At 45.0% G+C, this 144,179-nt stretch overlaps 3 protein-coding genes across 8 annotated transcripts; 2 read left to right on the forward strand and 1 right to left on the reverse strand.

Moving 5' to 3' along the window:
* On the forward strand, window positions 19,838–33,186 carry IL1A (interleukin 1 alpha). Of its 5 annotated transcripts, XM_013987857.2 has the most exons (8): window positions 19,934–19,976; window positions 20,625–20,679; window positions 22,494–22,542; window positions 22,720–22,892; window positions 23,896–24,118; window positions 27,150–27,323; window positions 29,149–29,270; window positions 31,487–33,186. In XM_013987857.2, exons 5-8 carry the CDS (start codon window positions 23,941–23,943, stop codon window positions 31,682–31,684), a joined length of 672 nt encoding a protein of 223 aa, XP_013843311.1. In that variant the 5' UTR covers window positions 19,934–19,976; window positions 20,625–20,679; window positions 22,494–22,542; window positions 22,720–22,892; window positions 23,896–23,940; the 3' UTR covers window positions 31,685–33,186.
* Window positions 38,044–74,513, forward strand: CKAP2L (cytoskeleton associated protein 2 like). 2 transcript variants are annotated; one of them, XM_021087021.1, is made up of 10 exons: window positions 38,044–38,484; window positions 38,641–38,707; window positions 53,955–54,021; window positions 56,166–56,217; window positions 57,357–58,600; window positions 62,344–62,551; window positions 66,860–67,015; window positions 69,974–70,037; window positions 71,399–71,588; window positions 73,219–74,183. In XM_021087021.1, exons 1-10 carry the CDS (start codon window positions 38,476–38,478, stop codon window positions 73,442–73,444), a joined length of 2,283 nt encoding a protein of 760 aa, XP_020942680.1. In that variant the 5' UTR covers window positions 38,044–38,475; the 3' UTR covers window positions 73,445–74,183. The 2 variants fall into 2 exon arrangements, with proteins under 2 accessions (XP_020942680.1, XP_020942679.1); XM_021087020.1 differs by adding an exon at window positions 50,037–52,313 and having other exon boundaries at window positions 38,047–38,707; window positions 73,219–74,513.
* NT5DC4 (5'-nucleotidase domain containing 4) lies at window positions 79,849–90,640 on the reverse strand. Its single transcript, XM_021088385.1, is given in 18 exon segments — window positions 79,849–80,247; window positions 83,454–83,630; window positions 84,851–84,911; window positions 85,295–85,346; window positions 86,211–86,381; window positions 86,485–86,551; window positions 86,787–86,894; window positions 87,828–87,860; window positions 88,163–88,244; window positions 88,457–88,548; window positions 88,658–88,751; window positions 89,108–89,162; window positions 89,265–89,306; window positions 89,309–89,355; window positions 89,561–89,660; window positions 89,743–89,856; window positions 89,943–90,016; window positions 90,564–90,640. Coding segments are annotated over 18 exon segments (1,500 nt in total). The 3' UTR covers window positions 79,849–80,193.

Below are 144,179 nucleotides of genomic sequence, written 5' to 3' on the forward strand. Positions count from 1 at the left end.
CTGCACTGTTGGTGGGAATGTAAACTGGTACAGCCACTATGGAGAACAGTTTGGAGATACCCTAGAAATCTATCCATAGAACTTCCATATGACCCCGCAATCCCACTCTTGGGCATCTATCTGGACAAAACTCTACTTAAAAGAGACACATGCACCCGCATGTTCATCGCAGCACTATTCACAATAGCCAGGACATGGAAACAACCCAAATGTCCATCGACAGATGATTGGATTTGGAAGAGGTGGTATATATACACAATGGAATACTACTCAGCCATAAAAAAGAATGACATAATGCCATTTGCAGCAACATGGATGGAACTAGAGACTCTCATACTGAGTGAAATGAGCCAGAAAGACAAAGACAAATACCATATGATATCACTTAGAACTGGAATCCAATATCCAGCACAAATGAACATCTCCTCAGAAAAGAAAATCATGGACTTGGAGAAGAGACTTGTGGCTGCCTGATGGGAGGGGGAGGGAGTGGGAGGGATCGGGAGCTTGGGCTTATCAGACACAACTTAGAATAGATTTACAAGGAGATCCTGCTGAGTAGCATTGAGAACTTTGTCTAGATACTCATGTTGCCACAGAACAAAGGGTGGGGCAAAAATTGTAATTGTAATGTATACATGTAAGGGTAACTTGATCCCCTTGCTGTAAGTGGGAAAATAAAAAAAATTTTAAAAAAACACATACACACAATATAATAAAGTTGTACTATTTTTATCTATTTGTTTGTTTGTTTTAGGGCTGCACCTGAGGCATATGGAAGTTCCCTGGCTGGGGTCAAACCAAACCAAAGCTACAGCTGTCAGCCAAGTCACAGCCACAGCAACACCAGATCAGAGCCACGTCTGCAACCTACACCACAGCTCATGGCAACTCCAGATCCTTAATCCATTGAGCGAGGCCAGGGATAGAACCCGAATCCTCGTGGGTACTAGTAAGGTTTGTAGCCTGCTGAAAGCCAAATCTGCCTATTTTTTAAAACCAGATGTAAAAGGGAGAATAAAAAGTCTAAACAGTCTCATTTCCATAGTTAAAACTCCTTTCCAGGAGTTCCCGTCGTGGCGCAGTCGTTAACGAATCCGACTAGGAACCATGAGGTTGTGGGTTTGATCCCTGCCCTTGCTCAGTGGGTTAAGGATTCGGCGTTGCCCTGAGCTGTGGTGTAGGTTGCAGACGCCACTCGGATCCCTTGTTGCTGTGGCTCTGGCGTAGGCCGGCGGCTACAGCTCCGATTAGACCCCTAGCTGGGAACCTCCACATGCCGCAGGAGCGGCCCTGGAAAAGGCAAAAAAAAAAAAAAAAAAAAAAAAACTCCTTTCCAGGTTAGTCCACCCTGTCAAAGTCAAAAGTTCAAACTTAAGATCAAATTCAATATCAAAATTTCAGTCTCACATGTGACCAGTACACTGCCTCCTTACTCTGAAGTGGAGCAAGTAATTGTGTGTGTTTGTGTGTGTGTGTGTGTGTGTGTAGCAAATGTGACAAAACACTGAGGACTCTAGGTTTTGGAAGATGCGTATGCAGGTATTCCTTATGCTATTCTTTCAACTTGTCCTGATGCTGGAAAATGTTCACAGGGAGAACTGGAGGGGGGTGGGGTAGGAACACCGATCCCGCAGCTAATTCAAAGTTTCTCCTCCGGGTCCTTGTTCAGCCTGGCCTGGGGCTCTGGGAAGGGGGCTGTGTCACTCTTTTCTCCTTCCCCTCCCTCTTCTGTCCTACGCCCCTCCCTGATTTGCAGCCCTGGCAGAAACTGCGGGGAAGAGGGCAAGTCTTCCATTTTCGGGGCTGGCCAGCCTGACGGAGCCTGCCCCCAGGGGTGGGAGTGCCCAAGGAGCTCAAGGTCCAGCCAGTACTTAGAACCGTGTCGCGCAAACAGCTCAGAGGCGTGGGAGGGGCAAACAGCAGGAAGTCACTTACTGGCCTGAGCTTATTTGAATGCGGGGGCCCAAGAATCTGCCAGGGAATCTGCTATGAAGAAACAGGGTGGCATCCTTCTTCATTACGTGCTTCTGCTCAGGCACAGGAGAGCAGAAGAAGGGGGCATGGGGAGTTACTTCACCGGAGACTGTGAGGCTTGTGTGTAAAAGTAGCCAGACACGGAGATGGGGGGTAGGGCGAGGTTCTTCCCTTTTCTGCGCAGACGCAGAACAGTCCTGGTGCCTGGACACACGTGTAGTCTCAGAGGACAGCACCTCCTGTGTGAAACAGGCCGCTAGAGTGGACGTGCGCCCTCTCTGCTGGTCCCTGACAGCAGGGCCAGTGCCCTCATGGAGCATCACAAAGGGCTCCCAGGGACAGCAGGGGCAGTGCCACGTGGCATCGGCACTGCCAGGCTGATTTACAGGTGACACAGGTAGCTCTGACTTGAAGATAAGCCTGGGTGAGGCTTGCAGGGCGAGGCTCTGAATTCTTGGCCAGAAGGAAACAGGAGCCAGGGAAACTGGAATTATGTTTGCGCAGTTTCTTTACACCCACACAATGGTGAGGCCCAGACTATGTTAGTCTTAACAGCTTTACTGAGATGCGGTTTACAGTCAAAAAAATGCACACATTGAGTTCCCATTGTGGCTTAGCGGTTACAAACCTGACTAGTAGCCGTGAGAATGCAGATTCAATCCCTGGTTTTAGTGGGTTAAGCATCTGGTTTTGCCATAAGCTCTGGTGTATGCCAGTAGCTGCAGCTCAGATTTTACCCCTAGTCTGGGAACATCTATATACTGCAGGTTCAAGCCTAAAAAAGCAAAAAAAAAAAAAAAAAAAAAAAGATGCACACATTTAAAACATAAGTTTTTTATTGTCATCGTTGTTTGTTTTTGGCCGAACCCAGGGCATACAGAAGTTCCCAGGCCAGGGATCAGATGGGAACCATAGCAATGGCAGATCCTTAACCCACTGTGCTGACCAGAGATGGAACCCATGCCTCCACAGTGACCAGAGCTGCTGCAGTCGGATCCTTAACCCACAGTGCCATATTGGGGACTCCCAAAGCATACAATTTTGACAAAGCCATACACCGGTGAAACTATCACCACAATCAAGATAACATTTCCAGAGTTCCCATGGTGGCTCAGCAGTAACGAACCCCGCTAGTATTCGATCCCTGGCCTCACTCAGTGGGTTAAGGATCTGGCGTTGCCATGAGCTATGGTTTAAGCCGCAGATGCGGCTCGGATCTGGAGTGGCTGTGGCTGTGGTTGTGGCTGGCAGCTACAGCTCCAATTCAACCCCTAGCCTGGGAACTTCCATATACCGAGGGTGCAGCCTTAAAAAGACAAAAAATAAAATAAAATAAAATAACATTTCCATTATCCACAAAAGTTCCCCCATGCCCGTGTAACTCTCTCTCCCTCAACTTGACCCCCACACCTGACAACTATAGATGCTTTCTCTCCCACAGATAAATTTACATATTCTAGAATTTTTTTTTTTTTTTTTTTTTTTGCTCTTTAGGGCCGCACCTGTGGCATTTGGAATAAACTAATGATACACACATCAGCATAGATGAATCTCAAAATAATTATACTGAAAAAAGCCAGATGTGAAAGAACATATACTGTATGATTCCATTTAAATAAAATTCTAGGGAAGTCGTGTTGTGGCTCAGCAGGTTACAAACCCAACTAGTATCCATGAGAATGCGGGTTTGATCACTAGCCTCACTCAGTGGGTTAAGGATTCCCCTGTTGCCAAGAGCTGTGGTGTAGGTTGCAGACATGGCTCAGATCCTGAGTTACTGTGGTGCGGCATAGCCTGGCAGCTGCAGCTCCGATTCAAACCGATTCAAACCTTAGCCTGGGAACCTCCATATGCCACAGGTGCAGCTATAAAAAGAAAAAGGAAAAGTTCTAGTTCTTCTACATCTTCATCAACACTTGGTATGATCTTTCCATGTTAGACATTCTTGTGGGTATGTAATGAAGCCTTAAGAGTCTGGCAAAGAATGGTGCCAGGCCTAGGGGAGGTACTTGTTGCTCAGTTGATTAGTCATTTTTAGTAAATGGAATTAGGTATAAACTGGTATGCCCATGGGTTAAACTGTGCCTGATCAATGGCACGTACACTGGCCCAGAGAGAGTGAGGCCCAGAAGACAGCCTTGGTAAGGTGATAACTTGGGCTCCAGGTCTGGCCCCTGTTCCAGTAAAATATTATTTAAGTAGCCATAGGAAGCTCACTCGACTTCCCAGGGGCTCAATTTTCCTATCTGCATAGTGGGAACTTTAGAATTACTGATTTGCAAATATTTATGGGTAATTGATCAAAATTATACATATCAGTGAAGAAGGCAACTTTCCAAATATTTTAAAGACTCCATCAGAGGCAAAAGAGGGAATTTAAATATTTTCGAGTCTTGATTTTTTTACCAGGAAAGTCACCCTTTGTTTGATTTCCACTATTGCCTTAAGGAAAGTATAGATACGCCATTTCAGATTCTAGAAAACCAATCTGTCAGACCCCAAAACCCAGGCCGTTCTTACCGCAGTAAGTGAAACAACTAGCTTCACTACAGATGCATTAATCACTCTGGACCCCTGCCTGTGTGACTGCAACAGAGTTGCAGTTTCATAATAATCTCCTCATTCATCCTCAACCCAATCCCTCACACACATGGTTTAGCCATGCTTTGCCTGGAGACAAAGTTGCTGGGAATTTAAAAGAAAAATATGTTACGAATGAATTTATATACAAAACATAGATATAACCATGGCATAGATATTTATAGGTACCAAAGGGGAAAGAGGGATAAATTAGGAGTTGGGGATTAACAGATACACACTACCATATATAAAATAGATAACCAGTAAGAACCTACTGTACAGCACAGGGAACTCTAGTCAATATTTTATAATAAACTATAAGGTAAAAAGACCAGAAAAAGATATAGATCTATATCTTTATAGATCTATATGTTTATAGATCTATAAAGATATAGATCTATATGTTTATAGATCTATAGATATATGGATATACTGAACTGCTTTTCTATACAGCTGAAACTAACAAAACATTGTAAATCAACTATACCTCAATAAAAATGTTAAGAATTAAAATTTTTTAAATTTTTTTTTTTTTTGTCTTTTTGTCTTTTGTTGTTGTTGTTGCTATTTCTTGGGCCGCTCCCGAGGCACATGGAGGTTCCCAGGCTAGGGGTTGAATCGGAGCTGTAGCCACCGGCCTACGCCAGAGCCACAGCAACGCGGGATCCGAGCCGCATCTGCAACCTACACCACAGCTCACGGCAACGCCAGATCATTAACCCACCGAGCAAGGGCAGGGACCGAACCCACAACCTCATGGTTCCTAGTCGGATTCATTAACCACTGCGCCATGACGGGAACTCCAAAATTTTTAAAATTTTTGAAAAAGGAGAATGTGGTGCACCTCTGCTCTGTTGGAGAGTGACTAAGACCCAATCCATGAGAAGCAGAAAAGCCAGCCCACACTGTCCTTCACATCCGGAGGACTCAGGGGTCAACCATGCTTCAGGAGGACTACAGGCAAGCTGAGTCTTCCCTGAGGAGACCAACTAGATCACTGAGGGGTCTGAGAGATGAGCTGTGGGAGGAGCAGTCAGAGAAAATTCAAGGGGCATATGACTGGTGTCATCACATCCCTCAAGAGCTCTGCTGTGGTGTCATAACTTCTGTGCATCTTTGAGGCTATACCTTGGATAAACAGATGGGACTTACAGAGGAGTTCAGAGGCTTTGGTTCACCAAAAGGAAGAGCATTCTAATAACAGAGCTGTCCAGTGGCAAGAGTGGGCTGCATCACAAAGTTACAGGTACCCCATCTCTGGAGTCACCCTCACCTTTGCAGGAAATGCTGCTGAAGGTACTTACTTGTACCCTGAGGAATGGTTGGACTAGGAAAACAGTTTCAAAATCCTAAAAATAGAAGGTATTGTTGCCAAAATTCAGCCTCTGTCCACCAGTGCCCAATAGAAATGCAGAGACAGAGTTTGGGGCAAAGGAAAAAGCAGTAGCTTTTATTGCTTTGCCAGGCAAAGGGGGCCATGGCAGGCTGATGCCCTAAAGACTGTGCCCTCCTTCAGGGAAGAACTGCAGGGACTTTTTAGACTAAAAAGAGAAAAGCAAGGTTTCAGATAAGAATCAGGGTTGGGGAAGACACCCATTCGTCTTCCTTTTGAGGAATCTTAGTCATCGAAGCTGATTTCAGGAGATCTCAGCATGATCCTGGTGGTAGCCTTCTGGGTTAGCACACCTTGACTTTTTCTAGAATAATAATACTTGCAAAAAGGGTACACTGATCAGCGATTAGAACAGACTAGGAAAGTTCTTGAAAAAGTCCTGTGCTTATCTTTAATTCACAGGCAATAGCACTCGTGGTGCATAATCTTTAGCTCACAGCCTATTGTCCAGGATGCAGTGCAGTTGAGGGAGCAGTACAAAGAAGGGCTCCAAGCTACTCAATTTTAAAGCATTCATTTCTAAGCTGTTCATTTCTAAAAGAAGCATAAGAAGCATAACTGTTCTCTTCAGTGTAGAAAATGTTTGCGTCAGTATGGTCCCATACAAGGAGTTTTCTAAGGTCTCTAATGAACCTGAAGGGTTGGGACAGGAAATGCCAAATTAGACATTAGCAGAGACTGCATGAAGACAATGAAGTGGATGGTAATGAAGTAATGAGGGCAAGGGCCTGGATCAATTACAGTGGTAAGGGCTGGGCAGGAAGATTTCCCAGAATATTCAGTAATACTGAGCATGGGACCAGCTCAGCTGGAGAGGAACAGACTGGAAGGACTTTTATACAGGGGTGTACTACCCAAAAAGCCATCAAGGTACCCAAGGAAAACAGGCACCTCTCTTCAGGAGCCCAGAAGAGAAAATTCCTAATAACTGAAGGCCAGAGAAAGATCTCTTTGAAAAATATCAGGGAGTTCCCATTGTGGGTGAGCAGGAATGAATCTGACTAGTATCCATGAGAATGCAGGGATGATCCCTGGCCTTGATCAGTGGGTTAAGGATCCAGCATTGCCGTGAGCTGTGGTGTAGGTTGCAGACTCAGTTCAGATCCTTCATTGCTGTGACTGTGGTGTAGGCTGGCAGCTGCAGCTGCCATTTGACCCCTAGTCTGGGAAGTTACATGTGCCACAGGTGCAGCCTAAAAAGACAAAAAAAAAGAGAGAGAGAGAAAGTATCATAGGCAATTTGGGAAGACTTTCCTTTAATGTTTTAAATGTTTCTAAACACCTTCTAAGTGTTTTTCTTACTATAAAAAAAGTAATATATATTTGTCATAGAAGTGTTTTAAAATAAAGAAAAGCACAAGAAGAAAATTAAAAACATATGTGATCCAAAATCCAAAATACGTCTTTCATTGACATACTAGTCTATATCCAGCCAGTCTTTTTTTGTTCTTCTAAAAAGGAATCCTAGAGTTCCCATTGCAGCTCAGTGGATTAAGAACCCAACCCATTGTCCCTGAGGACACTCAGCAAGATTCAATCCCTGGCCTCACTCAGTGGGTTAAGGCTCTGGCATTGCCACAAGCTGAGACATAGGTCGCTGAGGCAGCTCAGATCCAGAATTGCTGTGGTGTAGGCCGGCAGCTGGAGCTCCAATTTGACCACCTAACCCAGAAACTTCCATATTCCACAGATGCAGCTCTAATAAATAAATAAATACACAAATAAATAAAATGGAATCCTAATACCCATGCTGCTCAGTAACTGAAACGCAGACCAAGAAAAAAAAAATCATATTTACTTCATCCATGTCAATGAGTCTACATTATTATTATTTTATGAAGAGCTCTTAAAACATAATGATAACACATTGAAATGAAACACATTGAAAGTCCTTAACAGAAAATCAATGAATTTTCTTAGTAAAAATAGCACTTTTGGTGAAAGTATGAGAAAATAGACTCTTGAATGATGGTGGCGTAAAGGGACACAAACTTCCTAGAAGGCAACTTGGCAACAGAGTCCATAAACTTCTGGACTCTGAATTCCACTTTTAGAAATTTAGCGAAAGAAAATATTATCCTATGGAAATTTATCCCCAGAGTAATATAAATATTCACCTTTCTTCTCATAATTTTATTATTTCATTTTTTTTAAGTTTAAGCCTTTTATTTACTTGGAATTGAATTTTATATGAAGAAGAGAACACATTCCTTTCATTTTTTAGGTTTTCAATGGATTGTTAGTTCCTGACCACTCTTTATTTATTAATCTATGCTTTCCCACTCTGCTTTTAAACACTGGAAGTTTGGCTTTGACACGTAATCCACTGCCCTTCAGGCTACATTTGAGGAAATCTTAGACTGAAAGTCCAAAGATCCCGTCTCCTTCCTCAAACCTACGAAACAAAGAATACATCACTTCCTTTCTTTTTGCTTTGTTTCTATGAATTCCTTCTTTCCACACTCTGTGAGGCCACTGATTCCGTTTTATAGAAATTCCCGGGGCCACAGACAAAGCAGAACTAACTAAAATGGGGAAATTTGGGCAATGCTTATCTATGGGTTAAGCCTACCCTATATGGTGACTCAAACTGTCGAGAGTCTAAATCATCATTTTCCCCCCAAACCATTTCCTCCTCCTGACTTCTCCATTTCGATTGTCCAGACTCAAGATCTTGATGTCACCCTAGAGTCCTCTTTCTTCTCTTCTGCATACGCAGGACCCAGCACGCACTTCCTCCTTCCCCACGTGGGCTCTCAGATCCATTCCCTTCATCTGGTCCCCTCGCTGCTTCCCTCAGGCCACACCTTCCTCACCTTTCACCCGGAGGAACAGGCTGGTCTCCCAGTTTCACTGACTTCCTGTGCTAACCACCGTCAGACTTTTCTGCATCACAGTCTTGCTCTGCTCAAAATGCCCCAGGGGTTTCTCCCTGCTCATCAATGAAAGTCCAGCTATCACCCTTAACAATGCCGGCGCCATCTGGGAACCCTCCCCCCCACACACACCTCTTCAATCTTTTCTCCTTCCTCAGACACAAGCTCTCTGTCTTAAGTATTTCGTTATTTCTCTCCTTGTACATCCAGTCTCAACTGGGTTTAGGGATATTTATTCAAATACTGGATAAAGTATTACAGTGCCTGATATTAGTTTCTAAAATTTTACATGACACTGCAGCGCAATGCCTGTGCATTTACTTTTCTCAGTAGGTCAGTAGCCCTCACACAAGCACAGTTCCCAGGCCCAAGGTCAGACCTTGCTTTTTCCAAGCTCTTCTTTTAAGAGAAGTAAATGTCTGCAAGTTGCACCATATTCGGTTCCGGACATTTTTCATTGACGATTCTCTCGGACTACTTTCCTCTAAGCCAAGAAAGAGCTGGGGGCAGAGGACGGCTCTGGGTGACTGAAATGAAAGGCTGAAACAGGTCAGGGCCAGCTGGAAGGAGTGATGAATAACAGCAATGGTGAGCTAGGCACTGAAACTGCTGCACCGGAACGTGTGCAGCACACCGACGTATCTCCACGTGGATGCACCAGAGCCGGCAGCTCCCTGACTCCCAGGACACCCCACTCTCCATGCTTCCCCTACATCCCTGGCTTCTGCTTCCTGGTCGCCCTCACCCTTCCAGGGCACCTGTCCTCTGACGGGTGGGTGTGTCTCCCCTGGGCTTCTCACCCACTCCTGAGACTTCCATTGCTAAGGATCCCGTGTCACCCGCTCCAGCCTATTGTGGCTGTCAAGTTTTGGACGCATGTGCACTAAACCCTCTCCTTCCATAGGATTCTCCTCACAGGCTTCTCCCAGAATATGAGTAAGGCAAATACTTCAACCGTCCTAGTGGGTAGTTTCCTTGGAGCTCTCTCTCTTCCTCGTACCCCATGTCTAACCAGTCACCAAGTCGGGTAGATTCTACAATCGTATAACTTAAATATGCCCTTTGCTCTCCAGCTCCATTGCCACTACCCAAACCCTAGCTATCCTCATCTCGCGCTCTGCCATGATTCAATCGCCTTCTCCATTTGCTTCCCCCCTTTAGAAACCATCCAGATCTTTTCAAAACACAATCTGATTTTATTGCTCTTAGGCTTTAACCCTCTCAAAACTGCCTCCTGGATAAATCCCATGTCCTTACCATGTGCACAGGGTTGCCAGTGACCTGGCCCTGCCCACCCCTTCAGCCTCATTTCATGCCACTTTGCCCCTCACTTTTTTGGCTTCTACCAAACTGGACCTTTTCCAATTTCTCTAAAACACCATAGTCCTTCTAGCTTCCAGACCTACACATATGCTGTTCTCACTGCCCAAGAAGTGAATCTCTTTCCCTACAACTACCTACACCTTCATCTGGGGAAATCCTACTCTTCTCATCCCTTGTTGCTCTCTCATAGACACTTTTCATGACCTTTCCGAATGGATTTGGTTCTCCCCTCCCCCATCCTGCATATACCACAGTAGCATCCCATGTGACCCCTTTCTTAATAACTACACCCAACTGTGATCCACGTGCAAAATATGGCCTCCCTGCCAGCAGAGGCACTCCATGAGATTCAGAACCATGTTTCTCTTAGTTCCACCTCATTCCCCAGCTCCAAGCATGTTCCTGGATCAAAGATCCACATCTTCTATGAATAAATGAACAATCCTGATAACCTTTCATAATTATTCCAGCCTACTATACTCACTATAGACAAGCTTGTATTCTATCAAGAATTCCTTCAACTGTCACCTGACTTTTGGCTAGCTGCATTTGACATTCCCTGCAGAAAATCTATGCTTTCCATTCTGTGTGAAGGAGGGACCAGGACTGGTAAAGAAAGGTCCAGATTCCATGAATGGAGTAAGGGGGCAAAAATCCCAAAGAGGGAAAAGCCTGAGCAAATGTGGAGAGATGGGAGAAAATTGGACATTTGGGGAGAAGAGAAAGGAAACCAGTGGCTAACCTGCACTCTTACAAATACAATCTCACTTCATCCTTCCAAAACCCTATGAATTAAGAATTACCTTCCAAAACCCTAGCCCAGTTTTTCAGATGAGGCAATCAAAATTCTAAAATTAAGGACCACCCAGTAGTAGAGACAGACATGAAATGTTATGCCTTATGCTTTTACTCACCCTATTTCCTCAGCTTGGCCTCTGCATTTTCCACTATGGAAATCTAACTCTGTGAGACAAGGCTAAAACACAGCCTCCAGGAAGCTTCCCTAATTCTTTGTGTTTGCTTCAGTCACTCCCTTTCCAGCTATCTGCTTCTGTCTCTATCACAGCCCTTCTTTTATTCTGCACAGGTCTTGCCCACAGGTTCCAGGCTTGTTGAGGGCAAGTGGCATTCTCTGCTACCTCTTTCCCATGGTTTCCAACACAATGCCTTACACTTGATGGAACCATGAAGGAAGTTGTCAAGATGGTGCCAGGAAGGTTTTCCTGCTCTCTGGAAACACCTGCTTCCCTCTGCTCCAGGTCCTGCTCCTGAGTCCAGCCTCTCTCAGGCTTCACCTTCTCTCCCAGGGGAGCCCAGTGTTTTGAGAAACACTGCACAGGATACAATGGGCTACTGGGGACAGCACTGGATGAAAGACCCCCTGGATGGAAAAGCCCCCAAAAAATGATAATTAAGATCATATTTTCTCCAGTATTGAAGGTTCCTCAAAAAACTAAAAATATAATTACTGTATGATCCAGCAATCCCACTCCTGAGCATCTATCCTAGAGAAAACCATAATTCTAAAAGATACATGCTCCCTAATGTTCACTGCAACACTATTTACAACAGCCAAGACAGGTAAATAACCTAAAAGCCTATCCATAGATGAATGGATTAAGAATATGTGATACATATACACAATAGAATATTTCTCAGCCATAAAAAAAAAAAATAATGAGTTCCCATTGTGACTCAGCATGTTAGGAACCCAGCTAGTATCCATGAGGATTTGGGTTCAATCCCTGGCTTTGCTCAGTGGGTTAAGGATATGGCAGTGCCATGAGCTGCAGTGTAGGTTGCAGATGCATCTCGGATCTGGCATTGCCTTGGCTGTAGCATATGCCTGCAGCTTCAGCTCCAATTCAACTCCTAGCCCTCGAACTTCCATATGCCACGTGGACCGTGGGTTTGGGATTGGCACACTGAGGCCTACGGAATGATTGGCCAATAGGTAGAGGTCTAACAGAGAAAATTCTACCCTAAGTTCTGTGATAATCTATGTGAGAATAGAAAAAAAAAAATCATGTTTTTCCCTTGGAAGTTCCATTTTCTTAATCAAAATACTCCAAAACCTGTCCAGCCTTTCAGACTAAGAAACCTAAACTTCCTTTTCTTAAGAGTAGTCAAGGACCCAGATAGTCCTTCACCTATCTCAAGCTTTCTAGAAAACAAGACTGAGTCATCATCACTTAACAGGTGGGGTAGAATGGCCATTTCCTTCTAATTTATCAGCAACTGTTAGGTATTTCTACAGTAGAAAAGGCATTCATTTCTATTTATATTCAGAGTGACAAATCAAATTTGCCACTGAAGTAATGCAAAAGCATGAATCTATTTGAGACTCAACCATATGTGTGACTGAGAAAGATTCCACAAAAGGATAGTAAGGAGTGAGCCTTACAAACACATTTCATGAGCACAGAGGTGCCATGAGGCAGAACATGGTCATGTTCAGGGTAGTCATGGACTATGGAATGGACAGCCAGGGCTAGAACCCTAGTAGTCATTCAGCACAACTTCCTCCTTTTATAGATAAGGAAAGCCCGGAGATGTGTGGAATTACCAAAGGTCACGGGTTACGGGTCAGGGCCCAATCCAACTCTCTGGCTTCTCCAGCCACATCTGTATGCCCCACCTGCGACTCCCCACCATGGGCCACAGTTACTTTAATCATCCTTGCCAGCAGTCAGGAATTCCTACCAAAGAGACGAAGACAAGAATCATGTACTGGGCATAGGACCTTGCAATTGACCATTTGCATGCATAGTAAATCACTCTCACATCATATTAATGCTTCCATTTATGCTTATTAAAAATGCTTTGAAAAACTGTAAAGTCCCATATAAGCATTCACTTTTTCATATAATTACTCTGTGATTTATTTCTGGGATGTTAACAGTGTCAGCTTTATTATTGGCTATTTTGTGTGTCCGGTGAATTGATCTTTATATATAGAATTGGAACTTGGCCAAAATGAAGGCATCTGAGTAGGTTCTTGATTGGGCCTCAGTGGAAAATTCATTTCCCAGCGGGTGAAGAATGTGATAAGAAAAGTGCTAAGCTAGACACGTCTGTCCAAGAAGGAATTGATTATGTGAAAAAGGAATTTTGAGAAAAAAGTGCATGTCATCTTGGAGTTTGTAATAAAAGAAGAATGGTCATAGATAGGAACAGTCAGAATAGGTTAGGGTTTAACACAATAACAAATCAACTTGGAAATCTAGTAACTTAACTCGAATGCGGGTTGTTCTAGTCCCGTGCACTGGCAGCCACACCTTATGCATTTGTAACCACACCCTCAGAACCCATGACCTCCCAAGTTGCTGCTTCAGGGAAGTTGGTAATGATGGAGGCACACATTCGCCCTGGATTGCATCAGCCTCAAGGTGTAACACATCACAGCTCACTTCCTGCTCACCACACATTGGCCAGACAAGCCATGTGTCCCTAATCTAACTGCAAGGGAGACCAGGAAATGAAGACAGACATTTATCAAGTAATCCCACACATGAACAGAGGGATATTCCAGGAGCGTGGTCTACCAAATAGATGTTCCCTAGATTTCAGGAAAGCAAGTATCAAAAGGCTTGGACAATCTCATTTGTATCACAACAAATCTATACATGCCTTGAATAAAGAAAGACAGAGGAGTTCCCTTTGTGGCTCAGCAGTAATGAACCCAACTAGTACCCATAAGGACATGTGTTGGATCCCCTGCCTTGCTTAGTGGGTTAAGGATCCAGCATTGCCATGAGCTGTGGTGTAGGTCATGGGTATGGCTTGGATCTAATGTCAATGTGGCTAAGGCATAGACCAGCAGCTACAGCTCTGGTTTGACCCTTAGCCTGGGAACTTCCATATGCCACAGGTGCAGCCCTAAAAAGAAAGAAAGACTGAAAGGAAACACTCAGAAATAGTAATAGTGAATAAAACTTCCTGTTATTCAATTGTCTATTGAATAAACTAACATATTTGTTTATGTTATATGGGGGGAGGGTAGTTTCTTCTTTATTTTTTTTATATTTCCTTAGCAATTTTTAATCAGCATGTTTTAGATTCAAAAAAAAATTTAACTGATAAACAAGTCCAGACCAGAGATAACTATGACTCCCATGAGGAAAATGACTCAAAAGAAAAGGAAATTCCTTAAAAATGCACATCTAATTAACCAGCCACAATCAGCCAGCAAGAAGAAAAGTGAGAGGCAGGTACAGACATGACTGTTGCCCCACAGGATGCTTTCTGATGAACTCTGATTTTTCAAGTGAGTCTGTGAAAGATGGATAAAAAGGACACAGAGCAAAGAGAGGTTATGGCCCTAGTAGCTATCATCTCAAGAGAAGAGAGAAAGGGAATGAGAAACAAACAAATAAACAAAAAAGCACATACATTAGGGGACAAATAAGCTGAGGCCAAAAGAAGGAAGTCAAAGCTACATGAGGATTTGCTGGCTGACCATGAAATTGTCCCTTCCTGATTCTGCCAACTTGATTTCTCCATCTGCTCTAAGCCGCAGCCAACTCTCTGCTCTCCAAGTTCCCAGAGCACTTGCCCAAAGGTAACCCAAAGTTAAATGGCAAAAGACCTTAGCAAGGTCTACTCAAGGCTCTGGCCCATCTGGCTTTTGCCTCCATCCTCATCCTCATCCTGCCACCTTCTTAGCCTGTTCCCCACACCCCCCCACCCCCAAACTCTGGGCTCCAGCCTCAATGCCCTTTTTTCATCAATTCCATCCCCACAGCCTTTGCTCTGCCTGGAATATTCCCTCTTCCCTCCGCATCAAACTACCCACTCCCAATATAAGTCTAGGTCCTCTGCTCAGTCCCCTCCCACTTATCTCAGTTTGCACACATCTACTTCCTGAGGGGATTCATGGTGAATTTCATTGTCAGCTTCCAAAAGGGCAGAAACCATAGCTGAAATGGAGTTTCAGGGGTTTTTTTAAACTTCTTTTTTACTTATGGGTGAGAAACCACAGAGAGATCATTTCTTCACCTCACTTTCTTTTTTTTTTTTTTTTTTTTTTTTGTCTTTTTTCCATTTTTTGGGCCGCTCCTGAGGCATACGGAGGTTCCCAGGCTAGGGGTCGAGTCAGAGTTGTAGCCACCAGCCTACACCAGAGCCACAGCAACTCGGGATCCAAGCTGCATCTGCAACCTACGCCACAGCTCTCGGCAATGCCGGATCCTTAACCCACTGAGCAAGACCAGGGATTGAACCCACAACCTCATGGTTCCTCATGGGATTCGCTAACCACTGAGCCACGACGGGAACTCCCACCTCACTTTCTTTACTAAAGAGCCAGTGTCACTAGAGAGTAGGATATTTTGATCTAGAAATGAAGAAACAGTGAGTGTTCATTTTCGTTCCCATTCTCATAATGAATTCTCCATGTGACCTTGGGACCATGACACTTCACCTCTCTGAGCCTACTTCCTCTTTTATAAAAGTTTAATTTAGATGGTGTCTGAGGTGCCTCCTTCAACATATCATGCTAGGTCCTTTGAAATAACAAGACAAAGCTGAAAAATATAGACATTATTAAGAGCAAAGGAAAGGAAGAGGTCACACTAAGAAAAAGAGAAGCCCTCATGGTTGATTGAGGCTCGGCTCTGAGGGCTGAATCCCATTTCAGCAACTTGGTAACCTTGCACCCTTAGGCAGATTGCTTCATCTCCCTGGACCCTGGCTTCCTGTTCTGCAAATGTGATAAGAATACCTGCCTCAGAGTTCCCGTCGTGGCTCAGTGGTTAACAAATCCGACTAGAAACCATGAGGTTGCAGGTTCCATCCCTGGCCTTGCTCAGTGGGTTAAGGATCCGGCATTGCCGTGAGCTGTGGTGTGGGTTGCAGACACAGTTTGGATCCCGCGTTGCTGTGGCTCTGGTGTAGGCTGGCAGCTACAGCTCCGACTCAACCCCTAGCCTGGGAACCTCCAAATGCCGTGGGAGCGGCCCTAGAAAAGGCAAAAAGACCAAAAAAAGAAAAAAAAAGAACACCTACCTCATGGCTTTGATTAGAGGATTAGAGGAGATAATATATTATAACACCTGGAACATCAAAGACTAGGTTACCTGTTAGATCCTTTCCTCTTTCCCACTAACTGTCATGGAATTTAGATGCAGATTATAACTAGATAGGGTGTGAATTGAGACTCCAAAAAAAAAAATCTCTGCATGTAAGGGTTTATGGACACTTAAATTCCTCTGAAGAGGCTTTCTACCACCTAAAAATAAATTGTTGCATTCCCTGAAAATTCATGGAGAAGAATTGAGTTTTTTTCTTCAAGCACACTTTCACATCCAACTAAACACAACTATTTTTTTTTTTTTTTGATACTTGTAATGATTTTAAAGTTGGTTCCTGGAGTTCCCTGATGGCTCGATGGAAGGATCCAGCAGTTGTCACTGCTGGGGGCTTGGGTCACTGTTGCGGAATGGGTTCAATTCCTGGCCTGAGAACTTCCGCATGCTGTGGGGAGAGCCAAAAAATAAAGTTGATTCCCCAGATGTTTACAGACATTTCCTGTCCTCATGGTACAATAGCAAAAGCATCAGTAAAGTCCCCATCCCGACTCCACTGCCGCCATGAATTCCATAACACTGATCACCCTCATCCTTTTCCTGTATTTCAAAGAGAAAGAGTGAGATTTCATTGAAAGAGGAGAAGAGAGTGAAGGAAGCTATTTCAAACCATTTTTTTTTAACCATTTTTTTTTTAAACAAAGAATCTTAGAGTCACTGGATGATAGGCTCTTTGAGAAGGGGAAGACCTTTGAGGATCAGTTTCCGCCCTGTCACTTGGCATTGGTGGTGGTAAGAGACTTGGGCATATCCATATGCAGTGGGCAGAGAAGCTTGGACTTGGAACTAGAAACCTGAGTTCAAGGGATGGCTCTGCCAGTTTTGTGACAATAGGTTGGTCACTTTACCTCTTCAAAGGTCTTCAGCTGTGAAAGGGCACAGTCATCACTGTCTCTCACAGGTAAAGTGGAGAGCCAGGGAGACAGTGATGGTGAGAGTTTTTTGTGAACTGTGCAAAGCAGTTTTCAAATGAAAAGCATCCCCAGGGCTTTCTGGACCCACAACCTCCGAGCTTATAAAGCATATCACTCACCTACCAAAATACAACATCATCTCATCCAGCATAATCTAATTTTGTGAATCATGAAAGAAAAATACTGATGCTCAGCAAAACCCCTGGCAAAGATTAAGTGCGCAATAATTTTTTTCTGAATGATTTAGGTTAAAATAACTAGAGAAGAATTTTTGAGGCCTCATCTGAGTCAGGAGGTGGGTGCATGAAGCCCCCCGAAGTCCCAGTCTCAGGACACCCCCAAACACCCTTGGGCTCTGGTAGAGCTCCTCTGTTCCCTAGAAAAAGTGGTCCAGGGCTATGGTTTACCCACAAGTCAACCTTTGTTTACACTCACAGAAAAGCAGCTTCCCCCATATAAAGCAAGAATCTCTCACTCTCTAAACCTCACCCGCATTGTTCTTCCTTTAAAACTAGTTTCCAAGAAGGTCACATGCAGGAAAAAGTCAGATGAGACTCCAACCTGTGTTAGCCATCTAGAAAAAAGGTCAAACCCTCCTTGAGAAATTCAACCACCACATTTGAGGCATTTTCTGCAACAAGGATATGACATCGACCAGGATGGGTGTTACCACTGACGGTGGAACTGAGGGTATTTTCCTGGATTACCAAAGAGATGGTATGTATTCCTCCCAGAAATTGAATATCTTCAGGGTTTCAGGGGAGGCCTTCACTTGAAAATGTCCTCCCTGTTGAAGTTTCAAACCATTATTTTCATAAGAACTGTATTTTCTTCAGTGAACAAAGCAGGTTCCTAAGGGACAGAAGCCTTCATTAGTGCTGTTATTATTTTTGTTTAGTGCATCTCCATAGCAGCCCACATTCACGGTGTTCTTTGCAACTGTCTATTGGTAACAGTCCTCACGAGACCTGCAGGAGGCAGAGGGGTGAGCAGGGTAACCATCTCTGTGTTGCCTGGAGGAGAAGCACAGATGTAAATACCTGGCTGCCATCATCGTTCACAAAGAATCCATCCTGAGACACCCAAGCTCAGCTCCCATCTGGTCCTACCTTTACATCGCCTACTGCCAGGATGCCAGTTGTTTCCGTGGCTCCTTTTTACAACTAATGGAGCACCAGGTTGATGACCAGGAGGAATTGAATTGAGCAATAGAATAAGAACCCGAGATTTTGCACCTAGGATGGACCTTAATGATCACCTAACCAACCTCATTATTTACAGTTAAACAAGGCTAAACAGCATGTTTTACTCAACTCACACCAACCACTTTATTCCTAGCTCTAAGCTTTTTTACTTTATTTTATTTTATTTTTTGCTATACCTGCAGCATGTGTAAGTTCTCAGGGCCAGGGATCAAACCGGTGCCACAATAGTGACAATGCCAGATCCTTAAGCCCTTTTTTGCTTTTATCATGTTGTGGACTTGCCTTCCCCCCTTTACTTTTTTTATGCCTCCTCTACCCTCTTTGTCTATGCATGTCCTTCATTTAAAATTATGTGGCTTATGTTGGATGGTCTGGAGGTTTGAGATTGGCATATGCACACTGTGGTCGGTGGAATGACTGGCCAACGGGGACCTGCTGTATACCACAGGGAACTCTACCCAACAGTCTGTGATAATCTAGGTGGGAAAAGAATCTGAAAAAGAATGGATATGTGTACATTGATAACTGAATCGCTTTGTTGCACAGCAGAAATTATCACAACCTTGTAAATCAACTATAATAAAACTTTAAAAAATGAAAAAAAAAATTTTTTTTAAATGTGGCTTAAACTACAACCAGGAAACCTGAAACATTTATCTGCTAGGAGCCTGATGTTCTACCACCTGAACTGGACCAGCCTCAAGATCCTGAAAAAGTTGTTGATGATACCAGGCAGGTAACACCGATGCACTATCCTGTATCATGTTCCATCCTTTTCCCCATCCTAGAGGAGGGTTTATCCTTGGGTTTATCCCAGAGAAGACCCAACTTGTCTCTGGGCTCTGGTGGAGGGCAACTTCGCTATAACATGACCAGGGCCGAGTGTTTTCTCTTGAAGCTCTGCCACTTCTGTGTGAAATAGATGGACAGTATTCAGAGAAGTAAAAGGATTAAGATTTCTGTGGTTGAATATCACTTTTCTCTCCTCTTCCCTGCCCTAACCAGGAGGTTGTCACCCCATCCTGAGAGTCAGGTATGCCTACTCAAGCTAACCTCCCTCTTCAGCAAAGATGGATCAGCTTTCCTCAAGAGCCACCACTTAGCTGCGGGGCAGAGATTGGGTTGGGACGACTGAATATTCCATCCATTCATATTTTGTCCCCCTCCCCCTCCTCACCTAGTGCAAAAAAACAAATGGGCCCAAACACAAACCACAGCTCTGAAGAGCCTCCCCAGCTCTAGTCAGGTACCATTCTGATTTTAGGAGTTCTCCCTCCCTCCCCCCACCAAATATCTTTAGAAACTGAAGTTTCCTGTTCTTCTTCCCTTTTTCTCAGACTACATGTTTTAAATTGTTTAGAGTAAAGCAATAAATAAAACAAGTTAGAAATTCCTGGAATCTCTGCAAGCACTGTTATCAAGGATAAAATTTGTCGTTTTCTGGGCCAGTATAAGGTTAAGAAAGAAAAAATACAAAGCAGAATTCTTCCCTGTAAATTCCCCACGATGCAATCATGACCACGCCCACCCCAAAGCAGACAAAAGGCGAAGGAGCCTGACTGGGGCAAAGTTTCCACGCGGAGAGTGAGCGAGTCATCTCTTTGTCGCTCCAGCCAGCACAGGTATTGTTCTTATTACATCTCTGGCTTTTAAAATATTTTTTTGTTTTTCTTCTTGGCGGTTCTCTCTCAAACTCCCTCCTCTGTAACTAAAGCCTCTTCCTTCCTTTCCTGTCCTTCTCTGGTTGAGTGTGTTAGAATCACAGTCAGATTTCAGAAAATGATTCTTTCTACTGATGGGAAATGGAGGGACGGAGGAACTGGCTTTATATGAGGGCACAGGAGGGTATAGCCAAGGCTTCCATTGGAGGGAATATCTTCTACCAAAATCTATTAGGAGAAAACCAGGAAATATCTAACTCTGTCTTGTTCGTGCATCTATTTAAGGTAAATAGCTCATTCTTGTTGAGGTTTTCTTTTTTTTGTTGTTAGTTACTTGCTCAAATTTTCATTGAATGCCTACGATGTGTGGTGCATTGGGTCAGACACAGAAGGGATACCAAGATTCTAAAAGAACTTGACAGTCTAGTAGAGGAGGCAAATACATATGCAAATAATTCAAGGGAGTGAAAAGAAGAATTGGCAAAATGGTGGGTGTGAGCTAAGTCACTCAGGAAGATTCTCAAGAAGCCCAAAGGGAGGTGGTTCCCCTTGCAGGCATCTGGTTCTGAAGCTGGCTGGACTGACAGCTACTGGTGTTCTCTGTTACAGAAGTGAAGATGGCCAAAGTCCCTGACCTCTTTGAAGACCTGAAGAACTGCTACAGGTAGGAAAGAGATTCTGTCTCTTGGGATTTAACGAGGGGATCAACTCATATTAGAACCCAGCCAGGGAGTTCCCGTTGTGGCTCAGTGGGTTAAGAACCCAACTAGTAGCCATGAGGATGCGGGTTCCATCTCTGACCTGGCTCAGTGGGTTAAGGATCCAACTTCGCTGTGAGCTGCGGTGTAGGTCGCAGATGCGGCTCGGATCTGGCATTGCTGCGGCTGTGGCATAGGCTGGCAGCTGCAGCTCCAATTTGACCACTAGCCTGGGAACTTCTATATGCCGCAGGTGCGGCACTAAAGAGGGGGGAGAAAAAAGCAGAATCTTGCTGGGATTACAGTACCCAGCATGGGGCCATATCCGCAGAGGCTGTAGAGATGTGTCCTAGCTCTGAAGTCAGGTCAGGTTCAAAGAGGATGCGGAGAAATTAAGCATCCAGCATGTAAACTGAAGTGAAATTTACAGGGAAACAGCCGTTTTAGAAAGATGACTTTTAAGGTCTGCTGAGTCGTAGTGGTTTTCAACATCTTCTTAGTCACAGCCTCCGTCGGGTTCATATGCCCTGAAACAGTAATGGGTTTTAATGGACTGCCAGAAAAAGAAACTTTTCTCAGGAAAACTTCTTGATCACAATCTGGAACAGGAAATGTCTTCACAGTACTTCGAGCATGTGAAACATACACAGTCAATCTCATTCAGACATAGGAGAAAGATAAATGAATAAAAAGTTAAAATTGCAGACCCCTTTAAACAAATACGGTGTTCCCATTACCTTTTTAAAATTTATTAGAGTATAGTTCATTTACAAGTTTGTGTTAGGTTCAATAGAGCAAAATGAATCAGTTATACATATAGAAAATACATGTAATATAATATATATGTATATAATTTTTCAGACTCTTTTCCCATATGAGTTATTACAGAATATTGAGTAGAGTCCCCTGTGCTCTACAGTAGGTCCTTGTTAGTTATTTATTTTATATGTAGTCATGTGTATATGTTGATTCCAAACTTCTGGTTTATCCCTTCCCCTGACATTTCCCCTTTGGTAACCATAAGTTTGATTTCAAGATCTGTGAGGCTATTTCTGTTTTGAAAATAAGTTCATTTATATCACTTTTATTAGATCCAACATATAAGAGATATCACATGATATGTCTTTTTCTCTGACTGCCTTACTTCACTTAGTATGATAATCTCTAGGTCCATCCATATTGTTGTTTTCATGGCTGAGTAATATTCCATTGTATATATGTACCACATCTTTCTTTATCCATTCCTCTGTTGATGGACATTTAGGTTGCTTCCCTGTCTTGGCTACTGTAAATAGTGCTGTGATGAATATTGGGGTACACATATCTTTTCAAATCCATTACCTATTGAAATACTCTGACAGACTAGGCTATAGAAATGTTGCTTAGATATTTTGCAAGGGATAAATTATTAATTCTGCATTAGTGAATACATGAAAGCAAGTTGTAACATATGACCTATCTGGTTAAAATTAAAATGGGTGCTTCAAAAATATTTCTTCTCCCCTGAGTCAGAAGCTTAAATTTTTTCCTTGAAGTTCAATTATGACTCTTCAGTTTATAAATAGAGCATAAATAAAGTTCAAGGCCTGACCTGATGATTACTAATTCCAAATTATCAGGTACAAATTACTGCATGTTTGTGTATGTACAGAAGTCCTTAATTTTCAAAGATGACAGTAATGACTGCGAGTGTGTATTACCCAAAGCTAATATGGTTATTAAAATATGTTGACCATTGACTATAGTGATATAACAAAAGAACTGTATCCTTGTTTAACAGTGAAAATGAAGAATACAGTTCTGATATCGACCATCTCTCTCTGAATCAGGTAAGCAAATGACTGTACTTCTTATGGGATTGCTATGCTTATACTTTACTTTCTCTACCAAGAGAGAACCGTTTGTGGCTTGAGTCCCCAGATGTTTTTGTTTTACCTTCAGTAGAAGTCCAGACACATGCATGTTTTCATTATAAGTGAGACTGACTGCCTCTCTCCACCTGACAGTTGATGGCTCTCTTCCTGCTCACCAACTTTTACCAAGAGAGAGTAGAATTCTCCTGAAATTCCAAGAATGAAGTGCCATCCTGGGACAGCTTCTTCAGGCCACTGCACCTGGGGTCTGTCTCCTAAAGTGATGTCTGTGGCATCCTCTCTAACACCAGCTCCAGACATTAGAGGTGATCCTCTGAACATAATAGCCCATGAAGCAGTGATGGAGGATGCAGGCCAACAGAAAGCAGGAAATCTTACCACTCACATGCTGTGTTGTTTTGCTAAGAGACCACAAATAGGCAGCCTAGGTAGTGCCTTAGACTTCAATACTGGCTCTAAAAGCTGTTCCCAAAGGAGTATTTCTAAAATATTTGAACATACCCACAAATGGGTAACCCACTGTGGGGAAACTAACTGGAAGGCTGCAACTCACGAAGATCATTTGTAGACCTGTGTCATCACATCTCCTTTTTTTAATTGACATAGAGTTGACTTACAATATTGTGTTAGTTTCAGGTGTAGAACATAGTGACTCTGGGTTTTTTTCTGATTACATTCCATTATAGGTTATTTACAAGATATTGAAAATAAAAAATGTAATTGTAATGTATACATGTAAGGATAACTTGATCCCCTTGCTGTACAGTGGGAAAAAAAAAAAAACAAGATATTGAAAATAGTTTGCTATGCAGAAAATCCATGTTGTTTATGTATAGTAATTTGTCTCTGTTAATCCCATACCCCTAATTTGCTCCTCTCCCCTTTGGTAACTACAAGTTTGTTTTTCATGTCTGTGAGTCTGTTTGTGTTTTGTATACAGATTCATTTGTATTCTTTTTTAGAGTCCACATGTAAGTGATGTCATACAGTATTTGTCTGACTTACTTCACTAAGCATAGCATTTCATTTTTGAGTCTGCAGATGGATGACAATGACTTTCCAAGAGATCACATCCTTCCAGGGAAATCCTAAAAGGAGGGATGGGAGGGAGGGGAAGAATGAGGAGGGAAGGAGGCAGAGAAAGAGGAAAGAGGGAAGGAGAGATGGGGGAGGGGAAGACTGATGAAAAGTGGGTTACCCAAAACCAAAATGAACATCCTCTCTAAGTCTGTTGAACTAAACTCTTGTAAATGAGTCTCATTCTATGGCTATAGACAACCTCTCAGTTTCCATTTTCTTTCTTCACAGAAGTCCTTCTATGATGCCAGCTATGAGCCACTTCCTGGGGACGGCATGGATAAATTTATGCCTCTGAGTACCTCTAAAACCTCTAAGACATCCAGGCTAAACTTCAAGGACAGTGTGGTGATGGCAGCAGCCAACGGGAAGATTCTGAAGAAGAGACGGTTGAGTTTAAATCAGTTCATCACCGATGACGACCTGGAAGCCATTGCCAATGACACAGAAGAAGGTAAGGGGTCAAGTGCAATAATACCCTTGTTTTTTATTTTTTAAACAAGTGAGGGAGTTCCCATCGTGGCACAGCAGAAACGAATCCAACTAGGAACCATGAGGTTGTGGGTTCGATCCCTGGCCTCACTCAGTAGGTTAAGGATCCGGCGGTGCCATGAGCTGTGGTGTAGGTTGCAGACGCAGCTCAGATCCCTCATTGCTGTGGCTGTGACTTGGGCCAGCAGTTGTAGCTCCAAGTTGACCCCTAGCCTGGGAACCTCCATATGCCTCAGGTGTGGCCCTAAAAAGAAAAAAGACAACAAAAAAAAAAATGGGGACAGCAGAGTAAAATAAAGCCAGCAGGGAAAATAAAACCTAGAATCAGAGTGACCAAAGGGTAACCAGACATTAGTCTAGTAACTATAAAAAAAGAAAAATTAATGTTTATCCTTCTCCAGTGGGGAGAGAGCAGCCGTGACCTGAGTCTAGCATCCATGATCACAGGCTTGTTGGTGGCCGTGATGTTAAGGTTCTGTGACTTTCAGCCTATTGGCAAAAAGCAGTTAGTAGGTGACCACTTAGGAGTTACGCTCCTCTGCATACTAATTATGAGTCCTTGGGCAAGTTGCTTAACCTGTCTGTGCTCCAGTTTCCTCTACTGTAAAACAGAGATAAAGTGGAGATAATCAGAGTCCCTACTTGTTGTGAAGATGAAATGAGGCAACACTCTCACACTTCTAGGCTAGAATAATGCCTGTCACATAGAAAACACCTAATAGGAGTTCCCTTGTGGCTCAGCGGAAGCGAGTCTGACTAGGAACCATGAGATTGTGGATTCAAACCCTAGCTTCGCACTGTGGGTTAAGGATCTGGCATTGCCCCGAGCTGTGGTTTAGATCGCAGACTAGGCTCTGATCCTTCGTTGCTGTGGCTGTGGTGTAGGCCTGCAGCTGTAGCTCCGGTTTGACCCCTAGCCTGGGAACCTCCATGTGCCGAGAGTGCAGCCCTATAAAGCAAAAAAAAAAGAAAGAAAGAAAGAAAAGAAGAAAACACCTAATAAATGTTAGCTATTTTATAATGTAATATTATAGATATATTAAGTGTGTATATAATATATTTTATATTATATAAATATATTTATAATAATACAATATATATCAAACATATATTAAATGTATTTCTATAGTATGTAAACATAATATAATATATTTATAATATAATATTGTTATTATTTCTATTACTACTAGCTTTGTTACTACTACCTACTTTATTAATTCATTAATGACTTATCGCTAATCTTCATGACAACCCTACATTCTCTTTTTACATATGACAAAATTAAGCTCAGTAAGATAGTGACCTTCCCAAAATCTCATAGTGTGTAAGTGGTAGAGCTTCAAACCAAGGCAGTTCTGACTATAGAAATGATGGTTTTTCTCTCCCATGCCTTTACTGTATAAGCCACTACATGAAACTTAAACCCAACTTTTTTAAGGTAACAGCTAAACATTCACGTGTTCACCTAGAAAATTGGAAAATACGAGAAACTATAAGAAAGCAAATTAAAATCACTCATACTACCCCTCAAAGTTTACCACTTCCAGCACTATGGTACTTTCCTTAAAGTCTTTTTTGTATATATACACATGCAGAAACAACTATGTTAAAACATTATTAGGATCAAATATATAGTTTTATATCCAACTTTTTTCATCTAACAGTAACTAAAGGGCATTTTCGAGCACTGATTTTTCACCATTATAAGTAATGCAGAAATGAATATCTGTATCAGTAAATCTTTTTTTTTCTTGGCCTCATGTGTGGCCTGTGGAAGTTTCTGGGCCAGGGATCAGGCTCACAACCTGTTGCACAAGGCCGGACCTTTAACGTGCTAAGCCAAAAGGGAACTTCCAGTAAATTTCCATTTCTATCATTTATTTTCTTATAATTAAAAGATTGTTGGAAGTAGAATTACTCAGAGCCATGAATATTTGTAGAGCTGTTGATACATACCACTGTTCAGAAATGTGCTAGGTAGAAAAACAAAACAAAACAAAAAGGCGGTAGGAGTTCCCGTTGTGCCTCAGTGGTAACGAATCTGACTAGTATCCATGAGGGCTCAGGTTCAATCCCTGGACTCGCTTAGTGGGTTAAGGATCCAGTGTTGCCATGAGCTGTGGTGTAGGTCGCAGACGAAGCTCGGATCCCGTGTTGCTGTGGCTGTGGTGTAGGCCGGTGGTTACAGCTCTGATTCAACCTCTAGCCTGGAAACTTCCATATGCCGAGGGTGTGGCCCTAAAAAGACAAAAAATAATAATAATTAAATAAAAATAAAACCTTGGTAACTAAGGGGGAAAAAAGAGCAGTAAACATCTAGACCCGCATCTCTGTGACGTTACATAATTCTTAGGGGATTCATTTTTTTTTTCTCAAGATGCATTAACTTGCAAATACAGGTGGGGAATCGAAGGAGTCTTCCTGGTTGCTCCAAACAACCAAACATGTTGCACAAATAATCTCTTTTTTTAAAAATCTATTGCCTGTAGAATCGAACTGTCAAAAGAAATAAGTAACCAGAGTTCTCATCATGGTGCAGTGGAAATGAATCCAACTAGGAACTACGAGGTTGCGGGTGTGATCCCTGACCTCGCTCAGTGGGTTAAGGATCCAGCATTGCCGGGAGCTGTGGTGTAGGTCACAGACTCGGCTTGGATCCTGCGTTGCTGTGACTCTGGTGTAGGCCAGTGGCTACAGCTCCGATTAGACCCCTAGCCTGGGAACCTCCGTATGCCACAGGTACGGCCCTAAAAAGACAAAAGACAAAAGACCAAAAAAAAAAAAAAAAAAAGTGAAAGAAATAAGTAACCACAGTGAGAGACCTAGAACCTGTTCTGTCATTGGGGAGATTTCACTTCCCTCTCGGTTTCCTCACAGAGATTGGGATGTTCCTTATGACCCTTCCGTAGCTATTCTCTATGCTTATATTAGAGCAGGTAAAGCATCTATGTTTGTATCTAGACATTAACCTGAGCTTGTGATAATGGTTTCAGAAATCATCAAGCCCAGATCAGCAACATACAGCTTCCAGAGCAACATGAAATACAACTTCATGAGGGTCATCAACCACCAGTGCATCCTGAATGATGCCCGCAATCAAAGCATCATTCGAGACCCGTCAGGTCAATACCTCATGGCTGCTGTGCTAAATAACCTGGATGAGGCAGGTAAACGGACACAACTGTCTTCTCCCCCTTCCTCTTATTTCAGTATTTCTTTTAAGCTTGCTTGCTTTTTTTTTTTTTTTTTTTTTTTTTTTGCTTTTTCCATGGCCACACCTGCAGCATATGTTAGTTCCCAGGCTAAGGGTCAAATCATAGCTGCAGCTGAGGCCTAGGCCACAGCCACAACAACTCGGGATCCTTAACCCACTGAGCAAGGCCAAGGATGGAACCCACTTCCTCACGGACACTATGTCGGGTTCTTAACCCACCGCCAGTGGGAACTCCTCTTTTCAGCTTTCTGCTTTCAAAGAATGAACCTCTCTAGATTCTGGGCTTTGCACAATTCTTTTAGAATCAAATGAAGCACATAACCCCCTGTAAAAATTCCAAGCAAGCACAGCCAAATCTGGAAGCTCCATAAGGGGAAATTGTCCTAGCTCTGAAAGCACTAGTGCAGTATAAAGCTTTCCGAGCTACTGTCTCCTTCTATTCTCTGAGATAGTCTTACTTTCGATTTGAAAGATAAGAAAACTGTCTCCAAAATAATAAATAAATAAAACTACCCAGATTTACTCAGAAGCCAGTGATGGGCCATCATTCTCCATTAGAAAGCCTGCTGATCAAACTTACAAATAACAACAAACCAGCATCATTGTTTTGATAACATAATTGAGAGACAAAACAGCCACTAAGCAGCAGACATGTTCTGAAGAATGAAATTTAGAATCCAAGAAACGTTGCCACACCCATCCAGTTTCCATGGTGTACATGTTTTAACTTCAGGACCTGTCATCAGTAAACAACGTTATTTTCAGAAATTCCAAGAGTCTATTTTGCAATAAACAAGCAGGGCTCTTTCTGATGAGACCTACTTCAGCTAATGTGCTTTCCACTCTGTGCCCATTACAAATTATTTTGTGTTCTATTTTCCTACTTAAGGTTATTTCACACAGTTTTCCCACAATATATGTGTTTACCATTTTTTTTTCCTATTTTATTTTTATGGCTGCAGCTGCAGCATATGGAAGTTCCCAGCCTAGGGGTCGAATTGGAGTTGCAGCTGCCAACCTGCACCACAGCCACAACAACAAGTGATCCAAGGTGCATCTGTGATCTACACCACAGCTCACGGCAACACCTGATCACTGACCTGCTGAGCGAAGCTAAGGATCAAACCCGCATCATCATGGATACTAGTATGATTTGTTTCTGCTGCACCACAATGGGAACTCCTGTGTTTGCCATTTTTAATGACACTGGAATATTCCATCATGTTGCTATGCTGGTCCCTTGGGTTTGCTCTAAATAACACAGTTGCAAACATCTGTGTATAAATTATTTCTTTCCCTAAGAGGTTATTTCTTTGCAGAATATCCCACATGCTGGATTTCTAGGCACAAATAATTTTACAGCTCTTATTAAGCACTTTTCTCTAAGGAAAACTGAACTACTTTTCACTGTCATCGTTAGCAACATACGAGTGTGTCAGCTTCCTTAAACCCATCCATTTTACTCATGACCTCACAAATCTCAGGGTCTTATCTCATGCATAGAATTACAAAAAGATTCAATAAGTGCTCAACCCCAAGCATTCATTCAACACAGAAAATTCTAAAGCCATTACCCATGTGTTTACCTGCCTAGTAAATAATAATAATGCCTAGTAATCCAATAATGTATAAATTCCACTCCTGACCTTCAGGTACTTACACAACAGTTGGGGAAATAACACACACACACACACACACACACACAGCATCTTCATAAACACTTGATTTTACACCAGTACAATGGATTTAGTTTCTTCTTTGGCTTTTCTCATTGCCAGTGAAATTTGACATGGCTGCTTATACATCAAATGATGATTCGCAACTTCCTGTGACTCTAAGAATCTCAGAAACCCGACTGTTTGTGAGTGCTCAAAACGAAGACGAACCCGTGTTGCTGAAGGTCAGTTGTTCTCAGTCAACAGGCCAACCACCTGCTCCCCAGCAGGGTGCCCAGTCCTCTTCTTTTCCTACCACAATCCCACCTGCCCATTTGCCTCCCCATCCCACGTCTGTCTCCTGAAGCAATTAATTCTAGGCAAGATCCATAAGAGAGCAGGGTGGAAGTTGCAAAGGTACAGAAAGGGTAAATTGCCTTCTTCTTTCTCCTTCCCCTGCCTCACCCCATCCCCCTCCCATCCTTGGGCATCCATTTATTCCATCCATCTTGGAACTTTACTGACATTTACTATCTGCCCAACGTGATAGTAGGCATTAAGACAGTGGGCTCTCCCTCCAAGAAACTCAAATGAGCCACTGAGATCAAAGATTAATCACCTGCCAATGGTACAAAGCCAAAAGCTGAGGGCCAGGACCCAAACCCCAGCCTAGAGCTTCCAGAGCTTACAGGCCAGCCTTAAAGATAGAAGGGACACACATGGAGCTGGGGCACTCTGAAGAGAAAAGTTACGTAGAGGCTGAGATTTGCAAGAGCTTTGCATTTGATTTCATTTGAAGGATAGTAACAAGCCCTCAAAGGGCCTCAAAAAGGGAAATGTCCTGACTTTACTTATATTTTCCAATATGGAGACTAGATCAGAACAAAAGCAATAGAGAAACCAGAGATCCCAGTTAAGAGTTTATAGGAACAGTCGGGGGGGAGTTCCCATTGTGGCTCAGTGGGTTAAGAATCCAACAAGTATCCCCTGGCTCACTCAGTGGATTAAGGATCCAGCATTGCCATGAGCTGCAGGGTAGGTTGAAGATGCTGCTCAGATCTGGCATTGCTGTGGCTGTGGCATAGGCTTGGAGCTGCAGCTCCGATTCAGCCCCTAGCCCAGGGACTTCCATATGCCACAGGTGCGGCCATAGAAAGAGAAAAAAAAAAAAAAACAACAACAACATTCTGTGGGCGGGGAGTCATGAGATAGGTGGAAAGAAGGGGACAGAATCTGGTTATATTTTGGAAATAGAACCAACAGGAGAAGAGGAGAAATTCCATTTACTGATGGGGAAAACTAGGAGACGAATAGGTTTGGGAAATAGAATCCTTGTTGGAGTTCCCTGGTGGCTCAGTGGGTTAAGGATCTGGCATTGTCACTGCAGTGACTCTGGGTACTGCTGTGGTGCGGTTTAATCCCTGGCCCAGGAACTTCCATATGCCATGGGCACAGCCAAAGAAAATCCTTGTTGACATTGAAAACTCCAAGGAAACTTCAAAAGGATATTTAGTTCTTTTCAACTGAAAGAGCAGAAAAGAAGCATCTCAAGTTAGAATTTGAATTTTGTTTTTCCATGAAAGTACTGTTAGATTTTTTTATATTCCTCCTGTAAAAAGATCACAATAGTGGGGGAAAAAAACTGTATTGAAAGGGTTCAGCTGCTGATGTGACTGAGAAGTTGTGCGTATGTGTACTGGTTTTCTTAACCTTCAGCTATAGACCTAAATACAGAGATAAACATCTCTAAATTCTAAATTGTTTTCCCGAAGTATGATTTGCACATTTAGTGGTTGAATGTTTCAAAGTCTTAGAGTCAGGGAGTTCCAGTTGTGGCTCAGTAGTAATGAACCCAGCTAGTATCCAAGAGGATGCAGGTTTGATCCCTGGCCTTGCTCAGTGGGTTAAGGATCTGACATTGCCCTGAGCTGTGGTGCAGGTCGCAGACGCAGCTTGGATCCCGCATTGCTATGGCTGTGTCATAGGCTGGCAGCTGTAGTTCCAATTCAACCCCTAGACTGAGAACTTCCATATGCTACAGGTTTGGCCTTAACAAAAAAAAAAAAAAAAAAAAAAAAAAAAGTCTTAGAGTCACTAGTGATCAGATTTGATGCAAAATGCTTTCTGTCCATGTTGAAGGTGAGATAAGAACAACGTTTCAACCTCCCTGCCAGAACACCAGGAGACACTAGTGTCTTGGCCATCTTCATGATGAAATTGGATTTCTCTCCAGCTAACCAAGGAAATCAATTATTATGAATAGTCAAGGCTATACATCTAATAGGCATTTAATAGATGCTTTCTGAATAAACAAGTAAATGAAGAACCTATATCATCATTTTACAGAGTCATAGTCCTAAAGTGCTGTTTCTCACAAAGGCCAAATGCCAAGGGACTGAGCATCAGTTCTTTTTTTAGCATCCTCTTGTTCTCTAACAGATCTTTGTGCTTCTTATCCTAGGAGCTGCCTGAGACACCCAAAACCATCAAAGATGAGACCAGTCTCCTCTTCTTCTGGGAAAAGCATGGCAATATGGACTACTTCAAATCAGCCGCCCATCCAAAGTTGTTTATTGCCACAAGGCAGGAAAAACTGGTGCACATGGCACCGGGGCTGCCCTCTGTCACTGACTTTCAGATACTGGAAAACCAGTCTTGACTCTGGTGTCTACTTACCTGTGAAGTGTTGACAGGCCGTATGTACCATGTACATGAAGGAGTTAAATCTTTCACTCTTAGTCACTCGCTGAGCATGTGCTGAGCCTTTGTAATTCTAAATGAATGTTTACTCTCTTTGTAAGAGAGGGAGCGAAGTCTGGTAGAACCAACACTAACAAATAACATCGCTTAGTATTTAAAAAACACACTGTCATTTACAAACTACCAATCATTTTAATTATTATTCTGCATAACAATCTTGGGAGGACCAGGGTTACTGACTATGGCTACCAAAAAGGTTCTACCCATATTACAGATGGGTTAACTAAGGCCTGAGGATATTAAGAAGTATCCACAATAGCAGCTGGAATGAGAAGCTATGGACCCAGGATTTCATTCCACCTGCTTACCTTTTGCTTTTAAGTTGCTGATGGACCCTATATAACATTGTAAGTTTCTGGAACCTCAATTTAATCTTAAAAATATATATATATACATATATATACACACACACATACATAGCATATACATGTACATTATGTATATAATATTTATTATTATATCTATTATATCTATGTAATAGATTATATCTCCTTCCTGCCTCAACAGTATTCTATGACAGTGAGCTTGTTTTAGTAAAATGCTTCTTGAAGCTGAGCCTCCAGAAGAAGGCAAAGCCTGAAATGTTATTTTAAGTTATTATTTATATATACATATGTATTTATAATATTATTTCTAATATAAGTATAACATATTATTATATTTATGTCAACTCCTTGTGATCTCTGAGTATGACCAGTCATCTTCAATGATAGCAGACAGTGTTTTCCAGGTTGAATGAGTTGGAGGTACTAAGGCATTTTGGGCCAAGTTGTTGTACTTTTTCCATGGCCATGAAGGTCTGTATTCTAGTAACTGGGAGCCCTGTAATTATGATAATAAATTTATCATAATTACCTTGTTTGTTTGAGCTGATCATTGGCCAAAAGCTTTGACTTGTCTGCCTTTAAACTCGCCTTGGCATTCCTGTGTCATTCAGTTTCACCTGCTATCAAATCCTACCAGCTAAAATGGGATGAACTTAATTTTGGCAACCACGGGACAACTGTGATCTAAATTTTTTTTTTCTAGAGTTCCCTTTGTGGCTCAACTGGTTAAGAACCTGAAGTAGTCTCCATGAGGATGCAGGTTCTATGCCTAGCCTCACTTAGTGGTTTAAAGATCCGGCATGGCCACAAACTGTTGCATAGGCCGCGGAGGTGGCTCAGAGCTGGCATAGTGGTATAGGCCTCAACTACAGCTCCAATTTGACCCCCAGCCTAGGAACTTCCATACGCCACAAGCGTGGCCTTAAAAAGAAAAAACCAAGCTTTCTTTTCCAGAACATAAGCACTGTTCTTTCTAGTTCTCAATCTTATGAGCATATCCTACTATTACATTCCCATCAACAATAAGGATTGATACATTATTATCAATGACAATTGAATAAATGTTACAAAAAGGTAAACCTGACACATAATTATTTGTTGTCTTAAACATTATTTTACTGCATGGTAATTGGGAACAGATGATAAAAGTTCACAAAAATAACTATAATGAGTGTTATTTCACAAATCCAGACCAAGATTTTGTGGTTAGCTTGCTAATACATTAAGGATCTTCCCAGGTTCAATATCCTGTGTTACAATACATGTAACAATGCATGTGTTCATTTATCCAGACAAACAACACATGTGTTCATTTTTCCATACAAATGCACATTCAGAGACACACTAGGGACTAATGGATCCCTTTGGAAACACGAGATACAATGTATGCTGAGTTGGAAAAAGCCAAAATCAAGAGAACTTGGAATTAGATGTGGGACATAATAAGGAAGTAGTCCAAGATGACTCTCAGTTTTTTGAGAATAGGTGAGTGGTGGTGTCTTCATCAATATTTTTGGTAGAAATATAGCAATCTCCTAAATTCCAGGATGACGTAGAATGAGTACCATTTTAGACACATGATTTGAGTTACTGGCAGGACACCAAACACGCAGATGTGCAGTGGGAAATGATGACGTGTCTGGAACCCAAGAGAAGTTAGAATTAAATGGTGATTGGAAGACATCAGCAGGTTTACAGCTGGTAAAATGCTAAAAATTACATCAGAGAAGAAAAAGAAGAGAAGAATATGGTGAACACTGCTCACCTATACATGCAATCACTATCTCCCCATCTTCCTCACTGACAGAACCACGACTTCATTTAGAAGGAAATAACACCACAGGGAACTATATCCAATCTCTTGTGGTAGAACATGATGGAAGATAGTATGAGAAAAAGAATGTATATAATGTGCACGTGTGTGTGCTTGTGTGCGCGCACACATATGCGTGCACGCAGGTGCACACACACACACATACACACACACACACACACGAATGAAAAATGAAATAAAATAAAATTGCAGTTCCCATCGTGGCACAGCAGAAATGAATCCGACTAGGAACCATGAGGTTGCAGGTTCGATCCCTGGCCTCACTCAGTAGGTTGAAGATCCAGCATTGCTATGAGCTGTGGTGTAGGTCACAGATGTGACTCAGATCTGGAGCAGCTGTGGCTGTGCTGTAGGTTGGCAACTACAGTTCCTATTAGACCTCTAGCCTGGGAACCTCCATTTGCTGCAGGTGAGGCCCTAAAAAGACAAAAAGAAAAAAGAAAAAAAAATACATTTTGACCCAAAGAATAAAATCACTTAGTCTATCAATGGTCATTCTGTCCTCACAAGATTGAGTCATGTTGGGTTAGTCCTGTCTAATGAGATGGCAGTCTAGGCAGGGGGCAGTTCTGAGAAAGATTTTCTACCCCTGATAAAAGATAGGGCCATATAGGAGAAAATCTCTTTTTTCCCCTCCTTCCTTCTTGCATGAGACGTGGTCAGTGAGGATGTGGAGCTTGGAACTGTGGTAACCAGCTTCTCAAGCAGGAAGACACAGCCACCTGGTGAGAAAAGCAGATGGCAGGAGAAAAAGAATCAGCATCTTAGATTGCACTGTTGCCCTAAGAACCTACTGCCAGACCTCAAGACCACAAGAAACAGGATTGTGATTTTATTTTATATATTTATTTATTTATTGTCTTTTTGTCTTTTTAGGGCCACACCTGTGCCATATGGAGATTCCCAGCCTAGGGGTCAAATCGGAGCTGTAGCCGTTGGCCCACACCACAGCCACAGCAACACGGGATCCGAGCTGCATCTGCAACCTACACCACAGCTCATGGCAATGCCTGATCCTTTAACCCACTGAGCGAGGCCAGAGATCAAACCCACAACCTCATGGTTTCTAGTGGGATTTGTTTCCCCTGTGCCACGATGGGAACTCCAGGACTGTGATTTTAAATCACTTATATTTGGTTTGCTATTACTTCCAGCCAAATTCGTCCCAAATTAGCATCTCAGAATACAGACACAGACAGAGAGATACAGATACAGAGCACCAAAGAAAACCAGAGAAAAGGAAGAAACCTGTTTTCTTGTTTCTTCCACCCCTTTTTTTCTAGCTGCCATTACTTTCCTAGGGTTTCCATACACCAAGTCTGGCTAGAGTAAGACTAGTTATCTTAATATTTAAAGAAACAGAGAAATACACAACAGTGAACAAGCAATACCAAATCAAGAAATCTTAAAAAGCATAATAGCTTCTCTGTCTTTGATATTAATGAATATTCACTGATGTTAATATTAATATCAATCATTCATTTGATATAAAATGAATTTAATATTGAAATATGAATAGTGAAATATCGAAATGGCCTCAAATGTTATTCTAACAGAATCAGCTAGGCACGTTCTCTACTCTCCACTTCTCAGCTGCCTAAACAGTGAGAAGGTAACCAAGATAAGCTTCAGCAATCCTCGCATGGGAGTTCCCATCATGGCTCAGCAGTAAAGAACCCAACTAGTATCCATGAGGATGTGGGTCTGATCCCTGGCCTTGCTCAATGGGTTAAGGATCCATTGTTGCCTGGAGCTGTAGTGTAGGTCACAGACTCAGCTCAGATCCCATGTTGCTGTAGCTGTAGCTTAGGGCAGCAGCTACAGCTCAAATTTGACCCCTAGCATGGAACTTTGGGAACTTCATATGCCATGGGTATTATCCTAAAAGGACAAAAAAAAAAAAAAATCCCAGCACAAACTTGTTGGAATCTGTTTCTTTTAGTATGGTCTTATACATTAGTTTCCATGTTGATGACAGTAGAGTCAAATCACCTTTAAGTCCAAGGTACAGAAGAAAAAGGGAAAGGATATCTCCCTAACCTTCCTTCCCATTAAATCATTCCTCTGATGTTTATATATACTTACACTTGAGCTTTTGGTGGGGAGGGGAGGGAGCTGATGGAAATAGTTAAGACAGCAATAATTATTGTGGTGGGTATAAAATATGCTTGTATGTCTACATCTCCTCTTTGATGTGTAGTGTTTTTGTGATCACATACATTTGCCAAAATGGTCCTCTTGAGTCTTGGCCAATGTTGGCTTGTCAGTGTCTTTCATACAGCTTGTTACCCAGAATACAGTATCCTATTTAAAATAGGGTCAACCCAACACAGCCCAGAGTAGGTCCTTCCTATTTCAGACACCATTCTGTTTTTAGAAAGTGACATTAGCTTTTTGAAAGCAAGTGACATCGTCGATGGTTCACATAGTGTTTGTACACAACTAAGACCTATTGGTTCTCATGCTGAATTCAAAACTTTAAATATGTCTTGTAATTTGTAAAACTTTAAATGTATCTTGTAATTGTAATCTTCATTTGGCCCCAGATCTTTCTAGATTGTTTCAGATTCTGATGGTTTTTTTAATACACAAACCCTTCCTCTGAGTTTTGTGACATCTATAATCTGATAAGCATGCTTTCATTCTATTCAGGGTATGTCTAGTATAAAAAATAGGTGACAAACATTTTTGCAGTGTGCCTGAGCTATAGTGACCAAGGGGAGAGTCATACAAGCTGAAGCAGAGAAGTAGGCCAAAGGCTAGACTTGCAGGGGTTGCAAGACTTTAGCCCAAGAGCAATGGGAAGCCTCTCAAGCCACAAGGAGAGCTATGGGGAAAACTTGGCTTGATGAGTTGAGATGTGTTAAAAAAAAAAAAGCTTTAACCTAGCTTTTTTTCCCATGTTTTGTGTCCTACAAAATAGTCCTTCAAATAGCCAAACAAGGTAGAAAAGGAGGCAGAGCCAGTCTGTGTTGCTTCAGAGAACTAGGATCGTGAGTAACAGCCTTATTTGAGCTCATTATATTTTTAATTCTCAAAATAATCAGGGTTCTCCAAAACCAAGCCGAGTAAAGCAGCTCCTTGACACAAGCAGTATCCCTGTAAAGTTGCAATGCAAACATGGGACCTATAGTGTAGTCTAGCATGGATGGGAGGTCAGGTAAGATGACTTCTCAACCGGCAAACTATTAGATCACTAGGATTCTACAAAGACCAAGAGAACTCCCTTCACTCATCCAAAACTGTATACAAGCCCCTTTCTTACACCTTAACCAAAAATGCCCTTGCCCAGCTGCTAGATTTAACCATTAGGCAAGGACTCATGGTCCTAATGATTATCAGGTGTGGAATTCCTGCTTTGGTACAGTGGGTAAAGAATCTGACTACAGAAGTTCCCGTTGTGGCTCAGCAGATTAAGACCCTGACTAGTATCCAAAAGTATGTGGTTCCATCCCTGGTCTTGCTCAGTGGGTTAAGGATCCAGCATTGCTGCAAGCTGCAGCATAGGTCACAGATGCAGCTCAGATCTGGTATTGCTGTAGCTGTGGTATAGGCCAGCGATTTCATCCCTAGGCTGGGAACTTCCACATGCCGAGAATGTTGCCCTAAAAGGACAAAAAAAAAAGAATCTGACTACAGTGGCTGGGGTCACTGGGGAGGTGTGAGATTGTTCCCCAACCCAGTGCAGTGGGTTAAAGGATCTGGTGTTGCTGCAGCTGTGGCTCAGGTCACAGCCGCAGCTCGGATTCAATTCCTGACCCAGGAACTTCCATATGTCATCAGTTCAGCCATAAAAATAATAACAATATTTATTATTATTATTTTTGCTTGTTTTATTTTAAGTATATTTGTATGCCACTAATTGTTACAGCAGGAAAGCAGCTGTGGGGTTTTGGTGCAGAAATAGAAGCAGAGTCCAGAGCATGGAGACTTCAAGTAGGTTTATTGACCAGCAAATGGCCAGAAGCACCAAAAGAAGGCTCAGGCTCCCTGGCATTTGGGGGGTAGGTTTTATAGGGGCTTTGGCTGAAGTAGCCTGGGTCAAGATTAGCATCAGGCTGCATGGGAGGGGTAGGAGGAGGGGATGAAGAGGTTCCAAGATAGGGTCATGGGAAAGGTAGGAGGATAAGTAGATTCCAAGTTAGGGTGTGGGTTGAAAATTAACAAAATCAAAAGGTAGTCAAGGCAATCATTGTTCTGGAAACGTTGGTTCTTGGCAAGATAAGGGTGTTGGCAGTTTGGGAGGTTTAATCTGGCTCTAAGTTTCCTCCATTTTGTTGATAATAAAGAAAAGGGGTGAAAATCTCTTCTGCAGCTAGTTCCTCCTGAACAGGGTCTTTGTTTAGGACGTTTGGGTGGAGGGAATCTGGTGACACCAGACAGCCTGGAGTGCTAAAATGGACCAGACCCATTTGTCCATGACGGACTCGATTGATCTCTATAAAAAGGAAATGAAAAGGCGCAGTAGCAACGGCCTGGCCACTACAAGTTGTAGAAGAAGAACCAGAGAGATGAGGAAAGGGACCAGCCATGAGAAAAGTGAGGAGGCAGGGGACCAGGCCATGAGGTTCTCTGTTCCTGGAACCAGGTGGCCTGTTCTCATAGACATTGATACCCTCTCTGACTAGTCCTGACTTTTTTTGTAAAAACAGCAGCCTTCTTGAAGAGCTGCACAAATTCCTCCTTTTTCTGCAGCAAGGAGATCAAGACACCTCCTGTTTTGAAGGACAACTGCCACGAGGGAATCTATTTGATCTTGGAGGTAAGCCATTTGGTCTACTACTTCTTTCAGAGATTTAGAGATTTGTTGGGAGAGGAGTGAGTATCGGCGGGTTGCCACCCCACACCTGCAGCCCCTGTGCCCCCTGCTATACCTATTCCAGCCCCCGCCAGAAGGGGCAGGAACTGGATGGCCCTTTTCGGTCTGATCAGTGTGGAGACAGCGATGGGAATGCATCCCTATCCTAGAGAGTACTGAATAGAGGGAGCTGGAAAAGCCAAACTGCATGTTCCCATCCAATTTGTGGGGTTTTTGCCACACAAGAAAAAGATATCCCAGAGTTCCCTTCATGGCTCAGTGGTAATGAACCCAACTAGTATTCATGAGGATGAGGGTTTGATCCCTGGCCTCGCTCAGTGGGTTAAGGATCTGACATTGCCCTGAGCTGTGGTGTAGGTCGCAGACAGGGCTCAGATCTGGTGTGGCTGTGGCTGTGGTATAGGCCGGCAGCTTAGCTTGGATTTGACCCCTAGCCGGGGAACTTCCATATGCCATGGGTGTGGCCCTAAAAAGATAAAAAAAAAAAAAAAAAAAAGATACCCCCCAATATATATATATATAATTGTGGAGTGTAGTGGGGCAACTTGGGCCTGAAATGAGACCTTTAAAACTGCGATTGTCCAAGATCAGAGCTGTTGTTACCTTTCTGGACTTTTAGAAAGGTGCCAGTATGTTCCCAGGCTTGTGGAGGGGCAGAGCATGCTTGAAAAGCTGGACAGAAGCTGACAGAGGAACGCAGATCCATCAGGGGTGGGAGGAATTTGGGGTAACTCCTACAATTATGTCAGTGGAGGTTTGTAGCAGTGAGATTAGACAGTGGGGAAGCACAAGGGCCGGGGGATCAGAGCGGCTCCTAATCAGAGGGAGAGGAAAAAAAGATCAGCTAACGGGAGACAAGGGATAAGGGGTAGCATTCTGCGTGGATGAGGATCTCCTTGGAGCCAGAAATCAGTGATGGCAGGGAGTAACCCCTCATCAGTGATGGCAGGGAGTAACCCCTCGACCATTATTAGTGGTTGTTCAAATGGGTTCCAGGTCGGATTGGCACTGAGTATGAAGAGGAACTGCCAAAAAAGAGGCTAGCGAAATTAAGTAAGCCTGAGTTATAAGAAAAGAGAGGAAGGGGGCAGATTTAATAATAAGGTGAATATCACCAGAAGCAGGATTCCTGAGATTTTTGCTGGAGTGAACTGTGGCCTCTTCCAATTTTTTAGTTTCTCTTATTGGTTTCTCTAGGACACAGGAAAGCTTAATTCTGGTGGGAGTTAATTTTGAGTAGCCATATATCTGGATGAGGCAAGACACATGAGAGGGGATGAACATTTTTCAGGGTCAGGAGCTCCTTTGAGGTCGTGAGTGGTGGGTCCATCCCATTTCACCCTTTAGTTTGGCTGCCATAGGAGTTGTAAGAACTGCCTGGAATGGTGACACAATAGAAAAGTTAAAATTGATTAAAATATTTTCAGGATATTACATCCAAAAAAAATCAGAATATTCATTCTTTTCAAATGCACATGAAACATTCTCAAGAACTGACCACTTACCGGGGCACAAAACTAACATCAACAAATTTAGGAGTATAGACATTATATCAAGTATTTTCTCTGACCACAATGACAAACTAGAAATCAACCACAGGAAAAGAAATGAGAAAAAACTGACTACATGGAGACTAAACACATGCTACTAAAAAACCAATGGGTCAACGAGGAAATCCAAAGGGAAATTTTAAAAAAATCTCGAGACAAATGATAATGAAAACACAACCATTCAAAATCCATGGGATGCCACAAAAGCAGTTCTTAGAGGGAAGTTCATACCAATATAGGCTTTCCTCAAAAAAGAAGAAAAATCTCAAATTGACAACTTATACAGATCTAAAAAAAACTATTGTAAAAGCGACAATAAACACAAAAAACAGCAAAAGGATAAACATGAAGATGTTAAAAAAAGACATCAAAATGTGTGGCTTTCCCATCATGGCACAGTGGAAATGAATCCAACTGGGAACCATGAGGTTTCAGGTTCAACCCCTGGCCTCACTCAGTGGGTTGAGGATCCAGCGTTGACATGAGCTGTGGTGTAGGTTGCAGACGCATCTCCAATCTGGCGTTGCTGTGGCTGTAGCGTAGACTGGCGGCTGCAGCTCCAATTAGACCCCTAGCCTGGGAATATCCACATGCCGAGGGTGCAGCCCTAAAAAAAAAAAAGAAAAGAAAGAAAGAAAAGAGAGATAAAAAAAAAATTATAAAATGTGGGGAAGGAAAGTAAGAAAATCCAGACTCTTTTTTTCCTAGAATGTGTTTGAGCCTATGACTATCAGGCTAAAGCAAGCTAATACAGGAAGGGGTTAACATACTTGAAAAACAGGGCAACCACAAATCAAAACCAAACAGTACACTCAGGAAAACTAGAAAGAAGAGGACACAAGCACAAAATAAAAGGAAATCATCCAACCAAAAAAAGAAAGGAACCAAAGAGAAACATAGAATCAACTGGAAAACAAAGTTTAAAATGGCAATAAAGACATACTTATCAATGATTACCTTAAATGTCAATGGACTGAATGCTCCAATCAAAAGATATGGAGTGGCAGACTGGATTTAAAAAAAAAAAAAAAAAAAGCCTAAAGAATTACCTGGAATGGGCCCCATCCATTTTGGAGCTAAAGGGGACATGGGGTCAGCCTCTTTGGCCAACCCCAGTCTCCTGGATGTAGTGTTAAGGTGGCCAGGTCATAGTTTTTTAACAGGTTGCTTGGAGGTGCTGGTCTGCACACTGTCTGAGGAGATGCTGGGTAAGGTGAAGAGCTAGCCAGGAATCTGAGAAAGGTGGCAGGGACGGGGTCTCAGCAAGGGGCTGTCATCTAAAAGGGTTTCCATACGTTGGAGTTCCCGTTGTGGCTCAGTGGTTAGCAAATCCGACTAGGAACCATGAGGTTGCAGGTTCGATCCCTGCCCTTGCTCAGTGGGTTAACGATCCAGCGTTGCCGTGAGCTGTGGTGTAGGTTGCAGACGTGGCTCGAATCTTGCATTGCTGTGGCTCTGGTGTAGGCCGGTGGCTACAGCCCCGATTAGACCCCTAGCCTGGGAACCTCCATATGCTGCTGGAGAGGCCCAAGAAATGGCAAAAAGACAAAAATAAATAAATAAATAAATAAATTGATCTCATACACTAGAATTCAGGTCATGTATCGCTGATGAAATGTTTCTGTTGGATGGTCTTGATTTAAATAAGATTGGTTGGTGGCTAAATGAATATGTCAGCTTTTTGGATTTTAGTAATAATTTCGGTTCAACCAGTACTATCACCATTTTCCCTTTCCACAGAGATGATTAAACTTGAATGTAGCGTGTTAAACTGTTCAGGAAAATGGTAAATACCTTTTCAGAACTTATAGGAGATTGGTTTTATATTTAGATTTCTATAACTGGTTATACTAACGTATTTAAATACTGAGAAGATCCCTTTACTAGCTCATAGAAGAGAACAAGATTCACCTGTGTTTCAAGTTGTGTTCACTAACCTGTTAAAGCATGAGCTGAAGATAAACTGAAAATGTCCCATTTATCTTTTTGATCTTAACTATGCCAATTTCATTAAAATTATCTGTATCTAAAATATTGCCTTTTACTTATTGAAAGGCATTTTAGCGAGGTTTACGTACAGCATCAAATAAAGAATATTTAGCATTTCTCACATTTTATAGATGATCTTGTTTTGTTTTGTTTGTTTGTTTTGTCTTTTCTATGGCCTCACCCATGGCATATGGAGATTCCCAGGCTAGGGGTCTAATCGGAGCTACAGCTGCCGGCCTGTGCCAGAGCCACAACAACGTGGGATCTGAGCCACGTCTGCGACCTACACCACAGCTCACGGCAACGCCAGATCCTTAACCCACTGAGCAAGGCCAGGGATCAAACCCGCAACCTCATGGTTCCTAGTCAGATTCATTAACCACTGAGCCACAACAGGAACTCCCTATAGATGATCTTTAAGATCAGATGCTTTTAAAATTCAGTGTGACAAGATACGTTAGCAAACTTCACTTGTGAATTCTTACAAGGTCAGGCTGTTAGAATGCAGGACGGTCTTTTAAATAAGTATTCAAAACACAACTGCAGAACTACTGGATGTGTGTGATTGATAATGGTGCTTTTGCCAACACATGGAAGGTTTAAAGCAGGGGAGCTATACCATCAGCACAGATTTGTAAATTATCTGGTCATAAAGCTTAAGAAGTAAAAACAAAACCTCAGATCAAAAAAAAAAAAAAAAAAGTAGAGTTCCAGTCGTGGCGCAGTGGTTAACAAATCTGACTAGGAACTATGAGACCATGAGGTTGCAGGTTCCATCCCTGGCCTTGCTCAGTGGGTTAAGGATCCGGCATTGCCATGAGCTGTGGTGTAGTTCACAGCCGCGGCTCGGATTCTGCCTTGCTGTGGCTGTGGCTGTGGCCGGTGGCTACAGCTCCGATTAGACCCCTAACCTGGGAACCTCCATATGCCATGGGAGTGGCCCTAGAAAAGGCAAAAAGACAAAAAAAAAAAAATTCCATACTTCCATATTCAAAGGGGCTCACTTCAATGAACTTTCTAGGACTAGCCCTTCGACACATCAGGAGCACAGTCCCTGGTTTCTCTTACATCAACAGTTAGTTTGGTAGGTGTTGTTTTAGGAGGGCATTGGCCCTTTCTTTCTGAGGACTGGGGATGGCGGGGAATGTGAAAATACCACTTGAGTTCTGAGCTCAGGCCATCTCTTGGGTTACCATGGAGATGACGAAGGCCCCTTATGAGATTGGGTAGAACTCCGGTGACTGAAAAAAGGAATGGACACTGTGACAAAACCCGAGCCCCCTCGGCTGCCTTTTTGTTGGTTGAAGGGAAAACCTCAATGCATCCTGAGGAAGTATCTACCAGAATAAGCATGTATTTAAACCTTTTAACTTAGGCATGTGGGTGGAGTCAATCTGCCAGTCCTGTCCTGGAATTTGTCCCCTGGTTTGACAGGTGGGAAACGGTGGGGGTCAGACCCGATCCTGCGGGGACACTGAGGGGTAAATGTGGCAGCATTGTGTCACCTCCTGTAATTGAGAGTATAAATTTGGGCAGATTGTCTGGCCTTGGATGAGTTTGAAAAGGGGCCTGAACCCCACATGGAACTGGCTATGTAATCTTTGAAGTACTTCTTGGCTTTAGGGTTCAGGGATGACTGGCTTGTCTTGCCATAGGAGCCACAGGCCATTTAATTCAGCTCCTAATTCTAAGTAATGCTGTAGTTCATCTGGGGTGTAGTTGGGGTTAATGTCAGGGTGCAGTTGGACTGGAAGGTCTCAGTCTGGAGTTACTGATGTTTGTGCCTGTCTTTTTGCCTCAGCAGCAGCCAGTGCATTTCCCCGATTTAGTGGGGATATGGGAGGCTGCTGTCCCTTTATGTGGATGACCACAGCCTCCTTAGAGAGTTGTGCCATCTGTAGGAGTTGGTATAGGGGTTCCCTTTGTTGTTAGGAAACCATGCCCCTGCCAAATTATGGCATGGGAATATATTCTACAATAGGCTTTTTTTTTTTTTTTTTTTTGCTTTTTAGGACCTCACCCTTGGCATATGGAAGTTCCCAGGCTAGGAGTTGAATAGGAGCTGCAGCTACTGGCCCACACCACAGCCACAGCAACTCGGTTCTGAGCCACATCTGTGACATACACCACAGCTCACAGCAATGCTGAATCCTTAGCCCACCAAGTGAGGCCAGGGATCAAACCCGCATCTTCATGGATACTAGTTGGATTCGTTTTCACTGCACCACAATGGGAATCCCAATAGGCATATTTAGAATCAGTATATACGTTTATAATCTTGTCCAGGTCCAGGACTAGGACCCAGGTTATAACTACTAGTTTGGCCTGTTGAAAGGTCATTCCTAGTGGGAGAGCAGCTGTTTCCAGAGGTCATGTTTCAGTGACCACTTCATACCCTGCTCTTTGGGGAAAGGTGTCAATGGAACTGCCATCAATATACAAATTGGGGGCCCCCTTTGGGTTTGTCGGTGATATGGGAGAATGAGAAGAGTAGAAGGTCTACCATCTTGGGGCAGGAATGTACAGAAGAGTCAGATAATTGAGGCTGAGGAAGTAGGGTAGTGGGGTTTAGTGTGGCACATCTTTGAAAAGTCAGGGATCTTCTATAAAAAGGGCATGGGAGTTTCTATGATGACTCAGCAATAACGAACCCAACTAGTATCCATGAGGATGTGGGTTCAATCCCTGCCCTGGCTCAGTGGGTTAAGGTTCCGGCATTTCCATGAGCTGTGGTATAGGCTGGCTATAGCTGTAGCCTGGGAACTTCCACATGCCACAGGTACAGCCCTAAAAAGACAAAAGGTGTGTTGGGGAGGGGCATGGATTTGTTGAAGGTAAGAGGGTTGCAGGGCAAGTAGGGCTCAGTATGTCATAAGTTCTATAAATTATGGGAGGAGAGAACAGTGAGTGGCTGTCTGAAGGTGAGTCTTTTGGGCCTCAATTGTTAGAAGGGTAGATGCCCCCAACACTTTGAGACAAGCAGTCCAGCCCAGTATCACTGTTCCTAGCTGTTTTGATAGATACACAACTGGGCCCCACAGTTTGGGGCCAGGATTCCCACTGGAAATCCTTCCCTAGTGTGTACATGAGGTAGAATTTCTTCAATGGGTTTGAGAGGCCCGGTGCTGGGGCTGAGAGATGGCCTCACTGAGCTGTTTGAAAGGAGCCCCGATAGGCTCTGAAGGATTTGGGGTCTCTTCTAGGGGTCCTGAGTGGCTGAATAAAGGGGTTTTCCCAGGATGCTACAGCTGGGAATCCACACTGTAAAATATCCTATCAGGCCTAGGAAAGCTAGGACCTCTTGTTTAGTAGTGGGAATAGGCATTTGGTCAATTACAGTTTTTCTTTTTTCTTTTGCTTTTTAGGGCCAAACCCAAGGCATCTGGAAGTTCCCAGGCTAGGGGTTGAATCAGAGCTGTAGCTGCCGGCCAACACCACAACCGCAACAACTCAGGGTCTGAGCCTCATCTGTGACCTACACCACAGCTCATGGCGATGCCAGATCCTTAACCCACTGAGTGAAGCCAGGGATCAAACCTGTGTCTTCACGGCTACTAGTCAGGTTCATTACCACTGAGCCACAATGGGAACTCCAATTAGAGTTTTTCGATCAGTTGTGAGTGCCTGGTGAGTGGGAATGAGGAGAAGTTCTAGATAGATCTCAAGTATTTATTTAATTGGGCCTTGGATGAGGAAACCCAACACCCCATCTCTGCTAGACAACTTAGGAGGAAAGCTCTAACAAGTGACCACAAAGTAGCAGATCGTCAACATATTGTAGGGTAGGGCTAGGCTTGACGTCAAGTTGGCTGATAGCTGTCACCAAGGCTTGATTGAAAAAGTGTGGGCCATCCCTGTACCCTTGGGGGAGGACAGTCCCAGTGCGTTGAGTCCTTGAGCAGGAGTCAGGATCAGCCCATGTAAAGGCAAACAGATCCTGACAGGCTGGGGCTAGGGGAATCGTAAAAAAGCCATCTTTTAGGACAAGTACCGAGACGTGGGAGGTGTTAGGAGGAATGTATGAAAGAAGAGTGTATAAGGATTGGGGACCACAGGGTTGGTGAGGAACACTGCCTGGTTTCTAAGGTGGAGGTCCTGGACTAAGCAGAAAGATCCATCAGGTTTTTTATAGGTAGGATAGGGGTATTACAGGGAGAGTGGGTGGGTCTAAGAATATTAGCCCTGAGAAAAATTTCCATGATAGGTTTTAGTCCCTCTTTTGCTTCTCAGCTAATTGGGTATCATGTCTGGTTTGGGTGGTGTGTAGTGTTTTTAAGTTTTATGAGAACTGCAGGGTGATGGGTGGGCCATTGCGGGAGTAGATGTGTCCCAGATTTTGGGGTTTATGTTGGTGGAGGAAGGGCTAGGGGTAGAGGTGACCGAGTCTGGCTGACATAGGAGGGTAAATTTTGAGTCTGGTTGAATAGGGAATTGAATGTTGGATTTTTTTTTTTTTTTTTTTGGTCTTTTTAGGGCCTCACCCAAGGTGGAATGTGGAGGTTCCCAGGCTAGGGGTCTAATCCGACCTGTAGCCTCCCGCCTAAACCAGAGCCACAGTAATGTGGGATCCAAGCCATATCTGTGACCTACATACACCACAGCTCACAGCAACGCCAGATCCTTAACCCACTGAACAAGGCCAGGGATCGAACCTGTGTCCTCATGGATTCTAGTCAGGTTTATCAACCACTGAGCCACAGCAGGAACTCCTGAATGTTGGATGTTCTGAAGTGGGAATTGTCAGAGGCCGCTTGAAACCTCAGCACTCAAAGGACGGGAAAGGAAAGGGAAGAGAGAGAGAACAGGAGGGATTTTTGTGGAGGGATCCCCATGACCCCTCCTAGGTTTCAGCACCAAATGTTAGACTGGGCGAGGGCCTTCCCGACCTGTTTTTATAAAAACGCTAATGTAGGGAGTTCCCCTTGTGGCTCAGTGGTTAACGAATCCGACTAGGAACCATGAGGTTTCAGGTTTGATCCCTGTCCTTGCTCAGTGGGTTAAGGATCCGGCGTTGCTGTGAGCTGTGGTGTAGGCTGGCAGCTACAGCTCCAATTAGACCCCTAGCCTGGGAACCTCCATATGCCATGGGAGTGGGCCCAGAGAAGGCAAAAAAAAAAAAAAAAAAACACTAATGTAAGTGTCAAAATACATAAATCTGGAAAGCCCAGCATGGCTCCCTCCTAAACACCAGTTTAGGAACAAACAGAAGAGCTGTTCCAATGGCTTCATGTCCAACTGAGCACCCAACTGGTGAAGACAACCTGGCAAAAACTGGCCCAGACATGGAGTTCCCATTGTGGCACAGGAGAAATGAATCTGACTAGTATCCATGAGGACACAGGTTCTACCCCTGGCCTCACACATTGGGTTAAGGATCTGGCATTGCCATGAGCTGTGGTGTAGGTTACAAATGTGGCTTGGATCTGGCATTGTGGCTGTGGTGTAGGCCAGCAGCTGTAGCTCTGATTCGATCCCTAGCCTAGGAACTTCCACATGCCACAAGTGCAGCCCTAAAAAAGGAAAGGGGGGGCCAGATGCAGCTGCCCCTCTCTACCACCGCTCCACTGACATATGGAAAAGGGGAACCCTAACACATAGGGTGCCAAAAGCATTTCACAGACCTCTTCATGAAACTGGGGAAAAGCCAAAATGGGAAAAATTGGGGAAGAAAATGTTTCAGGACAGAAATAAAAGGAATGAAGTATGTCTAGGGACTCAGGAGGTCTGGTCTGCCTCCATTATCCCTTTCTTGGTTAGACATACACCCAGCTGATAAGGTCTAATCAAAATTATACATTAAAGAAATTCCTGGGGAGTTCCCGTCGTGGCGCAGTGGTTAACGAATCCGACTAGGAACCATGAGGTTGCGGGTTCGGTCCCTGCCCTTGCTCAGTGGGTTAACTATCCAGCTTTGCTGTGAGCTGTGGTGTAGGTCGCAGACACGGCTCGGATCCCGTGTTGCTGTGGCTCTGGCGTAGGCTGGCAGCTACAGCTCCAATTAGACCCCTAGCCTGGGAACCTCCATATGCCGTGGGAGCGGCCCAAGAAAAGGCAAAAAGCCAAAAAAAAAAAAAAAAAAAGGAATTCCCATTGTGGTACATCGGGACTAGTATCCATGAGGATGTGGGTTCGATCCCTGGCCTCTCTCAGTGGGTCAGGGATCTGGCATTGCCATGAGCTGTGGCTGTGGTGTGGTGTAGCTGCGGCTGTGGTGTAGGCTGGCAGCTATAGTTTTGATTCAACCCCTAGCCTGGGAATTTCCATATGCTGTGGATGCAGCCCTAAAAGGCAATGCACGCACGCGCGCGCGCACACACACACACACACACACACACACACATCAGGATCTGGCACTGTCACTGCTGTGGCACAAGTTCCATCCCTGGCCTGAGAACTTCAGAACGCCATGGATGCAGCCAAACAAAAACAAACAAACAAACAAACAAAAAAACAAATACATGAAAAAGACACCCTGTTAGTTCCTGTTGTGACTCTGCAGGTTAAGAACCCAACATAGGAGTTCCCATCGTGGCGCAGTGGTTAACGAACCCGACTAGAAACCATGAGGTTGCGGGTTCGATCCCTGGCCTTGCTCAGTGGGTTAAGGATCTGGCGTTGCCATGAGCTGTGGTGTAGGTTGCAGACGCGGCTTGGATCCAGCGTTGCTGTGGCTCTGGCGTAGGCTGGTGGCTACAGCTCCGATTCGACCCCTTGCCTGGGAACCTCCATGTGCCTCGGGAGCGGCCCAAGAAAATGGCAAAAAGACAAAAAAAAAAAAAAAAAAAAAAGAACCCAACATAGTGTTCGTGAGGGATGCAGGTTCAATCCCTGGCCTCACTCAGTGTATGAAGGATCCAGCATTGCTGCAAGCTGCAGCACAGATCACAGATTTGGCTCCAGCCGGGCATTGCTGTGGCTGTGGCATAGGCTGGCAGCTGCAGCTCCAATTCAACCCCTAGTCCAGGAACTTCCACATGCCATGGGTTAGGCCATAAAAAAGAAAAACAAATTTTAAAAATTTTGTAAATAAAAAAGGAGCCACCCTGAAAGCAGTATGGCAGTTCCACAAAAAATTAAAATTAGAATTACCATGTGATCCAACAGTACCACTTTTAGGTATATATCCAAAAGAAATGAAAGCAGAGACTTCAACAGAACAGAATTGTACACTCATGTTCATAGCAACATTATTCATGATAGCCAAAAAGAGGAAGTAACCCAAGTGTCCAAGACAGATAAATGCATGAAAAAAATGTGGTCTATACATATGATGGAATTTTATTCAGCCTTAGAAAGGAAGGAAATTGTGTCATATGCTGTAACATGGATGAATCTTGAGGACATTATGCTAAATGAAATAAGCCAGTCACAAAAAGACAAATACTGTATGATTCCACTTAAATAAGTTTCCTGGAATAGTCAAAATCATAGAAAGTAGAATGATGGTTGCCAGGGTCTGGGGGGAGAAAGCAATGGGGAGTTAGTGTTTAATGGATACAGAGTTTCTCTTTAGGAGGATGAAGTTCAGCAGACAGATGGTGTTGACCTGAAATAGACTGCCAGATTGTTCTCCCACAAGGACAAATTTATTCACATCAGCAGAGAATTGCAGTTTGGAGTCTGCAACTATGGCAAGCTGCATTCAGGTCAAGAGAAGAAAAAGCATTTATAGAGGGGGTTAAAGGAAGTTGGAAGGGCTATAATAAACAGAGGACCTGGCTTTTCATTTGCAGGTCCTTGCAGGGGAAGAGTCCTGAGGTCCAGCCCCAGCAGCCAGGGAGTGCCGAAGGAGAGGATGGGCTACACACAGCGCAGAAAGAACTGGAGCCAACTCCTCAGCTGCATGCTGCAGATGACCCAATTTATTAAATGAAAAGCATCAGTTTTTATACCATATCACAATCAGGTTTCGTGTAAGATTTGACATTAACATTTGATTTAAAGCCCTTTCTGTTCCCTCCACCTGAGATACAAAAAAAAGTTAGTTAAAACATGTTCCTTTCAACTTTAGATTTTCCTTCAAGATTACAAACTTAAAGTTTCACACTGTATTTTTCTTAAAAGGTCAACAACAGTAGCTATTCTATATTAAGAACAAAGCTCTAATAAGTAATAAACCATGATACCTAACATTCTTTAACTAAAGGCGTATGTAGTTAACAAAACACATGAAAGCCTTGGGCTCATGGCATTCTTAAAACTACGATTTATTTGGCGCCAGCAAGCTAAGCATTTAACCTATTGTGCTGATTTACGTAAGTTCCAAACCACCAATTTCAATAGAAAGGAGTATTATACCCAAAATTATCAAATGCCCCCACAAGGGATGAAAGTTACAGGTGACACTGTTATTTGATAAAAAATATATCTATTATAGAAAATAGCAATTTATAGGCCAAACAACATTTTTCCCAGCCCCAAACTTCTTTTTAAGTAAAGGGACTAAAATCATAAGTTTCCCCTGTATACTCTCACAAAATAGGTGCCATAAATTGTTACTCCAAAACAAAGGCTTTTTCCATTACATTGTTTAAATAACTTCACTCTGTTTTGGTTCAAGTGTTTTACGTACCCAGGGCAAATCTTTAGCTGTAAGAAAGCTGTGAATAGGAGATAGAAAAAGAAGGATAAACACAGAAAAATAGATTAACATATTTTTTAGGGGATATCATTTTTATTTTCCTGGAGCCGATGTCTTTCAAGGGATTGCTCTGCAATCCTTCTTCTTTCTTCAGCTTGTCTGTAGCTCTGCTAACCAGACAAGCCTCATGCAGGTGCCGACTGTGGCTTTGCTTTCTTTACTGGAGCAGCCTTATGGCTCCCGACAGAAAAGGAGTCTTTCTTATTTTTAGACTCTGCGGCAGTCTCAGAGTATGAGAACTCCACCTTCTGGTCTCCTTGATCTATTTGAGGCTCTTTCTTTCTTTTTTTTTTTTTTTTGTTTATTTTAATTTTTTATTATAGTTGATTTACAAGGTTCTGTTAATTTCTGCTGTACAGCAAAGGACTCAGTCATAGACATATATACATCCCTTTTCTCGTATTATCCTCCATCATGTCCCATCACAAGTGAATGAATATAGTTTCCTGTCCTACATAGCATGTATTCGAGGTTCTTATTTACTAATTTTTTACAGTGGTGACAGTTGTCCAGCATTTTAAATATGCTTAATGCCACTGAACTGTACGCTTAAAATTGGCTTAAATTGTAAATGTTATGTGTATCTTACCACGAGTAAAAACAAAAAAGGGGCCACTCTACAGTACTAAGCATTAAGAGAATTTAGCTTCAGGAAATGGGTAATATTAGAGGTGTATGCTGGTGAGGAACTGCCAAATTCATTAGATTTGGGCTTTATCTTATTCTTACGTGAACCCTACGATCCAAGAGAGCTAAGGATGCCTTGTTTTGTTTTGTTTGTTTATTTGTTTATTTATTTAGGGGGAGGGCTCACTGGGGGCACGTGGAAGTTCCCAGGCTAGGGGTTTCTATTCGGACCTATAGCTGCCGGCCACCACCACAGCGACAGCCACGCCAGGATCCTTAAACCACTGAGCAAGGCCAGGGATGGAACCCGCAACCATCATGGATACTAGTCGGGTTTGTTAGCGCTGAGCAACGACCAGAACTCCCTAATGGTGACTTGTGAATGCGGCCAATGGGCCACCCCAGCGGAAGACCCCAGCAGCTCTGTGTTAACTGACAGCAATCTCCCAGAAGCCTCATCTTTAAGGGGGGAGGGCTCCGCCTCCAGTCCAACCAGCCTCCTTCAATGTCAATGGCTGTACGTTCTTCCAATCAGAACGCTTTCCAAAGGCAGGGCCAACCGCAACGGGTCTATTTCCTTTTGGCCCGCCCTTCCTTGCTTCCGATTGGCGAGTTTCAAACCCACTGGCGCCAATGAGAGTGGGCGCACGCGCGGCGCGCCTGCCTTACCTCCAGGCGCGGCCTTTGAAGAAAAACTGTCACTGGAGAATCATGGTGCGGCCGGGACTTTCAGCCGCCGCTGGTAAGTATGACCTTGAGCTGCTGTGTCTTATGAGCGGGGACGAAGGGAAGCCCCCGAGTCTTTTCCGCGGAAGTGGGAAGGGTGGCTTGTCTGTCTGCCTCAGTCTCCCCGTGGGCGTTTCCGGTCCTGGGGGTGCTGCTCCGGGTCCAGGTCCCGCCCGGTGAGACGTCAGGGCCAAGGGCAGGGGAGGCTGTGCACGAGCCACATGCCTGCCAGGCGTCTTCCTAGTGACTCCCACAGCTGCTCTGCAAAAAGCTGTCATTGTCATTTCGTTTGGGTAAAGAACCTTACGCAAGGTCCACACCCTGTAGGAAGCCAGGCGCTCCCGCAGCCCAGATTTGGATCCTGGCGGAGCCGGGGTGTGGCCCGCGGGGCTGTGCCGCCCCGCCCAAGCTGTGACAGCTGTCAAGGCGGGTCCCAGCCCGACGTGGAGCCTTCTCGCGAGCCGGCGCGCCCTGGAAGCTGATGAGCTAAATCTGCACTGAGGCCGAGGGGTCCTGGGCCCCCGACCTCCTCGTTGTGCCTGAAGCCCTTTGCTGCCTTTCAAAATACTCCTGTTCAAATGCCTGCCACCGGCTCCAAAATGCATTGTTTTGTTAGTTTCGGAAGTAATGCCTGTTGGTTGTCTCCTAGGGCCTGGGCACTGTCCTAGGAACTTAAGCCAACAACCCTTAAAGATGAGCATTTCTGCCCGATTTTATAGGTTCAGCAGCAATTAGAAATCACAGAACTGGAATTCCAGCCTGACCGCCCAGCCTCCATCAGTCCTACTCTTCACAGCTGTCTCCTAAGGATGCATCACAACCACATTTCAGCACACAAGCCAACTCAGTTTAGACGAAGTTGTGTGATTTTGCACCCATATAGCCTTTAAAAAAAAAAAATCATTATTAACTTTAGCCTTTTTCAACCACCTACTCCCCTCACTCAGTCCCTGCCTCTGGACTCCCATAGTTCTGTCTTTAATCCCCTCTTATGACACCTAGATTTGGTTTTATATTGTAATTAGTGTTGTTTTATTTTATCTTCACTACTAGAGTGAAACTTTTTGAAGATGCAAATATTGACTTTTCATCCCCCTCACAGACGCCTTGCTTAAAAGGTCACTGTATGGATAGATATTTGCCATGAACTCCCTAATCTGGCCTATTTTGTCCCTAGTCCCAAAGGGAACCATGTAAGGGTTTGTGGGCAAAAGTCCCTATCAGAAGAAATTAATAAGACAAAGCCTGAACTTGCCAGCTCAGGTGGACCAGTAACCAAATTTCTTCATGCAAAACAAAGGCTGATGTGTTGTAGCTGAAAAGAGTGGCTAGGAAGAAGGGCTCTGGGGTTGGATAAAAACCTGCTTTCATATCTTGTCTTGGTGTATCATTTATTCTCTTTAAATTTCGGATTGTACTTCAAAGAGTTGTTGTGCAGATTAAAGGAAGTCCTGTAAGTGTGAAGAGTTTAGTATAGGACATGACACATAAATGATTGTGTGTTGACTTGGGGGCAAATTTTTAGTGCTGGTGACTTTGTAACATTATGGTCCAGAGCCAAAATCATTACAGAAAAGTGTCATCTTTTAGAATATAAATGAACTGGTTATAATCCCCAGCTCAAGTGCTGTTGTTTGTTTGCTTGCCTCTTTTGCAGAAGAGCGGCGGAAAAAGCTTCAGGAGTACCTAGCAGCCAAGGGGAAACTAAAGTGCCAAAACACCAAGTGAGTTTGTCTCCCAGTTACGTAAGTTCTATCACCCTGGTTGCTAATAGCAATTTAAAGCCTTTTCAAATCTTAACCCTTTTGTTTGCTGTCACCTCAGACCAGCATCAGGAGCCTATGATTGTTCAAAAAGGGCATTTTGGTGCAGGCATGACCAGAATGTTGGCAAAGATTTAAGCATTATTCTGTGACAGTCTCCAAAGGCAGAAAGAGAAGATCTACGATGTTACCTACAATGCCAGAAGCTGTTCCTGTCCCCGCATCCTTTCCTGGGGAAGTGATTCTTGTGAAGGCAGTGTTTGGCCAAGGAGTTGAATGACCCTGGTTCTGGTGCTTCTTTCTAAGGCAGGGCCGCCAGTTACAATGCCTCCTCAGTAGCTGCACACCCACTGCCTCCAGCTTCAGAGCTCTCTTTGTGCTTTCTCTTATCACTTACTCTTGAGGTGAACAGAATAGGACTGTTTCACTTATCTCTTCTGACAACATCCTGTCATCTTAATGGTGTTATTTATCTCACTTGCCTTAGCATGGATATGTTTCCTCCCCGTGTTGCTAAATTTTTATTTTGAAAATGAATTTTTACAAAGTTAGCTTTCACTTTTTGTTTTAGTTTCTTTTTACTTGGGGTTTTTACTCGACTCTTATTTCCTTAATTAAATAAACCTAATTCACTTATTCAACAAATATTTATTTAATACCTGCAGTGTATTGGTCACTCTTGGGTCTCTGCTCTCTCAGGGCTTACATTCAAGATGGGAGGAACCAACAACCAACAGCAAGTTCTGATCAAAGTTCCTTTCCTGTTAGTCTGGCAGTTATATTTGACCCATGGAGACTGAATCTTTTTTTTTTTTTTTTGGTCTTGAATCTTTTTAAATTCTCCTCTATTTTTCTGTCCTTCTTTTCCTGTTTTCAATCTAACTGGCTAAATTTCATATGTGCCCCAGTTTTTTTTTAATTGTATTGATTTTTTCCCCTGAAAATTCACTATTTGAAGGTACTTTAAAAACAAGCAATTTTTGGAGTTCCCGTCGTGGCGCAGTGGTTAACGAATCCAACTAGGAACCATGAGGTTGCGGGTTTGGTCCCTGCCCTTGCTCAGTGGGTTAACTATCCAGCTTTGCTGTGAGCTGTGGTGTAGGTTGCAGACGCGGCTCGGCATTGCTGTGGCTCTGGCGTAGGCTGGCAGCTACAGCTCCGATTTGACCCCTAGCCTGGGAACCTCCATATGCCACGGGAGCGGCCCAAGAAATAGCAACAACAACAAAAGACAAAAAAAAAAAAAAAACAAGCAATTTTTTTAAAAAAGAAAAAAAGAAGAAGAAGAAAAAGAGCTGTTTTGTGGTATAGTGGGTTAAGGATCTGGCATTGTCACTGCAGCAGCTCAGGTCCCTGCTGTGGTGCAGGTTCAATGGCCTTCTGTGTGCTGCAGACATGACCAAAAAATAAAATTAAATAAATAAATACAAGCAAGGTTGGGTTTTTGTTTTTGTTTTTTGTTTTTTGTTTTTGCTTTTTAGGTCCACACCCTTAGCATATGGAAGTTCCCAGGCTGGGGGCTCAAATCAGAGCTGCAGCTGCCGGCCTACACCACAGCCACAGCAATGCCAGATCCGAGCCAAGTCTGCAGCCTACCCCACAGCTCACCACAATGCTGGATCCCCCACCCACTGAGCAAGGCCAGGGATTGAACCCACATCCTCATGGATTCATTTCTGCTGCACCACAATGAGAACTCCCACAAGCAAGTTTTTTAAAGAAGCAGTTAATTATTTTATTTGGCATTGTGTCTCTAATGCCTGGCACATTGCAGCATTCAGGAAATGATGTTTGAATAAGTAAGAAAAGGTTATATGAAGAAAACACATATTTCGTTAATACTGTTAGGATATTACGTTTATGCATAGGACATCTCTGAAAGGATCACAGAAAAAAATGGGTAAGTGTGGCTGTGGTCTCCGAAGAATAGAATAATAGGTTGAAGGAAGGGATCATAAAGGGACATTATTGACTATAATTTTTAAATTTTTTACTATATATGGAAATACAAATGATTTGAAATTCTAATAGTTTTTAATCACCATAATTCCCAAACCTTGCTGATCCTTCTATACTAAGAATTCTTCTTATTTCATCTTTTATAGGCCTTATCTAAGAGCCAAGAATAATTGCCCAACTCTTCCACCTTCTAAATCTGTAAGTAGAAATTAGTCTTTTTAAAAATATCCTTTGGATGATTCACAATAAGAACAATAAAAAATGTTAGTGACCTAAAGATTGTGGTCTAATTCCTTCCCTCTTCGGTAAGCAGTAATAAGCACTCATGGAGACATCAGAGGATGATGTAAATGTTGGGCTCGAGGAGTAAGCCAGCACATGGGTACCATCCATCCATCTGCCTCTCACTCCTAACCTCCCCTGTTGTACCCATAGGCAACACCACACATGGGCAGACTATCCTAGTGTGGACATCTCTTTGCCCTTAATGCCAGGTGGTCCTAGTCACAGGCTTCCTTTACACCTTCACAAAGCTTGCATAGTTGCACATACAGACTTGCTACTAAGATGTGAGATGCTTATTGAGAGCGCTTCCAAAGTAGCTCAGGCGTCCCAGCATCTAGCGCCTATCCATACCCCGATCTCCAGGACAACACAAAGTCACTTGAGTGACACTGTGACCTTTACAAAGGCAGTGTTGTTTTTTAAAAGTTAGTGTAGCAGTACAAAGTTCTAGAAGGAAGTAAACATAAGTTTATTATGTATGTATGTATCTTTCCCAAGTTGCTAGAAGGATACCTCATTGGAACATAATGGGCATTCAGCAAGTACTTTTTTGATTGAGCCAATTTTTTTTTCTTTTTTTTTCTTTTTAGGGCCGCTCCTGCGGCATATGGAGGTTCCCAGACTAGGGGTCTAATCAGAGCTGTAGCCACTTGCCTACATCACAGCCAGAGCAACGGCAGATCTGAGCTGCATCTGCTACCTACACCACAGCTCACGGCAACACCGGATCCTTAACCACTGAGCAAGGCCAGGGATTGAACCCACAACTTCATGGTTAAACTAGTCGGATTCATTTCCACTGCGCCACAACAGGAACTCCCAAATTTATTTTTTAAACAGCAATTTTTGTGTGTTCATTGCATCTCTGCTTAATTCTATCACACTAAAAGATTCCAATATATTTGATAGGAACTCAGGTTATAAAAATCATCTGTTAGACTTTATTGTCTCAGAATTCAATTTCCTTAAATTATAAATAAAAAAACTTTCTTTTAAAAATAGTGGACTATTGTTATGAATTTTCTTTTTTAAATCTTTCTTTGTCTTTTTAGACTATTAGACCCCAAAAGGATGTCACCAACCATGATGCTTTGCCTGCCAAAGCTGCAAGACCCATCAGCAGTAAACTTCAGTCCAGACCTGCCAATATCACAGAGTCCCAGAGGCCAAAGCTGGAGCCACCCAAACTTCTGGGCAAAAGGCTGACTGCAGGATGTGTTTCTTCCAACCCAACCTGTAAGCCTTCCAGGAGCAGTCAACAGCAGCATGCATTCAGATCATCTACTACTGGAGAACTGTCAAGAAAAACCGTGCAGCTGCTTAACACACAGGAATTAAAAACTACAAAGCAGCAGGTAACAGATCAAGGAATTGCTAAATATACAGACTCTGTGGACAATACCCAGGTTGAAAATGAATCCTCGGATAGCTGTCTGAAAGAGATGAACAAAGAGAACTTGCCCCAAACCTTACCAGACTCAGAGAGGAAGCCAGATCCTGAATTAAGGACTTTAAGTAAGCCAGAAGCTAATCAAAGCAAGAGAAGTTTAGTTCCTACTAAACAATCCCTGGGCAAAAGGTCAGTGAATAGTGCTGTTCTGAAAGAAAGAGCTAATAAACAATTTGTTGGAAAAACACAAATCAGGATTCCCCCAGTGACATCACAGCAACACTGTAGAAGAGCAGATCTTTCAAGACCAGAGGGGAAGACCCCAAAAACAGTTCCCTCTCACTATGTTCAGACACTTAATAGGACTCAAGCATCAAAGAAACTGATGGCTAAGGACATAAAGAATATGAAGGTTAATAGGGGTAAATACGAAAGGCCAAACGAAACTAAGTTACAGTCATGCCCCATGACTGAACAGAAGGAAAAACCTAACAAACCCAGAACATACCCCAGTGTGCTTCAAGGATGCAACAACAGACATCCAAACATTAAGCAAGATCATAAACCCACTCAAGCTTGTGTTAGACCTCGGACATCGTATGTACTGCAAAAATCAAAAACTGTAAACCAAAGGCCTAATTTGACACTTGGCAGGTTTAATTCAGTTGTTCCAAGCACCCCTAGCATAAAAGCAAATGGAACTAATGGAAATAAATACAACAACAGCTGTCAACAAAAAACATGGACTTTGGACTCCAAATCGAAAAGGGCGCTTCCCCAGAACTGCTTTCTAAACAAGACAGCTCCCAGAATTCAAGCTGGTGGCACAACTATAAATGGAAGAAGAGTCCCAAATGGGACCCAACCTAATCCAAATGTTAAGAAGACCACAGCAGAGGATAGAAGGTACTTTACTTTAATTCCAAAATTTTGCAAATTAAGATAATGAGGCAAATTGACCATCAGTAATGCTAAAGTCAGGAAATAGGCCAGAGATAATGACTCCTGAGTGATTTTTAGCTGTAACCCTGAAAAAAAGATCTGAAACAAATATAACAAATGGTAAGACTTAATAGAGCTGAATGGTACATGCGTGTGTTACAGATTATTTTCTGTATGCTTGAAATAATTTATTCTTTAAAAAGAAATTGAGACAGAATGGTTGAATAAGCAGTAGGGATTGTGGATGTAGACTACTCATTCCCCTTCAGGGACTGAAGAGCAACAGAAGAGGCAGGGAGTGAACTTACATAGCTAGGAAGTGGGAAGACAGCACTTCCTTGTCAAGCCGACTAGTGCGTAAAACCAGAAAAGTTATCCAGGAGGAAGGAACAGGAAACTGCCATGAGTCTGAGCAGGCCAACTTTTGGGAAGGAAGCTAAGGCAGAGAGGAGTAATCAGTTCACATACAGAGTTCGAAGGTTAGAAATCAGGATCACAGGCTGCTGGGATAAATAGTAACATACGTGATGCTTGAAACGGAGCCAAAGGACTTCATACACTTTCCACACAGCACCAGACCTGGTCTCATGATGTGAACCTCCCGGGAGACGCAGCTATATACTCCTGCTTGTAGTAGAAAAAGAGGCGATTCCTGGCAAGGGGGGAAAGGACCATGTAAAATCAGGTGTTAGCTAAAAGGTATAGCAGGGGGAAGTCAGTGCAAGATTTATTCTCAGACTACATTCTTGAACAAGACTGACAAGCTCTCTGTCCTCCTGAAGAGCCAGAAGATAAACAATTCAGGGTGATGTGATTGAGAGAGTGAGGCTGGGATGACTTCTTTAGATAGGAAGTCAGGGGAGGTACTTTCAGCAGTGACATCTAGTCTAGGAAAAGGACAGTGACAAGAAGGATGAGTCTTACGATGCAAAGGCCTTCAACTGATGGACGAGAAGATAAGGGTCCCTACCCTGGAGCTCGAGGTCTAGGCCAGATAAGAGACAATGAATCATAAGGCAGTTGGATTATGGTTGGGCCATGTTTGGTGACAGAAGTCTATGAAAAGGGACAGATCACTCTCAGTCCTCGAATGTTCCTTCAGCACCTCATGTGACAGACACTGGGGGATATAGTGGTCAACACACTGCCCCAGCCTGCTCTGGTGGGACGCTTTTTCATATATATACATACTCATAGAAAGTACTAGAATAATAAAGCCATGACATTCAGATCCTGGGAATAAGTTGGCTTTAGAAAAGGCACGTTCCCTCTTCATTTATGATTAGAAGAAAGTCCAAGGAGATAAGTAGAATGACAACGACAAAGGGGAAACATGCCAATGGCTCCACTTCTATCATGAAGCAGGTATTTAGAGTGAAGGTAAAGGGGAAAAAGTTGGGACTGAAATAAACACCATACACTCTGTGCTTGGGGCTCTAGGGAGAAACAAGAGGGTTAGTCGCTATTGATTTTCCAGAAGAAGCAAAACTATAAAGCCAGCGAACAGATCAGTGATTGCTGGGAGCTGGGCGCCGGTGGGAAGGTTGAGCACCAAGAAATGGGAATTTTTGAGGGTGTTATATCTCGACTGCAGTAATAGTCACATGATTTCATGCACTTGTCAAAACTCAGAGAACTGTACACCAAAAAAAGGCGAATTTTACTGTATGTTATCAAATACGTGTGTATTCCAGATGCTGTGCTAGGGACAACAAGGTGTCTGTCTTCATAGACTTCATTCCAGTGGAGAAGATAGAAAATCAACAGGTTGATTAAATATGATAGAAAATTACAGAAAATTACCTCTTCAAGGAGGTATCATTTGAGCAAGGAATTGAAGACTGATGATTCAAGGCCCTGAGACAGGAATGAGCTTGGGTCAAGTAAGTGAAAGGAGGCCAGAGCTCCAGGAGGGCAAGGGAGTGAGAGGGACAGTGATGTGATGTGAGGTTGGGGAAGTAGCAGGAGCCATATTGCCCTGCACCTCCCAGCTGAGGAGAGCATTTTGAATTTTATTCCAAGAGCCATGGGAAGTTCCTGGCAGTGACTCCGGTTTATCTTGCCATTTTCAAGATCACTCTAGCTGCTGTGCACAGATTGAATTTGAAAAGGGTTAGAGCAGAAACAAGGCAATGAGTTAGGAGGCTGCTACAGCATTTCAGGCAAAAGATGATAGTGATCTGGACTTGAGTGTGGTAGTGGAGACGGAGGCAATGCTGACTGTACAATGGTGTGTCCTATGTAGGGGAAGAAAGGGCTGCTCAAGACAATTTCTAGTGTCAGGCCCTAGCAGCTGGGTAGATTGGTGTAGTATTTGCCAATGTAAGGGAAAGCTATTTGGGAAAAGACTTGGAGATGAAAATCAAGAGCCTTGTTTTGGACAATATTAAATTTGAAATGCCTTCCAGACATCAAATAAAAGATATCAGCTAGGCAGTGGGTTTTATAAGTTGGGAGCACTAGAGGCAGATCAGGGCTGAAATGTACATCTGTGAGTCCTAAACAAATTGTAATTTTAAAAAGCTAAGAAAAAATAAAAGGAGTTCCCATTATGGCTTAGTGGGTTAAGAACCTAACTAGTATCCATGAGGATGCGGGTTCAATCCCTGGCCTCACTCAGTGGGTTAGGAATCCGGTGTTGCCATGAGTTGTGTAGTTTGCAGATGTGGCTTGGCTCTGGTGTTACCGCAGCTCTGATTCAACCCCAAACCTGAGAATTTCCATATGCAGCCCTAAAGCTTAAGGAGCCTCCATTTGAACACTTGTGTCCTCATGTCTTGGTGCCTCTCTCAACCGTTGGCTGTTGATAGCTCAAAAACAAGAGTGAAGAGTATGAACCATGTGGGGAGAGCAAGGACTAGGACTTGGTACCATCAGAGACTAGATACTTAAGGAAAGAGCCCTAAAATTATTACTCCTGCCAGGGGAAGAGGGGGTCATGTGTGGTCAGAAAGAGGGCTAAGAAACTGGGCGAAGTGGGTCACTTTGAGTGGCCAAAACCCTACTGAGGGCAGAATAGTACAGGTTTTTTGGGGGGTTTTTGTTTTGTTTTGTGTCTTTTCCAGGGACACACCTGTGGCATATGGAGGTTCCCAGGCTAGGGGTCGAATCGGAGCTGTAGCTGCTGGCCTACACCACAGCCACAGCAACTCGGGATCCGAGCTGCATCTGCAACCTACACCACAGCTCGCGGAAACACCAGATTCTTAACCCACTGAGCAAGGCCAGGGATCAAACCCACAACCTCATGGTTCCTAGTCGGATTCGTTAACTGCTGAGCCACAACGGGAACTCCACAGAATAATACAGGTTTAATTGGTCTAGCTGAGTGGCAGTTGGAAAGCTTACAGTAAGAAAGGGAGTGCTGAGTTAGTGACCGCAGAGATGGAGGGGTGTCTTAGGAAAGCTATTGTCAGAGGTTGCATACAAGTAAAATAAAAATTTTCAGGCAAAAATATTGAAGAATAATCAGGAATTTAAGGAATTTGAAGATTGAGATGCTAACCACTGTAATCCTAGTAATCTGCCTTCTGAAGGGTAGAGGCAACCAGTGCTGCCAGTACTGACTGGTAAATTGTTTTTAATTCCTTTCTCCTGACTTTATAGTTGAAGGTGTTTCATGATAATCTATGCATATCATCTTTAGAGGCTTATCTATGTGCCAAGAAAAACCCCTAAAACCATTCCCCCCTTTAATTACATAACAGGAAACAATTGGAAGAATGGCAGAAATCTAAGGGGAAAATCTATAAACGGCCTCCTATGGAGCTTAAAACCAAAAGAAAAATTATAGAGGAAATGAATATTTCATTCTGGAAGAGTATGGAAAAAGAAGAGGAGGAAAAGAAAGCACAGCTTGAACTGTCCAATAAAATCAACAACACTCTGACAGAGTGCCTGCAGCTCATCGAAGGGGTGAGTGAAACAGTTAAGTTCACAAAGCTCTGCCTAGTCTTAGAGTTTTAAACATTTTTCCTAAATAGAGTATGGGGGAGATAACCTCTGTCTAAGCAGATATTTAGCTCCTCTTTTTAATGTAGAAGAATGACAGTGATAATAATGACCTGACGTGTACTGAAGTAATGGCGCTTGTATGCCAGGCACTTTAATTTTATTATCTCATAAAGTATCATAACTATTACTACACCCACTTTTTTTTTTCTTTTTAGGGCCGCACCTGCGGCATATGGAGGTTCCCAGGCTAGGGGTCCAATCGGAGCTGTAGCTGCTGGCCTGCACCACAGCCACGGCAACACCAGATCCTTAACCCACTGAGCAAGGCCACGGATCGAACCTGCATCCTCATGGATGCTAGTCAGATTCATTAACCACTGAGCCACGATGGGAACTCCTACACCCACTTTACAAAAGACACTGAGGCACAGAGAAGTTGGGAAATAAACCCACGCAGTCTGGATCCAGAGGAAACTGAAAAGGAATTTTGCCTTCATGTATCAAGGTCCAAAGAGTAAACACTTGACCTTTGGATATGAAGCTGAAGTCGAATGGCAAGCTCCCATGTAAAAGTAGATTATCCTAAAGACTCTTGGTAGCTATAAATGGCATCTAAATTGTATCTTGGACTTTGCAGATAAGGATAAAGTAAATAGTAAGTAAGGAGAATGATCCTTAGGAGGTTCCTTGAAGGAATAGTATATTAATTTAAAAATTGCATGGACTTTATTATTATTAATAAAAATAATTGGATACTAAGGTCCTTGCCTGAAGCAAACTCAATTTGTTGGTAGTCTTGGACATCAACTTGGACATCAAAAAAAAGGAAACCTTTAGAATTCCTGTCGTGGCTCAGGGGTAACGAACCCAACTAGGATCCGTGAGAATGTGGGTTCAATCCCTGGACTCACTCAGTGGGTCAAGGACCCAGCGCTGCCATGAGCTGTGGTGTAGGTCACAGACTGGGCTTGGATCCTGCATTGCTGTGGCTGTGGTGTAGGCTGGCAGCTATAGACCCAATTTGACCCCTGGCCTAGGAACTTCCATATGCCACAGGTGTGGCCCTAAAAAAAGGAAACCTTCGGATTAGGTCTACTCTGAGCAGTTTTTTTCGTATGATTCAGTTAAACATTAACTACTACTCTTGTATGTGCTTGCTCTTTCTTTTGTTTTCATTGTGTTAAAAAAATACATGAATGCATTTTTTTATTAAAGACATTTCAAACAATACAAATAAATCACTTCCAGGACATACACACATGTGCGTGCACACACAACTTATGAGTACCAGGCTTTTCCTTGGAGGTTACCGCAATTGCCCATTATCATTCCAGACAGTTTTTAATGCATGTATGTAACAGTGTAGGTATGTAGAAAAATGGGTATATGGTTTTGTGAGTTGCAGTTATTTCACATTTTTATGTATGTTCTTTGGTTGTCTTGCGTTTTTCTAGTGTCAGTGTTATGCTGCCTTTGTCAAATGAGTTGGCTATTTTCCTTTTTTCTTCTACTCTGAAAATAGTTTATTTGCAGATGAGATTCACGAGAATTATTTGGTTCTTTGAAGGTTTGGTAGGAACTTGCCTATAAAGTCATCGGGACTTTGGAGGATAATTTTGCATATATTTTTAAAATTTTTTCTGTGGCCATTGGTCTATTAGGTTTTGTATTTCCGTGATTTACGGAATCCCAATAGATTTATAGAATTCCACAAAACAAAGCTGAGCAGAGACCATAACTTAATAAATAACTGACATGTTCCTGTTCGTTTTTAAATAGTTTGAAATTTCCATTTTGAGTTCTCAAAAGTTTTCTTAGAGAGTATCTTTTAACTTAAAGAGATGTAGTTGGTTTTACTAGTTTTGTATTTCTGTCAACTTTTACTTTCCATCTTGGTACACCTGCTTTGTTGTTCTTCCAATTTGCTAAAAATCTTTTTCTGTCCCTTTATTTTTAAAAGTATCTCTCATATGAATACACGCAGTTGAATTTCTTTTGCCATATCTGGAACTCTCTACTTTTAAAAAAGCACATTTAGCCCATACACATTTATTGTAATTACACATATATTTAACTTTATCTCTGCCATTCTATTTTGTGACTCAATTTATATGAATCATTTAGGGGTTTATTTTAACTCATCTCTTTGATCCAGTTTTATTTATTCCATAAAGAAACCAGGTACATTGAAATCACAAAAGAAAGTGGTAAGTGTGTGTTCAGACATAGTATGCAAGTTATATATCATATTCTTCTTGCAATTACTTTCATTTCAAGTCTTCCACTTGAATTCTAAAGATTGTTCACTAGTAACTTTATGGGTTTTGAATGATAAACTTTCTGAGTTCTGCTGCTTATAAAAATGTTGTTATTTTACCTTCATGCTGGATCCACACGTTAGCTGGGGGAAATTTCTAAATTCAAATGGTTTTTCCTGGAAATTTTAAAATTTCTGTTTCATTTTCTCTCTTGCCTCTGGAATTGTTGGTTTATTAAAGTCTCATGTCAGGGGTTCCCACTGTGGCACAACAGGATCCAATGTGTCGCTGGAGCCCTGGGACGCAGGTTCAATCCCCAGCCCAGCAGAGTGGGTTAAGGATCCTGCATTGCCACAGCTGCAGCGTAGGTCAACCTGATGCCTGGCCCGGGAACTCCATATGCTACAGGACAGCCAAAAAAATAAGTCTCATGTCAATCTAATTCTCATTCCTCAGTAAGTAATCCTTTTTTTTTCCCTCATGGGAAGCACTTGAGATTTTCTTTTTATCCTTGGTTTTCTAAGTATGGTTCTTTTTTCATTCATCTTGCTTGGCTCTCTCTGAGGACCTTTCAGTCTGAATACTTGTTTCTTTGTTCAGTCCTTGGAAATTTTCTTCTACAGCTGCTTTGAATGTGTGTTCAGCTTTGTTCTTTCTCTTTTTCTTTCTAGAAATTCCCTTGGATAGATATTGGAATCCTTGAGTAATAGATGGATCCTCCAGAACTCTTAGCTTTTCTTTCATACTCTTCATGTCTTTGTTATATCGCACTGGGTTCTAGAAGAATTCCACAGCTGAATATTCAGCTCACTGATTTGTTCCTCTGCAGTGTCCATGCCCTTTGTGCTGCTCTTCTATTGATCCTTTTGCATAACATCCCTATTGGTTTTATGATAGCATTAGTCTCATCACTCTGAAGATATCAACTGCAGTACTCTTAAAATTTATTCCTCTTTGCTCCCTCACTGTTTGCTCCAGGGTTTATTTTTCCGGTTGAGTTTTAGGCCTCTTTCAGGTAGTCTTGGCTTTTCAAACATGAGTAATTCTTGACTGTGACCTGACCCTCATGTCTGTGCCACCTTGGGAGGAATAAGAGGCTGGCTGAGTGCTTCAGTACCTGGGATTCTGGGCATGGTGTCTCCTATGTTCTTTCTGGGTCCATGTCACTGCCCTGCTCTTGGTACAAGCCAGAAGGGATCAAATCAATCAAGCCATTTTAAGATTCCTTTTTGTGGGATTTAACCCTGTTTATATATACCTACATGGATCATCAACACACACACACAGCTTTATGTTCCTTGCATACCTATTCAATCCTTCCTACTTCTATTAGAGTCAAATAGAAATTCTGATCACCATTCAGTGTTCGCCTTATTATGAATATGTAAGAAATATATGAATGTTGATTACTCTAGGGTTTTGTTTGGTTTAGTTTTGGTTTTGTATAAAAATATAGAACATGTTTCTTACTTTCAACTGTGATAATTATTTTTCATTTGATCTCTTAACTCTTAAAACTTAATGAACAGCAAAAAAAAAATTATGATCGGCATCAAAACTCATTGAAATATTCTTTTTTTTTTCTTTTTGGCCACACTCACAGCATGTGGAAGTTCTCAGGGCAAGGATCAAACACATGCCATGGCACTGACAATGCCAGATCCTTAACTCATTGATGCATAAGGGAACTCTGACATGTACTTCTTATTTATTTTGGGTGGGGGGGTTGTTCTTTTTCCTTTTTTTTCTAACTCAATGAGTTTATCATCACAACTCAGTTTTTCAACATTTCCATCCCAAACCCCCAGCCCATCCCTCCCCCCAAAAATGTACTTTTTAAATGAATGCATTTTATTATATATAAACTGTACTTCAGTAAAGTGGAATGTTTTTTTATTCAAAAAAATACTGTATAGACTAATTTCTGCATATCTGCTGTGATAAATAGTAGGACATGTGAGAATAACAACAAAACATAATAATTACCTCTAGGTATCTTTCTTTTTTCCAGGGTGTACGTTCTAATGAAATATCTGCCATATTGTCCAGTATTCCTGAGGCTGAAAAATTTGCTAAATTCTGGATCTGCAAAGCAAAGTTGTTGGCAAATAAAGGCACCTTTGATGTTATTGGGCTGTACGAAGAGGCCATTAGAAATGGGGCCACAGTAAGTATCTGTGTGGGTGGGTGCCTTCTTAAAAATTCTCTTTCATGTGAGTTCTCTGTTATTTGCAAAATGGGAGTTATATAATGTAATGTTAAAAGTTCTGAGAGTTCCCATTGTGGCCCAGTAGTAACAAATCCAACCAGTGTCCATGAGGATAAGGGTTCGATCCCTGGCCTCACTTAGTAGATTAAGGATCCAGCGTTGCCGTGAGCTGTGGTGTAGGTTGTAGACTCAGCTTGGATCCTGCGTTGCTGTGGCTGTGACGTAGGCTGGCAGCTGAGGCTCCAATTCAACCCCTAGCCTGGGAATTTCCATATGCTGTGGCCCTAAAAAGCCAAAAAAAAAAAAAAAAAAAAAAAGTTCTAATTCACAAGAGTTCCCCTTGTGGCTCAGCGTAATGAATCCGACTGGTATCCATGAGGCCTGGGGTTTGATCTCTGACCTCTCTCAGTGGGTTGAGGATCTAGCATTGCTGTGAGCTGTGGTGTAGGTCAGCAGCTACAGCTATGATTTGACCCCTAGCCTGGGAACTTTCATATTTATCAAATAAATAAATAAATAAATGTTCTAATTCACTTCATAAAGTTATACATGAAATATGAAATACAATATGTTCTTTATGAACATTTTGATTAAAATATTTATTTTGTAGAAAACAATGTTACGTGTAAGCCAATAGGATCACTCTCTTGCCAAGAGACTGTCTCACTTTACTTTCATTGTAGAAGTCTACACTTATGGAAAATAGCAGTATAGGAAATTATAATGTAACATCAATATCCAGTACTTAGAAAGTCATATCTCACCATAAAGAACCTGAAAATATATGAAGCCCAACATATCAATATCCATAAATCAATAACTCAGAGCCATCACATGAAATAAGTTTTAATTCTAAAACCTAGCAAAACCACTGACTCTTGGAGTTCCCGTCGTGACGCAGTGGTTAACGAATCCGACTAGGAACCATGAGGTTGCGGGTTCGGTCCCTGCCCTTGCTCAGTGGGTCAAGGTTCCGGCGTTGCCGTGAGCTGTGGTGTAGGTCACAGACGCGGCTCGGATCCTGCGTTGCTGTGGCTCTGGCGTAGGCTGGCAGCTACAGCTCCGATTCGACCTCTAGCCCGGGAACCTCCATATGCCTCAGGAGCGGCCCAAGAAATGGCAAAAAGACAAAAAAAAAAAAAAAAAAAAAAAAAAAAACACTGACTCTATATATCGTTTTTTTAACAAAGCCTGTGTCAAATAGTTTTATAACTCTTTTCCCTTTAATATCACTTTCCATGTTATCAGATAGTCTACCTAACCTTTTTCCATGGTTGTTCAAAACAGTTGTACATGGACATAGTTTAAACAAATAGTTTGATATGCTTTGTTCCATAAGGCCTCGGTTTCCCTCTCCTCCCATTTCCTGCTTCTCAGAGCAAACTGAGTATTTTGTTACCTTGATAGTTTCAAATAACATGAGAGGAGGCTTTACCCCAGGGCCATCTGGCTGAAGAATCCTCAATATCAATGTCTTCAGGTCTTTCCTTTAAGACTGGTCAGATTCTCTGAAGAGAGCTCATCTGACCTCCTTCCTGGGAACTAGAAACTAGGCTACCAGTGTTACAGAGAGGAGAACTGGGGAGCTTGACCTTCAGCATGGAAACTTCCATCTATCCCTTTTTTCAGTAAGCACTCCCACCCTCAGTCGTGCATGCTCTCCCCCAGAGACTTGGAGGGTACATGCCCGGTTTTCTGCCAGGACAAAGGTGGGCAGGGCCCAGTTCCAGGCTGCGTGGAATTCAAGGATGCAGGGTATATTGGGAGACCTGGCTGCCTTTTGATAGACATTCAAGAGTCCTCCTGATTTTCACCCCAGCATCCACTCCCGAGCCTTCCAGAGACTCTGGGGTGGAATCAGATTGTTTCTTAGCCACACTGCTGGCTCAGAACTTGATGTTTAAGTTGGCCAAACTGGTTACCTCTTCCTTCTATATTCTAGCTTCCAAAATTTTGTTGCTATTTCTTCTGTTTGTGGGTTTTGCCTCCTTGTAATCCCTTTATTAACATTTCAGTAGAGTTTCAAGAGGGATTAGAAATAAATGTGTATTCAATTTATCATCTTTAACTAGAAGCCTGTAAAATATAAAATATACCTGATGAATGTTTTATACAATTAAGACTCTTCGCAATGTATTCTATACATTTATTCCTATTTCCTTAAGCTTACATACAGCATTTCAGATTTTGTAAAAATGTGTAGATCGTTCTGCTTTTATCCTCTATTGTCCGGTTACATTGGTTATTTATTTGATGCAGGGTCCCAGGTCAGGAAGACCAGCCTCAGAATGTTAAATTCCTAGGAGAACGTACAATTCATTTATGAGGTTCTGCTTCATGGCATGGTTTACATACTTTAAAAAAGAAGCCCATCTCAGATAATTTTATCAGAAAAACTAAAGGTTATTTTGGGGTGATGGGATTATGGGTTACTTCCCTTATTAAGTTTGACCTCTTGTTCAGTTTTCTGTAATGAGATATGTGACTTTTATGATGAAAACAAAAATTCAGTTAAGACAACACTAAAAACATATGCCAAGTCTTTTGGCATAAACGGCTAGCTTTACACCTTTGAGTGAGAATCTTTATGCAGGAAAATGTCTTCAATGGGATCATATAAGTCAATAAGAAAATTAACTTGATTTAGAGAAAGAGTATTATAGATAACTTTCCATAAATATATCTCTTCATTAAAGTTAAGCATGCCAGCGTTTAACCAATATTTTCTTTGTTCCTTCACTTTTCCTGTAAAGCTAAAACTAAAAGCTTTTAAATGTTATTTATAGTTAGACAGAAGAGAAAAAAGAAAGCATTTTTTATATAAAAAGTCTATCTCGTTAAAAATATCATAAGTTACTTAGATAATTTTTTTCCATGAATGTTTTTAATGCTGTTCATATATTTTCTTCCTTCCAGCCAATACAAGAATTGCGGGAAGTTGTTCTTAGTATCTTGCAAGATCCAAACAGAACCACAGAAGGTATTGCTATTTTGTTTTTGTTTTTGTTTTTCTATTTTGTATTTAAATTCATTCCCTCCATCCACTCAAGTAAAAGTCATTAAGAAACACATAGCAGGAAAACAAAGAATTATAAGTCCCCTGAAATGCCTCTCACTTCTTGGTTTCCATGCCCTGGCCCTTCCAGCCTTGATCATTAGCTGATGTATTTCTGCTCAACACCAAACAAAGCTTTTCACCAGAGCAGCCTGGACTAGGGTGTCTTGCTTCCCTGGAGAGAAGGTGAGAGAAGACAGAAGCGACTGAGACAAATGGGAGAAATGCTTTGGTCTAAGTTACCTGTTTCATCATAACTAACAAGCCCACCAACACTTAGGCATCCAAATTTATGCTATACCTTTAAACAATAGCCATCTCGGGAATCGTCTCACGTAGCTAACCATGGCTGTCATTGGTCAGACCCTTTAGACCTTGTCTATGAAAATACTATGCCAAATACACTGAGTGACACATTTATATAGTTGCTTATAATATTTGTTATATGAATGGAAAGAAACAGCAAGCTACCTTGAAAAAATGAAATGAATTATTTTCATGATCTTACAAAGTGACAAATCTTTTTCCTTTAAGAGTAGATTGAACTTTGGGGGACAGCCAAGTCATGTGGCATTACAGCTAACTAACCCTTTACTTTTGAGAATAAGGTCATAGAGTGGTACTCTTACTGAGAATGATATTTGTTTGTAATACATGGCAGTGTTCTTCAAAGGGCTAAAAAGAGGAGACAGGAATCCTTGCCTTTCCCACCTCTTGGCCCCTTTTGGCCTCTCTTGGGGTCTCAGCCTCCAGCCATAGTATCTGCTTGTCCCAGTCTAATTTCCTTCCCTTCATTCTAGTTGTTGTGGTTGGACTATTTTAACACCAGACCTTTCTTCACCTGCTGTCCCAGGTGACAGTCGTAAGGTCATCTCTGGGGAGGGAGGGGTCAAGTGAGTTAACCCTACGAAGTCAGGAAAATTTATACAAGGTGTGATGTAAGGGTAGGAGGCCAATGGTTAGTCACTAAGGGACCTCCCTTGAGTGCAAATTAGCGATTGAGGATGAGCTCAGGATGTTGAATGTGTATCAAGAATCCATTCTCACAGGCCCAGAGGCTGTCTGGAGGGCTGGTTAGGAGGATGACCTGATGGAGCAGGGTACTACTCTAGGGCAGGAAAAACTAGTTATAAGTCCCCTTCCAAATCAATTACTCTTTATTTAGTATATGGGATCCATGAAGATCACTGGGAAATCTTTGTATATATTGCTTTTTACATTTTATTGATTTTTTTTTTTAGCTTGTGTATTAAATCTTACTTTTCATTTTAACCTTGTATACACAGGAATTACCTCTAACTCTTTAATTGCTGAAACTAATAGAACATCAATAGATGAGCTGGCAGAGAAAACGGAATCTGGAAAGTCTTGTCTTTCCCCAAAAGAGGGGGAACAGGTTACAGCCACACCTCAGATCACCACATCAGAACAGGCTCCTCATCCTGGTATCAAATTACAGATCGCGCCCATCCCTAGGTAAGCCGACTCTAAAGCAGGCTTTGTGTTCACAAGTCTGATTCAAGTCTAGTCCTCAGCTTCTTCTCCGCAGATCCAGGATACCAGCAGACTGATGAAAGCTTGTGCCTCGTGCAGCGAGGCCTAGGTGATCTAATCCATCTTTGGTGTTGCAGGAAGGAGCTGAGGGGGAGGGGAGGGGCGGAACCAAGTGCCAGGAAGATCTGTGTCCTTTCTCTGTACACACACCCCCTTCAAGGAGCCCTGAGAGTCAGGAGGGCTGTGCCCTCTGCACCCTCCGTTGTCCTGCACTCACCAAGCCCCCCTGCCTTTCCTGCAGGTCCCCCGGGGGTAGGGGTGGGGACGCTGCACTCACTGCCCCGCCAGGGCAGCCTCTGGAGCTATGGGAAGAAGGGGCGGTAAAGAGCCCAGTAAGAACAGGGAGGGCAGTCAGGGACGTACTAGTTAGAGGCTGCTCATAACATCAGAAGTGTTTGGTTCTTAAACAAGTGCAGATTTCAGGCAGAATCCATAGATTTAAGGAACCATGTCAGGGCATCAATGTCATTAGAAAATACATTAGTATAACATCAATCTCTGTTCATGAACTTGAAAGGAAAATTCCAAACAAAGCACCAGGACCGCAGTTTTGTGTCTTTGTTTCCTGGAACACACAGCTGGGCCACTCCAGTCTAGAATCCTCTCTCAGCCATGTCCTTCCACCACTATAGTCAGCTCACGGGTGGATGAGGCAAGCAGTTGATGTGAAAACTTCCTCTTGCTGGCTCTGGAATTTATCATGAGGGTTTTCAGCAGACTGGCCACTAGCTTTGTTGGGCTAATGTCCTCAGTGGTTTTGTGAGGTGTGGCCAGGATTCACTACGTGGACAGATCTCTGCAACTTGTCCTCCAAGCTGCTTACTATTGGAATGATTAAAGTTTACCAAGAAGATGCCTAGTTTGTTCCAGTTTCAATTTGTGGTCTACCATCTTTTTTTTTTTTTTTTTTAATGGCCTTGCCTGTGGCATATGGAAGTTCCCAGGCCAGGGGTCAGATCAGAGCTGCAGCTGCCAGCCTATACCACAGCCACAGCAATGCTGGATCCCAGCCGCATCTGCAATCTACACCACAACCCACGGAACACCGGATTCTTAACCCACTGAACAAGGCCAGGGATCTAACTTGCATCCTCACGGAGCCAAGGTCAGGTTCTTAACCTGCTGGGCCACAACAGGAACTCCTTGGTCTACCATCTTAAAAAGGTGTTTTTTAAATAATTTACTTTCAAAGCTTAGAATTCATTAGTCCAACTTCATTTGGTGTTAGGCCCACGTTCCCCAAAACCTATCAACTCTTTGAATAAACACACCAACTGCTGAGTAGTTGACTTGGAATAAAAACCACACTTAAACTTCATCAGTTAAATCCCTATGCTGACACCCTCTGAGAGCAGGTGGACACCACCCTCTTCATGCTGACAGTCAGGGAAAGGCCGTTTTAGGACGAGGGCTGCTCCAAACACACCTCTGGTCTCAGCCTACAGTGAAACGTCTCTTGTGCTTTATCACGGAATACGAAAAAATTAAGAACAGCAAGTAGAATTTCAGAAGAAGTTATAAGATTCTGAATGCCTCTCTCATTGTGTCTCAGAATGGGTGGAATGCCGGAAGTGCAAGACATGAAGCTCATCACCCCTGTGCGGCGTTCGGCAAGGATCGAGCGAGCTGTGTCCCGCTACCCAGAAATGCTACAGGAGCACGACTTAGTGGTGGCTTCACTCAATGAGCTCTTGGAAGTGGAAGAGACAGACTGTTTTATATTCCGCAAAAATGAGGCTTTGCCTGTAACATTGGGGTTTCCAACCCTTGAATCATAATTTCTTGATTCATTTTTGGCTGCACCCACAGCATACGGAAGTTCCAAGGCCAGGGATGGAACCCACAGCACAGCAGTGACCCAAGCTGCAGCAGCAACAATGCCAAATCCTTAACCCACTGAGCCACCAGGGAACTCCTGGTGCTTTGCTTTTTTTTTTTTTTTTTTTTAAGAAATTTCAGAACTTGCATGAGATGAGAAATGCACTTATCCAGGTGACCTGGAAGAAACTGTCTAATGGAGGGGCATTGTGGTGCAGACTAGGGGCTCCCAGTACCTCATTCACTTAATTTTCAGGAATTAATTCACTGGGCTTACTCTCAAATTTTCTATCCCCACAGGAAAGTTTGCTTTATTTGTTTAAGACTGTAGTTTACCAAAGTTTCACAGCATACAGCAATTTGAAACTGTTGAAAATTAATTTCCCCCACAAATATGGTAAAAATATCAGAGGGTCATTTCTGCAAAATGATAGCCTCTCCTTCCCGCATCCACCTTAGCAGAGAAGGCCCATCCTCCCAGCGTGAAAGAACGGAGCTGAGAAACCAGCCTTCCCCATTGCGAGGGATGTGACAGACCCTCTGGTCCATTGCAGATGAGTTTATGCCAGCTGTGCCTTTGCTTGGAGATCACAAATGACTTTTATGTGTGATTGTTCACTTCCCCACAGATTCCTGGAGATGAGGGGTAACCCCTGTCTGGTCCCTGTCTGAGCTTTTCTAATGAAACACGATACTGAATGGGGGTGCTCATCAAGCTTTTGTCATTCAAACCCAACTCTGCATTCGTTCTTCAGAAGTCCTTCAAATAAAAACAAAAGGGAGCCGCAGAGGGGTGGAGAGGACCCTTGCCTCTTCACATTTTGCTCTGCTAGGGGACACCTGGCCTGAGAAGAAGACACCCCAGGCCCAGGGGCTCGAATGGGTTGCCTTTCTTTCCTCCTGGGCAACTGCTTTTGGAAAGGTCAAATCAGAATCATTCTGTAAATATGTATAGAAAAACCTATGTATTTTAAATTTTAGTTTTCTTAATATTTATGTATTAACTTTTAAAAAATTAACTTGTGTTCATTCCTGCTTATTCATTTATCTTATTTATTACAGAAAACAGTGATGGTGGCCTGGCTAGAGAATTAGGGGTTTGTCCGGGGAAACACCAACAGGTTGTCCCTGGAGGCCTCGCAGAAAGCACTCATTACTCTAGAGAACTCACCTCCATCTGACCACCAGCTTCACTCAGGACTTGAATTTTCCCTTTGTGAGGAAGGTAGTTCTACCTCTCTAAGTCAGACTGATAAAAACGAGACTCATAACTGAGCCATAAAACCACAATGCTAATAGACTCACTTGCCATGAGAAATAGATGGTCACCACAACCAAAATGCAGGAATCCACATGGCCAGCCCTTTCCTTCCTTAGACTCACTTGACCTGTGAAGCTGAATTCCTAGGAGTTTGCCTAGAAATCCCAGGATCTGAAGTTCCCATCATGGCTCAACAATAACGACTGGTATCCATGAGGGCTCAGGTTCAATCCCTGGCATCGCTCAGTGGGTTAACCATCTGGCGTTGCCGTGAGCTCTGGTGTAGTTCGCAGATGCAGCTCAGATCTGGGTTGCTATGGCTGTGGTGCAGGCCAGCAGCTGCAGTTCGGATTCAACCCCTAGCCTGGGAACTTCCATGTGCCGTGGGTGCAGCCCTAAAAAAAAAAAAAAAAGAAAGAAAGAAAGGACTCACAGAATCTGAAAATGTGACTTCAAGAAATCAAATATTCAAAATCACCAGGCTGAGTCTGAAGCAAGCCCCTCCCTGAGCCCTCCCTCCCTCGACTTGGATGGGTCTGCACTGCTGCCCTTTGTTCACCTGCCTTTTCTCTGGCTTCACAGGGTTCATCCTTGCCACCCAATGCCCATCCCCCCACCCAGACCTGGGGATCAGGTGATTTTACACACCCTCCTCAGAGCCACTGTCTCAGTATTACAGTTCAGTTCTCAAAGAGCAACATCATTTTCTTTGTTTCCAGTTCCTTGCAAGAAGTCTCACAGTACCGCCCTGGGTACTAATGATGCAGGTTGAACTATTGGCATCTGATAATGCATAGTTTTCAAACTGACCAAGTGGAGATTTTAAACAGCCTGATTAGACTAAATAGCCTCTTCAGCATATAAAAAGATGTAGGTAATAACAACAGCAGCAGAAAACTGCACCCTAACTCTGGAGCTCCTTGTAGATTCGTGATAACCCTCTTGCTTAGTAAACAGCTGTTCTAGAAACTGGGAGTAGGAGGGAGGGACGGAGGGAAGGAAAGAAGGCAGGCCTTTAATCACTTGGGAGGAAGAGTCATAGGGAATTGTAATAGAGATACAGATCTTGGCAGAAATCAAGTCTAAAGTTGTTTAGGGACAGCTTCTTGGAAGAGAAGAGGATAAGCAAGTTTTAAAGAAAGACAAACAAGGATGGTTGTATACTGGCATCCCTGTGCAGAATGACCATGAACCAGAAGACTGGGAGAGGAGGCGGGACACTTGACATTTATCACTGTTTACTAGGTACCAGGTGCTCATGCTATAAAAGACATCTGCTGTGCCTACCTGGCATGTAGTCCTTCTAGTAAGAGCATCCTAATTTCCTTCCCACCACCTTCTCCCACTGGTCTGTAGCTTAAGATGAATGGACTCCACCCACATGAGCATGTGACCCAGGTCTGGCCAAGCAGAGCCCAGTATCTCTTAAGCCAGTGGCATTGATTGGACAAGGGGGTTTCTGTCTCAGTCAAAACCAATTTCCTAGGTTTCTGCTGGTAGGAGACTTTTTTCTGGTAGAGTTGCTGAAAAGATAAGGCAGAAATCTTAAACCCTCTCATAACCATGCAGAAAAACCAACTATAGAACATCATGGGATAAGCCTGAGAGCTGAAGAGAGTAAGGTTACATCCAGTGACATCGCCTGATCCCCTGGCTAAAGGCTGGAGCCAGTCAAGCCCCACACTTTTCAATGATACGGGACAATAAGATTCCCTTATTCTTAAGCCAGTTTCCTTTAGGTTTCATCAGTTGCTGGGGGAAAATCCTGACTAGTACACACAACAGGGTAGGAAACTCCTATTTGTTTCGTGCTTGCTGGGGCCACCCCCCATGGGTGTTATCTCATTACATTCTCACAATAGCCCTATGCCCTAGGCATAGAAATGCTAAGTCAGAGAGTAAATGACGGCTGAAATCTCAAAGTCAGAGCTGGCTGGCTTTGAGTCCAGAGCTTTTAATTCCTATCTCTATTTAACATGTAGAAATGACGGCCAGAACGGTGACAAGGAAAGGACGAATCTGAGAAATTCTGGAACTGTTCCCACCTTATCAAACAGGAATCGCTATGATAACCAAAGTGCTGTCATTTATTCTCCAAACGAGGTGACTTGATCACATTTTTACCACAAGGTCACTACCCCAGGGATGATGCTCCTGCTCTCTTCATTTCTGCCTGCTCAGGCCTGGGTGTCAGGATTCAGACACCGCTCTACACCCCCACCCTCGTGACTAGGCCCAACTGGAAATGCATCTCTCCCCCATCACATTCCCCATGAACCAACTGATGCTCACCTGGTGCCAGGTGCAGACCACATCTATCTCACAGCCCTGCATCCCCAGGGTGCGGCCCAGCCATGTGGCCAAGGATGGCTCCCAGCTGGTGGGAAAGGGGGAGAGGGGAGGTGGAAGGCACACCCGCTCCTTTTAAGGTCACAACCTGCAAGTTGGATGCCCTATTTCTGCTTAATATGGGCGGGGCCAGAACTTGGTCAGGTGTCCCCACTCATCTTCCAAGAAGGCTGGGAAATGTCTTGGGTGGCCACATGCCCAACTAAAAATTCTTCCAGAAATGGGGTGTGACTCTCCATGTCCACATCTTAGGAATAATGGGGTACATCCTGAAGGTGCAGATAAATGAGAATGAGGTGACAAAGTGTTTAAAAAAATAAAAATAAATAAGAGTTCCCACTGTGGTACAGTGGGTTAAGAACCAGACTGCAGCAGTTCCAGTCACTGTGGAGGCAGGTTTCGATTCCTAGTCCAGGGCAGTGAGTTAAAAGATTTAGCACTGCCACAGCTGCAGCGAGTTGCAGCTACAGCTCAATTTCAATCCCTGGCCCAGGAAACTCTATGTGCTGTAGGGGCAACCATAGAAAACCATAGGAAAAAAAATGAGTAGCCCCCAGATGAGAAGCCCCCCTACCCTGCTCCAGATGAGATCCTAAGAGTTTAGGAGAGTTCCAATCCAAAGCTTTATAGCCTTTCCCCACTTTCTCTTATCTTACAATGTATCTTCAAAAGCATGCAATCCCACAGGCCAACCCAGAGTAATAATAAACCAGGTTACATGATGCACTCACTAAAACATACAGGATACTCAAAGCCAGAGATGACCCAAATGGCCTGTCCCCAGGAGCCACGAGTCTAGTGGGGACATGTGTTAGTCACAAATGTCAAAGTGTGATAATCCTGAGAAAGGCTGTGGAGACTGAGGAACAGGTCTAGTCTCCTACATCAGGGAGGCCCCTGAGATCTGAAGGAAGAGCAGGTTTAACGAGGAGCAGAGGCAGGGATGTTTCCCGCAGAGGGAAAAGCGTGAGAAGGGTCCTTTGGCCATCTCTTCTTTTGCAGGATCTCTCTCCCTCCTCCCCTCCCTCCTCCCCCTCCCTCTCCTTCACTCTCTTCCTCAGATCCCTTAAGGGTCTTCTGCCAGGCCCTTTATCCCCCAGCCCTTTCTGCATTCTCTCTACCCTAGGAGGGATTTCTAAGGGTTGATTTTTGTAGTGTTAGCTACTGTACCATATTTTAGCACCTTCCCAGAAAAGTCTGGGCCCTAGAAACTGAGCAATTTTTCTGAAGAAATGCTATTCTCTAGCCCTTGAATAAAACTCTAGCATGTGGAGTTCCCTTCTTGGCTCGGTGGTTAACAAACCCAACTGGGATCCATGAGGATGCGGGTTCGAGGATGTGGGTTAAAGATCCCATTTCCATGAGCTGTGTTGTAGGTTGCAGACCTGGCTTTGAATCCCATGTTGCTGTGGCTGTGGTGCAAGCCGGCAGCTATAGCTTGGATTCGACCCCTAGCCTGGGAACTTCATGTGCTGCAGGTGGCACCCTAAAAATAAAAAAATAAAAAAATAAAAAAATAAAAAAATAAAAAACTCTAGTGTTAAAAGGCACACAGCTGGGCATATTTGCTCCTTTTGCTCAAGAACCTGCCTCTGTAGACTCTGGGGCCCAAAAATCAACCCAGGACGAAGAATGAAAGGCCTAGAAGCTTCTGAAATGCAGAAGAGATATAAAAAAATGACTGCAAACTCTCTGAACACACACATCTTCCAAATGTTTCCCTTATTTATCCACAGAAAACAAAACTACTGAACTGTCACAGACCTACTCCTTCAAGAATTTTTTTGTCATTTCAAACATATAGATATATTCTTTCTAAGCCTCCATGTAAATGCCAGATGATACCATTAACACAAAAAGCAGACTCAAATCAGTGACATCAAATCAATGGAGGGCTAGAGCTTAACACTACAGAGCAGCTTCTACCAAAATAATCAAGGAGTTCCTGGTGGCTTGGTGGGTTAAGGATCTGGCATTGTTACTGCTGTGATTCTGGTTACAGCTGAGGCGAGAGTTTAGTCCCTGGCCTGGGAACTTTTATATACATTGGGTGCAACCAAAAAAAAAATCATAAAGTTTTTTTGATTTTTTTGGTAAAAAAAGTTTTTAATCTGAGTATGACTCTTTTTTTTTTTTTGCTTTTTCTTTTTAGTTCTGCACCCACAGCATACAGAGGTTCCCAGGCTAGGGGGTCAAATCAGAGCTAGAGCTGCCAACCTACCCCAACAGCCATAGCAATGCCAGATCTGAGCTGCATCTGGAATCTACACCACAGCTCACGGCAACGCCGGATCCTTAGCCCACTGAGCAAGGCCAGGGATCGAACTCGCATCCTCATGGATCCTAGTTGGGTTCATTGACCACTGAGCCACGAAGGGAAGTCTTCAGTGTGACGTTATGATTTTTGATGCAGGTACACATCAAGTTCAAAGACATCTGGGCCATCGCATTTACTGCCTTTTGTAGTAGCCAATCAGGTGTTGTTACTAGCAATAGAATCCACAGTGCCCAGAAATACTATTTTTAAAAAGAAATGGGAATTCCCATCATGGCGCAGCAGAAACGAATCCGACTAGGAACCATGAGGTTGCGGGTTCCATCCCTGGCTTCCCTCAGTGGGTTAAGGATCTGGCGTTGCCGTGAGCTGTGGTGTAGGTTGCAGACACGGCTCGGATCTGGCATTGCTGTGGCTGTGGTGTAGGCTGGCGGCAACAGCTCTGATTAGACCCCTAGCCTGGGAACCTCCATATGCTGTGGGTGTGGCTAAAAAGAAAAGACAAAAAAGAAAGAAAGAAATGAATAGAAATTGGCGGTGAAACGATACGCTCAGGGAACAGGTAAAATCATTCCACTTATTACACACATTTCCCAATGGCACAGAGCGGGGTGGCGGCAGGGGTTTGGGGGAGGTGGAATGGCTCCCAGGATGAGAGCAATACACCCTCCTCCCTAAAAGAAGTGTTCCTGGGCTCCCAAACTGTTACTCTTAGGAGATTTCAACATGTTTGCTTTTTCCATCTTCCATATTGTTCCTGAAACCACTTATCTGGAAAATGTCTCAAGTAGAAGATGACACTGATGCCAGCCCGTGTCCAGGACTCACGCAGCCCCCAGGCAGCCCTCCTGGTCCTCGTCTCTCTCTTGGCCTTCAGCCTGATAAGAAACAAAGAGAGCTCATTATGGAACCTTCCCAAGTTCACACAGTGACCCCCCAACCAGGGGTAGAAAACGTGTCTGAATGCCCTAGTTTGGGCTGGGATGGAGACAGGAGGTAAAGAGGACCAGAGGACACACAGTTACAGATGGGAGCTGTCCAGCCCTCTGGTGGATTGGGAAGGGAAAGAGTCACAAACCACTAATTAAAGGTTATTAATGAACCTGAGTTTGAGCTTCGCCTGGGCTAGATAATAAAGTCATTTACAATTCATTTTCTCCCTGTCTGTTGGGCATACAGAAGGCATTAAAGAATGAGCAGTGAGGAATTCCAATTGTGGCTCAGAGGGTTAAGAACCCAACTAGTAGCCACAAGGATTCGGGTGCAATCCCAGGCCTAGCTGGGTTAAGGATCTGTGTTGCTGTGAGCTGCGGGGCAGGTCGCAGATGCAGCTCAGATCTGCCGTTGCTCTGGCTGTGCTGTAGACGGGCAGCTATAGCTCCAATTTGATCCCTAGCCTGGGAACTTCTAATGCCACAGGTGTGGCCCTAAAAAGACCAAAAAAATAAAAAATAAATAAATAAAAAAAAAAGAATTCAGGGAGTTCCCAGCGTGGCTCAGCAGACATGAATCTGACTAGTATCCATGAGGTTGTGGATTTGATCCCTGGCCTCACTTAGTGGATTAAAGGGTTGGGCATTGCTGTGAGCTGTGGTGTAGATCGCAGACACAACTGGAATTCCGCATTGCTGTGGCTGTGGTGTAGGCTGGCAGCTCCAGCTCTGATTTGACCCCCAGTCTGGGAACCTCCATATGCCAAGGGTGCAGCCCTAAAAAAGAAGACCTTTGAAAAAAGAGAAAAAAAAGAAATGTAATACCCAACTATAACACATATAATACGTATGGTAAAATAACACGTATTTCTATATAAATAGGAGTGGTTGTACCTGAAGACAAAATAGCTCCCGCAAATCTCCAAAATGCTCCCTGGGGTGATACTGCTCCCTTGGGACCCCAGCTCTGGCCCATGGTAGCCTCCAAGCCTCTGGCCAGCCAGGGGACCCCTCCCACCTCCCAGGGACTCATCCTCCGGCTGCAAGAGAGGAGGCAGGAGGCGGGGTCCAGATTGGCCCGTTCTTGATCCACAACTGACTCCTGCAGCATCTGTAGGGACAAATGCAGCAGGAGGTGGAGAAACTCCATCTTTGGTGAGGCTTCCCAGAGCCCTCAGCTCTCCATAGACTCACCCCCAGCCCACCCTCTGACCACAGTGGCCAGCTTCCTGCCCAGTGAGGGTACAGAAGAAGGAGCCCGGGAGGGTCAGCAGGAGAAGGAAGGTTCTGGCAGATGGACCTCACTTCCTCAAAACTCGCAGGCAGGCCCAGCTAGGTAAAGGTCATGTTCTTTCACCTGTGGCCCTTCGGGGCCATTGTCTTCACCTGACTGTTCTGGACTTTAGCAATGATATCTAACAGCACAAGATCTAGGCCTTGGAGGAGTTCCCATCGTGGTGCAGCGGAAACAAATCTGACTGACATCCACTAGGATGCAGGTTCGATTCCTGGCTTCGCTCGGTGGGTTAAGGGTCCAGCATTGCTGTGAGCTGTGGTGTAGGTCACAGACACGGCTCAGAACCTCCATATGCCTCAGGTTTGGCCCTAAAAAGACACACACACAAAAAAAAAAACCTAGGCCCTGGACCCCCAGCTTTGCCTACAGGGATTCTCCAGCCCTGTTCATCTAAAAGCCCAGAGATGAGATGAGGCTGCTCTGTGAGCTCCACTCCCCCAGCATGCGGCAGTGTGGTGCAGGGGACAGAGCCCCTCCGCTAAGTTCAGCAGCCCTGGATGCAGTCTGTCTACCAGCAGTGCAACAGCAAGTTACCCAGGTTCCTTGCACTTCCAATTCACCAATGGTAAATGAGGAGAAGAAAGACTATTTGGCTGGGTTATGTTAATCATTCAGCAGAATCAATTAAAAAAAAAAAAAGCAGGAGTTCCTGTTGTGGCTCAGCAGGTTAAGAACCCAACATAGTGTCCTTGGGGATGTGGGTTCAATCCCTGGCCTCGATCAGTGGGTCAGGGATCCAGCATTGCCGTGAGCTGCAGCTTAGGTAGCAGATGCGGCTCAGATCTGGCCTTGCCATGACTGTGGTGTAGCCTGGCAGCTGCAGCTCCGATTCAGCCCCAAGCCTGGGAATTTCCATATGCTGCAGGTGCAGCCGTAAAGTGAAAATAAACAAACAAACAAAACTCCAGCCCAGCCCAGTGCAAGACACATAAAATGGTTTTTCTCCTCTCAACTATCAGGAAGGCAGTTGAGAATGGCAGCAGGGCCCGGGGAGCTCCAGAGAACTAGTTTCAAGTCCAAATCCTTGACTGCAGACAGTACATTGTTAAAGATGGAAATAGTGACCCCTGGAGTTTCTGCCATGGCTCAGCTAAAACAACTCTGACTAGTACCCATGAGGATGAAGATTCAATACTGGCCTCGCTCAGTGGGTTAAAGATCCAGCATTGCCATGAGCTATGGTGTAGGTCACAGACGTGGCTCGGATCTCATGTTGCTGTGGCTCTGACATAGGCCGGCAGCTATAGCTCCAATCTAACCCCTAGCCTGGGAACCTCCATGAGCCGAGGGTGCAGCCCTAAAAAGACAAAAAAAAAAAAAAAGGAAAAAGAAAGACCAACCGATCTTTGGGAGACCGGAAGCTCATGCTCCGGGGAGCTATGCACTTATGGACCCCATGAACCCCGTGGCATCACTGCTGCCTCTATTTCTCTACTCTTGACCCAGAAGCATCTCTGGTCTCCCCAAAGAAAACCAGCTGGAGCATTTACTGTATCATCTGCTATTTGGTCCACTTCCTCTGCAATCACTGTATGTATATGTGAGGGTGGGGGACCATAGCTTTCTCCCTTGAAACCAGTGTCATATATACAAGGGAAATAGTGGTAATGGAGTCTCAGTTTAAAGCAGGAGTTAAGGTTGGGAGGAGAAGGACTTCCCAGAGGAGGCATCCTATCTGTACTGCTATAACCCCTCCTGATCTATTTTTCGCGATGCGGACAGTTATCTGCAAGGCTGGTGCCTGGAGGTGGAACGGTGGGTCTGGTGACCTGAAAACCTCTTGGCAGGGGCTGGGGACCAGTGGGTCCTTCTGAGGTAAAGGGTCAGGGATGCTGGGGGAGTTCTAGGGACCCACCAGCTCCTGGGGCGCCCGGAACAGCGAGCTGAGCGGGTGGTGCAGGAAGTTGAGGCAGGTGGCTGTATAGAGGTCAGCGTAGCGCATCAGCTGGCTGGAGAAGAGCATCTGGCGGAAGCCACAGCGGAACAGGCTGCCCATCGTGCTATAGCTCAGGTCCAGCTCCCGGGTGACTCTCTGGCAGAGGGACAGCTCACTGATTCAAGGTCCCCACCCCCCCGGAAACTGCTTCACCCGCAAGTGAGCCCACCTTTGGGTTCCAGCCCAGCTCCACCCTCCCGGGTCTGTCACCTGAGGCCACTGAGGCCCTTGCTCCACCAACCAGAGTCTTTGGGATGGGCCAGCTCTCCCCACTTTGCCATGGGCCCCCTCCCTGCTTTCTTCACAGTTAGTCTCCCCCCTGGTCCTGGGAAAGTGACCCCCCCCCACCCCCAAGCTAAACTCTCAGCCTGAGTTACCTTCTGATGCCCCCATCAAGGGCTTTGCAGAGGCCCACATGCCCAGCCCCCCTCTTAGACTCCTACCTCGTCACAGTCCCTTGCTTTTACTTTTTTTTTTTTTTAATTGCTTTTAGGGCTGTACTCATGGCATATGGAAGTTCTCAGGCTAGGGGTCGAATCGGAGCTGCAGCTGCCAGCCTACACCAAGGCCACAGCAACGCAGGATCCTTAACCCACTGAGGGAGGCCAGGGATAAAACTCACGTCCTCATGGATACTAGTTGGTTTCTTAACCAGCTGAGCCACAACGGGAACTCCACAGTCCCTGCTTTTAGAGTCTAGAAAACCAGCCCAGATATTACTCCTAGAGGGACCAAGATCATGCTCGTTCCAGCCCGGTTTTCTCATCTGTAAGATGAGGGTGACAATCCCTGCCCAGCCCACCTCGCAGGGCTGTGGAAGGGCCAAAGATCCTTCATTATCAGTCCCTGGGGCCTGGAAAAGCCGAATTGCCTGAATCCCCTGATGCAGTCGGAGGAGACCCTCCCAGCTTTGGGGGCTGGTCAGTAATGCCCTAAGGGAAGGTTTCCTTTCTTCTTTCCCAGACCCATCAGCTCAAGGGCTCTCAATCCCCATCTTCTCCGGCCCTTGTCTGGCTGACCCCAGATGCCAGCTGACTAGTTGGTCACACGAGGACCCAACCCAAGAGGCAGGCACTTCTCGAAGTTAGGGGTAAAGACTGAGGACCCGGGCCAAGCTGGAGAAATCACCCCCACAGGCTGAACTAACTCAGCTGTTCAAGAGCACACTGCAGTCATTTGGGACTTGGGCCAGCAGAGGGCGCTGGCTGACAAGGGCAAGCAGCGCTTCTCTGAGCCCGAGAGAATCACTGGGTTCTGGGAACCCGGGCCAGAGCGGATCACGGTCCCGCCCTCCTCACTGGGCCCTTGGCTCTTACCCAAATCTCTCTCTTGGTGGAGTTGAGGAGTTGAAGGTCATAACTGCTTCCATCCATGTGCCTGGTGCAAAAATATCCACATGACCCAGGAGGAGAGGAGCCAGGCCCCCAGCTCCAGACACGGCCTCCCCAGACTGCTCCAGGATCAGGGACCCGCTATCAGCACCCAATGGCGCTGCTGGGCTGGTGGGGAGCCGTGTTGGGGAGGGTAAGCATCCTGAGTCCATGCCAGGTGGGTCAGGAGGAAGGGCCTAGAGGTCACAGTCGAGTGTCCCAGGGGGGTCAGTGGGGTCCCAAATTCCAGGTTACTGAAGAAGCCCAGCCTGACACAGATCAGGATTTCCTGACTTTCATGGCCACGGCCCACTGCCAGGCCTGGACATGGCCTACCACCCTCCATCCTGCTCCCCTCCAGGGGCCGGAGTCACAGGTCAGGACTCTCACTGGTACAGGTCAGCCAGGTGCACATCCAGCCTCTTCAGCTCCTCCATTCTCTCTGAGAAGGTGGGGGAAAGGGGGTATGAGTGACAACCCTGCCCACCTTTGTCCCAGGCCTCCAGATCATGGGGGTCTAGGCCCAGCCCCCAGCTGTGTGCATAACCTCCCTGACACTTTTCTTACAACGAGTGAGACTCCACCCAGAGCAGAGCAACGGCAGCACTGTGAGACCAGTGGAGACTGGTCAGGTGATCTGCCTGAGGTCACATGGCAGTGACTCAAACCCAGCTCTGTGAACAAGCCTGAATTGTTTGGGTTCACAGCAACTCTGACCCGGCCGGGGGCGTGACCTTCCTCTCACATTCTTCAGGGCTCTGGGGGTGGAGGGGTTGGGTGAGGAGGGAGAACTTGAACTATAGAAACACCACAGCACTCCGGATTTTAGTCTCAGCTTTAGCCTTCTGGCTGTGTGATTTTGGGCAAGCTGCTTAACCTCTCTGGGTCTCTTTTTCCTCAGGTATAAAATAGCTCGGCTTGGAATTCCTGTGGTGGTTCAGCAGGTTAAGAATCTGACTAGTATCCATAAGGATGCAGATTCAATCCTTGGCCTTGTTCGGTGAGCTAAAGTTTCCAGCAGTGTAGGTCACAGATGTGGCTCAGATCTGGCTTGGCTGTGGCTATAGTATAGGCCAACAGCTGTAGCTCGGATTCGACCCCTAGCCTGGGGAACTTCCATAGGCTGCAGTTGCAGCCCTAAGGAAAAATATAAAATAAAATAAAATAAATAAAATAAAATAAAAAATCAGCTCTCATAAACCACAAAGTGGACACTTCCAAACCTGCAGGAGAGGGGGAGGTTGACAAGGGGGAAAGCCTCTGCCCCACTGGCCAGTGTCCCCTGATGACCCACCCCACCTCTCACCCTTCTCTTGGATCCAGATGCCCAGCTCCCGGGACAGCTCAGGAACCACCAGGCAAGTCCACCAGCCCTGCCGCTTCTTGGACTTGAGGATGTCCACCAAGATGTGGTCACCAATGTACAGGATGTCCTTCCCCCGCACCCCGAGCAATTTGCATACCACATCCGATGAGCCTGCCCCACGGTGAGATTGACTGGCTCACAGCCCTTCCTGTCCAAGGGGGAGGCTGGGGACACAGGCTCCTAGTCTAGGGACGGTGCCTGTGGGAGCTGGTACATCCAGAGTAGATGGCACAGTGCTGGTGGGGCCCGGTGTAGGTGTCGACGCGGAGTTTGTCTGAGTCCTGGAAGGGGCAGGGGGTGTCATTAGAGGGCTAGGGGCTGGGATTGGTGGGGGTAACCACGGGGCATGGGAGGAAGGAGGCAGCAGAGGGCCCTGAAGGGACCCTGGGTCCCTGTCTCCAGAGACAGACAGACAGCAGGGCAGTAGCTGCCAAGGGCGGGTCAAACCTGAGAAGTAGGCTCCCTCCCCACGGGGTGGCCCAAGGGTCCAGGTGGATGGCCCTAGCCCTGCCTTACCGTGTTGACCTGTCTCAGCACCGTTCCCTCCGCAAAGAAACGTGGCTTCTGCATGTCCACCACAATCAGGTCAAAGTAGGAACTCCAGGGCCTGGCTGTGGCCCCGGCCTGTAGGACAGACAACGGGGAGGTTGTGCAGACACATGCACTCAACCTGGAAAATCTGAGCTGCCCCGGCTCACGGGTCTCAGCCCTGGGTGCCCCGCCTCACCACCCCACATCTGGCTGGGGCAGCAGCCCAGGCTCAGCCATGCTCTGGATGGGTTTAAAGCTCACCAAGCCCTCACATCAGGAGCCCGTCTACATGCCCTGGCCCTGCCTCTCAGCCAGATGAAACCAAAAACCAGGAGTCTGGCCACCCAGCAGCCCCAGTCTTGCCGGCACAAGGAAGCACTCAAAGGTACTAGCAGAAGCCAGTGTGGATGTCGTGTGGACTGTGTCAGCCCCCAGAGCTCCTCGTGCTCTCCTTGTGCAGAGCCAGAGACCCAGGGACAAGGGACAGTCCCTGAGTTAGAAACCTACTCACACACTTGCCATCCAGGTCACAGCAGAGTGTGTCACACTCCCCTTCCCCAGCCCTGCCACAGGCTCATCTCACCCCCTTCTGTCCCATCCAGCTCCTCCCCCAAATATTTTATGGCCTCTTTTTTTTTTTTTTTTTTAATGGCTGCACCCACAGCCTTTGGAAGTTCCCAGGCCAGGGATCAAATCCGAGCCACAGCTGCGACCTATGCCACAGCTGTAGCAATGCTGGATTCTTAACCCCCTGCACTACAGCAGGAACTCTACCTCTTCATTGCCTTCTCCAAGGCCATAAGCGACCTTCCCAATCCCTCCCTGCTCTTCCCATGACCTGGCTGAGGTCATTGACCCCGCCTACTCAGGAAGTTCCAGCAGGGCCCACCTGTGAGAAACGACCCCTCCCCCACACTGGGTTCTTCCTTCAAGGGCTGGACATGGGACAGGCCCTCAGCCAGGTGGCCTGGCCTGACTCTCCCTGCCCTTGACACAGCCTACCCCAGCCAGGCACGTGGCACTCACCTCACCAGTGCCAAACAGGTAGGTCATGATGGCCTGGCAGGGACAGGACAGGGATCAGGGCACCCAGCTGGGCTGGGCCAGGGACCCCTACCTGCCACACTGCCCTCAGCCCACAGGATAAACCGGCGACTACAGGAGCAAGATGGTGGAGAAACTGCTTATCCACAGAGACTTTAAAAGGCCAAGAAATAGAACCCAAGATACCAACAAGGTGATGGGGGTAGGTGGGGACCCCCCCCCATCTCCCACAGAGCCTCTGTTTCCCCAGGGCTAGGAAGAAAGCAGTTCTCTGGCTCAGAGGATGCTAAGCCTCACCCATCCTCACACACACTCACATCAGTGTAGTTGTAGCTGCTGTTGGTGGCCAGGAACACTTTCCCAACCTCCTTCATCTTGCCCAGCAGGATGGGGATTCCCCTGAAGGAAAGAGGAGGGCCTCCAGGGGTGGGGCCTCCCTGAGCTGTCCTGGGACCCCCTTCTCAGGTCTAAGCTCCCCAGACAGGGGGACCCAAGCCAGGCAGGAGAGCCATGAGCAAGTCCAGGGCACAGAGCTCTGTCCGGAGGGAGGAGGCTGGGCCAGGGGAGCTCCCTGGGGGAGCTGGCAACAAAGGGACAGGCTTGGTCAGGACCCTGGTCTGTGGCCACTCACATCCTTCTCCACATACTTCTCCAAGTTCTCCAGGGTCTTCTCCTTGAGACAGCCCCGCAGGAGGGAGCAGAGCTGGGTGTCCATGGGTCCCCAAAGGCCCCAAGATGGCAATCGCAGACCACCATCCCCAATTGGAAGAGGGGTGAAACCCTAGGCGGGACTGGGGACCTGGGCCACTCACCGACTGATGGACATTATCCATGGCATCTGTCACATCCTGGAAGAGGCTTCAGAAGGACATGAAGAGGTTCCCATGCTGATAGCCAGTGTCACAGCTGGATCAGGCCAAGAGGGGACAGACGGGAGGCTGATAAGGGGCCCTGCGGTGACCACCAGCCCTGGAGACCTGCCAGAGGGAGCCCTCCAACCACACTGAGGCCAACACTGGGCTCATGTCCCAGCCTTCCTGGGAAGGGTGTCACCCCCTGGGAAGCATCAGTTACAAATTTGGGGGCCCCCACAGTGAAGGCTTTCACACTGAGTTCTTGGAGCCCCTCTAACCCCTCAGGAGGGGACTTTGCCCCTTGATGGGGCCCCCACTTCAGGGCTTGGCTCCCCACCCCTACCCCTGGCCCAGGAGTGGCACAGTGTCCCACTGGTCACCCAGGACTAGTCAGGGCGTGGAACTCACTTGATATATCGGGAGCAGCCAGAGAAGTCCACCAGGCAGGCGTACAGGTAGGTTTCTGGAGTAGGGATGCCGATCAGTCTCTGGCCCAAGGATCCAGGCAGCAGCCCCCAGGCTGGGCCCTGGAGGACCACCTCCCCCACCCCCATCCAGCCCTTACCCGGCAGGTTGAAGAGTGTGTTGAGAACATGGAAACGCGCAGGTCGTCCCTCTGAATGAACTTGCTGGGGTAGAAGCCCCATATCTCTGCCCTGCGGAGCGGGGGCGCTGAGTGTGGCTGATGCCCTCTCCCCAGCGCCCCCTAGAGGCCTGGCCAGGCCCTGCCATTACTTCCCGCCTCGACCCCTCCTTCTCTCCCTCTATTCAGCCAGCAGTGGGGCCCCTGCAGTGTCCTGAATCACCCCTCCCCCACCCCAGTCTTTCCTCCAGCATCCTGGCTCCCACCGGGTCCCTTACTCCGAGAGGAAGGTAAAGCCTTGGGTGCCCAGCAGCACGTTCCCGTGGGCATCCACCTTCAGCAGGTTTCCGTAGAGAGCATCAAACACCAGTCCCCTGGGAGAGGGCACGGAGGCTGTGGATGGGATGCCAGGGACCACAAGCAGTCACCACCTCCTGCCCTGCGAGCCCCGGCACCTGGGTGGGGAAGGTGGGGTCGTAGGAGTAGCGCAGGATCTCATGCGGGTATCCGATGCACACCAGACGCTCCAGCAGCAGCTCGAAGGTCAGCATCTCGTAGGCCGGGGACTTGTAGGCTGCGGGCGGGGCAGACCCAGGTCCGTGGGCGCCCACCCTCGGCTCCCCCAGCCCCCGATTCCCTGCCTTGCTCCCCTCCCACTACCAGCCAGAGTGTAGTCCATGTCAAAGCCGAAGCAGCAGATATTCCCCAGTGCCAGGCTGCGGTTGACAAAAATCCTGGAAGCAGGAGGACACTGGGATCACCTCCCTGAACAAAAAGCCCAGGGCCTCTCCGAGTCTGTGTGTGTCTGAGCACATGCATGTGAGCGTAGGTGTGAGAGTGTATAAGGTTCCATCTCACCATGCCAGTGTGCTGGGGACATCCCCGTGAGCCAAGATGTGCCGTTTTCAGTGGGGGTGTCACTTTCCTGAGTGGGGTCACTGTGTCCAAGCTGAGAGATGACCCGTTGGTCACAGAAGCGGGGGGGTGCCACGGGGGGCGCCAGCAGGTATAGGCATGTGTGTGTCTGTGTGTGTGTCTGTGTGTGAGGGGGGAGAGCCCCTCCCTGCCAAGTGTGCACTCTCCAGGTTTCCATCTGACACGTCCCTGTCCACCCACAGACTGTGTCCCTTTGCGAGTGCAGGTGTTTGTGTTTTAGGTGTCCTTCTTTCAGTGTATTTGAAGGAGTCTCTCTCAGAGCTGCTGTGCTGTGGGCTTATGTTAGGAAAGGGGGTGTTTATTGAAATTCCCCACCATCACCCCCATCCCAAGTGCCTGTCTCACCACCAGTGCCAGTCCTGCTCCACGGTCTGCGGCTCCCCTCGGGCCACCCTTGGCTCTCCCCTGTCCACGCTGGCCATCGCTGCCAGGATCCAGGAGCCAGTGGTCCCTTTTCCAGCCACCTACACACTATCAGTGGGGCCCAGCAGGTCCCCTCGCCTTAAAGAGTTCAGACACCGCTGACCCAGCTGGCCCCACCCTGGGTCCCCATCTCCTCCTCCTTTGAGGGAGGAGTCAGCCAGGAGAGTCCCCCGTGTCCCCTCCCTCCTTTAAGAAAAGAAAGCGGTAATGACCAGGTTCGTCTATACTGTGCCACCTCCACTTCCAGGGCTCATGCCTCCAAGAACCTCAATCACCTAGAAAGGAACAGAGGACCCAGAATGAAGCAAACTTAGGGGTTACAAAGGCAGGAGTCTTGTGTGCTTTAAAAATAAGAGTGGGGAGTTCCCGTCATGGTGCAGTGGTTAACGAATCCAACTAGGAAACATGAGGTTTCGGGTTCGGTCCCTGCCCTTGCTCAGTGGGTTAAGGATCTGGCATTGCCGTGAGCTATGGTTTAGGTCGCAGACGCGGCTCGGATCCCGCGTTGCTGTGGCTCTGGCGTAGGCCAGTGGCTACAGCACCGTTTCGACCCCTAGCCTGGGAACCTCCATATGCCGCGGGAGCGGCCCAAAGAAATAGCAAAAAGACAAAAATAAATAAATAAATAAATAAATAAATAAAATAAAAATAAGAGTGGGAGTTCCTGTCGTGGCGCAGAGGAAACGAATCCACCTAGGAACCATGAGGTCGAGGGTTCGATTCCTGGCCTTGCGCAGTGGGTTAAGGATCCGTTGTTGCTATGAGCTGTGGTGTATTTCACAGATGCAGCTCGGATCTGACATTGCTGTGGATGTGGAGTAGGCTGGCAGCTACATCTCCGATTAAACGCCTAGCCTGGGAACCTCCATGTGCTGCGGATGCGGCCCTAAAAATAAATAAATAAATAAAAATAAAAATAAAAGAGTGAAAAATAAAATAAAATAAAAGTAAAGTAAAAGAGTATAGGGGTTCCCGTTGTGGCTCAGTGGGTTAAGAATCCAGAGAGTACCCATGAGGATGCAGGTTCCATCCCTTGTCATCCCTCAGTGGATTAAGGACCCGTCGCAGGCCAGCAGCTGCAACTCCAATTTGACCCCTAGCCTGGGAACTTCCATGTGCCACAGGTGCGGCCCTAAAAAAGAAACAATGAAAGAATAAAAAATAAATAAAAGAATGTCTAATAAAGAAAGAACTTAGGACTCTTGCTTTACACACATTTAATTTTTATTATAATTTTTTAAAATTTTGTTGAAGTATAATTGATTTATAATACACACAATTCTAACATAATTGGTTATAAGTCTTCCAAGGCCAAGGCCATTTGAAGAAGTAACTTTGGAGTTCCTGGTAACTGAGCAGGTTAAGGATCTGGCATTATCACTGCTGTGGCGTGGGTCGATCCCTGCACGGGAACTTCCACATGCCGTGGGGATGGCCATCCCCCAAAAAAGAAGTAATTGCTGCTAGAAGTATGCCAGGAGCTATAAGCAGCAATGATGACTAGAATCACAGAATCAAAAAAAGAAAATCAAAATTAAAAAGTGAATATCAAAAAACAGAGCAAGCGGGACCATTGAGTGTACAGCTGTATATAGGTCCTAAGAGTCCACAATTACTGGCTTTGTGACAAAGCTCAATGATTTCCATTCAGAGTTTTAACCTGGATGGAGTTCCCATTGTGGCTCAATGGGTTATGAACACAACATAGTGTCTGTGAGGATGCGGGTTGGATCCCTGGCCTCACTCAGTTGGTTAAGGATCCCGAGTTGTTGCGGCTGTGGTGTAGGTCACAGACGTGGCTTGGATCTGACATGGCTATGGAATGGTGTAGGCTGGCAGCTGCAGCTCCAATTCCACCCCTAGCGTGGGAACCTCCATATGTCGCAGGCGCAGCTCTAAAAGGACAAAAGACAAAAAAAAAAAAAAAAAAAAAAGACGCAGGAGGAAGAACACCTGGTTGTGGGGCATCACTAGGGAACTTCCTCAGCCCTCCCCCTGGGAGTTAGCATGGCAAATATATTAAACGTATCTTTCTTTTGCCACAGCGGAACTCAAGGATCTATCCCCAGACTCCCTCCCCTCGAGGACATGGAAGTCATGCGGTGACATTCAAATACAGTCACTTCAGTGGTTCTCAGGCCACTTCTCCGGGTGAACTCCTGGCCATCTCCAAGGGCTGACTGAACATGTGGGGCTTATGCCCAGCCATGCTTGTAGTTGATAGCTGGTAGCTGGTAGTTAGTTGCTCATCAGGTGATGTGGTCTGATGTGACCTGCTTTTCCCCACATCGGTGCATGCCGAGGTGCCACATCCCCACTGGATCTTCAGCTGGCTGGTCTCTATTGCCATCCCATGACATGCTTTGTCCATACCCCAGGGCCCCTCGGCTGACTGCAGTGCAACTAGGGAGGACCCCTGGCAGGCACAGAGCCCTCTTGGCCCGATTCCAGTGTCACTGGCACACTTGTGAGGCTTGGTGCACTTCAGAGCACCTTCTGGAAGAGATTTGTCTTAGTAACAATGAGCAAATCCTTACGCAATGAGCTCCTGCTGTATAGCACTGGGAACTATATATCTAGTCACTTATCTTGGAGGAGAATGTGAGGGAAAGGATGTATATATGTATTGTGACTGGGTCTCTGTGCTGTACTGTAGAAAATTGACAGAACACTAAACCTGGGGTTGTTAAGAGTCCTGGCACACAATCGTAGCAATACAAGGATTCGCTCATTGTTTTATTTTATTTATTTTTGTCTTTTTGTCTTTTTTTTTTTTTTAGGGCTGCATCCTCGGCATATGGAGGTTCCCAGGCTAGGGGTCTAATTGGAGCTACAGCTGCTGGCCTGCACCACAGCAACACTGGGGGGGTGAGCAGGGGAAGGAGATGAGGTTTGGCTCAGGCCCCCGACGGTGTGATGGAGGAGACCGAGAGGCCCTCAGAGAAACAGTCCTTGAGCCAGGGCTAGAGGTCGCGCTCCGGAGCTGTGGGTGTGAGTTTGCACGAGAAGGAGTAATGGAGCCTGGGAATCTGTCCTGGACTCTAGTGTGATCACTGACTAGGACTCTAGGACAGGGACAATGTCAGGACCAGAGTGAATTAGCCCAGGACACTAGGCACCCTGGTGGGCGGCAGAGACCAACTGTGGAGTGTAGGGGGCCACTCCCACCAGACTCTAGTGAAGACACATGACACAGGAAATTCAGCTCCTGCTAGAATATTCCATCATGGCCCTGGGGCTTTGGGAGCAGAATTTAGAAGCAGGACAGCAGGAGAGGTTGTATTCCACTAAAAACAGGCATTTGAAGAGAAAGGGACCATTCTTGGCCATGGCACCTGTGGTGAAAATCCTGTCAACCCAACAGCACCGCAGCCCCATGCCTGCTGGCTGTGCAGACTGGGAACAAGCAGCCAGGGAGACCCCCTTGCTGGAGACCTTGGCAGCTCAGGGGCTCCCAGGGGTGGCTTATTTGTGTGCCCTCCTGGTGACACCACAGGTGGATGAAGGCCTCACATTGGGCCTGAGGCCTCAGGAGGAGGCCCCTCAAAGGCTGCAGTTGTGGCACCTCCAAAGCCCCTCACCACTGCCTGACGGAGCGTGGAGGCTGAATTGCAGCAGCATGAGGGATCTGTGCCCAGCAGGTCCACAGACGCTCTTAGACACAGTCCCTGTCCTGCTTCACAAACTTCAGTGTGCTCATGAATCACCCACGAGTCTGGTCAAGATGCAGCTTCTGACTTAGCAGGTCTGGGGTGGGGCCCAGAAGTCTGCATTTCTCACCAGTGCCCAACTCAGCTGGCATGATGTCCGTCTCACCACATTTCAATGACAAGAGTGGAGCATTAGCTTACAAGTTGGAGTGACCAAGGGAGATTAATTAACTTATTTATTTATTTATTTTTTAGGGCAACACCTGCGGCATATGGAAGTTCCCAGGCTAGGGGTCGAATCAGGTTGCCAGCCTATGCCACAGCCACAGCAATGCCAGATCCAAGTCATATCTGCAAACTACACTGCAGCTTGGGCAATGCCAGATCCTAAACCCACCGAGCAAGGCCAGGGATAGAACCCACATCCTCATGGATACTAGAATTCTTAACCCATTGAGCCACAACCAGAACTCCCCGGGGGGAGCTTTAAAACCTCTGCTGAGTGGGAAGCAGCCCAACAAGGGCAGGCAGGGGGCATTCGCCCACCAAGAAAGGCCATGGCCAGCCTGAGTGACAGCCTGGCTGGGGGACCCCTCCCTTCCATGGAACTGCCCACGGTGGGGCTGGACATTAAGGCATTTTTTGCTCCCTGGGCGATTTTAACATAGGACAAGATTTCAGAACCTCAGCTTCAAAAGGTCATTTAAGGGAGTTCTGGTTGTGGCTCAGCAGTAATGAACCCAACTAGTAGCCGTGAGGATGTGGGTTCAATCCTTCGCCTTGCTCAGTAAGTTAAGGATCTGGCGTTGCCCTGAGCTGTGGTGTAGGATGCGGACCCAGCTCAGATCTGGCATTGCTGTGGCCGTGGTATAGGCCAGCAGCTACAGCTCCAATTCGACCCCAGACTGGGAACTTCCATATGCCACAGGTGCAGCCCTAAAAAGATAAGTAAATCAAACAAAAGGTCGTTTGACAAATCCAGCCAATGCTAGATCCTGTGGGTGCACCAGGAGGCTGAGGCCATCCTACCCCAGGCCTTGGGAATCTCATCCTTCTGGAAGCCTCCAGCATCTGCACAGAACAGAACTGTGTCCTAAATTCCCTTTTCTCACTGGCTTCTCACCTCAGCCCTGTGATAGAAATATTATTACTATTATTATCATCCTCCTCTCTTTCTAGAGAAGGAGAGGAAGGCTGGGCCCAGTGAAGGACTTGCTCTAGAAACCTTGGTCACTCCCTGGGGACTTCGCCCGTCCTTTCACTGCCCCTCCCCTTATAGGCCTGACACCACCACCCCCATCTTGGTAGGAAGATTCCAGGGGTGGGGGCCATTCACTTCCTGCTTTCTCTGCAGTGTGCCCTTGGCTACCAACTATCACCCCCTCCCAGTTCATGGGGGGCCATGGAAGGAGACAGTCACCTCCATTCTGGGGCCATTGGTCCCTCTTGCCCATTAACTAAAAGCGGGGCAGGGGTAAGACTAGGAACACCCAGCAGTTTCCAGGAGCTCAGCTCACAATAGAAAGGAGTGGAGGGCGGGGGGGAAAGGCCACATCCCGGCGATCTGTTGTCTGGTAAATCCTCCCCAAGCCTGGCCAGGCCATCTCTTGTTGAATCAGGTAGGACAGGTAGCCAGGATGGGCGCTGGGCTTGTCCTAGGGGCCACATTCCTAGCATGACCACCCCCTCTCCCACACAGTGTTTGTGTCATCAACCCCCAGGGAAATGAGTCTTCTCTTCAGAAAACGACTTGGTGGGTGCAGATCCAGCCATAAAGATGTCCATCTCCTTTGAACCATCCCATTCCAAGAAGCCAACCTTAAAGAATGTGAAAATAGAAAAAGCTAAATGCAAAAAGAAGATTCATGGGGTTCGCAATGTGACTCTGTCAAGGCTGTCTCTGTGAGGATGCAGGTTTGAGCCCAGGCCTCACTCAGTGGGTTAAGGATCCAGCATTGCCACAAGCTGTGGCTCAGGTCACAGATGCAGCTCGGATCTGGTGTTGCTGTGGTTGTGGTGTAGGCTGCAGCTGCAGCTCTGATTCCACCCCTAGCCTGGGAACCTCCATATGCTGAGGGTACAGCCCTGAAAAGACAAAAAAAAAAAAAAAAAGGATTTACGGAAAAGCAGAGGCCCTTTCAATGTCCATCTAGAGAAGAGAGAATCTATTCTTTTTATGTTTTTTTTTTTTTTTTAACCTCACCCTCAGCATGCAAAAGTTCTCAGGCCAGCAATCAAACCGCATCACAGCAGTAACCAGAGCCACAGCAGTGACAATGCCAGATCCTTAACCCACCAAGCCACCAGGGAACTCCATGTTATTTTTAAGCCATTACACAAAATTTGCTAATTGTGGTTAAGAAGACGAACTCAAAAACTGCGAAAATACTTTCCTCATGGGGCAGGGGCTAGGAAGCAGAACTCAAAATTGTATTTGCACAGGCATGTCAACCATTTACAAATGCATACACAAAGGACTGCAAAAATAACTCAAAGGAGCAGTGGCTTACTGTTCATTAGAGTTATTTGAGTGCATAGAAATCCCTGCGGGGGTCTTGGTAAAATGTAAGTTTGTATTCAGTTTCTTATGTTTGATATCAATTGCCTGATATATGGTTCAAGAACGAAAATCCAACTAGATAAAATAGAAACTTCATGAAATGTTTGTGCTACAACAAAAGAGCAGAATAAAAACTGATTCAAGATTCATTTTTTTTGAGTGAAACTTTTTATTGTTTTGTTTTGCATTTCATGATCGCCTGCCCTGAGCTGAAGGGTGAGCCCCTCTGTGCTGACTGTACCCCCCATGAGCCAATATCACGCAGTATCCTGAACACAGCAGGGCGATGCCCACAAGGTCCAGAAGGACAAGAGAGCAATCCCGTAGGGGAAGGGCAGTTCCAGAAGCTGATACCCAATGGTCTCTTTTGAAAAGCTAATAGGAGCTTGCTGGGCAGACCACGTGAGGAATTCCTGGCAGGTCTGAAAGGGAGAAAGGGTATAATGGGCCCACAACTGCTCCAGGGGCCCAAAGGGGGTGGGGGAGGGGAGCAAGGCCAGATTACCTTTTGAAAGCTCCGTGTCCTGCTAAAGAACTTGACCTGGGAGGGAGTTCCTGCTGTGGCACAAAGGGATCAGTGGCGTCTTAGGAGTGCTGGGCCGCAAGTTTGATCCCCGGCCCAGGACAGTAGGTTAAGGATCCCGCACTGCCGCAGCTGCAGCTTCCATTGAGATTGATACGATCCCCGGCCTGGGAACTCCATATGCTGTGGGGCAGCCAAATTACAAAAAAAGAGCTTTGCCTTGACCCCAGAGGTGGTGGGAAGCCCTGGAGGTGTTTTGAGTGGTATGAGAACATGATCCACCTGGTGTTAAAGCTGGCCCAGAAGTTCCCGTTGTGGCAAAGTGGAAACAAATCCATAGTATCCATGAAAATGTGGGTTCTATCCCTGGCCTTGCTCAGTGGGTCAGGGATCTGATATTGCTGTGAGCTATGGCATAGGTCGCAGACACAGCTCAAATCTGGCGTTGCTGTGGCTATGGTGTAGGCCAGCAGCTGTAGCTCCAATTCAGCCTCTAGCCTGGGAACTTCCATATGCCACAGGTGCAGCCCTAAAAAACAAACAAACAAAAAAAAAAGGAATTTAAAGTTGCTTCTAGTGTCAGTGAAGGAAAGGGCTGGCCAAAGATACTGAAATGGGCCCGGTCAGCAGCTGTGAGCACCCGAATTAGTGAGGAAGGGAGAGGGAAGGGCTTGCCCAAGAGTGACTGAGTTAATCAGGACCTGGAGACTGATTAACTGGAGGGAATACTGGAGAGGAATGAGGCTGAGATGCTGAGAAACTGGAGGAGTATGTGGCTCCCATGCCAGCAGGAAGGGCAAGGGTTTGTTGGGAGGGCAAAGCCCTCGTCCATGAGATGGAGAGAGAGATCAGGCTCCACCAGCACTGACCTGAAGCCCTTGGGACCAGATTAAGAAGGTACTACCTGATTTAGTGCATATATGCTTGATCACACCCTTGGTGGCGTCCAGGGCAACAGCCCATACATAATCCAACCCACTGACATTCCTGCAGCCGACACTTGAATATTCATTCACACAAAGTGGGTCTGCCAAGACCATAAACACCTCAAGTCAAGGCCAATGGAGGCTGCCACCAAATGAGTTTGAAATCCTTTGGGCTCGGGAATCTGGGATTGAGGATGAAGCATGTTGAATCAGCATCTGTGGTAGCTGAAGACCCAGCAGAAGGAAGGCCCCCGGGAGAGAAGGGAGCTGAAGAGAGCTGAGGACCAAGGCCTGGGAACAACCACAAAGGGAGAGGCAGGAGAAGACCCAGCAAAAAAGGCTGAGAGGAGGCCACCGGATTTGCAGGGGAGAAGAAGGAAGGACTAGCCTGCAACCCCAGGAGGTAAGAGGAAGCCGTGAGCAGGGACAGCGCCGCAGAAAGGCCAAGTCAGAGATGGCCCAAATGTTCCCCCCACTCGGTAACAGGTAGGTCATAGGACACCTGGACCTGGGCGTGGGGGAGGGGGGAAGTATCAGTGGCAGGTGGCAGGATGGCTCAGCAATCCCGTGCAGGCAGAGGGAAGCAGGAGCAGCGCATGAAGGCTCCCCCTGCAGGAGTCATGGCCAAAAAGGCAGTGAGAATGGACTACAGAGCCTGACCATGGGACTGCAGGACCAGCTGTCTCAGTGAGTGACAGAAAGAGCGAAGGATGGAAAGTGAGTTAAAAGACACAACATGTGTCCACCGAAAGACATGTATAAGAATATTCGGGGCAGGAGTTCCCTGGCCTGGCAGGTTAAAGATCCAGCATTGTCGCCACTGTGGCAAGGGTTTGATCCCTGACCTGGGAACTTGCACACGCCAAAGGCAGTCAAAAAAAAAAAGTCCGTGGTATTTTTGTTCACAATAATCCCAAACTGGAAATAACCCAAATGCCCATCAGCACCAGAAAGGATTAAAAAAACAGTGACTTATCCAACCAGCAGGGATAAGAATAATCTAGGAGTTCCCTTGTGGTGCAGTGGGTTAAGGATCCAGTGTTGTCACTACAGCAGCTCTGGTCACTGCCGTGAGGCGTGTTTGATCCTGGCCTTGGAACTTCTAAATGCCACAGGCTCAGCCACAAAAAAAGCAAACCAAAAAAAAAGAAGAAGAAAAAGAAACTATGCTACCCACAATGACGTAAGGAAAATCTTACAAACATGCTATAGAGAGTAAGAACTCAAGGACTTTACTGTATATACATGACCCCTCAAGGAAAAAATTTAAGGATGATGGACCTTAAGGTTTGGGATGCAGAGCAGTCCAGGAGAGGGCAGGCCCTGCACTGTGAGGCTGAAGCAGACCCAAAGGAAGCTGGTGGTGTTTGCGAGGAGAGGGATCTGTACTAGTTTATTCTCAGGCTCTGGTCCATTGAGGACACGGGTTCCAGCTGCTCTTTCCCTGTCCAACCCCAGGTCTGACCCCAACTCCACTGTAGCTTCTACTGGGCAACACTGTGGATACCCCACCCACACACGCATACACACCACACACCACACACAAACAAGGGCCAAACATGGGAAAGGCTTTAGTGAAACCCTATGAGCTGAGTGGTCCTGTCTGGCCCACTGACACCTGAGGCCCCATTTAGGGTCACCTGGTCCTACTGGGGTCCTTTTCCTTCTTTTTTTCTTTTTTTTTTTTTAGGGCCGCACCCATGGCATATTCCCAGGCTAGGGATTAAATAAGAGCTGCAGTTGCCAGCCTACACCACAGCCACAGCAATGCCAGATCGGAGCCACATTTGTGACCTACACCACAACTCAAGGCAACTCCAGATCCTTTAACCCACTGAGCAAGGCAGGGATCAAACCCACGTCCTAATGGATACTAGCCGGGTTTGTTTCCACTGAGCCACAGTGGGAACTCCTGGGCTCCTTTTCCTTTGGTTTGAGCTCCTCCCCAGGAGACTTCAGCTCTCACACACATGAGCTGTCAGTGCAGTCGCCCTCCCTCTGCCTGCCCCGGCCTCTCCAGGGCCTCAGGATGGCCCAGGGAGGACACAGGGAGCAATGAATAATAGCCCAGCAGCTGTCCTCAGCTGAGATGACTACAACTCCAAAACAGTTAGAGTCCTAATTTCCTGAGTCTTAATTTTCTCTTCAGTAAAACAGCTAGGTCTAAATTAATTTTTAAGGCAGATGCATTAGAAAGGCCCCAGAGTGACTGTTCATAAATTTCTCAAATTCAGACTAAGGTAAAGGCAGGCAGAAGCCCAGCCCCTGCCTGTGAGGCTCTGAGCTCCAGTAGGGGTGCGTCCCACAGGTCTGGGCAGCACAAGCTAAGCCCTGTGTGAAGATTCTAGGTCGGAGGAGAGTGACCTAATTAAACACACAGGCTTATTCTTAGACGAGGAGCCCCAGTTAAGGCCCCTGGGCAGCCACAGCGCAGAGGCACAGCCCTAGAAGTGACGGGAATAATTCTTATTTTTAAACAGCAGTTACTTACTTTTTTTTACTTACTTTTTTTGTTTGTTATTTCCCCAATACAATTTTTTTTCTACTGTACAGCATGGTGACCCAGTCACATATACATGTATACATTCTTTTTTCTCCATATGATATCACTTATATCTGGAATCTAATACACAGCACAAATGAATCTTTCCACAGAAAAGAAAAACATGGACTTGGAGAATAGACTTGTGGTTGCAAGGGGGAGGGGGAGGGAGTGGGATGGATGGGGAGGTTAGGTTTGATAGTTACTTACTTCTGATTATAAAGGTAGCACATATTCATCATGGCATGTTTGGAAAATCCAGAAAGTACAGACAAGAAAATACTACACAGAGATAACTACTGTTTTTACCTTTCTTCAAGGTCTTTTTTTTTTTAATACACCTTCATATGTTTAACCCTTGGGGGAAATATTTATTCACATAGTGGATGTGGGAAAAAAAATAGAAGATTATAAACAGCATGATCCCAAATTCATTAGTATTGTGGATATAGTTCTCTATTCTGTTTCTTTCATTTTGTATTAAAACACAAATACCCTATATCATTGAATATTCAGTTACTTGATTTTTAGTGGCTGTACAGAGTCCCCCATACAGATGTAAGAGAGCATTTATAGTGTTTCCAGTTTTTCAAATAACTTTGCAATGGACCTCCTCTGATTTTTTTCCCCTTGGACTAGATATCCAGAACTAAAAATTACTTAGGACTCTTATTATACATACATGACCAGGAGTTTTCTGCTATGAACAAAGTATGATAGTGTCCATGGCACATCTTGAGTCCTATAATAACAACCAGAACTCTTTTATCAACTGGTGGCAGATCCAGATCCAACCAGAGGCCAGTCAGTGCTCAGCAGACACCAGCTCCTGAAAGCCACTTGGACTTTGTGACTAAGCCCAGCCCCAGCATTAGTCAGCTCTCACGAGGTACAGCTGCTGTAACAAACAACCCTAGAATTTTAGAGGCTAACAACAAAGAAGCGTTCTCTCTTGCCCACATTACTCATCAGATGTGGATCAACTGTGACTTTGTTCCAAATGACTTCCAGTTCTGGGACCCAGACTGAAGGAACAACCCCTGTCTCCATTCTCATGGCCAAGGACAAAGAGACAGAGCAGAAACCCACCATGGTTTTTAAGGCCTTGACACGGACATGGCAGGCACACTCCCACTCACTTCCATAGGCCCAGGGAGGCAATGTGGTCAGGCCTGATGCAGTGATGGAAAGGAGTACATTCTTCCCATGGAGGTGCTCCATAGGTCACATCCAGGCATGCAGAATCCTCTGCAGAGGGGACCAAAAATAACCGGGAACAAGAATACAACTGACCACAGCTCAAGACCTCAGCAATAATGCTCAGTGTTTGTCATCACATCCTGGGAATGAACCTGACATCAGGAATATGTGGCAACCAAAATCCCTCTCATGGTGGAAACTCCCAGGCCCTAGAAGGCTTCTCCAGTGATGAAGAGGGTGACCTGAGTTTGCCCTTTATGCAAATACAGGAAAATACAAATGCCTTTGTGTGTATGTATGTATTTATATACATATATCTATAAGTAGCTCCATTAAAAATAGTCAAGAGAGGGAGTTCCCTGGTAGTTCAGCAGGTTAAGGATCTGGCATTGTCACCGCTGTGGCTCAATTCACTACTGTGGCATGGGTTCAGTTGCTGGCCTGGGAACTTCCTCATGCCAAAGGCATGGACAAAGAAAAATTCTGTTTATAGTAATTGTACCATGATTATATGAAATATGTTAACATTAGGGGAAGCTGAGAAGATTATGAGGGACATCTCTGCACTATCTTTGTAATTTTTCAAGTCTAAAAATTTTGTCAAAATTTTTTAAAAATCAAAGCAATAACAATAAAAAAGCAACAATGAAATACACCACTTGCAAAGCCAAAAGACTTGTAACACACTGTGGGGAAGAAGGCTTACAATTCATATCACAAAGGTCAAATCTCCATCAAACATAAAGAGCTTCTAGAAGAATATCAATAACCCAATAAGAGAAAAAAAATTAATGAGGGGTTAATGAGCCTGACTAATATCCATGAGGATGGAGGTTCAATCTCTGGCCTTGCTCAGTGGATTAAGGATCCAGTGTTGCCATGAGCTGTGGTGTAGGTCGAAAACACGGCTCAGATCCAGCATTGCACTGGCTGTGGCATAGGCCAGCAGCTGCAACTCCAATTCAACCCCTAGCCTGGGAACCCCCGTATACCAAGGATGCAGCCCTAAAAAAAGACAAAAGAGAGAGAGAGAGAGAAAAGAATAATTCAAGGAATGGAAATTCAAATGGCTTTTATGTGTATTAAAAAAAAGATCATCAAAGAGTTCTCGTTGTGGCTCAGCAGGTTAAAAACCCAGCTAGTATCCACAATGACACAGGTTCGATCCTGGTGTAGATCAGTGGATTAAGGGTCCAACGTTGCCAAAAGCTGCAATGTAGGTCCCAGATGTGGCTCAGATCTGGTATTGCTGTGGCCGTGGCATAGATCGGCAGCTGTGGCTCAGGCCGGCAGCTGCGGCTCTGATTCAGCCCCTAGCCTGGGAACTTCCATATGTCACAGATGCAGCCCTAAAAAGAAAAAAAAAAAAAAAAAAAAAGATCAAACTCGCTCATAAAAGAAGTGCAAATTGAAACTACAGATACCAATTTTCACCTATCAGATTGGCAAAAATCCAACAAGTTCATAATATACTCTGCTGGTGAGGCTATGGAGAAAGAGGAACTTTCACACATACTTTGTGATCGTGTAAATTGGCATAGCCCCTTTGGGAAGGCAATTAGGCAGCATCTTCAAAATTAAAAGAAATCCTATGACTGCTGCAGATCCACTGCTAAACTTCAGATTGGCTGTACACATTCAAAATGACCACACAAACAAGTATGTTCACTCCAACATTAACAACAGTAAAAATAAATGGTATGTACTCATCAATAGAAGGGCTGGTTACATAAACAAGGTCCCTCCATAATGGAATATCATATGTGTACGCATCCATGCAAAAGAACGAGGAAGTGCTCCATCTACTCATAAGGAAAGACCCTCAAGGCATGCCAATCACTAAGAAGGAAACAAGGGTGCAGAACAAATTATACTCTGTGTAAAAAGAGAAGGATAAGAATCCATATTTATTTGCTTATGTTTTCACTAGAAGAAGATAGAAGAAACTTAAAAAAGGTTTCAGAGAACAGGAAAGTCGGTAGGAACCAGAGATGAGGAATAAGGGTCAGAGACAGATTTTTTCGCAACACATTGGCTCATATTTTTGGATCATGGGCCTTGTAGACGTATTACTTATTCAAAATATTCAAATAAAAACCACAGGGCAATTTTCATATACATAAAGTGTGATTGGAGTTCCCATAAATGAATTTGACTGGGAACCATGTGATTTCGGGTTTGATCCCTGGCCTAGCTCAGTGCATTAAGGATCCGGCGTTGCTGTGAGCTGTGGTGTAGGTCACAGATGCAGCTCAGATCCATGGCTGTGGTGTAGGCTGGCAGCTGTAACTCCGATTGGACCCCTAGCCTGGGAACCTCCATATGCCACAGGTGCAGCCCTAAAAAGCAAAAAAAAAAAAAAAAGAGAGAGAGAGAGAGATAAAGTGTGATTATAACTCCAAACAAAGTTATGCTGTGAGCACAACAGTCATTCTTTAGAATGAAAGATAGATGAGAGATAGATAGATAGATAATTTTTTTTTTAATGGCCACACTCATAGAATATGGAAGTTCCCAGGCTGGGGACTGAATCTGAGCCATAGATGCAACCTACACCACAGCTGCAGCAACGCCATATCCTTTAACCCACTGCAACAGGCTGGGGATCGAAACCATACCTCCACAGCAACCAGAGCTGCCACAGTCAGATCCTTAATCCACAGCATCACAGCGGGAACTTCTGAAAGATGTATTTTTAACCTTAGACTAACAAGACCAAAAGCATGCAAAGGACACAAACATTTCAAGATAAGTCCTAGAGTAATAAAGTGATGTGTATTAAAGCAACAACATGAATAGAACCAATAACTGGGTGCTGGAAAACCATCTAGACCAACCAACTATGAGAAATTGTAATGTACATTTTATTTTTATTCCTATTTTGTTACTATGGAAGAAGTAAAGTTTTTGCTTGTCTGTTTGTTAGGTGGAAGGAGGGAGGGGAAAAGGGAAGGGAAGAAAATGAGGAAGGGAGAGAGGAAGGAGCAAAGAGCCCACTGGCCAGAGGGCATCAATGTACAGTCTGTACAGGGCAATTTTGCCATATACATCAACACTGTAACACATATGCCCTTTGACCCAGACTTCCCTTTTCTGGGAACTTACCCAACAGGTATAGTCTCAATGCTATATAAAAGATAATTCACATGACATATAAAGCTATTTACTGAAGCATAGTTTATAGAGAAAAAAAAAGGAAGTCATAAAAGTGTTCTGCTCACTAACAGAAAGCTGGTTCAGTTATGAGAGGTTCTCAAATGCAATCCTTGGGAGTTCCCATTGTAGCTCAAGTTAAGAATCCAACTAGTGGGAGTTCCTGTCATGGCGCAGCAGAAACAGATCCAACTAGTAACCTTGAGGATGCAGGTTTGATCCCTGGACTCACTCAGTGAGTTAAGGATCAGGCATTGTCTCAAGGTGCTGTCTAGGTCCCAGGCACAGCCTGGATCTGGCATTGCCTTGACTGGGGCAGAGGCTGGCAGCTGCAGCTCTGATTCAACCCTTAGCCTGGGAACTTCCATATGCCACAGGTGCAGCCCTGAAAAGAAAAAACAAAAAATAAAATAAAATAGTAAAGTAAACAAAATAAAATGCAACCCTCTATAGAATAAGGTAGGCGTGTAAATACTGAAACAAAAAATGGCTGTGCTACTAGCAAGTGAAAAAACAAGTTGCAGTATAGTAAACACCAAAATTCTACTTGTGTAAAGATAGAATATGATTAAGGACAAGTATGTCTATTTCAAAATAGTAGATGAGGGAGTTCCCGTTGTAGCTCAGTGGTTAACCAATCTGACTAGCATCCATGAGGACATGGGTTCGATCCCTGGCCTTGCTCAGTGGGTTAAGGATCCGGTGTTGCCGTGAGCTGTGGTGTAGATCGCAGACGTGGTTCGGATCCCACATTGCTGTGTCTGTGGCGTAGGCTGGCAGCTGTAACTCCGATTGGACCCCTAGCCTGGGAACCTCCATATGCCACAGGTACAGCCCTAACAAGACAAAAAATAAATAAATAAAAATTTTAAAATAAATAAAATAAAAAATAGCAGATGACTGGAAGGCTCCATTGTCATTTGCTAAGAACAAGTCACTATGAAGAGTGAGATGGAGAATGAGGACAAAGGGAAGGGACGGGGAGGATGACTTGGGAAGCATTTAGTCTTAGATTATGTTTACCATGTGCATGTATTACTCTGTTTTCCTTATGGTAAAATATACAGAATGTTAAATGTCCACTGTAACCACTTTTTTTTTTTTTTTGGTCTTTTGTCTTTTTTAGGGCCGCACCCACAGCTTATGAAATTTCCCAGACTAGGGGTCTAATCGGAGCTTTGGCTGCCGGCCTACTCCATAGCCACACCAATGCCAGATCTGAGATGTGTCTGTAACCTACACCATAGCTCACGGCAACACCAGATCCTTAACCCTCTGAGCAAGGCCAGGGATCGAACCTGAAACCTCATGGTTCCTAGCCAGATTCATTAACCACTGCACCACGACGGGAACTCCTGTAACCATTTTTAAGCAAACAGTTCAGTGGCATTAAGTACATTCATCCTATCATGCAATCATCGTGACCATCCATCCCCACAATGTTTCATCTTCTCAAGATGAAACTCTGTACCAAGTAAACAGTAACTCCTCATTTCCCCTGTCCCCCACCTCCTGCTCAGTTTTCTGTCTTTATAAATGTGCCTATTCTAAGTACCCCCCATAGAAACATACAATATTGTCCTTTTGTATCTGGCTTATTCAATTTACAATTTTTTCAAGGTTCATCACCTTGTAGCATGTGTCAGAATTTCATCCCTTTTCTTTTCTCTCTTTTTTTTTTTTTTTTTCTTCTTTTTAGGGCCACATCTGCAACAAATGGAAGTTCCCGGACTAGAGGTCAAATCAGAGCTGCAGCTGTGGGCCTACAGCACAGCCACAGTAACACCGGATCCAAGCCACATCTGCAATCTATGCCAAAGCTTGGGGCAACACCAGATCTTCAACCCACTGAGCGAAGCCAAGGATTGAACTCACATCTTTATGGATACTAGCCAGGCTCTTAACCTGATAAGCCGCAGCAGGAACTCCCCATCCCTTTATTTATTTATTTATTTATTTTTAAATTTTATTCATCTGACTAAGCCTGAGGACATTACATCATAGCACTTTTTTAGTAAAGTATAGTGGATCTATAATATTACATTAATTTCAGGTGTACAACATAGTGAGTCAATATTTTTATAGATTAGATTCCATTTAAAGCTACTGTAAAATATTGGCTATATTCCTTGTGCTGTATCTTATGTTATACAGAAGAGTATCTCTTAATCCCCTATCCTGTCTATTTTGCCCCTCCTCCGATTCCTCTCCCCACTGGTCATCACTAGTTTGTTCTCTGTGAATGTTTCTGTTTTGTTACATTCATTCATTTTTATTTTTTAGATCCTGGAATTTCATCCCTCTTTATGAATGAATGGTATTCCATTATTTTATATCAGTTCATCTGTTGATGGACATTGGATGTTTCCACCTTTTGGTTATTATGAATGATGCTGCTATGCACATAGGTATATAACTATTTGAGTCTTTGTTTTCAAATTTCTTGGCCAACTACCTAGAAGTGAAATTGCTAGATCATATGGTAACTCTATGTTTAACTTTTTGAGCAACGTCCATGCTGCCTCCCACAGTGTCTGTACCATTTTACATTCCCACCATCCACACACTAGGATTCTAACATCTCCACATTGTCTGTATTGCTTTTATAACTAGAAATGTCTTGAATTTTTAGAATCTCAACATTTTACTTCAATAAGAAAGTCTCTCGCTAAAAAAAAATAGACTACAAATTCCTGGAGATCAGGAATCAATTTTTTTTTTTTAATGCATTAACCACTTGTTTTAAAAACTGCAGGCAGTGGAGGAAGAAAAAAAGCCTCAGTAAACCTGCAAAGCACGAGGACTTTGCAGGTTTACTGAGGACTGTGATCCAACCCCGCACCCCACAGACAACACCCGCTGTGATCCTGGCCATCCCTGTGCCACCCCCTCTCGAGGGCCCAGGACACTCTTTGATTTGGAAATTCTCAGTGCACAAAACCCAGCCGGCTACCGGCGGCGAAGCGCTGGGATCTGCCAGAACAGCCCGGGGTCTGATGGGTTCAAGCCCTTTGGAGCACCAGGAGTCAAGTGGATTTCCAACGCCAGCGGCCAGATTTATTTCATTTCCTTTCCTTTCATTTCAGGCTGCCCCGCAGCATATGGAGTTTCCAGGCTAGCTGATCCTAGCTGCAGCTGCGACCTACGCAGCAGCAAGGACAGATCCTTTAACTCACTGTGCCGAGCTGGCGAGTGAACCTGTGTCCTTGAGCTGCAGAGACACCTCCAACCCCATTGCACCAAAGCGGGAATTTCTGGATTTCTTATTAAATGGGGCATCTTTTTGGCCCCTTTTGGTCACATGAGGATGAGTAGCTCTCTCCTGAGCCTACCGCATTTTACCTATTTACCTATCATCTGCTTTACCGCCAGGCTGGCCTTCAGGAGATGCTTTGCGAATTTACTGGGTCTTTAATCAAGAATGCCAGAAGCAGATGAAGGAAAACCCAGAGCGCCTGCGCAGAGCTAGCCCCTGGAGGTGGGGCTTGGAAGCGAGACCTCTGGGGGCTAGGAGGTGGGTGAGGGGCTGCCCCTCCCTCTTCTCCTCCCGGCTTAACGTCCCAGTCACCCCCCACAGCCACTCTTCCCTTCACCTGCTTCGACCCATTCTGCAGAATGGAAGATCTTTTAAAAGCCTCATCTCCATAGCCGGCTTCAACCCTTTCCTGTGGGGCCCCTGCCCTCATCCCACCTCCTCTCCCTTCTCATCACCCCACCTCCCCTGGCTCACGTTGCTCCAGACACTCCTGCCTCGTGTACCTTGAAACAGCTGACTCCTTCCAGGCCGCGCCCCGGGCTCTCGCCAGCCTTCCCAGGACTGCTTTGGGACCAGCGGGGTTGCTCTGTGGTCCAGACCGAAATCAAACCAGAGGGGACCCTTCCAGTCTCAGCATTGTGGATGCTCCCCTTTGGGACCTGAGGGCCCGTTCACAGCTCAGAAAGGACTTAAGGCTTGGAGACAGAACCACCAGAGACAATTTGAAGCACATCAGACCCACACAAAGCACAGGTTTCTGTAGCTCTGGGCCCTGAGTCACCGCAGCTCTGAGCCCCAAGTCTCTACACAGGCTTCCAGTCTGAATACACACCCCAGTTTTTCTTCCTCAACCCTGTCTGATAATCCTGTCCTGAAGACCACTTCCTCCACCAAAAACCAGGGAGAGAAGGGCTAACCCTCATTCAGTTCTGTGGTGTTAACTGGGAGCTTTGTCTCTTCTAGGGAGAAAAATAGCAGCAATGACTAACCTCCATCGGGGTTTTTAAGCTGCTCAAAACTCCTGTGCCCTTTAATCCGAGCCCTGCTCCACTTCCTCCCCAAGTATTCAGTAAGACAATCGTGGCCCTGGTATGGATGAGAAGATTGGTGTCCAGAAAGTTTAAAAACCTGGCTTGCGGGGGCTCAGTAGTAAGTAGGGAGCTGAAAATCCAAATTGTCTAATTTTTCTTTTTTTTTTCCCCCGAAGCACCTATATCTCATCCTCTTCAAGCTTGTCGTTGGCTAGATCTTAATGACAAACAAATGCAGATGACAGTGTCTGGAGTTAAATGGTCACAATCTCACTGTTTTCTTTTTTTTTTTTTTCCTTTTTTGTCTTTTTACGGCCAAAACCCCTAAAAAGAATGGAAGTTCCCAGGCTGGGGGTCCAATCAGAGTTGCAGCTGCCAGTCTAAGCCACAGCCACAGCAACGCCAGATGCAAGCCTTGTCTGCCACCAAGGCCAGATCCTTAACCCACTGAGCGGGGCCAGGGATCGAACCTAAGTCCTCATGGTCACTGGTCTGGTTCATTACCACTGAGCCACAATGGGAACTCCATAATCTCACTATTTTCATCTGCATGAAGATCCTGTATTAACCCAAGCTGATAAAACAGCCAGTGCTAAGTAGGGAGAGCTTTCTGGAAACCACAAATCACAGAATGCAGGTGCTCCCCCAGCATATGCACTCATTTCCTCTCTTAGCCACCACCGCCCCCCAGGACCCCCTCTCTTCACCTTTCCTCTCCTCACCTTTCCTTTCCTGCCGTCCGCTCCCACCCAGCCTGACCACAGGACCTCCTACCTGCCATCAGGGTGACCAGAGGAAAAGCCACAGGATCCAGGAGAAATTGAGCCCGATCTCGGGATCAGATGATCCCAACATCTAATCTGAGAGAAGCCAAGAGACTGAGCTCTGGAGGGACAGCAAAGGTGGCCTGGGGCATGGGGAGAAATGTCAAGCCTGGCTCTGACCACAGCCCCCAGACTGGGTACAGTAGTGAGGGAGGCATGAGGCAGGTCAAGCAGGGCTGGCTGCAAGGAGAAAGAAGCCAGGACGATGAGGGTCGAGGCAGGCAGCAGACGGGGAGTGTGGACCATACTGGACCAAAGTGGGAAAAGCTGGCAGATACCATGGGGAGCTTTCCTGAAGAAGCCAGAAGTCAAGTTTGGGCTTACTGCTCTTTAGCAACAGAGCTAACATGGGCAACTTGGGCAAAAAAGGGGCGTTGATGAGAAGGTAGACTCAGAGAATGTAGTGGCAGAAACTAAAGTCAGAGAGGCAGGAGTAATGATAGCTGCAGCGAGCCTTGGAGCAAGAACTGAGCTGACATCTGTCAGGTTTCTCTGGCATGAGTCAGCACCAGCCATGTTTCTCTGGTTCTAGCCTCATTCCATGCAGGAGTGAAAGTCCAGGAATGGCTGGCCCAGATGGAGTCACATGGCCTCACACCCTGGCTAGTGAGGGTTACCTCCCTAGAAGGCACTTGAACTTGGCCATGTATTTCCCCAGAAGGAAATGCAGCTGCTGCATCCAGAATAAAGAGTGAATCCTGAGTGGTCAGGCAACCAAAATTCTTCTTCCCAGTATGATAACAGAAGGACCAACTTCCAAATCTATCCCTAAAATTAAGAATTTGAGAAGTTCCCCAGTGGCTAAGCGGGTTAAGGATCTGACATTTTTCACTGTTGTGGCTCAGGTCACTGCTATGGCATGGGTTTGATTCCTGCACCAGGAACCTCGGCATGCCATAGGTGTGGCCAAAAAAAGTTTTGGATTGCTCAGTGGTTATACAAATGTCCAGGTCATATTGTGTTGAATTGCCAAACAAGTCCCAACCACTTCCTCCAATGTAGTCATTTCCTTTTTTTCCTTTTTTTTTTTTTTCTTGGCTGCCCCACAGCATAGGGAGTTCCCAGGCCAGGGATCAAATCTGAGCCAGAGTTGTAACCTGTGCTGAAGCTGCAGCAATGCCGGATCCTTAACCCACTGTGCCGGGCCGAGGACTGAACCTGAATCTCTGCCTCTGCGGACACTGAAAATCCTGTTGCACCACAGTGGGGACTCTTTTTTCAATGAGTCTTACAGTTCTGGGTGATGGCAGCTGGTCATGGTGGAACATGAAATGTAAAGCTCTGTGCATATAGTTACTGTTTGGGTTGTGACATTTCTCACTAGATTTCCTGCCAAGCCTCACTCAGGTTTCTACATCCACCCACAAGGCATATGGTGCCCTCACTGGAAGCAGCCCCAGGAGGCCCACCCAACCCACTATAACTTCACACTTCAGGGTGTGAAAGGCTAGAATCCTTCCCCAGAGGGACAAAGTCCCCTCTTACACAGGGAAGGGATATACAAGCACAAGGATGCGGGATCGTTTGAGCTCCAAAAGACTGACAACAACTTAATGTCCATCAGGAGATGACATACGAAATACATCATGCTTCACTCACTATTCAGCCACCAAAAAGCATCAGGCCGTTCTCTATTTGTATTGAAATGGAATGATCTCAAGCTGTGCTATTAGAAGGTGTCAAACATTATGCAGAGTACACCACTTTGTGCAAAAAATGCACACATCTTTTGGTTCCTGTCACGTGTGTGTGGCAAGAACAAAACTATAGAAGTGTACTGGAGTTCCCTTGTGGCACAGTGGGTTAAGGACCCGGCATTTTCACTGCAGTGGTTCAGTTCACTGCTGTGGAATGGATTTGATCCCTAGCCTGGGAACTTCCACATGCCTTGGGGCACAGCCAAAAAATGGATAAGAATTTGGAGCTCCTCAGCACCCCCTAAAGAAAAGGGGAGCTCCTTAAGGCAGCAGAAGAGGGCTGAGCAAAACAGAGTCAATGAGACAGTCTGGATTATCTGCAATAATACCACATCACAGTTTTTTTGGCCACGCCTGAGGCATGCAAAAGCCCCCAGGCCAGGGATCAAACCTGCACCACAGCAGTAACCAGAGCCACAGCAGTGACAAGGCTGGCTCCTTCACCCACTGAACCATGACAGGAACTCTTGTATTGCATTTTTTAAAAGTTCTGCAGGGGAGTTACCATCGAGGCACAGTGGTTAATGAATCCAAATAGGAACCATGTGGTTGCGGGTTCGATCCTTGGCCTTGCTCAGTGGGTAAAGTATCCGGCCTTGCCGTGAGCTGTGGTTTAGGTCGAGGACGCGGCTCGGATCCCGCGTTGCTGTGGCTCTGGCATAGGCTGGTGGCTACAGCTCCGATCGACCCCTAGCCTGGGAACCTCCATATGCCGTGGGAGCGGCCCAAGAAATGGTAAAAAGCCAAAAAGAAAAAGAAGGCAGAATCCCCTTCACAGTGGAAGCTGAAGATGCCAGAAGCTCACTTTCCTAATTCATGTTGCAGGTCAGGCTTGGACACATGACTCATTCAGTATTTGAATCAGAAATTAGAAACAGGAGTTCCCGTCGTGGCGCAGTGGTTAACGAATCCGACTAGGAACCATGAGGTTGCGGGTTCGGTCCCTGCCCTTGCTCAGTGGGTTAACGATCCAGCGTTGCCGTGAGCTGTGGTGTAGGTTGCAGACGTGGCTCGGATCCCGCGTTGCTGTGGCTCTGGCGTAGGCCGGTGGCTACAGCTCCGATTCGACCCCTAGCCTGGGAACCTCCATATGCTGAGGGTGCGGCCCAAGAAATAGCAACAACAACAAAAAAAAAAAAAAAAAAAAATTAGAAACAGGAGTTCCTGTCGTGGCTCAGTGGTTAATGAACCCGACTAGTATCCATGAGGTGGGTTCAATCCCTGGCCTTACTCAGTGGGTTAAGGATCCAGCATTGCTCTGAGCTGTGGTATAGATCACAGACATGGCTCGGATCCTGTGTTGCTGTGGCTGTGGTGTAGGCTAGCAGCTGTGGCTCCAATTTGACCCCTAGCCTGGGAACTTTGACCCCTAGCCTGGGAACTTCCATATGCCGCAGATGTGGTCCTAAAAAGCAGAACAAAACAAAACAGAAATAAATTAGAAACACAGGGTGGCCATCATGGCAGAACACTCGCTCTCCAGGGTGGCAGTTGCAATCCAGGTCCCAGAGGAGCATTGTGGTGCTGCAGCCACCAGCACCCTCATCTGTGCTGGGTTTTTTTTTTTGTTTTGTTTTGTTTTTTTTGTCTTTTTGCTATTTCTTGGGCTGCTCCCTTGGCATATGGAGGTTCCCAGGCTAGGGGTTGAGTCGGAGCTGTAGCCACCAGCCTATGCCAGAGCCACAGCAACGCGAGATCCGAGCCACGTCTGCGACCTATACCACAGCTCACGGCAACGCCGGATCGTTAACCCACTGAGCAAGGGCAGGGACCGAACCCGCAACCTCATGGTTCCTAGTCGGATTCGTTAACCACTGCACCACGACAGGAACTCCAGTGGTGGTATTTTAATCAGACTAACTCTGGGACAATATTTGAGGGCTGGTCTCATCAGCAGAGCATCCCAGCTGGGAGCTATCCAGAGATTACATGAGGATCCAATATTGTCTAACAGAAAACAGTTACAGCCAAGAATCCTGACTGAGATGCGGGTGTGTGCTATGACTCTCTCTCCTTAATGCTCTCAAGAGAGCTTCAGGAAAGACCTAGACTATTTTCAAAAGTGAAGCCAGATTTGCATTTCTTATGGACCTATCACTGTGCTAAGGCAAGAACCTGGAGGCCCAATTTTATGTGGGTTATGTACAGTATACCTGTCCGGCAGTGTAAATGTTGGCAGAGATTCTCACCAACCTGTTCTCAGTGGCTGTCCTGAGAGATGAGGATGATGTGGGGTAGAAGGCTTTTTCATCTCATCTTACATTCTTCTGCACTATTTGAATCTTTTTTTTTTTGTATTCATTTACGTATTATTTTATTTTACTTTTTATTTTATTTTTGCCTTTTAGGGCTGCACATGCAGCATATGGATGTTCTCCAGGCTAGGGGTCGAATTGGAGCTGCAGCTGCCTGCCTACACCACAGCCACAGCAAGGCCAGAGCTGTGCCTCATCTGCAACCTACACCACAACTCATGGCAACACTGGATCCTAATCCACTGAGCAAGGCCAGGGATTGAACCCACATCCTCATGGATCCTAGTCGGATTCATTATCATTGAGCCACGATGAACTCTTATTTTTAATGTTTTTAACTTTTAAGATAATTATTTAAGAAGGAAATGTAATGTGATGCATCTACAAATATATCAAAGTGTCCATGTAAGAGAACAGATAAAGTAAAATATGCATTCTGGCAAAAAGGATAGCCTTTTGAGGAAGCAGGTGGTGAGGGCTTGGTAGTTTGCTAAAGTTGTTGAGAATCTTAATTTGGTGGGCTGTCAGAACTGCACACTTTTTTTTTTTTTTTTAGTTTTTTAACTTGGCATCTCGATGTTACTTTATATTACTTGTGCAAGAAATGGTTATTTTTAACACAATCTTAAGCATCAGAAGTGTTGCTCTGCTCCATAGTAGACTTAAGGCAAAGGAGGGAGCAGGGATGGGGGGAAAGGGCCCAGGTTAGCAAAAAGAGGTGGAAGTTAAGAATCCACTACATACATAGCAGTGGCCCAGAGGGTCACCCTCAGTGTGTGGGGGCACTGAAGAGGCCATCTGCTGCAAAGTCAAAAATAAGACAGCAGGAGTTCCCTTGTATCCCAGTAGGTTAAGAACCTGACTAGTATCCATGAGGTTGTGGGTTCGATCCCTGGCCTCACTCAATGGGTTAAGGATCCGGCATTGCTCAAGCGGCAGCACAGGTTACAGATTCGGCTCGGATCTGGCATTGCTGCTCAGGATGTGGCCTAGGCCAGCAGCTGCAGCTCCAATTCAACCCCTAGCCTGGGAACTTCCATATGCCACAAAATGCAGCCCTAAAAAAGAAAAAAGGGAGAGAGGACAGAGAGAGCAGGAGTTCCCCTGTAGCACACTGAGTTAAAGTTCCAACTTTGCCACTGCTGTGGCTCAGGCTCAATCCTTGGCTCCAGAACGTCCACATGCCTAGGGACACAGCCGAAAAGTAATAATAAGAGAGTAATTAAAAATTGATATATACTCGTATAATGGAATACTGCTCAGCAACAAAAACTAAAATACTACTGATACCCACAGATGTACAAGAATCTCAGAGAATTTATTTTAATGAAAAAGTCAGACACAAAAGAATATACAATGCACAGTGAAATTTATATGAAAGTCTAGAAAAGGCAAAACTGCAGCGACAGAAAACAGGAGTGGGAGAGATGGAATGCATATGGGCAGGAGGAAATTTGGAGCAGCGCTGGGAATTTTCTCTAACCCGAGTATGTTGATGGTATATACAGTGGTATATACATTTGTCAAAATTCATCATACTGTATACTTAAAACAGGTGCACTTCATTGTATGCAAAGTTAGGGTTAGGGTTCAGGCTCGGATTCAAAAAAAGTTGACTTTTAAAAAATAGAGGAGGGGGTGTTCCCATTGTGGCTCAACGGTAACGAACCTGACTAGTATCCATGAGGATGCAGGTTCAATCCCTGGCCCTGTTCAGTGCGTTACAGATCTGGTGTTGTGGAGAGCTGTGGTGTAGGTCACAGACGTGGCTTGGATCTGGTGTTGCTGTGGCTGTGGCATAGGCTGGCAGCTAAAGCTCTGATTCAACCCCTAGCCCGGGAACTTCCATATGCCGTGGGTGCGGTCCTAAAAAGAAAAAAAAAAAAAAAAAAAAGGAGGGGGTTTTGAGTGAGAACCTGATGTGCTGGGTTACACTGACTCTGGTGTGTGGGCTTGATGGTATTTAGGAGTGAATAATGGATGAGTGTGAGCCCTGCTGTTGCCCATTTGGATTCAGGCCATGAATAGATGGATCCAAGTTTTCAAGCATCAGAGAAGAGCAAACTCGGTCTCTATCCATCCCTCCACCTCCTTGGCCCAGGTGCCAAGGGATACCAGGCAAAGGTGAGCAGCTGGAGTAACTGCTCTCCCGGCCCTTCCTGAAGGAAGGGAGGGTGAGGTGTTATCTGGATCAGCACTCTGAGCGGGGCCAAGTGCCCAGCCCAGGGCTTTGGCCAACACTGAGCTCAGAGAGTCTTTATCAGGAAAGCATCTGGTGCGTGGCCTCCATCTCATTTTCAAGATTTGGCATTTATCCCTGTTGGAAAATAGATGAACAACATCATGGTAAATGCAGACCCAAGAAAGGTAATGACAGCTGCAGTCAGCTCCATGGTTCTATCTCATGAGATGCCCACCTACTGGCCTGATCCCACTTCGGGGTGGGTCGAGAGGCCAAGGAGGCCGTAAGCCTAGGCCTCAACTCAGTCAATCGTCTCTCTGGTGCAGGAATCCTCCCAGGCCCTACCCATCCTTGACTAGCCAGTCCTAGGATGAGGGGCAGGGCTGCCCCACAGAAACGGTCATTAACATCCAACTCCAAAAGGCAGGAGGACTCTGAGAAACACCTTCCTTATCCTGATTATAAGAAGAGGAGCAGCCAAGAGGGAGAGGTTACATGGAGTTCCAGCTCCAGCCAGTATCTGGCAGCTCACAGTGGCTTTAAATATGTCAGAAGAAGAAGAGGGGCAGCCCCGCAGACTCCCATAGCAGGACACAGCCCATCCACCAGCAGGCCAATAACATCTCCAAGATACCTTAGACCCCTTAGCCAGCTGCCCTGGAATCCAGCTTTACCCACTAGCAGGATGACACTAGATCCAGGACCCTCAGCTTTTTCCTTTTTTTTTTTTTTTTTCTCTTTAGGGCCACGCCTATGGCCTATGGAGGTTCCCAGGCTAGGGGTTGAATCAGAGCTGCAGCTGCCACTCTACACCACGGCCACAGCAATGCCAGATCCAAGCCTTCTCTGCGACCTATCCCACAGCTCACAGCAACGCCGTTTCTTTAACGCACTGAGGGAGGCCAGGGGTCGAACTTATATCCACATCCTCATGGATACTAGTCGGGCTTGTTACCACTGAGCCACAACAGGAAATTCCGGATTCCCAGTCTTATAACCACCCTCCCCAGAATCCAGCTCTGCCAGCCCTAGTCCCGGGACTCACCCACCCCAGGGCCCTTCAGCCAGCAGCCTTATGACCAGGCACTGCCAACCAGTGGCAGGCATCCTCTACACAGGGTAGCGCCTGGCAGACATCCAGACTGGGGGGTCTGAGCCACAATGGAAACTCCTAAAAGTTTTTAACAAAGAGAAAAATATAAAGAAGCACCAGGAGTTCCCGTCGTGGCGCAGTGGTTAATGAATCCGACTAGGAACCATGAGGTTGCGGGTTCGGTCCCTGCCCTTGCTCAGTGGGTTAACTATCCGGCATTGCCATGAGCTGTGGTGTAGGTTGCAGACGCGGCTCGGATCCCACGTTGCTGTGGCTCTGGCGTAGGCCGGTGGCTACAGCTCCAATTCGACCCCTAGCCTGGGAACCTCCATATGCCGCGGGAGCGGCCCAAAGAGATAGCAAAAAGACAAAAAAATAAATAAAATAAAATAAAATAAAATAAAATAAAATAAAATAAAGAAGAACCAAGCAGAGATGAAGACAATAACTGGGGAGTTCCCACCATGGTGCAGTGGGTTAAGAATCTGACTGCCGTGGCCTTGGGTCCCTGTGGACAACGGGGAAGGCCTCCAACACGGGGAACAACGTGGATCCAACCTTCCTCCCAGGAATGCCTGGGCGATACTGCAGTGCGGGCAGAACCCCTTTGCCAAGATCACTGTTAGTATTCAGCTTATCATCGCTATTTTTACAGACAACTTCTCTTTCTACTGGGCACTTGAAACCTCTCTGGAGGGGCCAAGCCTCGTCGAAACTTGAAATGCCGTGCCCAGATGAAAACACAGGTCATAGAAGATTGGCCCATGGCCCTCGAGATGGTGTTGGGGAGCCTATTGTCTGTGCAGCTTATCAGGGAGAGCTACCCATCCAAGACCCACAGCCCAGGCGTACTGCCACATAGAGATAACTTGACCTGTCTCCTCCAGCCCTCACGGCCCCCTCCCTACGCTGAACCCCACTGCACTATCTGGGTTGTCAGGGCACTAGAAGTGAACTGGTTCTGTCTCCCCACTTGCCTTTGAACTCCAAAGAGGAGGGACTGTGCCTCAGGCTGTGGAGGAGGGTGGGGTGTTTGTAAGGGGAGGATCAGCTGTAAGGGAGAGGGAAGGCTTGGGGCCCTGTGCCTGCGCTGCCAGGTACACTATAGACCCTCTCAAGCCTCTCTTTTCCCATCTGTATAAGGGGAGAAATAACCACTAACCAGGTAATTACCCTCATAGGCAATAAAGCTGCACAGTCCAATATGGTAGCCACTGGCTACGCGTGGCTATTGAGAACTTGCAAGGTGGCTAATCCAAATGCAGATGTACTCTAAGTGTAAAATACATGCCAGATAGCAAAGACTCAGTACCAAAAAATAAATATAAAACAAAATAATTTTTGTATTCGTTACATACTGGTTTTGATACTTTGGGTTAAATCCAAGATATCACTAAAATTTATTTCACCTGATTCTTGTTTTCTTTTGAAAATGTGGCTACTAGAAAAATTACAATTACGGAGTTCCTTTCGTGGCATAGGGGAAACAAATCCGACTAGGAGCCATGAGGTTTCGGGTTCAATCCCTGACCTTGCTCAGTGGGTTAAGGATCCGGCATTGCCGTGAGCTGTGGTGTAGGTCACAGATGCAGCTTGGATCTGGCGTTGCTGTGGCTCTGGCATAGGCTGGCAGCTGCAACTCCAATTGAACCCCTAACCTGAGAATCTCCATATGCCACAGGTGCGGCCCTGAAAAGACAAAAGAAAAAATTACAATTACATATGGGCTCACATTAGACTTTTATAGGACAGCTCTAATTTAGAAAACCAAGAAGGGGAATCCCCACGTGGCTCAGCGGGTTAAGGATCCAGCATCGTCACTGCAGTGGCTCAGGTTGCTGCGCTGGTGCGGGTTTGACTCCTGCTCTAAGACCTTCTGCATGCCACGGGTACAGCTAAAAAAAAAGAAAGAAAGAAGAGAGAACCAAGAAGGCACAGTAGTCATTATCACCCTATTTTTCTGTTCCCTTCTTCTCCCTGCACCTTGAAGAATATGGGCTTGAAAAACCCCTATCAAACATGAATTTTTCAGCTAAAAAGTTCAGGGAGTTCAAACCTCCCCACTCCACTCAATAAAGAAACTGAAACTTGGAGAAAATTAATGGATTTTCTGTGATGAGCAACAATTAAGATCATCCTTTCCCCAGGAATTTGGGGCCTTTTCTGTTCCAGTAGCCACTTTCAAATATCTTCTTTAAAATTAGCTTTTACGGAGTTCCTGTCGTGGCGCAGTGGTTAACGAATCCGACTAGGAACCATGAGGTTGCGGGTTCGGTCCCTGCCCTTGCTCAGTGGGTTAACGATCTGGCATTGCCGTGAGCTGTGGTGTAGGTCGCAGACGCGGCTCGGATCCCGCGTTGCTGTGGCTCTGGCATAGGCTGGTGGCTACAGCTCCGATTAGACCCCTAGCCTGGGAACTCCATATGCCAAGGGAGTGGGCCAAGAAATAGCAAAAAGACAAATAAATAAATAAATAAAATTAGCTTTACTCAGCGTTCCCACTGTGGAACATTGGGTTAAGAATCCGACTGCAGCAGCTCCCACCTCTCTGTAGAGGTGCAGGTTTGATCCCCCGCCCAGCACATTAAAGGATCCAGTGTTGCCACAACTGTGAGCAATGTGGGAGTTAAAGCTGTGGCTCAGATTCAATCCCTGGCCTGGGAACTTTCATGTGCCACAGGTGCAGCCATATAAATAAACTAAAATTAGCTTTGACTTTAATAAATCACTTTTGTTTCTGTCACTCACAGATTCTTCCTCCTTGTCAGTCTCTGCTCCATTTCCGTCAGTGACCTAATAATAAAGGGGCTGTGGGTTCCCTATACACACAAAGGCCCTGGGGTTAGCAGAGTCAAGTTCAAATGCCCTAGACAGGAAAACACCAAACCCAGGTGAGGTTCTTCTCCCTGGACTTTAGCTTTCTGGGCTCTAAAATGGGCCCTGCTCTGCCCTCTCTTTACCTTGTGTTTATTTTGGGGCAGAGACCCCGTGAGGGAAGAAACACACATGTAAGTCTTTTGTAGATAAATTATCTGTCAGAAAACTTGTGAGTCCCACATGCTATTAATGGATAAGAAGAAGGAGCAAATGTTTTGACACAAATCTTCACAGGGTTTGTCAGCCGAAAGCAGCAGCTGCAAACTATAAGCATCTGAGAACCTAAGCTCATCCAACCCACATTTAGGAAGTGAGAAGACCAAGGTCACAGAGAACGAGGGGAAGGGGCTGCCCAAAGGCCAGGGGCCAAGTTTGCCATGTTATTCACAACAGCCAAGATAACAGAAATGTGAGATCTGTCAACGGATGAATAGATAAATTGTGAGATATTTCATCCATGCTAGTAAAATAGGGAAATATATATATTGGAATATTTTTCAGCCTTAAAAAAGAGGAAGTCCTAACATTTGCAATAGCATGGATGAACGTGGAGGACATTATGCAAGGCGAAATAAGCAGGACATGGAAAGACAAATATTGCGTGATATCAATTATATGTAAATTCTAAAAAGGTGAAACTTAAGAGGAACAGAAACTTAAGAAATGGGAGGAGGGAATGAAGGAAGTGGGAAATTATTGGTCAAAATGTATAGACTTTCAGTTATAAGATGAAGTTCTAAAAAAATAAAATAAAATAAGATGAAGTCCTAGAGAGCTAAAATACAGCATGATAATGATAAAACAGAAGGGAAGGGGGGGCATTAAAAGAATAGCACATCTAATCAAAAAGTTCCTTCTGTAAAGCACAGGGAACTATACTCAGTATTTTTTTTTTCTTTTTAGGGCCACACCTGCAGCATGTGAAAGTTCCCAGGCTAGGGGTTGAATTGGAGCTGCAGCTACTGGCCTGTGCCACAGCCACAGCAATGCCAGATCCAATCCACCTATACCACAGCTCACAGCAACACCCACTGAGGAGGGTCAGGAATCAAACCCACGTCCTAGGGGTTTGATTCAGTTACTAGTTCAGTTCATTACTGCTGAGCCACAATGGGAACTCCTATACTTGGTGTCTTGAAACAAACTATAATGGAGAAGAATTTGAAAAAGAATATATATATGCGTGTATATATATTTATGTATGCGTATATATGTACATATTCTTTTTCGTATATATATATATATGAAATATATATACATAAAATTCACTCACTTGACTGTCCACCTGAAACTAACACAATATTATACATTAAAAAAATTGTAAATCAACCATATTTCAATTAAAACAAAATTTTTTTAAATGACACAACTATTAAGAAGAACAAGAAACAGCAAAAAGTGGTTAGAACCTGGAGTTCCCTTTGTGGCTCAGTCATAATGAATCTGACTAGTATCCATGAGGACACGGGTTTGATCACTGGCCTTGCTCAGTGGGTTAAGGATCTGGCATTGCTGTGAGCTATGGATATAGGTTGAAGACGCAGCTCGGATCTGGCATTGCTGTGGCTGTGGTGTAGGCTGGCAGCTGCAGCTCCAATTCGACCCCTAGCCTGGGAACCTCCATATGCTGCAGGTGCAGCCCTAAAAAAAAAAAAAAGTTAGTAGGTTAAACTCCCAGCCCATGGGTTCAAGCCCCAATCTGAAGTGTGCGGGTTCAACTAAAGTTAATAATAGATTGTATACTTGAAATTTGCTAAAAAGAGTAGTTCTTAAGTGTTCTCCCTTCAGCCCTCCACAAACATAAAACACTTAGTATCAAAGGTGATGTATATGTTAACTAGCTTGATTCTGGCAACCTTTATACAAGGCATATCAGCACACCACATTGTATGCCTTAAATATATATAATTTTTTGTCAATCATACCTCAATAAAATTGGGGGGGAAATCATTGTAAAGTGATATTTAACTTCTTCCAAAGCTAATAAAACTGTGGGAAAAAAATGTTAATCTTTTGTCATACATGTTGCAACTCCCGTTGGTATTTTTTAAGTGCCTTTATGCTGTTTTTCATGATTACAGAGTTGTCTATTAGCATTTCCCTTATTGTTTCTGATTCATTTGTGTGGTTTTAAAAAGTCTTTACAGGAGTTCCCGTCGTGGCGCAGTGGTTAACGAATCCGACTAGGAACCATGAGGTTGCGGGTTCAGTCCCTGCCCTTGCTCAGTGGGTTAACGATCCGGCGTTGCCGTCAGCTGTGGTGTAGGTTGCAGACGAGGCTCGGATCCCGCGTTGCTGTGGCTCTGGCGTAGGCCGGTGGCTACAGCTCCGATTCAACCCCTAGCCTGGGAACCTCCATATGCCGCGGGAGCGGCCCAAGAAATAGCAACAACAACAACAACAACAACAACAACAAAAAGACAAAAAAAAAAAAAAAAAGTCTTTACAGATAAAGATATAATTCTACCTGTTTTCTCCTACATTTTATTAACGATTCTACTTATGAAAATGTGTATTTTTCTCTAACCTGAAATTATTCTTGGAGTTCCCGTCATGGCACAGCAGAAACGAATCCGACTAGGAACCATGAGGTTGTGAGTTCAGTCCCTGGCCTCGCTCAGTGGGTTAAGGATCTGGTGTTGCCGTGAGCTGTGCTATAGGTCGAAGACCCGGCTCAGATCTGGCATTGCTGTGGCTGTGGTGTAGGCCAGTGGCTACAGCTCCAATTAGACCCCTTGCCGGGGAAACTCCATGTGCCTCAGGTGCGGCCCTAGGGAAAAAAAAAATTATTATTGTTGTGGTAAGATTCAGAATCTAATTTCATTTTTCTTTTCCCCCTGAATGTTTCTTCCAAATATCTCATTTATCCTAGGGTTTCTCCCCAGTGGACCTCTTGATATTTGGGGCCAGGTGATTCTTTGTTTGGGAGTTGTCCTGCACATGATGGGATGTTTAGCCACCTGCTGCCATCTATCAAATTCAGTTGCCTTTTTTTGTGTGTGTGCTTTTTAGGGCCACATCCGCCACACATGGAGGTTCCCAGGTAGGCATCAAATCGGAGCTGTAGCCACCGGCCTACACCACAGCCACAGCAACCCCAGATCTGATCCGCGTCTGCAACCTACACCACAGCTCTCAGCAACACCAGAGCCTTAACCCACTGAGTGAGGCCAGGGATCAAACCTGCAACCTCATGGAAACTCCAAATGCCAATTGCTTTTCCACAGTTGTGACAACCAAAAATGCTTCCAAGCACTGGGAACTATAGCTAGTCACTTTTGATGGAGCATGATAATGTGAGAAAAAAGAATATATATATGTATGTGTGACTGGGTAACCTTGCTGTACAGTAGAAAATTGATAGAACACTGTAAACCAGCTATAATGGAAAAAAATAAAAATCATTAAAAATTAAAAAAAAAGGTTTCCAGACTTTGCCCTGTGTCCCCTGGGAGACAAAAATCACCCCCAGTTAAGAACCACTGATTTATCCCTTTTCCCAGAAACAATTTGAAACACCATTTCGACCACAAATTACTTTCTTATACATCAGATACACCTGCTCCATTTCAGGACTTTCTATTCATTTCCAATTACTTGATGTCTATTCTTGGACCAAATGGAAAATAGTACCAGACTATTTTCTTTATTGGTTTGGTATTAACCATTAACCAGTGCATGCTCTGGCTCTCCCGTTCTCTTAATCCTTCACAGGAGATACTTAATCTTATTGATCAACCAGGTAGGAAAGGAACAAAAGAGACCCAAGAGAATCTAGGTCATGGGAGGCCCAGCTTCTTGTCAAGGAGCCCCACACGGGGTGGGGCCAGCAAGCACAAGTCTGCCTGAAACTGATAAAAGAAAGGGCACCTAATAGGATATGGGAGCCATAGCCCCAGGATCATCTGGTGAGACCCAAAGGAAAGGAGCTACAGAAAAGAAAAACAGGAAGAGGAGGCAAGTGTTTCAAACTGCTGGTTTTATGACACAGGGCTGGGAGAAGATTACCTGTGATTATTTACAGGGTATCCAGACTTCCGTTGCTCCAGAGGAGCTGAATCTAGCCCTCTGGGGAATTAGCCCTTTAAGCCCAGTAGACGGATCATATTCACAAGGTCTTACTGTTTGCTAGTAAATTCCCCCAGGACCAGAGAAAGTCAACTTCCCTCAGCTCTGGGAAGGAGGGGTCCATCTCTGCCAGAACCACTACTGGGATCAAGAAGTCAGCCACCTCCTCCCTGGAGTCCACAGCCCAGGGACTGTAGAATTCTCGGAAGGGCCTAAGCCATGATTCGTAAGTTGTCTCTCTCTACATCCAAGACAGCAGCTCAGATCAAAGCCTCTAGTGACAGGCAAACCCAAGGGTACCAGTTAGGCTGGTTTCAGTTGCAAGAAACAGGAAACCTGACTCAAGCTGGCTTAAACAATAAAAGAAATTTCTGGAGTTCCCTGGTGGCCTGGTAGGTTAAGGATCGGGCACTGTTACTCCTGTAACTTGGGTCTCTGCTGTGGTGTGGGTTGGATTCGGTTCCTGGTTTGGGGATTTCCACATGCCACAGGTGCGGCCAAAAAATAAAAAATAAAAATAGGAGTTCCCATCGTGGCACAGCAGAAGCAAATACAATTAGGAACCATGAGGTTTCGGGTTCAATTCCTGGCCTCGCTCAGTGGGTTAAGGATCCAGCTGTGGTGTAGGTCACAGATGAGGCTCAGATCTGGCGTTGCTGTGGCTGTGGTGTAAGCCGGCAGCTGTAGCTCTGATTAGACCCTTAGCCAGGGAACCTCCATATGCAGCGAGTGCAGCCCTAAAAAAAAAAATAAGCAATAATAATAATAATAATAATAATAATAATAATGAAAGAAATTTCTAGGCCCAGGTGACAGAAAGTCCACAGGGAGGCTTCCTTCAGCAGCTCAGTGACATTATGAGGACCTGTTTTCTTTCCTGGGCTCTGCACTGCCTTCCTCATTAGCGCCATCCTCAAGGAAAACCCAGGGCTGCCTGGTTTTCCTTGGGTTGTGCTGAAAACCACATAGCAGAAAACTTTGCTGCAGAATTCCCAGTAAAAGTCCTGGTATTCACCTTGAGTAGAGCCCATACTTGTCCACATGTCCATCTGGGAGAAGGACAGAATTGACGTGGCTTGATCAGCTTAAAGCTGGGACCACATTAAGTCCCTGCTAGAAATCTGGGGCTGCAGGGGAGGGGAAGAGGGAAGAGCTTCTGGACACCCCTGATCCCCCCTGTGTCCACGGCACCAGGCTTCCTGGAAATGCTGGAAGGGAAGCAGCCTGGAGCCTAAAATCTGTAGAGAAATATTTGTGTCATCAGATAAACTTTGCCCCTTGCCTCTTAGATTGATTCATAACATCATTTTTTTCTTTTTCTTCCTTCCTTTCTTTTTTTTTCTGGCCATTCCTATGGCATATGGAAGTTCCCAGGTCAAGGAACAAACCCTCAACACAGCATTGACCAAGCCGCTTCAGTGACAACATCGGATCCTTAACCAGCTGCACCACAAGGGAACTCCATACTTTCCATGAATTTTTTTTTTTTTTAGACTGTACCTGCAGCACATGGAAGTTCCCAGGCTAGGGGTCAAATCAGAGCTGCAGCTGCCAGTCTACATCACAGCCATAGCAATGCCAGATCCGAGCTGCATCTGTGACCTACACCACAGCTTGTGGCAATGCCAGATCCTTAACCCACTGAGAGAAGCCAGGGATCAAACCCACATCCTCATGGAGACTATGTAGGGTTCTTCACCTGCTAAGCCCCAATGGGAACTCCAACATCATTTATCTTCATAATGTCCTTATCATTTCTTCCCAAGCTCAGGATTCAAAAACCCCAGCCCCTAAAGACATGTAGGTCCAGAAAATGCATGTGACCTAAATCAGGAATCAGACCCCCAAAACCAGACAAAGCCAGCTTCCATAAAGGGCACACACGAGCTCTAAGTGACAGGGGCCATGTCACGTGTTTTGTCCAGGACACAATTTGCAACCATCATAGCTGAAAGGCCAGCCTGCCTTCCTGAAATAAATGCTCGGCTGTTCTGTGGTACCAGGAGGGCTCCTGGGGAGGAGGCATGGAGCGAACCCCAGCCTGCTGTCATCCAAGTGGCTTTGCAAAAACAATGCTGGGAACAGCCTCTCTATCTTCTCAAAACATGTTTCTCATCTGCTTGTCACAGCAGTTTTGTGTCATCAAGGAGATCAGTGACTCCTACCCGTAACCTCTGCTCTGTTTAACAGAAAGTTCTGCAAGATGGCGATGAGTGAAGTGGATAGGAGGCAAATCAAGGCTTAGCCTGTTCTGACAACGTGATGCCCCAAGGTTCCTCCTGTGATCAGGATGGACCAAGCTGCCACAGATCGTGGGGTTGCACCGGGAATGCCATGGTTGCATGCCAGGCATTCAGAAAATGGCAGCATTGTCAATATCCTTATAGGTATGCCTGCAAATCAGACTGTGTTTTGTCCAACCCAGCACCTTGGTTTATTGATATGGGACCTGTCCCAAGAGCACAAGACTCCAGCAATAAAACCCCAGAAATGGAAAACAAGCCTGTCTACCATCTACAACTCAAACATAACCTACCTCTTTTTTTTTCTTTTTTTTTTTTCCTCTTTTTAGCCACACCCATGGCATATGGAGGTTCCCAGGCTAGGGTCCACTCTGAGCTGTAGCCGCCAGCCTACACCACAGCCACAGCAATGAGGGATCCGAGCCGAATCTGCGACCTACTCCACAGCTCACAGCAACACCGGATCCTTGACCCACTAAGCAAGGCCAGGGATCAAACCTGCATCCTCATGGATGCTAGTCAGCTTCGTTTCCACTGAGCCACGACAAGTACGAGTGTAAGATGTCTCTTCTTGATTTTCCTTCTCCTTCAATTCCACTCATCGTTATTGGCTCTGAAGACCCCCAAAAGCACAGGTCACAGGTTTCATGATAAGGACTCTTTTCTCCAAGCACATGAAGAAGGCTCAATGGTGTTGTCTCTGTGGTATCCAGCTCTTCTGCTGGCTGCAGATTTTTCTGCAGGAGCTATTGTGAAAGCACACAGCAAATGTCTCATTGCTCCTTAAGCAGTGTTCCCAGGACTCACTCACTTTAGGAGGAGCAGCCTGTTGGCATCTCACTTATCTCGGTCTGAGACTGCTCCTGCATTACATGTTGCAGGTTTTCTCTCTCTGTGGGCACCAGGTAAACTTCCCTCCTATGATTTTTTTGTTTGGTTGGTTTTTGTTTTTTTCTTTGGTCTTTTTAGGGCCACACCCGTGGCTTATGGAGGTTCCCAGGCTAGGGGTTGAATTGGAGCTGTAGCTGCCAGCCTATACCACAGCCACAGCCACACCAGATCCGAGCTGCATCTGCAAACTACACCACAGCTCACAGCAACGCCAAATCCTTAGTCCACTGAGTGAGGCCGGGGATCAAACCTGCAACCTCATGGTTCCTAGTCAGATTCGTTTCTGCTGCACCATGATGGGAACTTCCCCTCCTGTGTTTTTTAACTTTCTCCATTACGGTAATCATACATTCCCTAATGTACCAGCTGTGTGACCTTGGATTATTCCCTAACCTCAAGAAGGCCTTCGTCTTCTCCTTTGTGAGAGGCCATTTCCTAATTGAGTTATTGCATTAAATGAGTTAAAGCAAAGTGAGTGCTAAATTAATGTGGACTATGACTAATTTTGCACCCACCTAACTATTAATTTCCGTTTGAGCAAGTCCATCTAAAAATCAACACAAGTCCAAAAAATCTAAATTGTATCTAGGTCATAATTCTATATTTCCTTAGAAATTCAAAGCAAAGACTAGAAATAGAACATGGAAAATGAAAACAGTAGATTGAAAGTCATGGGTGGGTGGCTCCATAATGTACAGTTCATATAACATGGGAACACTCCACCCAAAATAGTCATATTGGGTGAATTTAAAATTTTGAAATGCATATATTTTGTGAGGACGTCCTGTGGTGGCTCAATGGGTTAAGGACCTGATGTTGTCTCTGTGAGGATGGGGTTTCAATCCCTGGCCTCACTCAGTGGGTTAAGGATCTGGCATTGCTGCAAGCCTCAGCATAGGTCACAGATGCATCTCAGATCCAGCGTTGCTGTGGCTGTGGTGTAAGCTGGCAGCTGCAGCTCCCATTCGACCCCAGGTATGGGAACTTCCATATGCCGCAGGTATGGCCCTTAAAAGAAAAACATATATATATATATATGTATATATAATCTTCCGTTCAGTTTCTGCCCTAGCTATTGCTCTGGTTTTTTACTGCCACATTACAAACATCCCCAAACTTAGCAGCTCAAAACAAGCATTTTATTTTGCTCACAATTTGGAGGATTGGGAATTTTGGAAGGGCTCAGCTGGACTGCTCTTCTCTCCCCCACGAGGCAGCAGGTGAAGCTAGAAAATCCACTTGCAACATGGCTCCCTCACAAAGCTGGCAAAGTGGGGCTGGCTGTTGACCTGGAACGTGGATTCCTCTCCATAAATCTGTCTGGGCTACCACTTCACAGCACAGCAGCCCCCAGTTTACTCAGAGTAACTTTTCCCCAGACCAAGTGTCCTAAGAGACAGGAGGTGGAAGCTGCCAGCTTCTGGAGGCCTGGACCTGGAAACTGGCAGTCACTTCTGCCAAATTCTATGACTCAAAGCAGAGGTAGCCCACCCAGACTTAAGGAGAGGGGACATAGCCTCCATCTCTATGGGGAAAGGGTCACAGAACTTACGGCCATTCTTTTTTTTTTTTTTAACTTTGGTTTTTATTTTGTCTTTTTTACAGAATATTTGAAGATTAAATTTGGGGAAGAATGAGCAATTAACAGGTTTATTTATTTATTTATCTTTTTTTAGGGCTACATGCATGGCATATGAAAGTTCCCAGGCGAGGGGTCGAATTGGAGCTGCAGCTGCCGGCCTACACCACAGGTCACAGCAACACTGGATCCTTAACCCACTGAACAAGACCAGGGATTGAACCTACATCCTCATAGATTCTAGTTGGGTCCGTTACTGCTGAGCCATGACAGGAACTCCCTTTTTTATTTATTTTTTAATTTTATTTTTATCTATTTATTTATTTATTTATTTATTTTGTCCTTTTAGGGCCACACCCAAGGCATATGGAAGTTCCCAGGCTAGGAATTGAATCAGAGCTGCAGCTGCCATCTACACCACAGCCACAACAAAATAGGATCTGAGCCATGTCTGCAACATATACCACAGCTCGAAGCAACCCCGGATCCTTAACCCACTGAAGGAGGTGAACCTGCAGCCTCATAGATACTAGTTGGGTTCATTACAATAGGACCTCCTTACGGACATTCTCAAACTGCCACAGCTGTCCTTTTCTTATACCAGTTTGCATGCTGGTGCAATAAAAAGGAATTACTATATCACACCCTATATACGTTCTCTCTCACCCCAGCCTCTCTTATTCTTCCTAATTCTGGTCCTTTGCCCAGCTATCATCTCTCACAGTTGACATGCTCATCTCCAGTTACAGATTCAGAAGCTCTGCTATCCGGCAATGACTTGCTGGTAACAAAGAGCTTAGACATCTGGTAGACCTGGGTTAAAGTCAACTCCATCAATGACTCGCTGTGACCCTGGACAAATCACTTAATATCTGCCACTCAATATCCTCACCTGAAATAAGAAGTCAACCTCATAAGACTTCTAGGAAAATTGATAAGTAACGTGTTTGGCAGAAATTGTAAAGTCTGATCCTGCTGTATAGCACAGGGAGCTCTATCTAGTCACTTGCGATGGAACATTATGGACGAGAATGTGAGAAAAAGAAGACTGGGTTACTTGCTGTACAGCAGAAATTGACAGAACATCGTAAAGCAACTATAATAGAAAAAATAAAAATCTTTAAAATTAAAAAAAAATTGCAAAGTCCAAAAATGCCAAGTGTTGGCAAAGGCATAGAACTGGGGGAGTTCTCTTGTGGTGTAGTAGGCTAAGGATCAGTGTAGCCACGTCAAAAGCCTGGGTCACTGCTGTGGCGCAGGTGCCATCCCTGGCCTGGGAACTTCCATCTACCATGGGCGTAGTCAAAAAAATTAAAATTAAAAAAAAAAAAAAAAGAGGTAAGGAGTTCCCATCGTGGCGCAGCAGAAACCAATCTGACTAGGAACCATGAGGTTGCAGGTTCCATCCCTGGCCTTGATCAGTGGGGTCAGGATCCGGCGTTGCCGTGAGCTGAGATGTAGGTTGCAGACGAAGCTCGGATCTGGCAGATCTGGCATTGCTGTGGCTCTGGCATAGGCTGGAAGCAACAGCTCCAATTGGACCCCTGGCCTGGGATGTGGCCCTAAAAAGACAAAAAAGACAAAAAAGGCGGGGGTGGAAGAGTTCCTGATGTGGTGCAGTGGGTTAAGATAATGACTGCAGTGGCTTGGGTTGCTGAAGAGGCACAGGCTCAACTTCCAGCAGTGAGTTAAAGGATACGGTGTTGCCATAGCTGCAGCATAGGTCGCAGCTGTGGCTCAGATGTAATCCCTGTACTGGGAACTTCCATATGCCATGAGTGTGGCCATAAAATTTGTTTTAAAAGACATAGAATGGGAACTCTTATACACTGCTCATGAGAGCATATACTGCTTTAATTTCAGAGACCAATTTGGCAATACATATTCAGATTAAAGATGAACCTATGCTACAACGCAGCAATTCTACTCCTAGATTTAGACCCTGACAAAATCCTGCATAGGTACGCAAGGAAATTCGTATAAGAATACTAATGGTAGCACTGTTTTTTTTTGTTTTTGTTTTTTTGTCTTTTTAGGGTTTTTTTTGTTTTGTTTTGTTCTGTTTCCTTTTCTAGGGCCATACCCGCGGCATATGGAGGTTCCCAGGCTAAGGGTCTAATCAGAGCTATAGCCACCCGCCTATGCCACAGCCACAGCAACATGGGACCTGAGCTGCATCTGCAACCTACACCACCACTCACAGCAACGCCGGATCCTTATCCCACTGAGCAATGCCAGGGACCGAACCCGCAACCTCATGGTTCCTAGTCAGATTCCTTAACCACTGCACCACGATGGGAACTCCTGGTTTTTGTCTTTTCGGCCATGCCTGAGGCGTGAGGAAATTCTAGGGCCAGGGATTGAACCCGAGCCACAGCAGTGACATAACTAACTGAGCCACCAGGGAACTCCTGGTAGCACTGTTTTTTGTTTGCTTGTTTTATAGGGCTTTCCACATTCTTTTTTTTTTTTAATTAAATTATAGTTGATGTACAATATTGTGCTAATTTTTGCTGTACAGCAAAGTGACCCCATCATATATACTTTTTTTTTTTAATTTTATGGCCACCACCTGTGGCATATGGAAGTTTCTGAGCCAGGGATTGAATCCAAGCCACATCTTAGGCCTATGCCTCAGCTGCAGCAATGCCAGATACTTTAACCCACTGTGCCAGGACAGGGATCAAACCCACACCTCTGCAGCAACCTGAAGCACTGAAGTTGGATTCTTAACCCACTTCACCAAAGCAGGAACTCCCACATTCTTTTTTTAAATATTGTTTTCCATCATCGTCTAGCCCAGGAGATTGAATATTGTTTTACGGCTGAGTAGTATTCCATTTGTGCCATATTTTAGATTCCACATGTAAATGATATTATATGATATTTGTTCTTTTCTTTCTGACTTATTTCACTTAGTATGAGAATCTATAGTTGTATCCATGTTGTTGCAAATGGCATTATTTTGTTCTTTCTCTTTAAGGGCCAAACCTGTGGCATATGGAAGTTCCCAGGCTAGAGGTTAAACTGGAGCTATAGCTACCAGCCTATACCACAGTCACAGCAACACCAGATCTGAGTCACACCTGTGATCTACGCTGCTGCTTGGGGCAATGTCAGATTATTTAACCCACTGAGCAAGGCCAGGGATCAAACCCGCATCCTCATGGATATTAGTCATGTTCTTAACCTGCTGAGCCACGATGGGAGTTCGTATTTTGTTCTTTTTTATGGCTGAGTAGTATTCCATTGTGTATATATACCACATCTTCTTAATCAATTCATCTGTCAAAAGACATTTAGGTTGTTTCCATATCTTGGCTATTGTAATTAGTACTGCTATGAACCTAGGGGTCCATGTATTTTTTTGAATTAATGTTTTGTCTGCATATATGCTCAGGAGTGGGACTGCTGGATCATAAGGTAATCCTATTTTTAATTTTTTGAGGAAACTCCATTCTATTTTCTATAGTGGCTGCACCAATTTACATTCCCACTAACAGTGTAGGAGAGTTCTTTTCTCCACACCCTCTCCAGCATTTTTTATTTATAGACTTATTAATGATGGCCATTCTGAGCAAAGTGAAATGGTACCTCGTTGTAGTTTTGATTTGCACTTCTATAATAATTAACAATGTTGAGTGTCTTTTCACATGCCTATTAGTCATCTGTATGTCTTTGTTTTTTTGTTTGTTTTTTTCTTTTTAGGGCTACACCTGAGGCATATGGAGGTTCCCAGGCTAGGGGCTGAATCGGAGCTACAGCTGCTGGCCTACAGCTCCACAGCCACAAAAATATCAGATCCAAGCCTTGTCTGCAAACTACACCACTGCTCGTGGCAACACTGGATCCTTAACCCACTGAGCAAGGCCAGGGATCGAACTTGCAACCTCATGGATCCCATCAGACCTCCTCATCCATATGTCTTCTTCAGAGAAATGTCTGCTTAGGTCTTCTGCCCATTTTTGCTTGGGCTGTTTTTGTTGTTATTGCTGCTGAATTGTATGAGTTGTTTGTATATTTTGGAGATTAAGCCCTTGCAGTTGCATCATTTTTGACTATTTTCTCCCATTCTGTAGGTCGTCTTTTTATTTTGTTTATGGTTTCCTTTGCTGTGCAAAAGCTCATAAGTATGATTAGATCTCATTTGTTTATCTTTACTTTTATTTCTATTGCCTTGGGAAAATGACCTAATAAAACATTGGTATGACTTCTGTCAGGGAATGTTTTGCTTATGTTCTCTTCCAGGAGTTTTAGGGTGTCATGTCTTATGTTTAAGTCTTTAGGTTTTCCATATTCTCTTTTTTTTTTTTTTTTTTTTTGACTTTTGTCTTTTGAGGGCCGCACCTGAGGCATGTGGAGGTTCCCAGGCTAGGGGTCTAATTGGAGCTGTAGCCTGCAGCCTATGCCACAGTCACAGCAACCACAGATCCAAGCCACGTCTGTGACCTACACCACAGCTCATGGCAATGCCGGATCCTTAACCCACTGAGCAAGGCCAGGGATCAAACCTGAAACCTCATGGTTCCTAGTCGGATTCGTTTCCGCTGCACCACAACGGGAATTCCTTTTTTTTTTTTTTTTCATATTCTTTATTCCACTTTGTTTATAGCCAATATTTTGGACAGAATATTACTAGGATAGGGCATCCTTCTCAAATCTTGAAAACTAAGATATCACTGAGCACTGAAAAGTTCCGTGCAAGAAAACAATTAGTAATATTCTTGGTAGCTAGATGTTCCATGTCATTGTTTAGCATGGAAATGAGGAAAATTAAAGCAAAGTAGCACAGTTTTTAATTGCCAAAAACTGGAAACTACCTAAATATTGACCAGGAAAAGAGATAATAAATGGTGATGTGGTTAGGAACAGGCAAGAACAACACACACTAACAGGGAGGAACCTCGCATCCACAATGTATAAAAAGTAATTTGTCTGAAAAAGCATATAGTGTGAAATCATTTGCATATAGCTTGAGACAATGATACATTGATACAAAACAATGTTATGTATCATTTAGAGAAACAGGCATGTGTGGTAAAAACAAAAAGAAATCATAAATATTGGAGTTCCCTGGTGGCTCAGTGAACTAAGGATCTGGCATTACCACTGCTGTGGCTCTGGTAGCTGCTGTGGCATGAGTTCAGTCCCTGGCCCAGGAACTTCCGCATACCACAGGCATGGCCAAATAATAATAATAATAATAAATATTAAATTCAATCAGTTGTCAGTAGTCCTAAATGGAACAAGGGGAGAAAAACTACAATGATGGATACAAGAGTGCTCATTATTTTATTCTTTTTATAACCTTCTCTATGCCTGAAATATTTCACATCAAATTTTGAAAATTTTCAGGCATTCCCCTCGTGGCACAGCAGAAATGAATCTGACTAAGAACCATGAGGTTGTGGGTTCGATCACTGGTCTTGCTCAGTGGGTTAAGGATCTGGTGTTGCCGTGCGCTGTGGTGTAGGTTGCAGATGCGGCTCAGATCTGGCGTGGCTGTGGCTGTGGCAAAGGCCAGCGGCTACGCTCTGATTAGACCCCTAGCCTTGGAACCTCCATATGCCACGGCTGCAGCCCTAAAAAGACAAAAATTTTTTTTTGGAAAATTTTCTCTTTTTTTTGGCTATGCCATGTGGAAGCTTCTGGGCCAGGGACTGAACCCATACCACAGCAGCGACCAAGCTGCCGCAGTGACAATCCTGAATCCTTAACCCACTGTGCCACAGGAGAACTCCTTGAAAGTTTTAAAAGCCTATTTATAGTAAGTATGTGCACAAGGCTGGGGACAAGGCAAAGGCTCAGCGTACGGTAGGAAGTGCTGTCACTGGGTGAAAGATGGCTGGGTCCCAGGAGAGTCACACAATCTCAAAGTTTCACTCCACAGATGACACATTCATCCTAAATGTACTTTGAAAATGGAGAAATCTGGTACTCGCCCCTGGGTAGGTTGCTAAGCTATCACAGCTCAGATTTTTTTATTACTTTTTGTTGGCTTTTTGTTTTTAGGGCCACACATGTGGCATATGGAGGTTTCCAGGCTAGGTGTCCAAGAAGAGCTGCAGCTGCTGGCCTACACCACAACCGCAGCAACTTGGGATCCAAGCCAAGTCTGTGACCTACACCACAGCTCACAGCAAGGCCAGATCCTTAACTCACTGAGGCCAAGAATTAAACCCGAAACCTCATGGATACTAATCAGCTTCATTACTGCTGAGTCATAAGGCGACCTCTCCACAGCTCAACTTTAAACCTAGCCCTCCACAAATGGTGGTGACCTGGGGCTGGGACTCCCCCACCACATGGTGGTGGCTGCGTCCCCGTGATCTGCCAGTAGGGGGTGCCATGAGGAGGCGGGGGTGAGGAACTACTCCCCTCTTTGCTTCCTGTTCCTGTGAAGGTCACCCTCAAGTGTCTTCACTCTGACAGCAGCCAGTCCCTCCCAGTTGAGTCCTATTTGCAATTTGTCAGCCCTAACAGAATTGGCTTTCTCACAGACCTCTTCAAGTCACTAGCTGCCAGCCTGCCCTCCTCAGTGGTTTGGGTCCCAGACCCAGGGTATTCTTCCAAGCTGAGATACCAACATCATCAGTGACCCTCCTCAGAGGTCTGAGTTTCAGCTCCAAGCTCTTCTCCAAGCTTCTGAAGTATTAGTAATCCTAACCTCCGGTCTTTGTTTCCCCAGCGACCCCCATGATAGCGCAGTGCTTGCTTTTCGCCATTTCAGTTACCTGATTAACACCCTTTACACCTAGTTAACCACTCTTTTATTAAATTTTCTGTTCAAACACCTATGATTTCTGTCCTGACTAGATTCTGACGCAGAAATTGGCACCAAGAATGGGGTCAAGAGCCCACCCTCTGGCACATACACTTATTTTGTAATAGCAAGTAGCATCTAAACTACTTGCTATTTCCTAGTCATCAAGACCCTGAATGATCAAACATAACACCACCAAGAGGAGTTCCCATTGTGGCTCAGCAGAAATGAACTCTGAGTAGTATCCATGAGGATGCAGTTTCGATCCCTGGCCTTGCTAAGTGGGTTAAGAATCCGGTGTTGCCATGGCTGTGCCGTAGGTCACAGATGGGGCTCAGATCTGACGTTGCTGTGGCTGTGGCACATGTCAGCATATACAGCTCCAACTCAACCCCTAGCCTGGGAAGTTCCATATGCCGCAGGTGCAGTCCTAAAAAGACAATAATAATAATAATAATATTACCAATAATGCGACAATTAATATCTGTGTGTTCTTGGGTCTTAAGGTGATCAATAATCATGTGTCGAAGATAAAACAAGATAGAAAGAGCCTGTCTTTGTACCCTGGTGACCACAGAGCCAATGTAACAGCCCCTGGGCTTCTTTCACTTGGGGGCAGAAATAAACTTTTCTGTCACTCACAATTTAACCACATCCTAACTTGTACAGGGACTTAATACGCTTTTCTCCAAAAGCAATCCACCAAAATGAAATCTTCATTTCAGATTTAATACATAAAGGTACAGTTAAAGAAAATTATGTTTCCAATTTTTTAATTTCTTATTTTTTGTCTTTTTAGGGCTGAACACGTGGCATATGGAAGTTCCCAGGCTAGGGGTCAAATCGGAGCTACAGCTGCCGGCCTACACCACAGCCACAGCAACTTGGGATCCAAACACATCTGCAACCTATACCACAGCTCATGGCAATGCCAGATCCTTAACCCACTGAGCAAGGCCAAGGATCGAACCCACATCCTCATGGATGCTAGCCAGGTTTGTTAACCGCTGAGCCATGATGGGAACTCCAAAGAAAATTATTTAAAAAGTCACCCAACAGTCAAGGAAAGGTGTCTAAATGGATCAATGTCAAGTTAAACATTACCATGTCAAGAAAAGTTACATATATTTACTTAGAGGAAGAGACCCATTAATAAACACTATTCAAGAAGTACCTACAAAATGCCAGGCACAGCACAATTTCCATGTTTTTTGTTTTTTGGGTTTTTTTTGTCTTTGCCATTTCTTGGGCCGCTCTCGCAGCATATGGAGGTTCCCAGGCTGGGTGTCTAATCAGAGCTGTAGCTGCTGGCCTACGCCAGAGCCACAGCAACACTGAATAAGAGCCGCATCTGCGACCTATACCATAGCTCACGGCAACACCAGATCCTTAACCCACTGAGCAAGTGGGTTAAGGGATCAAACCCGCAACCTCATGGCTCCTAGTTGGATTCGTTAACCACTGAGCCATGACGGGAACTCCGTCCATGTATTATTTTATTCAATCCTCACAAAAATCCTATGACATAAGTATTATTATTATCACCAATCTCTAGACAAGGGAACTGAAGCTTAGAAAGATTAAATGACCTCCAAGATACATAGATGGTAGAGTTGGAATGAGAAGTCTGGCTCTGAAGCTTATGTTTGTAACCACCACGCCATTCAGCACATAGGAGGTAATCACTGCCTTTAAGATCTCTGAGTCCAATGGCAACTTTGAATTTGAAGCCTTTCTCTAGAGTAGTCAGTGATTTCATATGGAACACGACAGAACCACTCTAAAAGACACAGAGATTCTAACCAGGTGTCACACCGCTATAGTCACAAGCTGACAGTATTTCCAAAAAACTGGCAAGGCCAACCATATTTACCTGATGGAGAGCTGGCCAGAAGGCAAGACCTTAGCTCAAGGAAAACTACCTCCCTTCCAAATCAATAAGGTACACACAAGGCCCGTCATATGACTGTCCAACTAATGGGTAATATTGACTAACATTCCCAGAATCTGGCCCCCTAAAATTTTTAATTGAAGTTAAATCTAATAAAGGTTCCTAGAAAAAGACATCAAATCAATAGGCTCTTGGATCTTAGGGGCTGAAATTTGATCTCTAATGGTCCTTGCCCTGGGATTTCCAAAGCTCCGTTATCCTCAGTGCTAAACTAAAAAAGCACTATTTCACTTTAGGAACCAAACTGACAACTCGACTGCCAACCGTTATTTTGCAAAGCAGGACGCAGTTAGTTGAAAATTATATTTTTCCAATTAGCACAGCGGGAAACACTGCTGAGGCATTCAGCCCAAGCCTGCAATTAGAGAACATTTGCCTGCTTCTAGAAATAGAGTGAATGGGAAGTAGAAACCTGCTATCTAGGTCTTCAGTTAGAATACTCTGGGAGGGGAGACCTTGCTCTAATGTCAGCAGTCCCCAGAAAATAAACATCATGCTCCCTTTAATAAGTAGCATTCTCACTGCACCATAGTATGTTCAGCTGAGATGAAACCCAGCAGCACTTCTGAATGCAGCAAAAGGGGTGTGCATTAATCTCTCAAGGATCCCAGTCTTTACAAAGGCAACGGCCACTGCCAACAAGCAGCTCTAGTGTTTTATTTTAGTATTTAAAACAATCTATGAATAAAGTCTCAAAAGTCTCCATTTGTCACAAAAGTAACAGTTTGGTATAAGCACCTAGGCAATCTCCAGCTCACTGTCCCTTCTCCGATTTCAATGGATCTCAATGGATGGTTCCAGAATTTAAATCTCTTTTAAGTAGAAGCAAAGACAAAGGCAGAGAAAAATGTTAAAGAGACACAACTTTCACACCATGGGGCAGGGGTTGACCTTATTGAAAGCTGGAGCACCAAACAAGATTTCCATGTGAGGCAAGAAAAAAACCACTGACAGTTAAAATCTTTGCAAATCTTCAGATCTAATGGTCTGCGCACACACACACGGTGGAGAAAGGGTTTTCATGGACCAGGTGTCCTCATACCATAAGGTTCTAGAGAGAACACCACAACTCGGCTTTTCCTTTTTTTTTTTTTTTTTTTTTTTTTTTTTGGAAGGGCGGTGCACGTGCCCACAACATAACAAAGTTCCCAGACCCGGGATCAAACCTGCACCACAGCAGCAACCTGAGCCACAGAAGTGAAAACACTGGGTCTTTAACCCCCTGTGCCACAAGAGAACTCCACAGCCCAGCTTTTTTTTTTTTTTTTTTTTTTTTTTTTTGTCTTTTGTCCTTCTACAGCCGCGCCTGCAGCATATGGAGGTTCCCAGGCTAGGGGTCTAATCAGAGCTATAGCTGCTGGCCTACACCACAGCCACAGTAACACCAGATCCGAGCCGCATCTTCGACCTACACCACAGCTCACGGCAACGCCGCTGGATCCTTAACCCACTGAGTGAGGCCGGGGATCAAACCCACAACCTCATATTTCTAGTCAGATTGGTTTCCAGTGCACCACGACAGGAACTTCCACAGCCCAGCTTTTAATGAGCAAGTGTCTTAACTGTTACCTTTGGTCTCTAAGCAACTTTATGTTGCCTGAAGGTGAACAGGTGGAGCAAATCGTTTTATTTCCTGCCAGTCAGGAAATGAACTATTGAGAACACTGGCTTAGCCTAGAGCTTAGCCCAGCTTGCAAAGGTTATGGCAACTCGCAAGTAAACAACTGCATGATTGTGTAACACTTATCTAATTCTCAGCTACTATATTATAGTTTAATCAGGTGACTCAACATTGACCTGTTTATCCTGTGAATGATACTGGCTAACTTCTAGACACCAAGGCTTAAACAACTTAATCTCTCAAAAAGAGAAATATTCCACGAGTGTGTGTGTGTGTGTGTGTGTGTGTGTGTGTGTGTGTGTGTGTTGGGGCAGGGGGAGGGGGCAGGAGAATACCACAAAATATGCAAACTAACAAAGGCTATCATTGCCTTTGGTCTACTGCCATGCCACCTTGAATGTGCCCTATCTTGTCTGATAGTTATCTTTGCTTTTTCTTTTGTTTTTCTGTATGTTTTCTGTATGTTTGGGTTTTTGTTTGTTTGTTTTTTCTTCTTTGGCTGCCCCGTGGCTAATGGAGTTGCCAAGCCAGGGATCTGAGCCCCATAGGTCACAACAATGGCTTGGATTTGATCTCTAGCCCAGGAACTCTATATTACCTCAGGGTGGCCAAAAAAGAAAAAGAAAATATAAAATAAAATACAAATGTTCATTTGCAGGTTTACTGTTGAAAATTTTTCACTTTTTAAAAAGAATTACTAAAATATCAATTAGACAAGAATCCCTAAGTAAAGACAGATTGAAACCTTTGCCTTCGCTCCCTCTTAAACACTAATAAAATGGCCATAAGGGACAATGCAGAGACACAATTTTGAGACAAATCCACAGATTTGTAGAAGCCGGATGTTGGTGGAAACAGATGTGAAAATCAGAGTTTGAAGCTAACTGGCTACTAAAGGCTCAGGATTGGAGAACAAGGTCCCGCAAGGAAAATCTGTGAAGGGGCTTAAAAGCAGAAAGACTGAAAGTCTAAGTAGTTAAGGTACGTGGTGGGGACATTTAAAAACACACCTGTAAAACAACTATAATAAAAAATAAAAAAAAACCACTATGCTTTTTTTTTTTTTTTGGTCTTTTGTCTATTTAGGGCCGCACCCGTGGCATATGGAGGTTCCCAGGCTAGGGGTTGAATCCTAGCTACAGCCACTGGCCTACACCACAGTCACAGAAACACCAGATCCGAGCTGCGTCTGCAAACTACACCACAGCTCAGGGCAATGCCAGATCCTTAACCTACTGAGCAAGGCCAGGGATTGAATCTGAAACCTCATGGTTCCTAGTAAGATTGTTTCCGCTGCGCCACGATGGGAACTCCAAAACCACTATGCCTTAGACCTATCCCAAAGTGACATGACATGATGTTTGAAATTTGCTTGAAAATACTCCAGTAAAAAACTTTTAGGAGTTCCCCTTGTGGCTGAGCGGTAACAAACCCAACTAGTATCCATGAGGAACTGGAGTTAGTCACCCTGCTCAGTGGGTTAAGGATCTGGCGTTGCCGTGAGCTGTGGTGTAGGTCACAGAGAAGGCTTGGATCATAAGGACCCCACATTGCTGTGGCTGTGGCATAGGAAGGCAGCCGAAGCTGCTACTCAACCCATTGCTTGGGAACTTTCATATGCCTCGGATGTGGCCCTAAAAGGACCAAAAAACAAAAAACCTTTCAGTTTGTGAGGAAAAGATGAAACAGCAGAATGCTGTTCCTGAAACTGGATAATGGGTACAGGACACACAGGTTCATGATACTCTTCTATTTTCATGTATATTTGAGAATCTCCATAATTACTTATTTTTAAAGCAGTGGCACCTAAGCCCCCAGATCTTTTGCCCCATGCTGTAGTCAGGGATCTGTCTTCCAGCTGCATTAAGCTGGAAGTTATTTTATAAAGGATGTAATGGGGCCCCATTTATTTTATTTTATAAATGGCAGAGTTGGGGGCAAGGAACATATGGGCAGCCCTCACTTTCCACAGGAGCAACAGGTGCATAAAAATGACCAGGCAAGCTGAAACCGTGTAAAGTGATCTAATAATCAACAGGAGGAAGTATAGATGTCCGGGGAACTTTAAAATGTGTTCTCAAGGAGTTCCCTGGTGGCCTAGCGGTTAAGGATCTGGTATTGTCACTGCTGTGGCTCAGGTCACTGCTGTAGTGCAGGTTGCATCCTTGGCCCAGGAACTTCTGATGCTGCAAAAGGAAGCAAAAAAAAAAAAAGTGTTCTTTAAACATTAAAAACTGACAGTATACAGAAATGGGGAAGAAAAAAAAAAAAACAGTAAAACTATTTAGCACACTAGAAATAGTGAGATTAAAGTGTTTGGGGATCTGTTTCCAACATTTAACCTGTTCTTCACTGCTGAGAAACATCTCCAGGAAGTCCCCTCCTGCGAGGATCTGGCCAGGCCGGTGACACTTCCTCTAAGACATCTGCATCACTTCCCTCATTTATGCGAACAAGGTCAGCTTCATTAAGTGCCTTTGGCTGCCTGTCCAGAATCTAGCAGCGGCAACCCTCCCACGTCCAAATACAACTTGATTCATGCCCCATTTGAATCCTGCAGTTATCTGCAGTGTAGTAAGTTTCTGCCACACCAAATCACTGCTACTTTCTGCCACAGTGCTTTCAATTTCTTCCAAAGCTCAGCTGAAGCAATGGCAAAATGGCTGTAGCATCAATATAGCCTGTCCAAATCTGTTAAAAGGTGAAATAACCTCTCTCTCCATTGGCTGGATCAATGAAAGTTGGGATTGAAGTTAAAAGACAAGTTTTCACACTTTCCTTCAAGCCCTCAAGAGGATCTGGAATCTAATCCAACAGCAGTGCTAACAGCCCACCATATCTACAACTGGGATCACTACCAAAAAAGCTCTGCTGTCTATGAGGGAACTGAGCAACAGCTACCCAGCAACCAGACTCCAAAAAGCTTTGAGAAGAGTGACCTGAGGCCATTCACTGGGGCGATGTGCATCTGTTCCTTTGTAAATGGGACATGTGGACCATTGAAGTTTGTGCTTTGGAGTTCTCGTTGTGGCTGAACAGTCACGAACCCAACTAGAATCCATAAGGATGCAGGTTCAATCCCTGGCCTTGTTCAGTGGGTCAGGCATTGCCATGGCTGTGGCGTAAGCTGGCAGCTGCACCTTCAATTCGACCCCTAGCCTGGGAACTTCCATATGCCACACAATCAATCCTTACAAAAAGTCTGTGCTTTACGCAATTACTCAGTTAATATACTATGGCAACTGAAATTTGAACTGTGTTACTAGGGGGACTTGGGTTATTTATCAAAAAAATGGTAATGAATGTGCACATTCTGGAGCCATGCCCAATAGCAAGAACAGGTCCTAAAAACAGGGAAACTAAAATAAAATGCACAGGGCCCTCTTCCCCCACAGAGCCACTGAGCAGTCATCTTCCTCAGGAAGCTGAGGCTGTGGGTCCTCACTCCAAATAAGGGGATAAAGCAAGAAAAACAAAAACACTGCCTATAGGAAATAGGAAATTCAATAAAGAGGGCAAAAAAAAATCCCCAGAACAGTGGGGGGAAATTTTAGGATGCAAATGTGAAACTTTGGGAAACTTCCTGCTGCTTGAGAATCCTAAAAGGAAATTAGACAACTGGTGGAGAGCGTGGGGATGGCTGGTCACAAGCACCGGATGCAAAAGGAGTGGGAATGGGTGGGAGTGGGGGGGACGGGGCAGACAGCTTCCTCTAGGGAACACAGTCATCACCCTCTAAACCTCAGCAGCTCACAGATACTTTTTTTTTTTTTTTGGCTTTTTGGCTTTTTGCCACTTCTTGGGCTACTCCCCCGGCATTTGGAGGTTCCCAGGCTAGGGGTCGAATCCGAGCTGTAGCCGCCTGCCTACGCCAGAGCCACAGCAACGCGGGATCCAAGCTGTGTCTGCAACCTACACCACAGCTCACAGCAATGCTGGATCTTTAACCCACTGAGCAAAGGCAGGGATCGAACCTGCAACCTCATGGTTCCTAGTCGGATTCGTTAACCACTGAGCCATGACAGGAATTCCCATCACTGATACTTTTAAAAGATGCTCAATTTTGATCTTACCAAAATGAAGACTCAGTTATACAGCAAAGATTGGAGGTTATTCCAAGACCCTGGGACTAAAGATAATTTTTCACTAAGGGATGTCAAGAGCCAAAAACCAAAGGGCCAAGTAGTAATACAAATACCAAAAGGAGTTCCCATCGTGGTGCAGCAGAAACAAGCCTGACTAGGAACCATGAGGTTGTAGATCCCTGGCCTCGCTCAGTGCGTTAACGATCCAGCGTTGCCACGAGGTGTGGTGTAAGTCGAAGACACAGCTCAGATCCCGCGTGGCTGTGGCTGTGCTGTAGGCTGGCAGCTGTAGCTCTGATTCAACCCCTGGCCTGGGAACTTCCATATGCCACAGGTACAGCCCCTAAAAAGGAAAAAAAAAAAAAAAAAAAAAAAAGTGGTTGCCTCAGGAAAGGCAAAACTGGTGGTGGGAGACCTGTTTCTTTATAAGCCTTGCTCAAATCATGTGAATCCTTGATGTGCATACATACAACCTGGATGAAAATAATAGGTGGAGGGGGGCACCTTTCAGGGGGAAAAAAAAAAGGCAACATCTATGCTCAAGAAAAACAGGCCAGAGTTCTCACAG

Source organism: Sus scrofa, chromosome 3 (assembly GCF_000003025.6).
Source record: "Sus scrofa isolate TJ Tabasco breed Duroc chromosome 3, Sscrofa11.1, whole genome shotgun sequence".
NCBI classification, from domain to species: Eukaryota; Metazoa; Chordata; class Mammalia; order Artiodactyla; family Suidae; genus Sus; species Sus scrofa.

Coding starts and splice junctions, on each gene's coding strand:
- IL1A (XM_005655198.3), top strand. CDS start 20,633: ATGGCCAAAGTCCCTGACCTCTTTGAAGACCTGAAGAACTGCTACAG. Junction 20,680..22,493: donor GACCTGAAGAACTGCTACAG/GTAGGAAAGAGA, acceptor CTTGTTTAACAG/TGAAAATGAAGAATACAGTT. Junction 27,324..29,148: donor AAATAACCTGGATGAGGCAG/GTAAACGGACAC, acceptor TCTCATTGCCAG/TGAAATTTGACATGGCTGCT.
- CKAP2L (XM_021087020.1), top strand. CDS start 52,205: ATGAGAGTGGGCGCACGCGCGGCGCGCCTGCCTTACCTCCAGGCGCGG. Junction 58,601..62,343: donor ACCACAGCAGAGGATAGAAG/GTACTTTACTTT, acceptor ATTACATAACAG/GAAACAATTGGAAGAATGGC. Junction 70,038..71,398: donor TCCAAACAGAACCACAGAAG/GTATTGCTATTT, acceptor TTGTATACACAG/GAATTACCTCTAACTCTTTA.